This window comes from Vigna angularis, chromosome 11 (assembly GCF_016808095.1).
Source record: "Vigna angularis cultivar LongXiaoDou No.4 chromosome 11, ASM1680809v1, whole genome shotgun sequence".
Classification (NCBI taxonomy): domain Eukaryota; kingdom Viridiplantae; phylum Streptophyta; class Magnoliopsida; order Fabales; family Fabaceae; genus Vigna; species Vigna angularis.
In genome coordinates, this window is record NC_068980.1 from 7,292,154 (window position 1) to 7,436,332 (window position 144,179).

A 144,179-nucleotide genomic window follows, 5' to 3' on the forward strand; every position below is an offset into this window, starting at 1 on the left:
TTCTCTACGTATATCACACTCTCAGCTATTTGGGGTGAGAGGGTTTTAATGATCCAAGATAACACCATCATGTTGTTTCTTTCCCAAGAATCAAACAGACTATCACTTCTTTCGGGTCTTGTGATGCCTCCATCTATGAATTTCAGTTTGTTCTTGGATAAGAGAGCCCTTCTCATGTTTCTACTCCAAGAAGTATAGTTGGCTTCATTCAGGACCTGAGATATGAGGGAGGTGCCTGGGTTCTCCCCTGGGTGTAAGTAGTAGGGATTGACTGGGTTATTGGTCTGGTCCAGTTTCTCCATTGTTAGCAAGAAAATTTCAAAGAACCAAAGAAAGATCAAGAAGAAGAAGGATGTGCAGCGGAATCAGTGGCAGAACAGGTCCAAGACCTGCTCTGGTACCATAAAGAAAAAACTGGTGGCCCAACAGGAAAAGAAACGGCCCACAACTTGAGGCCCAGTAACGTGAGACAAAAATCTCACTGGAAGCTTTTGATGGTCAGAGGTTTGGTGAGAAGGTGTTAGTGAGCCAGCTGCGAAAAGAAGAGAGAAGTGGGATTTCCATGTTCGTCTGGCAAGAGCACCGCGACGGTGGTGGATCGGAAGGAGGACGACGGGAGAAACAACCCGCGACAGAGGTAAGCCTCTTAAACTGAACAGAGATAAGAGAAAAGAGAAAAATCGTATATTATATGAATATGTGTGTTAATATATTACAGATGCTGGAAACCTTTATATATGGTTCCGGTAAGGCAGCAAAAGCTGTCAAACTAACTGAAAAATAACAAAACCCCCAAATTAGAAAACCTAGAAAACGAAAATACTGTTTACAGGAACAGTAAACCAAAACAAAAACATCGAATACATTCAATAGATCAGTAAATTGGTCGTGCTAGGCAATTCAAAAATGGCTTCATGGAACTAAATCTCTAAAAATGAAAATTTTGGAAGTGAGATCATATAGTTTATATGCTTTGTAGCCAACAAGATAATGAATATACATAATTAGAAGAACTTTTAGATTGAACTTATCTATCTTGAATGACAATGGAGATATATTTTATGCAACCAACAATCTTTAGAGTTGAACAATAAAGAACCTTATTGAATAGAAAATTATAAGGACTTTTACCATTGAATAGTTTATGATCCTATTTATCAAAAACACAACAATATTCAAACATTCTACGTCAAAGATAATAAGAGTTTTGAGTTAGAAGTATAATATTCTTGCTAATTAACATTCTTTATCCTTTTGTTCAAAATTTGAATTTTGTTATAACCTTTCAATATAGAAATGATTGTTTACATCTACTTCCAATCATTTCATAGTGTACCATAAAAAAATTTTAAAATTTCAAAATTGCCTTTTATAATTCAAAAACTCTTACACTCTATTTTTGTTGTATTTATTAGATTTTAAAATTTAATAAATAATTTTTTTATTGAATTTCAAAATTTGATAAAAAGAATTTCATTTTTTTTATAAGATTTCGAAATTTGTGTGAAGTCTTTAAAAAATATTTTATTGGATTTTGAAATCTGATAATTGAATTTCGAAATTGAATGAAAAAAATATAATTTTAAAGTTATTTTTGAAAATTAGAAATGCAAGATGAAAGGTTTGGAAGTGTCGGAGAGACCGTCTATAGAAATTCCTAAGCATTTTCATGAGAACCTTGGATGGTTGTCCCAAGAAATGGATTGATTGTCTTAATCTCTAATGGAAGAATTCATGGCCTATGGCTTGTTTTTTCATGGTTAGGCTTTTTATGAAACAATTGTTCTTCACACCCTCAAATTACTTCGTGCACCATCTGTTATAATAAAATAATGTTATAGTATAATAATGACAGTGACCTTTCCAAATAATTTCATTTTTCTTTCAGAAAATATATACCATCTAAAATATAACAAAAGGTTTTCATTAACACTCCAACAAATTGATTAATAAATCAAGAATCTAAAATAATTTTAAAAAGCATAATTTAAAATAATTATATCATATTTTTCACAATCTCACATGTTTTCCTTCTTTTTATAATTCACCAATCCATTATCTTCTATTTATTTTTGAGTCATTTTGTTTTTATGTGCAATTAACTTTTACATTTGTGAAAACAATCTTTTGAAATTTTAAACCTGGTGAGAAATATCATTCTATTATATTGGTTCCATCCATTCATTCTACTCTAACATAACTTACTTTTGTCTGAAGGATCCCTAAAACTGAATTATTAATATAAAAATTTAACACTCCCTTCAACATAAAATCTTAAATTTCAGTATTTACAGGTTTTTTCTTTTCATGTGTATCAACTGATTTTTTTTTCATCTAACCACATTGATTTAGCATATGCTTTCAAAAACTGTAACTGTCAGTTCAGTTAATCTTTTGAGAACATATGAGAATGAATAAATTATTTTTTTATACCCATTGAAGAATTAGAACAAAATCATTAAAAAGTGTAAAAATATGTATGATTGAAAGAGGGATTCATGATGAAGTTCTGAGAGTGAAACAATTGAAACAATATTGAAAGTAGTCCAGTAAAAAAAAGAAAATAAACTGCAAAGTGAATACTTATATATATATCAGACAACCATATTATTGGCTAACAAACTAAACAATGTAATAGAATTAATTTGACAAACAATAAACTAAGAACAATAAAAAATTATTAAAGAGTTTTCGTATAACATATAGATAAGCACAATACGAAAATAAGTTTAAAATGTGTGTTACATACCAGTGCAAGTGATTGATGACAGCAGGAATCCAATAGCAACAACTTTTAACCTGTAGCTACTTGTAAGAATTTGTAAGATTACAAAGCTATATATATATATATATATATATATATATATATATATATATATATATATATATATATATATATATATATATATATATATATATATATATATATATATATATATATATATATATATATATATATATATATATATATATATATATATATATATATATATATATAATAGATTACATTGACACTACTTAAATTTTTCTTCTTCAAATTATATTTAAAACATTACCTATATCTTTAAGAGATGGTAAAAGAAATAGGATATGAACAAGTATAATTAGAAAAAAAATTATAAAGTGTCATTATAATTTACTCTTATATGAATTAATTATTTAATCCCTTTATGTATTATTTTACATAATACAAATACTAATTAATGAAAACACAAAATATAATTAATGCAATTATTAAATATAATTTAATTAATTTAGTACTATTAAAAAGTATATTTTTTAATAAATATAGTATATTTATTGAATTAATAAATAGGATATAAATTTATTAAACATGTAATTTTTTATTTTAGAACACAAAATAATGTATTGATATTAAATAAAATAATTATTAAGTAGATATACATATGAACACATTTTCATGGATATTCATGGTTTTGTTATAAAGTTTTATAATGAGTATGTGTATGAATATCATTTGGTTTTTTAAATTATGTATGAAAATGTACTGTTCATTCTAGTCTTTATTTTAAATTAATAAAACACTTTCAATCTAATCTATTAGTGATTAAAAAGCATGTATTATTTTTTTTTGTTAAATTCATATCTTATTTCTAGACATTTAGTTTATCATTTCTATTTTTTTATATAATTACTTTATAATTATCCAATTTTATTTAGCACTCTTGTTTGATAGTTATGTAGTTATATTTTTTTTTCTTAATATTTGATATTAATATATATATATATATATATATATATTTGACAATTAAATACTTAATAATATTATGTTTTTTAGTTATTTTTTTTATGAAAATTACTTAATTCATATATAGAATTGTAAAATAAAAAATATAGCAAGTATAGGTATATCTATTATCTAATAAGAATGAAATGAAAATTGTATATCCACTAAATATGGATATGTGGATGTAGATACATTTTTACTTCAAAAATAAAGAATAGGATAATTAAATCCACATACCCACCTAATTCTCATCCCTGGCTACAAGTTCAATATATGCATCTATCTTAGTCTAAATTTGTCTTTATTAATCTACTAATATATGTATATACTCTTAATTTCAACTTTAAAGAACTATGTACTAATTCATTCACACATTCAATGAAATTAGGTTTAATAACACATCTCTCGCACTATTTTATATATATATGAAATGAAAAATGAAATGATTTGGAAAGGTCATTGTTATTATTTTACTATAACATTATTTTATAAAATATATTCAATTAACATTATATTGGTTAAATTTAATATGTTTATTAAACTTATTAATAAATATTCCTATTTATTTATCACACACCTGCCTTGCACACAATAACTTACTTATTGTTGTAAATAAATTATCTTTGATTTTAACCATGTATTTTTTAAAAATAAATCTTTTCTTAATTATTAATATTCATAAAACATGTTTAAGTAAGATTTTAAAGGCCTCAAATTCTATAATATTTTAAAGGTTCGAAGTTGAAATTGTTGAAAATCTAAGTATAAATCTAACCCTTAGTAAAAATGAGAAAGTACAAGATAAAAATTCATTAATTTGTTTTAAGATTTTAGATTAAAAATGGTGTTAATTATTTATATTTATATTGTTGGAGTCGAATGTTTGATCAATGAACCTTTCTCGTAAACCGAAAAAAAACAAATGCTAACCATATTTATCAGAAATATTGTAAAAATGATGTAAAATTTACAAAGAATAGTACAGAAAATTAAAAGAAAAAAAAATGCAATTTATGGTGGAATAAAAAGAGACATAGGATATATAAAGGTATGAGAATGATGATGCGAATGACCTTACACCTTACTTACTTCCACTCTGTCCTTAAATCTCCATTCGCATGTCTCTAACGAGATGCCACCCTTTTCTTCTTTTTCATATAACTTATTTAATTTATTTATATATTTTTGTCCTATATAATAATTTCCTAACATGCTCCACTTCAAACCAAACAATTTGAGGACAACACATATACTACAAAAAAAAGTCATGTTTATAATAATAATAATAATATTATTATTATTATTATTATTATTATTTTTTGTTTATTGTCCAACATATATTTCAGAAATGGAATTATGAGGCATGTAATGTTATTTGAGGAAATTTCTGGAGCTAACCATTTTTGGTTTCATCCATTCCTAATAATAAATCTTATTTCACACTTCACAACGTACTATTGAACCTTCTTTTAGAAAATATCTAAATCTCATATCACATTGCTTAGCTTTAATTCCAGATAAAAATGCTAATCATTTTTAGTTACTTATCATATTTTACTTTCGATTAAAGTTTATTCCTTTTCTTTTCTGTCGGACTAATCTTCAAATGAAATTTTTAACATTGAACGTTTGGCGTGCAAGTTTCCTCACAAAGCTGACATATTTCAATCAGTTTTATACAAATTCATTTTTGGACTAATCAGAACATTATAGATATTATTTTTAATGTAGAAAAAAAAGATTCTTAAAAAGCAGTGATGGTTTGTAAGAATGTAGTTAAATTTAATTAGAATTTATGGAGTGGTGTCCAAGTTTCCTAGGATGGAACTTTGTCTGAGGATGATTTTTCCCAGAAGAAATGGATGTAAAAAATTACATTATTCGAAAATTTATCTGTCTTTGTTGGAGGAGATTCCATTAATTATGTTCCAATTGTTGCATCGAACCATTGGTGGCAAAGGTAACCCTTGAACACTTTACAGCCAGAATCTGTTTATGGAAGTAAGCACAAAATATTAGACTTATGTAACAAAGATGGAGCAAAAGATATATATATATATATATATATATATATATATATATATATATATATATATATATATATATATATATATATATATATATATATATATATATATATATATATATTGATTTATAATTGATGAATTTAAAATATGAAATGGAATAAAGAGATAAAAAGTGAACAAAACATCATTTATTCTATACTTTAAGCTAACTTTTCCTTAATTTATGAGGGAGAGTGATTGAAAGATAAATTTTTTGTTTTTTATTTTAGTGAATTTGAATTTAGAATAAAATTTGTGAGAATTAGTATAAAATTTGATTAATCTGACATATTAAAAATTTCAAATTCTTTCAAATACGTTCAATTACTCTCCCCAAATCCATTCAATTAAAATGAACAAAGTGTAATAATGTAATGAAATCCAAAATAAATTTTATCTCATCTATTTGTAAAATATTCTAAGCAAGTTTATACATAATTTTATTATTATTATTGTTACTACTACTACTTTTATGGTATTTTTGGTTATTTTATATTTTAACAAATCATTTTAATATTCACTCATAACAATACCAAGGAAGACGTAAAATATTAATATGTTAAATAAGGAAATTTTATCTGTTTATTAATAGAATGTTTTAATATATTGAATCGTAACATTAACATAAGATTTTTCATTAGAATATGCTAGTATAGCATATAAAATTAAATTTTAAAATAAAAATCATTATTTTTATTTCAATTTTTTTTATAACAGTCAAACCAATTATTAGAAAGACTGTAGATCTTTTAAAAGCATTACATTGAATTAGAATTATAAAAAAAGTCTTAAGAATTATGTGAAACAGTAAAATTAACAAAAAAACTAAATTAAGACTTTATAAAATTATTCTAAATAATTATTTTATTCTAAATATATACATATTTTTGTTTAAATATTTATTAACTTTAAAATTGATTATTTTTAAGAAAGTCATAAAATGATTGAGATATGATTATTTAAGTACAACTGGTCTGGTAAAGTGCATTCCTTTGAAGACAGGCCTTGAAACTCGCATCATTTTTTAAAGCTTGAAATGGATAGAAATAGAATGCCTCTTCTCAATTTCGATGATTGGTTGAGTTGGATATTTGTGAATTTAGCAGAAAATATGCAATAAATTTAAAGCTGCTTTGATTAATTAATAATTAAAAAAATCCCACTCCTATTTGCTTTAATAAATTTATTGATTGGTAGTAACAACTGCTTTTGCTTTTGCCTATTGGGATGTAGCGGTGTTAAAGAATATGCCAATATCTTACACTTTCTAATTGGATTATTTGAGAGCCTCTCCTAATCACTTCACCTAATCTCCTTCAATTTACCTTTTATTTTTATTTGAAACTGAAAATAAAATTCATTTATACACCACTTACTCAATTCATAAATAAATTAATTCTTTAATTTATCCATTATATAATAATAATAATATTAATGAGTTAAAATTTTATTTATATATTTATTTACATATTAAATTTTTAGGAATTGTTTATATATATATATATATATATAATTTGATTTATATTTATATTTTAAAAATTGAAAATTATTAATTTTAATTTCAATTAGTTAACCACTTGTTTATGAATAAAAAGTTAGATAGATTCATACATATTAGTCGACATTTTTTATTTAAAAAAGAATTTAAATATGATTTTGTTCTTTTTTAACTTTTAATAAAAATTAAAATTAATTTATATTTAAAAACTTAAGTTAAGTTAATCTCTTAAATTTTTAAAAATATATGAATTTAATTTTATAACTAAATTTTATTAAATTTATTTGATCAAACATATTTTACATTTAACATCTTTTAAAAATTAACTTTTTTTTATTGTAGAAAGTGTAGCAAAATATGCTTCACAAGCTCCCAAAATGAAAGTTTTAAAAACTAATCTTATATCACTAAACATATTCAATAAAATTAGTAAAAGATTGAAAAATGTAAAATAATTTTTTTATTTAATTCGTTGTATAAATTCAATTTAAATTTTTTATTTTGGTATTTTATAAAGTTCAAATTATAATAAAATTTTATAAAGATCAATGTTTTGCTAAAAATTGAAATAAAAAAAGGATGTATTAAAATTGTTACAAAATATAAAATAAAAAAAAATAGAATTATTGATAGTCAAAATCTATAAATAATAATAAAATTATGTTTGTAAATTAAAATCATTATCATAATAGTCATAGACATTTTGTCAACCGATAAAAGAAACTCATTAGTAATTAGTGAAGGCCAAAATCCCTCCATATAAAAAAGATTATGAGTAACCATCTGTCATTTATTACTAAAGAATATTAATAAATATTTTTCTTTCTCTATTTCTCCTCTTTCCTATTTTTTTATTTTCTTTTCACTCATATATAATTAATTTATGAGAATTATGACACCGAAAAAAATTGACATTTAATGACAAATTTTTTTAAAAAATCAATAATTCATGAATTTTACTAATAACTTTTCCGAAAACCAATTAATAATAGGTTTATTGACAAATTTTAAAAAACTTCAGTTATCAACTAATTTATTTAAGGTTTTTAAAAAGCTTAATTAGTAACCTATTTTATACGCAAATTTTTAATTACCCAAAGATTTTCAAAAATGAACTTAAAAAAGTAATTTATGAACTTACCAAAGTAATTTAAATTTGCAAGTTAATAAATAAATTTAATCAACCGAATTCAATAAATTTCAAAATAAACAAAATTTATTATAATATATATATATATATATATATATATATATTATTTATATTTATTTTTATTGTAAAAGTGTCTCTTGTCTTTTTTTTCATGTTTATCAAGTTTATGTTGGTCGAGTTCAAATGGTTAAACTCATATAGGCGAATTTCTTGTAAGTCTTATGTACAAGCAAGTTCGTGTGTAATTGATTTTGTTTGTTGGTTGTTGTAATAAATTTGTTAGTCATGTTTTTTCTCCCAAAACCTAGAAAACTGTATAATTTTTTAGCTTGTGTTGTAAGATGTGAGATATCTCTTACATCAGGATCTTTAATTAGATTATGAACTTCTATAAATAAGAGTCTTGTGCTTCCTCCTATATGATGAAACACAATGTTTTTTCGAGCTATTTTTTTCATTTTTGTATTTTGGGTTTATATTAACCTTTTAAAAGAGATCTTGCTCTATTTTTGAATATTTTTAAAAAAATTGTACCTTAAAAGATTAATGTATACATTTTGGATAAATTTTTAATAATAATGACCATTCATGAAATCTCTTTAAAATCGTGCTTTTATCAAATTCATATATATATATATATATATATATATATATATATATATATATATATATATATATATATATATATATATATATATATATATAGGTTTAAATCTTTAAACTTTTTCCAGTTTGATCTCGATTTATTAGAATCTCCAATTGAATCCTTAAATATGTTAATTTGAATCAATTGAAATTGATCATTTACTTGACACGTCACCTTTCACCTGTGCAAAAATTTAGTTCCATTAAGGTAAATTTAACTATAAGAGCTCAATTGATTCAAATTAACATTTTTAAGAATTCAATTAAGGATTCTAATAAGTCGGGAATCGAAAAACATGCATAAATATGGACAAGGATTTAAACCTATATATATATATTATTGTAATTAAACAAGTCAAATCATCTTAAATAATACTCGATCTTAAATAATACTCGAGTGAAGGTGTAACTAAACAAATTAGAGGTTAGTTGTATGATATATTATACAAACACTTAGTTGACCCGTTTAAAGAAAATATAGATTAGAAAAGTGTTACGATTTTTTTTTTCCCACTGTGAGTATTTGATGATTCAGAAATTGACAGTTCTTTTATTTATGAATATATGTGTATATATAATTCCAAATATTTACAGGAATAGAAAGGATAACTTTTGAATATAATATATTGCAGCGCAGACAGACAATGCACAACTGGTGCCTTCACCTTGCTGCCGACACCTTTTTCATGCTCACTCCATTAAATTATTAACATAAAAAACAATGGGACAAACTTCAATTCTCCCAATGCAAACAAACAATTATTCCTCTTATTCATTAAAGATTAAATACTTTTAAAAATAAGAGAAAAAAATAGTAAAATTCATAATTATTGAATCATTTTATAATCTCTCTTTTTTTTTTATCAAAATACATTTAAAATTCATATCTTAAAATACTATTACAGGTATTTAAAATCTAGAATCGGCTTTAATATTATCGATAGAATTTATTTTTAAGATTCATAAGAGAAATTATATAAATATTATTCAAGTCCAATTCATATAAAAAAATGAACATCAATTTTAACATAAAACTTCAAAATATTAGATTTATAAATATTTTTCTTATATAAAATTTATTTTTTATTTTTATTTTTATTCAATGTTAAATCTAGGTTCATATGAATTATTTCTAACAAAAATATTGTAACATCCCAAAAATACAGCAATAAACTATATATTAGAATAATCACAATAATAATCCAGAATCAGTTTTACACTAGAATCGAGCGTACGCTCATGGCCGAACGGCCTTACAAAAAGAGTTACAATTTAAAACCGTACCTCACTACCCAAACTATGCGACCGGTTTACAAAAATAACAATACCGATCGTTCATACTTAAACAAAAGGAAAAGTGAGCGGACGTCCACCTTACTACAACTATACTATTGCCCGAACGTCCTACTCTCCGGTCTTGACTTCGACTTCTTCCAAATCTTCTAGCGCCCCTTTCAGCCGCTCGTCTCCTTCTGCTCACATCCACACGGATGATCATTGCAAGACAAGACGGACGTACAAGGATGAGACAACACAATAAAACACAGGGTAAGCTTATGTAATTTAATTCAAGTAATAACATACATTTTCATATGCAAGCACAGTCAAATACATTCCAATAACAATTCAATCAAAACCCTGTTTACTAGACCGACTTGTCCGGACTGTATGAATTTTGTGTAGCTACTACGTTCGTGCACCCGGGTGATGTAATAACTGGAATTCTCATCAGCTGCCACCCGAGGTTAGTCTGTTCCGTCCAAAGTACTCCTAAGGACTAGGACCTCCTGCCGTTCCCACACATGACGTACCCCCTCTACATGAGGACGAGTACTCACGGAACATCAAGATGAATCGTCGGCCAAGCTTTGTCCACATTCATACTTTACTATAACAATATCATCCATGAGTCGTTCCTCCCCGGAACGCTCGTTCATAATTCCAACACATTTCATTCATATCATATTCTTTTCATCTTCCATTATCAATCATCTTCGTTTTATCTTTCATTAGTCCTCATCTCAATTTCATCTTTGTTCAAAAGTTTGTAAAGACACCAGAAATACCGAACGTTTTATCCTCACTCAAAACGAGGACGAACGCTGTGGACGGGACCAAGAAGACGCCCGTTCTAGATCAGAGTACGAACGACGGAGTTACTATCAGATTTGAGTAATATCAGGTTCCAAGTGACGAACGTTATTTACCATGTGAATCAGTTTAATGAACTGACCCTCGTGAGTTCAAACCAATACTTCAAGGAATAATTTAAGTGTGGAGGCTCCAGGCCGAATACATAGAATGTAGACACCTCAAGACGTTAACGAACCATATTTAGAATAATTCTCATACTGAAATCCACTGCCAGTCAATGACCGAACGTGGTAAAGGAAAGTTCTTCTGAAGTTGGACGTACGCTATTTCATTAAGACTAATTTACAAGAATGAGTACGAGCGCTCAGTATAAGACCGAACACCACTTATAGCGAGCGCTAGGTGTAAGACCGAGCACTTCTCAGTACGAGCGCTTAGTATAAGGCCGAGCACCATTCAGCTTATAACAGTAGACTTGATAATTATACTAAGGGACTTTCGGAGTAGTGTTTACGCACGGAAAATATACTATTACGTATGTATATATAAAAGAATGGAGTTTATCAAAGAATACCAGATACAACAGTGCTTGGCCGAACGCTCAAGCATAGTATTATAACACGAGGACGCTCGACCTCAACTAGGGTTCTATCCAAATGAAAGAATCCCATTTTTTTTCTATATTACAAGGGAAAACCGAACGGTCAAAGACCGTTCAACAACGAACGTACATTATTATGGGGAAATTCTTATACAATCCATTTTCATTCCAGTTCATTTCTCATCATGCAATCTCATAGTTTCATGCGTTCATATCAACATCAACTTTCACATTTCATACACTCCATATCATGTAAATTCATGTATTTCATTCTCAACCATAAATCAACGAACGTTCATACAATTCAATCTCATCAAACATCATGCATTATACTCATGCAGTCAATTAACGAACGTTCATACAAAACACAACATACGAATTAAATCAAATAAGCTTCCCTTACCTCTAAGCGTGAACGGACGTCTTACAGATCGCAACTTGGTTTTGTCAAACTAAGATTCCTTCTACCCTCAACGTTCAACTAATCTTCAAACCAAAAAAATCAACAACAGACCAACAAGGAGTTCAGAAATAAACTAGGGACTCATGCAACCAGAACTTGGCTTGCACTTCCAAAAGAACGAACGACTAAGGGAAAGGAAACTTACCAGTTTCCAGAATTCGAAACTGTTCGGTTCAAGTTGAAGCTTGGGACGCCGGAAGTGATCCTACGGTGCCGGAACGTTGATCGGAGAAGAGAAAAGGTGAGTTATCGTAGAGAGAAGGGAGAGTTTTCTAGAGAGAAGAAGGAGAAAATGAAAGATCAGATTTTTGGAAAGAGGGTGCATGCAGAGGAGAGTGGAGTAGATTTTCTAAAATTCAAGTTTTACTTCACACATTAAAACGAACGTCCCTCTTCAGTCGACACCTATTTTCCACTAACTGATTTTCGGATCTCTTTGCTTGACACCTGGTTTCATTTCATTTGATTACCTCATTTTTTTCTTGATTCTTTGAGGAAAAATGTATAAGCGACATTTGATATCAATTTACAATGAATAAATTAACATAACAAACTATAACATCAATTTCAACTTAAAATTTTGAGATAATAAATTCATGATTTTTTTTATATTTTTTTCATTTTCATTTAATATGAAATTCAAACTTATATTTGTAGTCCTAATAATATTTAACTAACTTCATAAAATAAAAGATCTTAAATTAAAAACCTAGCATATTATACTAGTTTTAACAAATTAAAAGCTATTAAGGGACCTCAAACTAAAATCCTTGAATATTATACTAGTTTTAATCAGATCACAAGCTATTATCGACCAACAACTCGTTGAAAACCGTGGCTTAACGAAATAATCTTTGTTTTTCTTCAATGTTGATTATTTTTTATCCACAAAAAGACCTGTCATTAATTTATACAGGAAATACCGCAAACGTGGTTGATAAAAAAGCTTGCATGATTAGGGGTTTTCTAGGTTTTACTTTTCAACAAAGCATCCTGGGTTCGATGTGCACATGAGTTGGAATCTGCTTTTAAATTAACTAACAAACTTGCTTTATTGAAAGTGGGACACAGTATGACATGAAACGGACCCACTACACTAATATTAAGTGCAGTTATTTCCATCAAATTCACTGCAACTTAAATGCAATCATCTCTCCATTTGAAATTTGACCAAGTCAATATTAGCACATCAATCCATGCAACTTTTGTTAGCCATCATGATTGTGTTCCATTTCCTCCATTTAACTGTAGTTATAGTAATTTTGATTTGGGGTCACCACAATGATAATGCTGATATTTAACTTCACCTACACTTGCCGTGAGGTAACAGCAATCTCAAGTTCGTAATATTATTAACTGGGAAATGTGAATTAAACGAATGTTTCTACTTTACTGCACAAGAAGAAGAACTGAAAACCAGTTCATTTCACTCTGGTTTATTGTTACTCTACCCAAAAGTAGCATGTGCGAACCACTCTCACCTTTCTATAAACCAAAAATTTCTGTCTCTATCTTTGTATCATGACGAATTTAAAGTATGTTTATGATCATAATGAGATTTAGATCAAATCAACTTTTTTTCCTACTAATTACTATATAAACATGCACGTCATGGCTCATAGGTGGCAGCAGGTAGCCATCGTTAATTTAATTGAACGATGGCTGGCTCAGAACAACTAAAGTAATGAACCAATAGTACACAGTAGCAGGTAAGTTTATTGTTTATTCTAAATTTCCTCTCTAAGCCAAGACTAAAATTGGAGTTACGAGATATTCGGCAAATACTTGAAAATATATACTGTACAATGTATTACAGATAATTAAAAATAGTGAATCTAAGTCTTAAACTGAGTAGACATAAAGACATAAGAAAGTTGACTACTATATTAGAATATACTAGAATGAATACTCAAACTTATTGTTTTAATGTTCTGAGTTAGAGGTATTATCGATTTTTTATGTGGATTGAAAACAGGTCTTATTGGTGTTCTTTGTCTTCTTAGGAAATTCTTTTCTCGAAATACCCTTCAAGATTTGACAATTTTATTACGAACAATGTAATTTTCTGTTATGTAAAAACATTTTGTACAAATTAATCTCGCGTTTAATATGATATCAGTGTATATACAAGAAGATTAAAGCAATATATTTATAGTTCAAAGATGAAGAATTGGTATGGGATCTTTGAATAACGTATCAACATTCACAATCTTTTAAATTACTAACTAAGATCGTTTGACGTGTGCTAAAGTATTCAGAAATTCAACTATGAGAACTTGCTATGTTTGTCCTATAAGGGTGCATCCAACTAATCATTATTTTATTATACATGATTCAATTATTACGTTCAAATGGATGGTAAAGTGCATGTAGCATCACCTTGTGGCACGTGTTAGTTAGCTGCATGGACCATCTCTATGATTTGTCATATTTCTTACAGCCTAAACGTAAGGACTATAAATCACTGGCCACTGTTGTGGAAACAGCACCAGAGAGAAATGCAATTTCCTCTTTCAAGAAGTATCTGAGTGTTATATATATATATATATATTGTTCATATTATATTTAGTCACCAAGCTTCTTGGATTTCTGCTAGCTTCATGAAAATGGGAAGTCACTTCAGGTTTTTAAGCCTTTGCCTCTTGGCATTGGTTGCATCAACTCAAGCTCAACTTCAGTTTGGTTTTTATGCCAAGAGCTGCCCAAAAGCTGAGCAAATCATCTTGAAGTTTGTTCATGAGCATATCCACAATGCTCCTTCCCTAGCAGCTGCATTAATCAGAATGCACTTTCATGATTGTTTCGTCAGGGTATGTGGTTCGATTATGCTCTAAGCTCCTTTAATTTTCACTTTACAATGTACTGTGTTGGGTGAAGGAGGTACCTAACATGAAGCATTTCAGGGATGTGATGGATCAGTGCTACTGAACTCAACAACCAATCAGGCTGAAAAGAATGCTCCTCCAAATCTCACAGTCAGAGGCTTTGACTTCATTGACAGAATAAAGAGCCTTGTTGAGGCTGAATGCCCTGGCGTCGTCTCTTGTGCTGATATCCTAACTTTGGCAGCCAGAGACACCATTGTAGCCACAGTAAGAGCTTAATCTTTATCAAGAAAGCTGAAGTATAAGCACAAAAGACTTCTGCTTCGTCTTTATCTTGACACTTTCATTTTGATAACAAAAAATGACTCATTATGGCTTTCAGGGTGGACCCTTTTGGAAAGTTCCGACAGGTCGAAGAGATGGGGTAGTCTCTATCTTGGAGGAAGCCAGAGATAACATTCCTGCTCCATTTGACAACATCACCACCCTGCAAACACTGTTTTCCAACCAAGGACTTGATTTGAAGGACTTGGTCCTGCTCTCTGGTACTTTTTTATTAAACAATTTCCTAAGCATTATTTTACTGAAATATGGCAGAATATCTGAATGGATCGTTAAGTTTTTAGGAATTTGCTAACTATGTTTCTAATCTTCAGTAATTAATGGCCTAGAGTTCAACTTGTTTCAGGTGCTCACACAATTGGTGTGGCTCATTGCTCATCATTATCAAACCGCTTGTTCAACTTTACTGGGAAGGGTGATCAAGACCCTTCACTGGACAGTGAATATGCTGAAAATCTGAAAACCTTCAAGTGTAATGACCTGAATAGGTTGAACACCACAAAGATTGAGATGGACCCTGGAAGCCGCAAGACATTTGACCTTGACTATTACAGACAAGTGATTAAGAGAAGGGGCCTGTTCGAGTCAGATGCTGCATTGTTGAATAATGCAGTTACTAAGTCTCAAATCATTGAATTGCTTCAAGGATCACTTGAAAATTTCTTTGCTGAGTTTGCCAGCTCCATTGAGAAAATGGGAAGAATTAAGGTCAAGACAGGGACAGAAGGAGAGATCAGGAAGCATTGTGCATTTGTAAATAGCTAAGAATCTTGTCTTGTTCATGGATCAACAATCCTGGTAAATCTTGATAATTTGTTTTTGGGTTTGGTTATTTATGCTATGTCATGTGTTGTCTACCGATAAAGGACCCTTATGACATGGTTGTTGTACTTTTATGTGTGTTTTTGAATAAGTGGGTTCATAGTCATTCTTGTTTCAAACTTTGCTGCTAGATCTCTTCTAATAAGCAGCAGGATTTAGAGGGGATTTATTGTGCTGCACACAGCAGAGTTAATGTATTTTTGTGTAGTTCTTTTTTTATTGATGTAATTTTTCACTGTTATTGTTAATTAAATGCAGTTTTTGTTTAATTGAAGATGATTGTTTATTTATTTATTCATTTCAAATTATAAAAACTATGCAAATAAGGAATGTGAAAGAGTATCCAAGCAAAACCAACCCGATCCAATATACTTCTGAAGTTTTTTATGAAAATTATTTATTCAGGTTCTGAATTTTTCTTGGTTATGGATTAATAAATTATTGATTAATAACATTTATCATTTGGTGAATGAACTAACATGTTTTTTAAGCAAAAAGAAAAACAAACTTTGTCAAGCAAAAATCACAAAAGTTAAGATAAAAGGAAAATGGAGATGTGAACATTACTTTTATATTTAGATAATTTATTCTCATATTATAAATTGAAGTTTCTATTTTAAAATGTGAAGATATTTTAATATCTTTTTATATTTTCAAAAATTCCCACTTAATAACAAAGAACGTGGTATTCTGAATTATTTTAAGTCACGATTAATTAAAATAGTATTCAATATAATGAGCGTGTAAATAACATATGTTGAATATATGTTGAATACATCGCGAATGTAGTTTTTCATTTTTCACATTGAAGTAACTATCCCACTAATGGAAAGTTCTATTGGCTAAAGTATAGATATTTTTTATTTTGAGAACATAACAAATAGTAGCCACAAGTTTTAACATAAGTATATTCAAAATTATTCATACAATTTTTCTAAATTTTGACATTATAAACTACGGTTTTATTCCCTTCGACCCTGCCAGAAAGTAAATGCAGCAGTCAGTGATCAAATCATTGTTTAATCTTTTGACAGAGACACTATTTAATCTTTCTGCCAACAACACATTCCAATTGTTTGTATAGATGTAACATGAAAGAACTGGTGTAACAAATATGGCATGCAGACAACTGTGGACCTATTGTTTGAAAGGACTCAAATTTCAAGACAGCAACAAAAGCCCCTAACAATTGTTCCCTTTCAATTCCTCATTCCTCCTCTTTTCTAAGTATATCAACTTAATCTTCTGCATAAGTATAGTTACAAAATTATGGCTCTTCTTCAATGCACTTTGGACACCTGCATCTGAAACCATAATCTGCAAGGGATGCCTGCCTCTCTTCAAATGGAAGGTCCTCATCAACATATGATATGGTTATCTGCAAGTCCTTCCATGAGTTAATTAGTTGAACATGGCAACATATACAAGAAGTTATAAAATTTAATGTGGTAATTCCATATATGCTGTCTCTTTCTATATCTTGGTGTCATAAACATCCTTGTCATTTGGGTAGTATAAAAAACCAAATTCCCATTAAATCTTTTGTTAAAAGTTACTGGCCTGCTAGATATTGGTATTAAGTATACACCTACCTCTTCTCCTTTACGAATGAACCTATGTGCAATTATTGTTGCTTGGCCATCTTTATCCTGCATGCACAATGTGTAAGGTTTTAAATATAAGTCTTTATTATGTTTAATGTCACAAACAAAATTACAGCAGATTTCATTGTAAGAAAATCACTGACAGGCTACATAAATGAGATGTACAACAAAACATGTTGAATCCAATAGAGAAATAAACATAAATTTAATATTGGCACAAACAACAAATAAGTAGTTGATAGCATGCTCTGAAGTTTGAACCTCCGTTGTTTAAGCATTTGTTATATTAAGATTACTATCAGAAATGGACCATGACTAACTAACTATCTGGTAAAAGTCAACTCCAGGAAGGAGAATTGTCCTAGTTGATGAGTAATTTAGCCATATTCTTGGGTTATGTGAGCTATCAAAACAAAACAATATTGTGCAAGTAATTTACAATAGTATGAAAAAGCAACATGCTTAACTAACCAAGCAAGGATGAAAGGAGAGCTTCAACCCATTAAAGAGCCAGGGGATTCTGTAAACACACATGGCATGTACATGTATAAAGGGAATTCTCATTTTCTTTTTCATGTTAAAATTAAAACAGATTTATGATAATAGAAGTGTAACGCCAAAAAAATTACTCTAATCATAATCTCTGACATCAAATGAAGTAAAAAATGAAATGCAATCAACTCAAACCAAATCAAGTAGTAAATAAGCTAAAGCTCGTTTTGCCCCCACGTACCTCATCTCTTTTGAAAGCTTTGGCATTAGGACAACAGGAATGGTTCATGCAGCTTTGCAAAGGAAAAAATGCAGTCCCTAAAATAAAATTTAACAACCACATAGATTTATCACTCAACGTTTAAAATTAAAGACCAAAATGAATGAGGATATACACCACAAAGATAGAAGGAAAAAGATACACAGAATTGAAATTGCACTATATTATATTAAATAGGTACATTCTCAGGGTATTTGAGAGACCCTGAAAAGACAAGCTACCCTCCTCTCTTGGATTCCCTTCCTTTTTATTACATCCCCTTCTTTGGTTAGTTACCTAACTAACAGTTAATGTTCTGTTGTATTGAATAATCCCTATTGGTTCCTTGCTTCAAACCTATTCCTTCTCTCATAGATCCTGTTTATTGGAGGTGTTGTAATAAAATTAGTACCTTCGCAACAAATAGAATAGTCTTCACCAAGTGCATCCAGAATAGGTTGCGTAATTTTCTCAGCCTCTTCCTGCCATTAATGTTAGCAAAAATAGTAAAAAGAACTAATTCTTTTTTAGATGATGTATTAAAGCAATGAGAAATAAAGCCAAACCTTGTTAGGATGTGTCAGATCATCAATGTATAAAAAGTAATCCTCCACCGGAGAAGCCACAACCAAATCACTGGCAATATAAACTTATGATTATATTAGTATGATCCAAAATTTATGTTATAATTTCAGATGCTCAGTTTACTTCAATGGCTACACCTATAATGCAATATTCAAGCATTGTTTTAATGGAAGCAAACAAGACATAAAATATGGCTAGGAAGAATAGAACTAAAACAAAGCTCCATAGAGTATGCTCTTACAGATTATTCAGCTCAAACATGCCAATGATATGTCCATAGATTTCAAGGGAGAATACTGGAAAGCGTCAAGGATTAAGCCATTTAAAGCTAAAGTTTCAGGAAGAAAAAAGTGAAACTGTGTCACCAGGCATACACATAAAGAATAGATCACATAATCAGTATGTGTAAGGATACATGGCTCACATTCCTTGTCAAATATGGCTGCCTTAAGAAGTTGTAGAGACTGAAACATCAAATTAAGATGCATAAAATTAGTTATACAATAAGCATAAAATCAGTGAATATATCATGTCCTACCATGCACTTTGAAGAATCTCACCTCAAATGCCAACTCTTTGATTTGCAGCCTGAATGATGCTTCGTCAGAAGAATCCACATCATCTGGCAAAGCAATACAGTCCCACCACCTACAAATATTTCGAAGTGACTTGTCATCCATAGTTCAAATAAATCATACTACAATGTTCACCATCAAATGGAACAAGAAGATCGTGGCATTCTCTTCCCGGAAGTATCATATGTGAATGATAGTTAAACTAAATTAAATTCTTCTTTTGAACAATGAGGTTGATATATTATTAGATCAGTTTTACAAGGTAGTTTGTTGGAATGAGAACTATACTTGCATGAAACAGTGATAGCAAATCAAAGTTTTATAAAAGACCTAATTCACTCTCAACAGATTGATAAAATGGGTAATTAAACTATAGATCAGAAAAGAAAATATCTTGGATTTTCTCCAGCTCAATTTAGACAACCCTACAACACATGAATATGTGATGTAAAATATATATTAATAATATTTTATAAACCTTTATTACTTGAAAACATGGTGCAATGTATGCCCTGATCATGCATATATGTCAAATACTTTTCGTCAAAGATTTTAATGATGCATTAGGAAAGTATTAGCTTCTGTATTAAGGTCTCATGTAGACATGTAAAATTAGTAAGTAACAACCTTCTCTTGTGTCCCATTGATATAGGCCTCCAAGCTTCCAAAAGAAAAGATAAACTACGGTGATTTGAAACACAGGATGTATCATGTTTCACTTGTTTTTCAAGACTGGCTGCTTTTAACTTGCGATATCTTAATATGGTTGAAGAAATAGCCTAGTCAAAAAATCCAACAAGACATCAGATAAATAGAGAAAATGTATGCAAGACTGGTGAAAATAGCTTATTTCATAAGTTGTGCATCTAAAACTACACACAAGTACGTCTAATTTCAAATTAAAGACCGGCTTAGACAGAACAGAAAGATATATGTGATCGATAAAAGGAGCACAAGATTTTGAGGAAGAACACTTGAAAGTAAAATTTTCGCAAGAATGTTTTCTATTTGATTTGATAGATATGTTGTGCATAAACAGCATACATGTGCGTGTGCATTTTTTCAAGCAGCATTCAATACATAAGAAATTCAGAGAAAAATTAAACCTCACCTTTGCAGCAAGTATGAATATATCATTTGTTTCTGGGAGAAAAAGGAAAGATATAAATAAGCACCGAATAAAAAAAAAAGGCAGATAAATTTAGAATGTTTAAAATTATTCACCCCTATAGGAATCTTACCATTAGCATGTTTGATGAATTTAAGGAGTGCCTCTCTACGAGCTGGATCAGAACTCTCACCAGTACAGAGTAACAAATGGGAGGATTCCCAATCAGCCTCTGCACATGACATGCTACAGGTATTGACTACGCCATCAGAAGAGATTATATCATACTTCAAAACGAAAAAAAATGTGCACAACAGATAGTAACCACAGGAAGCTAAAGTTAAGAAAAGCCATTACATGGGAAATCTTTTAAAGACCACATGAATACAGCCACATTGAGCTATTTGTAAAATTGGGCACATAAAACATTGCGCAAATCTTTAAGGAGTCCAAGTCTATTCTTTTTTTTCAATCTAATGGACCTTGAAAAGTTTGTGAGAATGGATAAAAAGTTGTCTGAGACTCAGTAGGCCAGAATTGTTAGTGCTTGTGCAGTATTCGTCTTTATGTAGTTATGTAGGCAATTATTTAGGTACATAAGCATAAGTAATTTGTTTTTGTGTACTATTTCTGAATTTATGCAGTTATTTAGACAGTATAGAATGTTATAACAGATAGTGTGATTTTTTAAGTGTATGAAGCTTGGGGAAGGTTATTTATTGGGTAGTTTAACTAATTGCTGAACGCAGAAGGAGGAGACTCCTTGTTAGGGAGAAACCTGTGCTTTCAATGTCTTGAATTGTAAATGTGTCCCAATGACCAAATTGTTTCCATATTAAATACATAATTCAGTATGCTTACTCTTGAGTTTAATACAATCCCACACAAAAGATGTATCAAAATTAACGCTCTCAGTAGCTTTCTTATTATATTCTTGCTTTAGAGTATATAGAGGGGGTTTACTGGTAAGATGTAACTGTACAGTAGCGAAGTGTCAAACTATCAAATCTATAATCAATTTCACTCTTAAATAATTAAGTGAAAAGAAATTTTAGCAAGTCTTGAAAGTAATAATTTATTCCTGCTGGTTGGCTTGGCAGTAAACTTTGACAAAATAATATCATTGTGTATACTCTATTTTTCTCCTTCAAGCAACCATATTCTTACCTGCAATAGTAAACTTCTCCACATCCACCAGGGCATGGAACAGCCGGCAACAAGGTGAACTTCTCGGAGCAAGGCAACATCAGTTGGCCCTTCATTAATGATTCCACAACACCCTCAGGAAGAGGAATCTTAGTTTTGGAAATCCCAGAAGTACATTGCTGAGTATTCTCTTCTTCATCAGATGAATCCATTCCATGGAAGTGTTGTGAAGAGTTTCTGACATCACATCCATGACTCTCATTGGCCCTTAGTTGCTTCATGTAAAGCCTCCTTCCTATTTGAAGTTCAATGGAACCAATGAAACGAAAGCAGAAACTACAGACCAAACAATCAATCTGCAAAGCATGGTAGACAATAAGGGACAGAAACAAACACCTTTAATTTGACTACACAAGAACAGAATAGTGAAAATAAAACAAACCTTGTTAAGGGAATGTTGAACCCCTACAAACATGGGGTCCTTCAGAACAAGTTCTCCCTCTTTGAAGTCCATGTCTGCATATACACCTGCAGTTTTTCCAGTTGCAGAAGAAGCACACAATGTAAAACATCTTAAAACAAGAGTAATAATTTACATGGTCATTGAATCACAAATCGTTTTTGTTGATTTTTTTTTTTCCAAGTCACATGTACAATTATTTCTAATTGGTTTATACTTCATAGCGCAAAACTTGCATACAACTTCAACTCATAAAACAAATTGAAAGAAGTAAATATATACATTTAACAAGTTTTAATGCGAAAATAATAGAAATACACGCTCCTCGAACTACTGGAAAAAAAAAAAAAAAACCTTTTCCAAAGTTGCCATCCTGTTTGACTGAGATACCAGAGCACCCTCTTGAAGACAAAAGGTTGTGATAATATTCCTGAATCAAGAGCAGAACAAAATGAGGAGGGTTGAGAAATGTATCTCATAAATGAATAAATGAATGAAGAGATTACCTGTACTTGAAGAGGTGAGGGAGGAGAGAGAAGAGCAGAGATTTCAGAGGCACACGCCAACCCAATAGGGCAAACGGGCTCCATTGAAGGTTGGAAGAGAGTGAAAGTGAGAATGAGTTTGATGTCAGCAACACAACAAGGGTCACAAACACATGACGGCGCTCAAAAACCACATAGTACCAGCCATAACAGTAACATCAGAAGGTTTTAATTTATTGGCGTGTTTGTTCTCAATGTCAAAATGCCAATCTGTTTGTGATACAAATAAATATTATGTGTAGGAATAAGAAACATTGTAGTTTTTATATTCTTTAATATACTAGTCTTTTTTTTAATCTAATACGTTAATAACTTTTAATAACAACTTTTTAATAATAAATCACGTGTTATTATTTTTTGACTTGTTTAAATTTACTTTTAAAAAGATATTTGAAATAGATTCATTAAAAGTCGTAAAAAAATTGTTAAAAAAATCTATTTTTTAATACTTTCAGTTGTTTTTAATTTGATTCGTATATTTTAAGGTAAATTATTGACAATGCCATGCCACGATTTCGACATCCCTGAAAGAGCCGTGAAAGTGATCGATAAGTAAAGAATTAAATTGCAAACTTACTCTGTAAAAAGGGGCAATAAGAAAAACTGAGTATTATGTATGAAGGTAAAAAAAAAGGATTGAGAAAAATATTTTCAACTCAAACTCATTGAAACTTCTCATAAGCCAGTCCAATTTGTTGTATTATTTCTTCGAAACTATCTATTTCATGATAACAATTTTAACACAATTACTCACTGTTCTATGCTTCATTATTTAGATTATGAATCCTTTAAATGAGTATGCCTACTCATTTCGTAAAAGTTCTTATTTCCATATGTCTTATGACAAAAGTATTAAAGATATATATACAGTATGATTATTCATTTAGTCACTTATTAAATAAGTTTTTGGATGATCAATCATATATTAGATTATCAAGCGAGTTATTAACGAACTTGAAATCTGTTGATAAACTTAAAGGTAAAGTATGATTATCGTATTTAGATTATGATTAAGTCAACATTAATTAAAAATTTATCTCGAAACCTATAAAGAGAAGTTTGAAATAAGGAGGTAGGTGATTTGCATTTACTACGCTATTAATTCTTAACTGTCAATATTGAGTTGACTTTAGCATCAGAATGTCTTCTGTAGGTACACTTCGAGTGAATTAGACGATCAGTTCAACTTAGTACTTAGATTTTAGGACAACATTTAGACTTTGGATGACTCACCATAACTTAAATCGTTGACCTCGACCCTATACTTGGTTTTATTCAAGGAGGCCCGACTGTTGGCGCAAAAGAAAAGTCGTTTGGACGAGGAAAAAAAGAAGGTCGTTGAGGTCGATGTGAAGAAGTTGGAAGAGGCCAACTTTATTCGAGAGGTTACATACACCACGTGGCTGACAAATGTGGTTATGGTGAAAAAGCCAAGCAGACAATGAAGGATGTGCACTGACTTCATTGACCTCAATAAGGTCTGCCTGAAGGATGCTTACCCTCCCTCCAACATTGATGGGCTAATGGACAACGCGTTAGGCCATCATATCCTTAACTTCCTGGATGCATACTCTAGGTATAATCAGATACCTATGTATCATCCCGACAAGGATAAAACGACCTTCATCATCGAACAAACAAACTATTTGTATGAGGTTATGCCATTAAGTCCGAAGAATGTTGGAGCCATATATCAACAACTCATGGACAAGATCTTCCACCATTAGATAGGCCCATGAATGGACGTTTATGTGGATGACATTGTGGTAAGATCCCAATTGGCTGAGGAACATATAAAATATCTGGTGAGGCCTCTTATTAGATCAAGCACTACAACATGCGGCTGAACCCCTTCAAGTGTACTTTTGTTGTTGGAGTAGATAAGTTTTTGGGCTTCATGGTTACCGCATGGAGCATTGAGAAAACCAAACAAGTGCTTGACCATCCAAAATATATGAGCCCATAAAACCTGAAGGAAGTGTAAGGCTAGTGGGTCGCCTAACCTCTCTTAGTTCATTTCCAAGTTAGCCAACAAAATAAAACCTACCTTAAAGATGATGAAGAAGAGCTCTTTCATCAAGTAGGACAAACAATTTGAAGCTAAGTTTTGTGAAAGTAAAGACTATCTTGGCCAACCTGCCCGTCATGGAAAGGCTAGTCGCGGGAAATGAGTTGTAGCTCTATCTGGCCATCGTTGATGAAGCAATAAGTGCGAACTTTGATCTAAAAGGCCCCCGAGCATAAACTAATTTCTTTTATCATTAGGGTTTTACAGGATGCTGAGACGCACTATTAGCAAATTGAGGAGGTGGCGTTAGCGTTATTCATGACAACTCGTCGACTAAGGTCATATTTCTAGAGTCATCTAGTGGTCGTCCGCACTGATCATGTTATCACAAAGATTCTAAGGAAGCCTGATTTAGTCGGATGAATGGTGAGATATTCAGTTGAGTTATCGAAGTTCGGCCTGGTATGAACTGCGCAACTCAATAAGGGTAGAGGAGTTGGTATTGTACTCGAAGGACCAAATAATACAATAATAGAACACTCTTTAGTGTTCAAATTTAAAGTTTCTAATAATCAGGCCGAGTATGAGGCCTTAGTTGCAGGTCTCACCTTGGCTAAGGATGTGAGAGTAGATCAAGTGGATTGCTAAACATACTTCGAGTTGGTGGTCAAGTAGAAGAATGGAAATTCCAAATCAAGGATGATATACACCTCGAGTACTTCCACAAAGCTACACAATTGATCAAGGCCTTTGAAGTGGTGGATATAAAACACATCCCTCAAGTAGAAAATGCAAGAGCAGACTCGTTGTCCACAGTGATAAGACAAGTGTTGGCGAAGCCAACAATGAAGTGCATGTCCACATCTGTAGTTGAACATGAGGATTTAAGGGAGAACATCAAGACCTTGATGAGGAAACAAGAAGGAGGCGAAGTCATAAGCCCAACCATTGCCAAAAATATTGCCCAATTCATTTTCATCGGAGAAAATTTATACAAGAGAGAGTCCGAGGACAACAGATCAGACAATCAACCATATCTTCGATTATCAAGCAAGCCATTAGCGGACCCAACTGGTCACCAAGCAAATCGGTCAGTCATCAATCATACCACATTAACCTTAATGTTGATTAACTTAAAGATAAAGTATGATTACCCACAATTGGGTCATGATTAGATCAACGTTAATTAAAAGTCCACTTATCCATCAACGTTAAGCTGACTTTGACATCGAAGTGTCTTATGTAAATAGTTCCAAACAGTTTGGAGTAATAACTAGTACTTGGATTTTAGCACAACATTCAAACTTCGGACGACTCGCCATAACTTAAATCGTTGACCTCAATCACATGCTTGAAACAATATGTAAATTATAAATTTAAAATATAAATATTATGTTCATGGTTGACTTTGTTCTTTTATATAAAAAGGGTGATTACTTTTATAAAATCAAATATAAATTTAGTAAATGTTTTTCTTTAGAACATATTATTTATTTATATTGTATAAATAAACACAATCCTTATTTTACTAAATTAGTTTTATGAAATTAAATTAAATTTAAATTTTACTATTTTAATATAGTACTAGAGTTCATTTTTGTTTTCTCCATTCTTACTTAATAGTTTTTTTTTTTACTTAACACCTTTAATATATAAATAATAAAAGATATAATTTAATAATATGAAAATAACTTATTCATTATTATCGTATATAGTAATATTGTCGAAATGGTTGTTTCATACTCTTATATATCATGTCTCAACATGCTTAAGGGCTAATTGTAAATCACCTAATGTAATTTGAAAGAGGGTAAGATTTGTTAAGTTTTTATTTCTTTTATTAGTTTCTTTCAGGATCACTACCAATTTAAATCAGGGAGATTTATAAATTTAAATATCTTAGGTAGCAATCATCGGTCGAGGTAGAAGAAAAAGAAGAAGAAGAAACTATCAAAATAGGTTAAAATTTAAGAGTTAATTCTATTCATCATGGATTCGAGTCAAATTGAGTTTTAAAAAAATTGCAAATTTCGATACAAATTAAAAATGAGTTCGACTCATTAAGAACTCGGCTCACAAACCACCAATAAATTATGAATATTAAATTATATTAAAAACCAAAAACCATAAAATACTCTTGTTGATTTGATTTGAAGAAGACACTACTCGTCGACTATGCTCCTTCGTAGATTTGAAGAAGACTATACTCCTTTGCATGCTTCTCCAATCATGCTTCTTTGCATATTTGAAGCATGCTTCTTTGACCGGGCTCCTTGGCAAGCTCCTCTTTTTTATTGTTGCTTCTATGACAACGATGTTACTTCAATCATGTTCCTTCACATATTCATTTAATCATGGTAAATCAATCTAGATTTGAATTTGTAATTAAGTGAGTTAACCTATTTAACCTTCTAACTCATAATGAGTCAAACTAAATTCAAATTTTTTAGATTCACTAATAAGTAAACTGTATTAAATTAACTCACTAAGTGGCTAATCCATAATGATATGAATGACTCATTTCGACAACTCTTGAAGAAGGGACGACAATGGAAGTAGAGGATTCACACGTTTTTGTAAATTGGAGCTAATGAAGACCGCTTTATGCTCAAAGTTAAGATTTCTTTTGACAATAAACAATTTAAAAATATGCTTCATAAACTATGTACATTCATTGACCAGTGTAGTTTATTTTAATGATATCAAATAAACTATGGTGTTATTTGAGCCACGCCATTGATTTGTATTGGTCATGAGGTTTGTTCTGGTTACCAACTATGCATAAGTTTCATAAGTGTACAACCAAGAATCAACAAACTTCTTTCATAGCCACTCTGACATTGGGAGGATAATTACCTATATGATTCATGATGGTATCTCGTAATGAAACATGATAAAATACAAACCTCCAGGAAAACTTGCCGCCTTGCCAGTTTAAAATATCTGGATGGTATACAATGTAAGGCACAAATTTCAAACCAAAGAAAAAATATTAAACTTCTTGAAAGCATCTTCATAAGGTCTTTTACCTAACTAGAGCGAGAACCTTAAATCTTCAATAAATAAAAAAACTAACTTTGTTCTCATACATCTAGAAAAAACTGAAAAAAAGAACTTGAGGTAAATGTGAAAACCAAGATGCACGGAGGGACAAACTAGGAAACATTTATGAATAACATTTGATCTTTAGTGGTTTTAGAGTCATATGGATCCAAAGAACTGTTCCAGAGATGGAGCACTGAACACATTTGCAGCAGTTCTTTCGGCTTTATAAGGAGATACATGAAGTTGATACTTGATAAACCTCTGCAACATAATTCGTTGTTGATAGTTAGAGGATAAAATTAAGCATGGTGATACTGTTGCTTCAACAACAATAATAACAGTATCACTGATCAGAGTCTAAATTAAATTGACTTGATGGATAAAGTTGAGATGTATATATATAGCAACATACAGCTAATTGAGAGACAATTTCAGGATTTGAATCAATATGCCAGTCAGGTTCCAATTGCCTAACAAATGATGACCGTCCATTCTCTGTGCTGCAGAATAAAACCTGCATGGAGTTGCCAGAGATCAAAATAGAGTACATAAAAGTTATTAAGAAACGCAAATCTAAGGTAGATACTAAGCATTAAATTCAATTAATGGATACTGAAATTATTCATAAGATATATACAGAAGACAATTGTGTGCTACAAATCTGGACTTCTCGATGTCCATTTGTGTTATTAATTTTGCAACATTTGTGTCCTCATTTTCCTTGATTTTTGAACTAACTCAGAACTTCTGACGGGAGGAAGAAGAACAGTCCCAACAAATGGTTTCAGAAATTATATGGACCTCTTGAAGAAAACTGATAACAAGCAACGTATGACCCCGAAACATATTTTACCATTTATAGCCTTCTCAACATTAATCAAACTTCTTCAGGGAAAAGATCAGAAAACTAAAGGTTCTCTCTCCAAGCGTACTCTTTAGATTAGCATAGATGTTCCTTAGAACATTTCTAATCAAGATGTTTGCCAATACAAATTTTAATCAGAGAGGAGATTTCTGTAAGATAATTTTAATACATTTTGAATAAAGGTGAATAAGATACTCCTATGTTGTCCATCAACATGTTTATTGCATACAAAAGGATGTTCACATAATGGAAAATATTTGTTTATATAAAAAAATGGTTGAGACAGCCCAGAAATACCACAGAAGAAAGTAATTAAGTTTCACAAAGAAAAAAAAATAGTGTAACTGCTTCATGCTCGTTCTCATACCTTGTCCTTGACCAAACCACCTGAAGTGAATATCCCTGCTTCTTCCAATGCTACAAGAACTCTTTTCTGCAAAAAACAATCCAGATATAAAGTGTAAACATTTTAACAATAAGGCATACTACAAGGTGGCAAGGGAGATATTAGAACTAATGGTTTGCTTGGATTTGAAGATGGATTTGGGGAAGTGAATTTGAGAAGAAAAGGAGGTGAAGGTGGGATTGTTTGAATTAAACGAAAGTTGAAAGTTTGTGTATGATACAATGAATATGATATATTAAAAAAATGTTTTAATAGATAAAATTAGATGATTCCCATTTTATCCTTGAGGATAAATATGATATAAATTTACATATAAATAGTGAAAATTATATTAAAATGAAATTAAAGTTGTTATTTAAAATTAAAAAATTATTATTATTTTTATTATTATTTTATTCAGTTTTATATTCAACTTTAATTTCAGTTTTATATTCAGGTTTTTCGTTTTAGTTTTTTCTTTTTCAACTTCATTGGTTTCTTCAGTGCAGGGGCAGCGCCAGGTGAGTTTGTCCCCCAACCTCTGGCATCAAGCACAGTTGCCTCTGTAAGGATATTTTCGTTATTATATGATGCTGGGGTGACTTTCCTTGCAAAACTTTGCATTTAGCAAGGATATGAAAAACACACATCACTCCTTTTCCGCACCTTAAATCTTCGCAAATACACAGAAACAAACAAGGGTCTCACCCACAAATCAATCCACATGAATAGTACTTCCGCAGATCCAAACACATGCTAAGAAAAAAATTAGTCAAGCGAATAAAAAAAAAATCCTTCACATAAAGTAGCAAAAAATTGCGTTATTTTAGAAATAAAAAATAATATTAATAATCACTGTGGGGATGTTTCAAATAATCTTTTACACGAAAAATTTAAGAACTCGTAGCAGAAAATTACATTTCAATTTATAGGCAAAATATTCTAAACAAAAAATTTAAGAAATGGCAGCAGAAAATTACATTTTAATTTATAGGTAAAATAATCTTCATTTGAAATTAAGGACTAAAACGAATCATGTTGGCCCAAGCAAACTATACAACATGTTTGCTAGCTTTTATAAAATCATTTGGTTGTAAAGAACATTTCGAGAGAGTAAGAAGGTTTTCAGCATATAATGTGAAGTGTTAATGCCATTATATTCAACGGATAAGAGACATTGCGGTACTGGTATAAGCTGACAAATGACACACCTCACTTTCGTCATCCAGAACTCGTTCCATGAGATATAAATCGCAAAATTTTGTTATTTCCAATAATACTTCTAGCACAGAGGATTTCACAGTGACTTGTTTCTGCCAAGAACAGAATGAATCACATTAGTATCTTTCTGTGCATTGATGTCATAAAACAAAAGTATAAATAAAAGGGGCAATTTCATCACCTGCAGTTCCTCTGGACTACTTTCCTCGAGGATCACTCCAAGAAGACGACAAGTTACCTACATAGTACATACACGCATTGACCGTAACAGTCGGGAAGCATTAGTCACATGCCAACATTTAATAACTAACAACACTAATGCGTAACAAATGTCCTCATTTCATCAAGAGTCAACCAAATTATAACAAAAAATGTTGCATAAAGAACAAATTTTTCACCTGAAAGTAAACATAAGAAATAGCTTCTATTTCTAAATAGTTTTATTTGCAACCTAAAATTTTAGATTAAATTAAAGAGTATATGTTCTGTGTTGACCATTCAGTAAGGAGATTATCACAATCATTGAACTTCAAAATTAAAATTGAAAGACTGTTGATAAGTAACAATGCTCATTCCATTAACAAGAGGTGTTTTTTAGGAGTAATTTGATGTCATAACTAGCCCACCTCCACCTTAACATAGACTGCATATTGAGAACCCCTTATGCAAATCACAACAATAATTGCAGCCATTTGATTATCAATCCAAGGGAGAATAGAAAGGTGACAGGGGGCACACATTTAATAACAATGGCTAAAGCACTTGACGTCCTCCTCTCATTCAGTTGGTGTTTATGTAAGAATGGATAGCAATAACAACAAAAACAATTTACAGCAATCTTCCAAAACCTTTTTAATTCACACTCAGAACTTCAAAAAGTGATTGCCCAACCCGTGTAAATGTCATTCAAATCTAATCTGTAAGGCTATGACAGATTTGTTAAGCTTTCTTATATTAAGATCTAAGTGGTTGTCCAAGATAGATATTTCTTATCATCACAAGAAACATTGATTTCTATAAGCCCATAACAACAACAAACTGTGCATGGCCTCATTAGTCCAAAGGAATAACAGAAAAAGCATATTTCATTACCTTTCTTCCTTCACTCAACTTCTGTCTAACAATCTGCCCCAAGGTTGGCTGAAAAAGTTGAAGAAGAAGCAAGCTCAGAATTGCCATCCACCCTAAAGCTACCAAACTTGTCTTTGCATTAATTCAAAAGCATTTATACATTGTCACAACTGCAAAATTGAAAGCCATAAAATCATTTACCTTGTCTGGCTGGAAGAACTCGTCAACAACATTTTGTGCCCTTGAATCATCTGAGGGTGAACAAGCATTTGAAGGAATCGCCGACAAATTAGAATGTGTAGCGACTCCAGGATTGCTAGATGAAGCACCTTGCCGTTTTTGTTGCCTCCGTTGAGTCCCAGAAGGAGATCTCAACAGCCTCCATGTGAAAACAATTGCAACAGCAAGACCAGCAACTGCCCCAAAAGAGCGTATATCCTAATACCAAGCATAGTATTGCCCAAATTATTGGAAAAGACATGCTCAAAACAAATGCCAAAACAATAATTTGATCATTTATACCATACACCTTCACTGAAATAGATAAGTAGCACCAGATACTAATCATTGTCATCTTCCCTACTCTATTTTTCAGCACCCAAAGTACCGATTTTAACAAACCTATTATGATGCATCAGAAGAAACTTATTTTTTTCTTTCAATTTTGACAAAAACATAAAAACCACCCCTTTCTACCCACACCCAACAATAAATAAACTATGTAAAGAAAACCCAGTTGAGTTTTATCACAGATAAATAAACTTTGAGAGCTAGAATTGATAATTACACAATCCCGGATCACACCCATTCATTCAACGATAAAGGGTCAAAGAAAGCACCCAAATCGAAACTTCAAACAAAGAGTGAATACAAGAAAAGCAGGAACGAATAATTACGAATTAGGCAAGCGACAATTAGCAAAATGATAAGATTTTAAAATCAAATCAGATCCAATCGAAAGACGGGCCGATCAATGAATTTTAAAAAGAGTAAAATTGAGCTTAAAGAAAGGAAGCGAGTACAGAGAGAGACAGAGGGAGAGAGAAAGAGGGAGAATAGAAATACAAGGTTCTGGAGAGAGACAGGGAAAAAATTGGAGATCTTGAAAGTGACATAAGCTCCGAAGCGTTTGATAAGGTGGATGAGCTCCTGTTTGGAGGTGTCACCGTTCCCGCCGGTAGCCATGGCTCGCCGTCGCCGGAATGCTGAAATCGGAGGGAAAGTCCAATTGCTGAGCGGCGATCAGTGTGAGGATTTTGCCGAGAAAAGAAGGAATGAATATTGGAAAGCCAAACCCAAACAGATTATTTCTCTGCGTCAACGACCGCTATAAGCTGCCGTCAGAGCTTACCGATTTGCTCCAAATTTCTCAATTTAACGTTACGGTTGTTTGGGGACAATTACCAAATTACATGCTCACATTTCTCATTTATCTATTGGAAATGAAATGTATTAAATTAACATTTTTTATTTCTTACAGGAGACTTTTTTATTTATTGGGTTACAGTTTTAATTTATTTAGTGAACTTTTAAGTTTACAGAAAAATTTAGTATTTTTAAAGGAAATTTTTTCAAATTTGTTGGGATATTAAATACTTAACTTTTTTATATTTTTCACTTAAGTTTTTATTATTTAATTTTTCTATTAATTAACTTATATAATTAAAATATTTTTTCGTCAATATTTACAAACCATTAGTTATATAATGTAACAACCAGAAAAATTAGTTTACATAGGGATATGTGTTTCATGTAAAGACCTAGAATTCATGTAAAGATCTAGAGAAGTAAATCTTGAGAGTAAACAAGTGGCACGAGATAGAACATTTAATAATAAAACAATGTTGATATATATAAATGTTGAATTTAAAGTTGGTTTCATTAACTGAAAAACCATTATCACTCTTCAAAGCTATGTTCTTTTTTCTCCTTCTTCTCTCTACAAATTCTCTCCAAAAATCTTTTATCTCTCCTCATCTGATCTACAATCAAATTGTGTGTAAGCTATCTTAATGTCAAGGACTTCCATTCTCATCGATCAAACTTGTGTTTTGAACGGGTAAGTTTCATTTCTTGAGTTTTGTTAAAATCTGGAAAATTCTGTCACATGCAAGGTAGTCCGGCTGCTTGCATGTGTTTTTCAATCTTCTATTCTCCTTTCTAACTCCATTTTGGTCCATTGGGTGGTCTTTTCTCACCAATCGGTGAACTATAAGTGTTCCTAGGATTTTCTAGGGTGAAAGAAATTTCTAGAAAGATAAACGTTTTTTTGTTCGTTCAAAGAGGTAAGAGAAACTAGTTAATTTAATTATGATTTATTATGTATGAATATGTTGTTTGATGATTATGCATGTGTGTAAAAGTGAATGAATTGGTATTCGGCATTGTTGGACGTGTGCATGTGTGGATAATTTTGATGTTGGCTTGTTTTTTTGTGTAATTGTTGAGACCCATGAACTGGTTGAGAAGTTCTGCAGAGTTATGTAGAAAGTCGAGCGCTCGTTGTTGAACGCTCGGTCATGTCAGTCAATTGGGCTTAGCGGTATTCAGTTTCGTAGTGATATTCAGTCTTAGTGTTGTTCGGTTTAATATTGACTTTCAGTTTTAAATGTACTCGTTTTCGACCTCGACAATCTTTGGGTTGGTATTATCATTCGTTCTTAGTCGTACTACATTTAGCGTTTGTTATTAGTAGTACTATGTATTAGGTTCGGTTTTGGTAGTATTCGATGGATTATAGCGTTCGATCATACACTAGTATTCGGTAGTCATAGCGATCGGGCCACTCGGTCATATACTAATTGACCGCTCGACCATGTTCTGGTACTCGGTCATTAACTAGGTTTGGTCTCTTTAGTCTTACCCGTTCACGACCGTTCGGCCTTAGGTGTGTGGATGATTTCTTATTAAGCGCTCAGTCTTGTACTAGTAGTTATGCTAGTGTTAGCACTTGGTCTCGTACTAGCGCTCATTCTTGGTAGTGTTCGGTTCCGTACTAGCGCTCGTTCTTGGTAGTGCTCGGTTCTGTACTAGCGCTCATTCTTGGTAGTGCTCGGTCTCGTACTAGTGATCGTTCTTGGTAGTGCTCGGTCTCGTACTAGCGCTCGTTCTTGGTAGTGCTCAGTCTCGTACTAACGCTCGTTCTTGTTAGTGCTCGGTCTCGTTCTAGAGATGGTTTTTGGTAGTGCTCGGTATTATACTAGCAGTTATGATAGAGTTAGCATTCGGCCTAAGCTATATGTGTTCGGTATAAGTTCAAGTGTTTGACTCCTGCTTGAGTCTTACTCTCTAAATGACCATTCGGTCATGTTCGCATGTAGGGAGAGTTTCTTCCGTTCGGCCTTGTCAATAGGTTGTGTTGATCTTTTCTGTTCGGTCGTGCTCAAAGGTGGGGGTTGTTTTACTGTTTTTTGTAATTTTTATTTAAGGATGTTATGGATGAGGAAGTATGATAATTCTAATGTAATGTGAAGGTATGATGAGATATTTATAATATGGATATGAAAGATGTCGGAACAATCGGTACCGTTATAGAGTCGCGCAGCGGAATAAAATATAGATAGCGGAAAGCGTGTAACGATCACAACACAAGTTAAAATATATGCTAAGAGTTTAGGGATCAAGAAAATCAACACAGAATTTTTATCCTGGTTCGAATCAAAAGATTCTACGTCCAGTCGTTAATCACTATAAATAGTGATTAACCTTTTTTCACTAAAATATGGTTTACAGATTACAATCAGATAATCAAAATAAGCAAAGAATAGAAATCACCTTCCTTCGACAAACGAACGGAAGAACCTGCTCAGCCAACTTGAAGAGAATCGCTCCGACCTTTGACACACAAAACGCGAGCTTCTCCTATTCACAAGACCAGGCAAGAGCACTCTATCACTTTGAGAACTTCCTCAGACAAACTGTATTCTCAAAATGGCATAGATCCTTTTCACTCACAGAGAGCTTCCCTTAGGTACAAAGCTCTAATACTCTCAATTGAAAAGTTCTTTCTAAGAGCTGTGAAGACCTCTATTTATAAGCCTAGTTTCGTGCAGGGTCAAAAACTGAAAAGACATCTCCCAACTGCCACTGATAATCGATTATCAAAAGTGATAATCGATTATTAAAGTCCGTTACAGGGTTTTCAAAATGTAATAATCGATTATATGATGTGATAATCGATTATTCCTGTATGACTCTGTGATAATCGATTATTGTCATTCCATAATAGATTATTGCAGTTAAAAATGCAAGTTTACAAAGTTTACAAGAATTTCCTACTACATTTAATTTCTACAAATTGCTTTTAACTAATTCTAATATCTTCTTCAACTAAAACTTCTTGCAGCATCATCAAAACAAATTTCTTCAAGATTTACCAATACTCCTTATTGGTAACAATCTCCCCCTTTTTGATGATGATCAAAAATTCAATTTGTTAAAAGCATTTCTAATTTCCTGCACAGATTCCATACTTACAAACATGTTAGTAATAATTGCACTACTAAAATTAGAAGTTTTCTCCCCCTTTTTGATCGTAAGCAAAAAGTACAAAAGTGGAAAAACTCCCCCTCAAATTTTTCTCCCCCTCAACAAAAGAATTGATGCATTTCAAAACAGAAATAAAATTGAAATTTCATAACATGAAAGAACAGAATTCCTCATGGAATATAAGAAAAACAGAAATTCAACTCTAATTAAGAAGTACAAACAATATTAATTAATCCATAATAGAGATAAAAACAAGATATCTAACAAACTCATATATCTTCCCTTGAATGTAATAATCTCCTTTTAAAAACAGACTCAAAAAAGTTTTTTTAAAAAAAAGTTTTTTTTTTTTTTTTTTTTTTTTTTACGCTGACTTAAGATAATCAATTATTACTTTAAATAATCGATTATTTGCGAGCCAAATTGCCAAAATCCAAATTTTGAGGACGAGATAATCGATTATTACCCTTGGTAATCGATTATTTACGTTAATTTTCGAAAAACACAAATTTGGGCCAAATTTTCAACCTAAGACACATCTAACATTCATAAATTATTTCAAAGCTCTTAAAAAATACCAGGATACCATAGAGTCTTCTTTTCCTTTTGAAAAATTAACCTGCAAAATAAAACAATAGAGTTTTGGTCCCCATAATCTCATTTGGGTCCTTTGAGGTTAGAGACAATTTACTTTATAACAGGAATCCAAGCATATTTTCCATTTGGAACATCAAAATGTTTAATTCTACATTTGTTAGAAGTGTGCCCCTTTTTCATACAATAAAAGCATGTGACAACATTTGGGTTTCTATAAGACACAGTTCCTTTTTCAACCCATACCCTACGGGTTCTTTTAATTTGGTTCTTACTTTTAAAATTACTTTTGTTTTTATAAACATTCTTAACCGTTATAGGCATTTCAACATTATTATTTCCAGTTGCAACTTCAAGAAGATTTTCAAGAATATCAATATCAAGCATATGACTCTTACATGAAAGACATTCAACAGGATGTTCAACATTTGAAGACTCTTTCATTTCCAAGTTGCAAATTTTATTTCTCAAACTTACTTCCTCATCTAATGCCTTCTCATATTTAATTCGCAATTCTTTAAATTCCTTTCTCAAATTTTTATGAGCAGCATTCAATTTTTCAGATTCATCAAGCAATTCAAGAAAAGCCTTTTGTACATCAAATTCACTAGTGTCAAGGCTAGAGCAACTTACTTGGCTTGCAGTGTCATCAATATTAACCGTCAAACACAAGTTGGCTTCTTCAACAGAATCACTTGAACTAGAGGTGGTTGATGCATTATCCTCCCAAGCAATGTGATCCTTCTTCTTCTTGTGAATTTTCTTTTCTTTTCTTTCTTTACTTCTTTTGTTGCTTGAACAATAAGCTTTCACATGGCCTCTTTCACCACATCCATAACATTTGAAGCTTGAAGAGGAACCTTGATAGTCCTTCTTTTCCTTCAAGATTTTGCTTTCAGATGATTTATCGTTGGCCATCAAGCATAGATTTTCTTGCTCATTAGAATCGCTTGAGCTTGAGGAGTTTGATGTAGAGCATGCGTTCGAACAAGTCAACTTAGCCACATTCGATACTTCATCATGAGTGACTCTTAAAAATTTCCACATTTCCTGAGCACTTTTATAAACAGATACTTTGAAAAAATCATCAATGGTTAGTGCAGATAAAATTATATTCCGAGCCTTAATATCAAATTGGGCTCTTCTATTTTCCTCAACAGTCCAGTCAAAATATGATTTTTCTACTTCCACACCATCAACTGTATTTTTAGGAATATATGGACCATTTTATACGGCTTCCCAGATGCCTCTGTCAATTGACTCTAAAAATATTTGCATTCTTATTTTCCAAAACGCATAATTTTCCCCCGTAAACAAAGGAGGTCTATCAATAGAAGCACCCTTAGCATAAACTTGGTTAAGACCGCCCATTTTCGAAACATTTGAAAAACTATCAAAGCAAGCTCTGATACCAATTGTCGGAACAATCGGTACCGTTATAGAGTCGCGCAGCGGAATAAAATACAGACAGCGGAAAGCGTGTAACGATCACAACACAAGTTAAAATATATGCTAAGAGTTTAGGGATCAAGAAAATCAACACAGAATTTTTATCCTGGTTCGAATCAAAAGATTCTACGTCCAGTCGTTAATCACTATAAATAGTGATTAACCTTTTTTTCACTAAAATATGGTTTACAGATTACAATCAGATAATCAAAATAAGCAAAGAATAGAAATCACATTCCTTCGACAAACGACCGGAAGAACCTGCTCAGCCAACTTGAAGAGAACCGCTCCGACCTTTGACACACAAAACGCGAGCTTCTCCTATTCACAAGACCAGGCAAGAGCACTCTATCACTTTGAAAATTTCCTCAGACAAACTGTATTCTCAAAATGGCATAGATCCTTTTCACTCACAGAGAGCTTCCCTTAGGCACAAAGCTCTAATACTCTCAATTGAAAAGTTCTTTCTAAGAGCTGTGAAGACCTCTATTTATAAGCCTAGTTTCGTGCAGGGTCAAAAACTGAAAAGACATCTCCCAACTGCCACTGATAATCGATTATCAAAAGTGATAATCGATTATTAAAGTCCGTTACAGGGTTTTCAAAATGTAATAATCGATTATATGATGTGATAATCGATTATTCCTGTATGACTCTGTGATAATCGATTATTGCCATTCCAAAATCGATTATTACAGTTAAAAATGCTAGTTTACAAAGTTTACAAGAATTTCCTACTACATTTAATTTCTACAAATTGCTTTTAACTAATTCTAATATCTTCTTCAACTAAAACTTCTTGCAGCATCATCAAAACAAATTTCTTCAAGATTTACCAATACTCCTTATTGGTAACAATGAAAGAGAATTCCAAGGAGGAATGTCTCTGTGGTTGGTATTATATATTAAAGTAGTTAATTAAATTACACTAGCTTACCCTTATTTTCCTTGTCATGTTATTCGTTCGGTCGTATGCGTCCTTGCAATGATCACCCTATGGGTGTGAGCAGAGTGCGAAGAGGATTCTCTGGAGCAAGTGCTAAGCGAGGAGTCTTCAACCCCTTAGGATAGGACCGTTCGGTTGATACACCTATTGTATGACCGATCGGTCTGCTCTTGTGGTTTGTATCCGTGTAAGATTTTTGTAAGTTTTAACTTATAGTTATTTTAGGATAACTATAAGTTAACTTTATTTCCTGTAAGTGTTTTATTTTATTGTAAATGTAAGTACTTTCAAATATAGTTTACCGCTATATTTTTGGGATGTTATATATAATATTATATTATCATATTTTTAATATTTGAAAATAAATAAATAAAAGAGTTGAAATATTTTTAATTTCTAAATTTGTAAGTGAAATTAGAATTTGTTTATATTAAAGTTTGACTGCATTTTATTGTGCAACTTAAAAAATGAATAGACATTATTATTTTGATTTAATAAATTAAAATATATTTAATTTCAAATAAAATAACAATCAGATTATTTTATTAATACAAAAATTAAATGATATATATTGTTAAAACATATACAAATTTTCGAATATTTAATTAATAAAATATAAAAAATTTAAATAATTAATTAAAAAACATATTTAATATTTAATTAAAAATATATAAAAATTTGAAAACATGAAATTAATTAAGTGATTTTGATTCCATCAACTAACTACATTTTTACGAGAACTTACGTTCTGTTAACTTTGATGGAAGATACTATTTTAGTTGATTATAGAATATGGATTTCAGACGAATTGTATGTTTACTTTAAATGATGGGCGAGAAAGCGCAGATTTGCGGGAAAAATGTTTTTTCTCATATTTTCTCATTTGTGCAGATTTGCAGATGTATCATTCATTCTCATTTTTACCCTCGTACAGTTGCACATGTAATGAATTTATAGAGAATAAATTAAAAAAAATTAATAATAATAATAATATTAATATAAATAATAATAATAATAATAAAAATAATATTAATAATAATAATTACTATTATTATTATTTCAATTTACTAAATTATGATTTTTTACATTTTAAAATTAACTCTTATTTTTTTTCACACTTATAAACAATTTTACAATTATATATAACATTAACAATTATCATTTTATATTATTTTTATAACTAAGGTATTTTGATAATCTTCAATTTCTATCAATTAATAATATCTTTTATCTGTCACATCAGTCAAATTTTACACTAATTTTCACAAACAATCCACTCTCAATTACCTCCAAATCCATTCAAATAAACAACAAAATATTTAACCTGAATTCCTCTCAAATCCATCCACTAACTCTCCCCAAATCATCTACTCGAAGTGAACGCACTCTTATGAATTTTTGTAATGTTGATTTCAAAATTAATTTCTAAAATTATTTGAGAAGTGTGTGCATACTTTTTTTTTAATTATTTGATAACACGTGAAACTCATTGATTTTCATTGTACTTATAGCTATCTTTTAAACATGAATTGTTTTATATAGTTTTATGTAAGTATAACAACTATTTCTACTTCTTAAATAAAAGTAACCCAATAAAAAATAGTATCTTCAAATGAAAAAAAAAAATAATAACAGTTTTAAGAGAATGAATTTTGACTATACCAGTGAGGATGGATTTTAAAAAAATTGCCCTCCCCAAAATTTTGATTGAGTTATTATTTATTGAAACTTTAATCTAACTGGTACAAAACTAAAAGTATATAAAAGATAAGATTATTTGAAGATACAAATATATTAGTTTTATCCCTATATTATATTCGTGTAGTGGTAAAAAACACTCTCTTTTATAAATTGTATGAATTACTTGCCGCTATAAAAAAAAATATAATATATTTTATGATTAAAAAAAAAGACACAAGAGTATGTGAGTGAAACGCAACGGAAACTGTTTAAATTTGTCTTTAAATTTCGTCACATTTATTTTGAAGGTCAAGCATACAAAACAAAATAACTTTTTGACAATAATGAGTTAATAAGACCAAATAAGACAAAAATAAAAGCTTTCTACTTCACATAACACTTTTTCTTTTAATAGGTTCGAGACACATGAAAACTTATAATATAACAAAAAAATTAACTTGTTTTTAAAATAAGATAATTTTTGTTTCATTTCATTTATTAAGCTCAAATCCACTATGGGATGGAAATTTTCACTTATTGTCTTATTTAGTGAATGTATAAATAAAATAGTTATTTACATTATCGTACTATGTAAATAGTATTTTAGTTTGTACATTACATAAAATAAATTTTAAATTTTATAATAAGTAAATACTTTTAAATATATATAACTATACTGTAATTAAAGATGCATTAAATAAAAGTTTTTAAATAAACAAATATTTTAAATTTATAATGAATAATATAGAATGAAATATGAAATTAGTTTTCACTTTTTCAATTCGAAGCGGGTCGGGTCATTTTGAATTTTCTTATTAAGTTGAACTCCACCTAAATTACATTATATTTAAAATAATCAAATTACCTTTATATGTCTAATTGATAGAGTAATAGTTGCACTCTTCAAATTATCTATTATAATTTATAGTATATGACCAAATAATTTTAGTTTAATTCTCGTTCAAGTGATAAATTAATTTGATATTTGAAATTCTGATTCAACTCAAATTCAACTTCAAGATCTCTTTTTCAACCATTCAACATCTTAGTTAACTGATTAAAAGAAATCCGATAGTAAAAACATCAGAACAACATGTCAGAACTTCCTAATTTGATCACATACAATATTAGGTTTCAACTCTGTCAAAATGTACTGAACATTCAAATTTTTCGATCAGGAGATTGTTAACATCATACCCTTTACAAAGCAACTTCTTTATTATTAAAAACTGTGAAATTGAAATTATAGAAAGTAAGTATCACTATACAAGGATTGTTTCCATTAAGGAATTCATAAATTTTAATTAAGAATCTTATGCTAACATTTCTCTATGAAGAAGAACAAGCTTTCTTTAGAAATGAAAAAGAGAGAAAAAGTAAGATAACTGTATTTTGTGGTGAAAGCCAAATTGATACAGTTGGTATGACTGATATGGTACTGTTATTTTTTCTTTTGCAGGAGGCAAAAGGTACGAGAAGCTTTGACATGGACATGAGATAGAAAAAAACGAAATTGGGCCATGAATGATCCAATTAGTGGGAGGGTGTGAAGATGAAGGGAAGGACAAAGAAGGGTATGGGACCCAAAATTGACCAGAAACAACGAGCGATGATGTCAGTGTACAATTTGAGGTGGGGAAGGGCTTTGTTTATCTTCAACGGATATTTCAGCCTCAAGGTCTTCCATAGCCTTTGGTGTCAATGCCCTTTCAATCTTCATACCTGTGCCATTCACAGCCATCTCTTTTTCTAAGTGAAAGCAGTAGCTCTCAAATACACCAGAGCTTACAACAACTCTAAAATCCAACAGAAACAGTAGCTCTAACTCAAGCTTGTTCAATTCAGCATTGCTCACTCCTCCCACTCGAGCATAAACGGCGTTGTTGTAATGTCTACAACTCACAAAAGCAAAGAATAAGGTAAAATAATAGACAACCGGAATAAAGACAATAAAGCTATTGTCTATTGTCTAATTCAAGGGTTCATGAAAGTGTAAGCTATTAAACTATATAACCAGACAAGTCAGATTCGTTAAACTAAAACTCATCTTCACTTTTTTTCAGCTGTTTGCAAAACACCACATCCTAAGTAAAATCCATAACATCAATGTTTTAATTTAAAAGACTGTCTGGAATCGCAATTTCGGCAGCGCTTATCTGTAATTTCTCACAATATGAAGAAACGCAAACGTTGCATGAAATCATATCGTAAGTAAATGTGAATAGGGAGAAATGGAGCAGGGACTCACTCATCATCCAGCATCTTGGAAGCGACCATGACACTGGTAACTAGCAGCCTGTGTACATTCAAGGATGTGACAAGGGAATCGGGGTGTCTATGTGTGAGCCTGTCTATGTACACATAGCCAACCACAAAACAGGAGGGGCTACAGTTAGTGTACTTGTATATCCTCTCCAAGTACTTAGGTATGCTTATGCTTGGTGCTCTTACGCCATGAAAAGTATTCAAGCTGTTACCAAGTCTTACTGAGCCACAGGTCAGACCATCTAGCTGCTGGTTCAGGACATCCACAAGCTTTTCATTCCGAGCTACCAGCTTCTCTAACATGGAAGACAGGACAAAGAGAACTCTGGGCAAGTTCAGCTCGGACAAGCTTGTTTCCGGCAGCAGCTGCCGACCGTGGTTGCTGCTGTATTCACCTGCTGTTAACATTTAGGCCATCTCTTGGTGGTTTCACCAGAGGTTCTTATATTACAGATGCCCATGGCTACTATTTGAGTGGTTAAAGACTTAAGGGGGCGTTAGTTGCAAACCTGTTCGTTATCCAATTAGGGGAAACCAGTCAGACTGTATACCTGACGTGTGTGGCTCTACCACAAACCAAATATTAGGATTGCGATTGAAAGTTTAGCATCCTTTACCTTGTAAATCTCGAGCCACTAATATTCTTTATCGAGGGACCCCACCCCACCCTTGGGCTGTCAGAGGATAAAAACAAGCCATGCACGAGAATACAGCCTGGCAACATAAACTTTACTCGCTTGGTTCGTGTGAAAACAAAACTGGAGGTCTATCTTCGTACACTGCAAAATACTAGGCCCCTTTGCAGGAACTTTTAGAAGCATAAATGTCGAAGCAGTGACTAAATAATGTTAATTCAGCTACTTCATAATAGTTAAATGATAGCTACTGGCCAAAAGGCATGGGCAAAATCATGTTTTTCTAGTGTTGGCTTGTAGAGTAGATTAAGGATCCGTGATGCAGCCATCTTTTAACCCAGAGAGAACAGTAATAATACTATTATATATTTAAGGATTGTTTTACGAGATCACATTTTCTTTTCACTCTTATGAACACCCAACATATTGGGGGTGCTACGGGCCCATAAAAACAACGATGCTATCAACCAGAAGTATTGCAATACATGATAAAAGCGTTGTAGTATGGAATAAGATATTGCTGGAGCACAGTAAGAATGAACTGTTTTTCATTTTTGGTTAACAAAGAATGACATTTTAATACCAGGGGTAGCCAAGCCAGTGGTCGTAAGGAATGGAGATCCCCTATCGTCAAAATATTTGAAATATATCTTGTATGATACTGCCAAAGTATTAGGCATCATACTCTATCTAGCCTATACACTGTAGTCAATGGAATGAAGTAAGTTCTCTTCATCGTTTGGGATTTCTTTGGCTGAGAGATGCGAGTGTGATTTGGAATTCATCTTGTTCCACTCATTTTCAACACGGAAGAAGATCCACTGGAAGCGGCGGAAAATCTCCAAAGCAGCAATTATGAACACCGTGAGGTAATTATGACGAAGATGGGCAGACAGCTTATATGTCCACGTGCAACGCAAAATCAAATTGCTTCCAATCACCCAAAAGTATACCTGTATATGTAAACCACTTCAGCACATTGAGAAAACAATCTGTCCTTTGTTTCAGTTGTCCCCTGTTACTTTCTTTTTTTTACTATATGGGTTTACATAATTTCAGTAAACTGGCTAGAATCACATTAATAAGATTATTCGCATACGAAGAGTTATCATTAGTGGTTGAATTGATTTTTCGTACAAGAACGGGTGGCTTATTGTGAATTGAGGATTCCGTGGCCTATTTAAAATTTTATAATTGCAAAATCATTTTTATCTTCGTATTTCGTGCTTTGTAATACATACTTGGCCTTCATATACAATATTTTTTTCTTGAAAGCCCCGAGTCCCATAAATGTTAATATTTTGATCTCTTTAAAATCATTTTGGTGTAACTCCGCTACCCCACTGTTTACCTTGAAAAAGCAATATAACGATAAATTCCAAGGGAAAAAGTACTGCTGAACTGAAGCTATTCTCATACAACAAGACTTACCCATCTCCTTCCATGTAACATATGAGAGAACAGATGTGGCTTGTTAAACTTGAATATTCGAGTGAAGCCACTGTGAAAAGAGAAAGTAAAAATTAGATCATAGCAAGTTAAACAACACTCGTCAAATCCAAAAAACTACTAGCCTCACTTCTAAAAAATAATAATTTCTTCTATTTCTTAAGGTGTTTGGCTAAGATATAAAAACATTACTGGCAGTATAATCTACATCTCTACAGTGAGGAGCATAACTCAAAAGACACTATTAAAAGTGCATAATACGACAAACACTGGCATACCCTAGGTCCCAATCTCGATTTACATCCCAGTAGAAGGAGTATGACGAGTTCACAACCCCTGACAGAAGCCAGAGAGGCCTATAAAAGTTTGTCCACTTATCAGGGAAGACATGATATTTAAGGGCAGAGAGAAAAATCACAGGCACTGCAGTCGAATATTTCAAGGCTGAAACCATAACCAAAAGAAATTAAGATCAGTGCAAGAAAATAAAACCATCTGTTTGAAAAACATGATAAGTTGTTCATTAATAATTAAAGAATTCAATCTTCAGTGCAAAAATATATAAAGCCAGCAGCAGATAATATACAAACAGCATAATGATTATAAACAAATCAGAAAAAAATTGAACACGTCTTCTCAAATTTTTCATGCAGTCGCATAATATCATATAAAGTCACGAAAATTGAATCATAAAATATGATCATGTAAGGACGAGAAGTGTTAAAATTTCATCTTACCAGCAGCATAAAGAGAAGCAAAATACAGAGAGTTTAGTCCTTGACATGAATATTTTATGTTTCCTTCTGTTCCTTTTTTTGACAAGAATAGAACAATTTCCAAAAATCATAAGAAAATCTATATCCAATTTCATCATGAAAACTCAGCAAAAATGTCCCATTTTATATTATGTTACACGTAACAACCTATAATCAATTATGAGAATCCATGCATCATATTGGATTCAAAAGAAGCAAGCTTGAAGACTTTAAAGTACGGTGGAAAAACTATTTCACGTGCTAAACATAATTTCAAAAAATATGCTTATGAAAGTTGACATACTGACATTGCATTTAAGTCACTAAATAATATTGGTAATATGAAATGGGTCTTAAACACATGGAAGCAAAGCATAAAAAAATCAATGTACATTCCCTGTATATTAAATTATGTCTGATACAATTTTGACCATTGACACAAATGTAAGTTTGTGATAAAATACCAAACAGGAAAAAGAAGTTCTATATTACTGAAACTTGCTAAGTTCAGATAATGATTAAAATAATTTCTAAAAACAAAGAATTCTTACCATTCAGAAGACTAGTTTTCTCTCCAGTATCTTTGTACTGACGGAGGCATTGGTTTAGGCGGAAAAGATAAGGCAAAACAAGAACCAAAGGGATTGCGACAGAGTGGCTGCCACAAACAGAATCAGCTTCCAACCAGGCAATTGTGGCAACCTACAAAAATATTAAAAAGTGCAATCATTTGTTGAGAAATGAAGCATCCACAGCAAGCAAAAACTAAATATATAGGTCCAAAAAGTCTATTCATTAAAAATAAGCTCCACTGGAACAGAGAACAGTGAGTACCATAAAAGTTGAAATCAAGTTCCAAATCTCAATATTACAAAATCAAATGAAACTGATTTAGTTCTAGAAAATATTTTGAATGAAATCAAGTAAACTCGTTCCATCTCAATAAAAGGAATTCATCATACCCGTGAACTTTATCAAGTTCTGTAATAGTCAGAATGGGATATTTAAGTTGCTAAAATAAAATGAAAAATATAAATTCTCAAACCAATAATAGAAGATATTAGAAGCAATTTATCAGAATCAAACCTGTCGATGGGTCATTCTACATACTGAACGCTCCAAATCAGAAAACACCTGCAAAAAGTTACAATTTACAACCATAATCAAAATAATATAATTATACATTACTAGATACTAAAATTTAGATCAACAGATTATGTCAATTCTAAACTCTCAGGTTAAGTCAGTGTTAGACCACTGTATCTATAAAAATAAAAATAAGTAAATACACGCAAAAACATATAGCTCCAAATCTCTAAATGAAATAGACTAGACGCAAAACCTAACGATAAAGATTTACAAGGAAGAGAAGGACAAAGGCTTTTCTAATAGAAATATAAAATTGAAAAGGAAGCACACCTTTACCATGGAAGTTAAGATATCAGCCAAGAAAAAATCTGCAAACGATATTGACTGTTTTAATAAAACAGAAAACAGTTAGATCATATTCAAGCATAGTTCCAAGTTCCAACACTATGCTAAAAGCATCAATTCATAAGGTACAAAGTAGAGCCATGAGCAAGGTTTTGGCTCAAACATCAAACTTACGAAATCTCAGTAAATAGAGAACAAGAATAATTTTCTTCTATTCATCAAAGTTAAACATCGCAACAGTTATCACATATCTTGAAGGAAAGTTCATCATGAAGCCTCTTTGGGGGTTTTACTTGTGTGCATGCACATAGTAGTATATCTAGATGGATGCACCACCTATCGAGACAAAGGCTGTGATAAGAAGGTTATAAATTGTGTTTTGAATGACTTATTACCAATGATTGCTAGCTTTTCTAGTCACTTCATTACACTTGGAAGAGCATCTGAGTATGTAATCTAAGGCTTTAACATTAATAGCATGTTTTTTATGGCCACCAAATGACAGGGGGAGTTGTATGAGTACTTGTGTAACTTTCATGAAAACTGAATGCAGAGAAGCAAGTGAATATAATGAGTCTAACAATCTATGTTGAAGGTTTATATATCCTGCCCACTCATGCATATCATAAATATAAGCCAAATGCTAGAATTTTCTACTATTTGAAGAGTAATACTGTAAGAATTTACACAATACAAATGAGAGTGAACTTGCCTGTAATGGGAAAATTATTCTCCCAAGTGTCTTTAAGAAGAAATATCTAGATGAAAAGTAAAAAATATCAAAGGGGAATATCAAAACCAATATTGCGGCAGCATATAAGAGCACCTGCAGAATACATGAGAAAATTTAAAAAATAAAATCCAACAAGATAAAAAAAAAGGAAGCACAAAATAGAATTAAATGTCCATTTATATTGCAACAAATGAAAAAAATCATTTATAAGTTATTTTCTATATGATGATTGACTGGAGTTTACTGAGTTACTGAATACAGAGTATGCTTTTTATTAACATATGATTGAAACTGAGTGTACTTTTTCAGACCGAGCAGTTTGGATGATTCAAACAAGCATAAATTACCAACCAACCAACACTGAATTTAAACAAAGAAATATGCTAAGTAACCATTTTGAAGGTATTTAAATAAAAACATCCGATATGATGCTAAAATAATTACACAGTATTTTTCCCTTCCTTACCACCACCACAAGAAAAAGAAATAGATATAATAGAGCTATTAACACCATGATTAACAATAAACACTATCCCAGTTGAAGTAGATCTTTTTATGTCCAAATCTAATGAATACAATAACAGTAAAGCTTCATTCCATTATACAAGGTTGGGTACATGGATCACACAACACCTGTGCTACATAATAACCTTTTGTTTCTCACTCTCTTCACTAAACTAGGTTTCTCATCCAGTCTGATAATATTACCTTATTAATAAATGATTGAAACTACCTCCCAATAACATGATCAGTACTCATTTGCTACAGATATTTTGCAGGCAATGTGCAGCTTTCATTAGATTGGTTCATCATAAACTTTTTGTTTGATCAAAGGCATAAAAAAACTGCAAGCAAATAAAACACTTTCAAGAAACAAATTACCAATATAAAGTGTGTTTGGTTCAGCTTATCTTAAAGAAACAATTGCCTATGCTTGCTTATTTTGCAAGATTTATGAGGAAGCTTTTGAAAAATTATTTCCCCAAACTTAAGTGTTACCTAACTGAACTAAATTCCAAAAACATGATATCCAAGCAAACAAAAATAATAACTAATGAGTGGATGCATCTATTACACTGGTTGTGATGCAGCATAGGAGACTTCTCCATGAGAATAAAGATAAATGTATGCTGTCATACTAGTTGGAACAATAATTGTCATCCATGTAGCACACTGCAAAATCAAATAGGAAAAGAAAAAGACTTCAGTCAATCATTCAAGAGTAATTATTGACAAAGGAAACGAAGAGTTGGTGTAAAAACAGAAATATGAAATATTAGAGAAATGGATGACAACAAAGCCAGGGAGATGTCCCAATTTAGATATAATTACAATAATTGAAGGGAAAACCAACCAGACTAACATAAAGACCATAGAGTAGTAAAAAAAAGTTATTTAAAGCATAATTAGTACACAGAAATGGCCGCTCCTTAGTTGGCAAAAATATGAAACAATGATTAACATATGCACCTTTATTCCACAGGAAACCCCATTCCCACCCTTCAAAATAGTCATTCTTTGCAAACTGGAAGTGTTAATTTTTTTCTTTCCTTTCCTTATTTAATTTTACTAGTTATAAACATATAAAGTATACTTGCGATTCAAAACTAACAACTTCCCCAGTAACAAAACTAACAATTAATATTTGTTGATAAAAAAAAATAAAAAATACTTGCGATTCCACTCAATGCTTATTTCAAGTACTAAACATGAAAACTGAATGAAAAAAACTGGCATACAAGTACATTCTCGAGCAAACCAAATATTGGAATAGAGATAGTTGCTCTACCATTGTTCCCAACAAGTCATGACACTGCCAATTTTATTCTCCTTGAATCTGAAACAAGACATAGGTCAAAGTGGTGAGTTGATACCTTCCATATTTCTCTATGGGTCAGATGATTTTGATCAAGATCAAATATTTTTGCATAATTGACTCCGCCTTGAGCAAAAAACCATAAGTTGATTCCCCACAGCCAAATCATCAAAGCCTGAAATATAACAAAGAAATAAAACACATCATACAACAAATGTGAATGCAAAGGGGTGAATCCATGCATCCACAGAGTGTCAGACCGAGACAGTGTGTAGGGGGAGGAGGGGGACTAACCGCCAGAAGAAGAGGGTTAAAATACAAAAATGCTTCATAAAGGAACAAATCCCGCTTGTCTGCACTCATTATCATTACAGAATCCCATCCAATCTACAATTTCCAACACGGCAAATAAGATTGTGGAAACTACAACAGAAGTTCAGTAGAAACATAGCAGAGACCAATACCACTGACCTTACAACAGATGAAGGCCCAAATGAGGAACAATAGCACCTACAGTCATCTCAATTGCATTATTGAAGAAAGAAAGTAAAAGGAAAAATAAAAGAAAAATAAATGTAAAGAAGTAAAACAGTAGGAAGACACACGGCTAGGACAAGAAAGAAAGTAAAAGGAAAATTAGAAACCAAATAAATGTAAAGAAGTCACATTGCAGCTCATTATGTCATTCTGTACTCAAATAAATGATGTCATTTACTACATTTTTCTCCCAGAAAGAATCAAACATAATGAAAGAAACATTACATTCCATCATTAAGTCAAACAATTTTTGCATTCATTAAAATGACAGCATTAAATACATCATAAATTATTAATTAAAAACCAAAACAAAGTTCCGAACACTTTCTAAAAGGCAAAGCAATGTAAGAACCTTGAATCTCCACAACAAGGCGGGTGATGGCATCATTGTAGCAGCACCCACAGTTGTCACGCTACCCTTCGAATCGTCTGCCTCCACGGGATGCAATAAACCTTCCTCGACGCCATTCTCCACTTCGTGTTCATCTAAGAACAGAACAAACTAGAAGTTATGTGGACTTAATCACCAAACCAATACAAGGAAAAAACTTAAAAATTAAGGGACTTATAATTAAAGTTACCGAGATCATAAACAACTGGTCTACTCCCAGACTTGCGTAAGTGTGTACTATTAGAAGGATTGGCAACACCTCCAAACATAGATGAAATGAAAACACAAACAACTACGCTCTTGTACCTGCACCCCCTCCTCCAATTCCCCTAATAATCTGTCAACATGCAGAAATTTGAAAATTAATTAATTAATTAACTAAGTAACTACTTTATTTATGTACTTTACCAAATCCTAACTGAACTAATTAAAGAGATCAACATAGCAAGCGACACACAGCACAGTCTAAATTAACACAAGCTCTACCACGATTCATGCACTAGCTACATTGTAAAACTTCAGAAATTGGAAATGCAAACAATTTTTCAGCTAATCGAAGAATGAATTGAACATGAAAATGTCGATCCAAAGAAGTAGGGAGCCGTACCGAATCAAATCGAATCGAAAGGAGGCGTTAATTGGAGGATGAATTGATGTGCTTGTGTGATTACTTCCGTGGCTGTGTCGCTCGCTATCTCACATGGCGGAAAAAGGGTTTAGATTGCGAAGGACGAACTGAACGCGTGTATTTGAACCGGGGAGAAGAACAGTGTTGCACTATTTTGAAGTTTGGTAATAACCTGTAGAATTTTACTTTGGTCCTAATCATTCCTTAAAGTACAATAACTTTTATGTGAAATTTTGTCTTATTATACTTTTAAATGTTCATTTTTTATTATAATATAATTTAAAAAGTATCCCATATGTCTTGGAATTTAATTCAAACATATTAGGCGTGTAAATTATTTTGTATATCTCTAACAACAGTTACTTTAACATATATCTATAATTATTTTAATTAGATGATAGTATAAGCTTTTATACTAAAAACGGATAAAAAATAAATTATTAAATTTATTAATTAGTTTTTAAATAAATTTTAATACCGATATATTATATGTAATTGAATATTTACTATTATATTATCTATATTTTATTGAGTATATAGAAAATAAAATAGTGTAATAAAAAGATTTTGTCGAAGATACATGAATGGATACTCGTTTTTTAAATGTGAATATTATATGGTCCAATTAAAAACACACATTTTAATGCTTTTTGTGTAAAATATTATGTATATATAAAATTATGTAATAAAAAACGGAAGAAGTGAAAAAAAATATATAAATAAGATTTATTCAATGTTATTTTTTTTTCTTTATTTATTTATTTATTTTAAATTAAGTCTATATATAGCTCTGAACCAAACTCAATAATTAACCAAACTCAGGTGACGTGGACTAGTCCACCTAAACCCTTCTCACTCTCCTCATGTTTTTTCTGCTTTTACCGTGTTTTTCGTTGGGTTTATTAACTAGGATTAAGCAATTATTAAATAAAAAAAGAAGAAGTTAGTTTCCATATTAATCAATATTTGAAAAACTAAAATTGCTATTAAATTGATGATGTTACAGTTTTATTCTACTTATATCATAATTTTTAAAAGCAGGATAATATTAATATTAATTATGACCTTGGGAAAAGAAGACGGCCGTTTAAAAATCAGAATCTATTTGGCTAGTTTTGTGCATGAAATAACACAAAACCAAAACCAAAATCAAAATCCTTTTCTTCATTATTTCTACAAATATTTCTCAATACATTGTGAGTCCAAATAATACTTACGATATTTTATTTGCATTTATTTACGGATGATGAACTGTCCGATTAAATCTGCTGAATTTATTACAGTCAGATCAATGGCTGAAAGTTTCTTCCACAAACCAGTCCACATCAGCAAATACTCTATTTTCACGCTTTTGCTATTGTGACAACTCCTAACAAAGCAAACCTAATAAATAAAGTGATCATTGAGTTAGTGTTACTAGAACCTTGGTCTGCTAGCTTTGTTTCTCTCATTCACATTCATGGGTTCTGGGCTTCCAGATCTTGGATAATATTCTGTACCAGCTGCGTCTGGAGGGGAGCTACAGCAATTTTGGTCTGGTAAGGGTAAAACTCATTTTCTATTTTATTTTGCGCATTACATAATTAACAATTATGATGGATGATGGATAACTTTTCTTTGTTTTTGAGCTGTCAAGGAATTAATTTCAAATTTCATATTGCAGCTGAACTAGTTTTACATGAACTAGTCATATATCTGAAATAATCAATCTTTTCTATCTAAGAATGTCACGCTATTGGTGTCAATTTTTATAGGATAGAGAAGCAAAGTTCTTGAGTTTGAGCTCTTGTTGTGAATTGAAAATTAAATAATTAAAGAAATTATTATACAAAATAGGAAGAATTCAAGGAATGATTCCGGTAAGGGAAAAAGAAAGATTATACAAATTCATCTAATAAACTATGTAGTTCGAGAACCTAATTTGTTCTACACTTGCTTTCATTTTTGTTTGCGTTTAATTTCAAAAAGATTCATTTTGTCACTTTTTGTTTGGTTGGAGATGGCTAAAGGTTAGGAAATGCATCTTAGAATAAATTGAGTTTAGCATAGTTGTAACAGTGTCCATATTTAGTATTAGATCATCGTGTTGAGAGAATTGGAGTCAAAACAAATGAAGTTGAGTTGTCTATGTCATGATAGAGTTTAGTTGAGTGAGTTATGATGAATAATGAGTGACATTGTAGGGGCATGGAACCTCTGTGTGAGTTTTGTTGGGCTGTGATAGCTGTGGTTTATTGCAAGTCAGATTGTGCTCGTCTCTGCTTGCATTGCGATGGCTGTGTGCACTCTGCAAATTCTCTGTCTCGCAGGCATTCGCGTTCTCTCCTTTGTGATAAGTGCTATTCCCAGCCAGCAGTGATACGTTGCATGGATCATAAGTTGTCCTCGTGTCAAAGTTGTGACTGGAACCCGACTGCTTGTTTTGCAGCGGGACATAGGCGCCTCACGTTGAATTGTTACAATGGTTGTCCTTCTTTGTCGGAGTTTTCTAGGATGTGGTCCTTTGTGTTTGATGATAGTTCCTCACAAGCTGGTTGGGAATCTGTTAGCACTTTGCTAAAAAGTGATAGCTGCACTAGCCTGGAGCAACCTGATCACAATGGTGGTTCCTTTAGTTTGGTGATTGAGAAGTTGGATGAAATTGAATCTTGTGTCAGATATGAACCTTGGATGGGGCAACCTCACATCATTCCTTCAAATCCAAATTACACACCGTACTGCAAGGAAGAAAGATTTTTCCTAGCTCAGGACTCAAACCAGCCAAAGGTATGCAAGCTATGCCTTCTACTGATTTTTGTGTTTTTGGTTCATTATAAGCAGTATGTATGCATTGTTTTTAACTTGTAAAGATAACACACCATTGTTTAGTACATTATCAGTGCGTTTCTTTGCTCCCTCTATTTAAAAGTATATGTCAAATAAATCCAGCCATTGCACAAGGATTAAGAAAACTCTTAAATTGCCGCAATTATAAGAAGTATAATTGTACACGACTAAATTATCCACTGTTAAAGTATTCGAAATATTACCACTCAGGTAATTTCTTGCATTCCATTTAGTGAACAACGAAAGATACTTAGAAATAAAGACAAAGTTATAAAAGGGAAAAAAAATATGTCTTAGTTTCTTAAAGAAACACTTAACTAAAACAACAAATATTCTGAAATGTAACATTTCACAGGGAAAGAAGAACTATAATATTGACAAAAGTGGTTAGAACATGCAATATGAGAATTAGTAAGCTCTTTTCATGTTCCTAGCAATTCCCTATTTTTCTCCTTAACCAAAGCTGATAGAAGTTTTTTTTTAATGTTACTTCTTAACTCAAATTAGACGCAGGAGTGTACTGATCGAGGAACTGGTGATGGGAATGGACTCTCTGAAGGTCTCAATGTGGACAGAGCTCCAATAAATTTTGAAAGTGCTGAAGAAATATTTGGCTGTTCACAAGCTGCCACTAGATACCCTCTTGAAGATGGAGGAGTGGACTGTCTATTGATGGATAAAAAATTATCAGTCACCGAATCTAGTTCACTTATTGAGAGTGCCTTAGAGGTTATTCCTCAAAACTCATTTTCTGATTCTCCTCTCTAAATTTCCTTATGGTATAAGGTTTACCAGTAGTGTATAAAACTAATTGTCAACCACGTGATTGTTTAAGGCATCATCATCAATTCAACAAGATTGTGTGGCTTTTCAGTCATCTAGGACACCTGGATCAGTTAGTATGTTGCAGGTTATGAACAGTAACACAAACTGTGCACTTATGAATCCTAGCAGCACTGGAAACATCAGTCTGGGATTTTCTCAGGGTCAAGTTCATTCAAGCATACCTCTTCAATTAGGCAACATTGTGGGTGAAAATAGTTCTACTGAATATCAAGACTACGGGATATCGCCAATGTTTCTGCCGGGTGAAATCCCCTGGGAATCAAATATGGAGGGTACATGCCCACAAGCAAGGGATAAGGCTAAAATGAGATACAATGAGAAAAAGAAAACTCGAACGTACGCACCTTTAATTCTCTACATATTTTATGGTAAAATGAAATGAAGACTTTCTCTTTTCATTTGTTTTACTTTCATGACTAATATGCTCATTCAAATTTATATGCTTGCACTGACAGAGGTTTAACTGTTCGTTGTTTAAGTCACTCAAGTGCTATTCTATATATAACCATTTGAATTTGTGAGCTAACACACATTATAATTTGGCATCTAAAAAACCATTTTTTGGGAGAACATATCCTATCCTATATTATGTAGTGTAATTGAAACTCTTCTGGAATATGTCCCCATACTTCATTATGGTCTACTATTTATGATGTTATCAGATGTTCAGACCTCATGCATTTCACCCTTGTGTTTCCATTTTAGATAGTGTTTGTTTTCTGGTGAGGCTGGGTGGAGACTCTCAACAGACTTTGCTGATTTCTTATCTGCAGGTTTGGTAAGCAAATAAGATATGCATCTCGGAAAGCAAGGGCCGATACTAGAAAACGTGTGAAAGGTAGATTTGTTAAAGCAGGCGAAGCATATGATTATGACCCTCTTGTGACAAGGGAGGTCTAAGAATATTATCTGCATGAAAGATATGCTTTTTCTGACTGGTTAGTCTGTCATTGGACGTTGTAAGTACATTGCATTCTTTTCAAGGGATGTTTTGTTTATAACCTGAAAGCAGATAGATAATTATTCAAAACTTGACTGCTTGGGTGATTGATACAGATTTATTAGAGATTTTAACAGGTTAGTATTTAGAAGATAAAAAAGATATGTAATTGGGAATTGCACAGGAAGGGATTGACATTGCATTTAATTATACATAGGAACAAAGAAGAGCCCAACGTTTGAACAGATTTCAAAAACAGCATCACGGTCACTATGAATTCAGATAAACACACGGGGTAAGATAAACACCACTTTATACATCTAACAATCTTTTCTTCTTTAAGTTGTAAAAGGATAGAGCTGAATACTCTTTTCTCTACTTAAAATTAATATTGAAAGTGCTTATAGAAAGTTATTATGGGTTTCAAAGTCCTGCTATATGCCTATATAGTTCCTATTATATTTACCATTGCTTCGGCTTACTGACAGATAAGATTAGACCTTTTATTGCATTACTTAGAATTAAATCATCTTTTGCCTTCTTTGTTGATGTTTGAATTTGATCATTCAACTATTTGCAGGCCTACATTTGCTTCCTTGCTTTAAGAGGAGATGTACATAGTTATCCACACCTGAATTTGAAAGGTGAGACACTGTTATGTGTAAACACCGTCTAGAATAAAAGGAAAACTGGTGTTTGGCAAGCAACTATAGTCAACCTCACATTGTCTGCTGTCAGTTTGGTCCTTCCTCAAAGAGATCCTTCACACGACAATATTCTGTCATCCTAAGCCATTGTTCAAGAACAACACCTATCAAAAAAATTCTTCAAGAACAACACCATAAAAAAATCATTCAAGAACAACTACACCATAATTTGGAACATCTTCGTTTCTCCCATTTTCATCAGATTAGTGAGCACGATCACCTATGGATTGAGATGCCATTGTTGTTCTTGACTTGCTGGAAGCCAGTTTCACTTTGCCTCAACTATTTCATTGCTTCTATGACTCTATTTTCTGAGGATGATACTTGCTTCTTTAATAACTGTACAAAGTACAAACTTTTCTCAAGGGAAGTTTGTTTAGGTTACTTCTCCATTATTTTCCGGGTTTCTATCTGCCTTTTCATGGTATGGTGCAGAAGTACTGAAATACAATAAATTTTCTCATCATAATAAAGTAGTTATGGGATTTTCCATTTCTGTATGCAGTTTTGTTTATTTTGGTGCAGTAAGTTTTTCCATTTTATTACATTCCTGGATTACAATTTTAATAAATGCATATAAGTGATTATCAATTAGGTAAGATAAATAAGGGAATAATTAACAAAAAGTCTAATTGCTATTGATTGAATTTTAGAAAAAAAAAAAAAAAATCCAGGGCTTAAAATAGTAGATGTAGCATGGAAAATAAGGGATATTAATGACTGTTTCCTTGCTTTGCAAATTGATTTCTGAAACAAATGATAGTCCATAAGTCTACTATTGTTATTCATTAGACTACTATATATAGACTTGTGCTTTACAGTATCTAAATTTTTTAAATAATAATAATTATTATAATTATACTTAGATAATATTAAAGAAAATTCATATTCTTCTAATATTAAAATTTTCTTATTAATTTTTCAATCAAATGACAATTTACATTTTGTAACTTTTTTAAGACTATTTTCTAATAAAACAACATAACTTCACTTATTTTTTCCTGTGTTTATAATGAAGTGATATTTACTTTTCTTCTTTTAGTAAATGGAACATATTAACTCAAACTTAAACAAGAATATAGAAATATGTTTATGGGAATCTACATTTTTAATATTTTAACATTTTTTATTTTCATGAATTTTAGTGAAATTTAAATAACTGTAATATTTTAAATAAAATAAGAAAGGGTAAGTAATGCTTTATTAAAAAAAGTAAATTCCATTTTATTAAAAATATAAAAACATTATTTTATTTTAAAAAATTAAAGGAGTATAATTATTGTTTTATTAAAAATTAAGTCTATTAAAACTAGAGGGATAAAGTCTAGATCCTATTTTTTTATTTGTTTATAATTTTAATGTACAGTAGTTTAACGGTATTTAAAATATGAAATAGCTAGATGTTTAATATTAGGATTATTCGGTTTGAAGATGTACTTTTCTTCTTGAGAATAGGTTGAACATATTTTATTAATATTTTCAATCAAAGTGAAGAATGTGATATCTAAACTCCTTAATTGACCAAAATTAATATAATGTATAAATGCACGTTTTACTTGTAACTCCGGGTCAAAGTTACAACAAGTACATTCTTTATTTCTTATATGTTAACACCTAATTTTATCTTTTAATAAAAAATAAATATATCAGTTTAACTTCTAAAATATAAAATAAAATAAAAATAAAAATAAACAGAGAATTAATCCTAAAATTGTGAAAGATTGTTAAAAATTTTGAATTTTTGTATTCAGACATGATATCTATAAATTAAGAGATTTACAATAGAAAAAACAAAATGAACACAATAATTTCAGAATAATGAAAACATTCGGTATTTTGTGTTTTTTTTATTCCATATATGTTTTTTGAGCGTAGAAGCTCTCAGTTAATTTTTTTTTCTTTCCTAAGGCACATGAATGGCAGAGCACTCACTTCATTCATTTTAGTTTGTTTTCTGGTATCATTTTAGAATTAAGTTTTAATTATCAAAGATATTATTGCATGATAAACCGTATTAATATTTTATTTTATGATGTTAGAAGTCTCAACTCAATTAGTTTGTTACTGAAAAATAATTATTTTGGTGCTGGATGTTTACCAAACTTAAAAATCATTTCAAACTATTTTTATATAATTTATTTTTCAAAAACATTATTAGCAACTGGTTTAAATGTTATAAGAGCCATGAAAAATTTAACATTACCATTTTAAATAATATAATTTAACTAATTTTTCTTTTATTAAAGAAATATTCAACTGCTTTCAAAGGAAATTTGGACAAACCAATTTTCTAGGTTAAATTGAATCTTCATGACAATTGTTCACTAAAATAAAATAATTAAAAATAAAACTGTTAGATATCATGCATTATTAATATCTTTACGCCTTTTTTATCAGTCATATATCACATGTTAGTGATACATGTTTTATGTATTTATTTGTCATGTATTCTTTATTTAAATTAATTTTTTAATTATCACTCATTTTAACCACCACATTTACCATATTTCGACTTTTAAAGTAGGTAAAATTATTGAGTATAGTACATTTATAGTATCTCGACTTATAAATTATGTAAAACTATGATAAAAATTTTAAAAAATGATGAATCATCTTCAATTAAAAACTTTCACTTTAGAATTTTGTTTATCACAATTTTTTTTGAGAGTGTAAGGAGAGGATGTCTACCACCTAATTTGTTCTATACAAAACTTAAGTTGTTGTCGTTGTAGCATATTTATTGTTATAATTGACGGAATGACAAAGATTCATCATGTTCGTTTTCGTAGATTTGCATATATTTGCGTGTTGAATTGAGAGATGAACGAGTGAGAATATCTTTAGTGTGAAAGGAGATTTTAAAGGAATTACAATAGTGAGCATTTTTACTAAACTAATTTCATATGCAGATATTTTTGTGTGGTGATGGTCAGTGGATATGTGTTGGTGAGGAAAGCATGAATTAGCATGGAGAAGATAGTTTGAAGAGTATTCTTCAAAAAAAACAACATAATAATAATAAATAACACATAATAATAATAATAAATAACACATAATAATAATAATAATAATAATAAATACATAATAATAATATTAAAATATAATATTTCAAATATTTTTAACCAAAAAATATTTTATTCATAAATATAATTTTATTACTATAGTAATTTTGGTATTTTTTATTTCTTATTTATTAAAGTTTTTTTAATTCAGATAATTCAAATCCTACACAAACTTTCGTATACTTTACTTTCAAATTTATTAATTTAATTTTACATCAGTTACCTATTAAAAGTATAAGAATTATCTAATTTGGAATTTTTCTCCATTCACACCAAATCTTCTTTAGCGAGCTAAAAATTTATATCACTCTATACTAATTTATAGATAGGATTCTTTTATTTTATTTTATGCACATAATTCATATTTTTATTTTATCCTTATCTTTTAAATAATATTATTTTGAAATTTACTGAATAAAATTATTGTTGAATATAGTGTTTTGAAATTTATAATATAAATTATGTTTTCTTTTTTTTTATCATATTTATAAAGATATATTGAATAAAAAATTATTTTACATATTAATTTAATCAATTTATAAATATTAATAACTTATATATGATACAAATACTTAATATATATATATATATATATATATATATATATATATATATATATATATATATATATATTAAAACAACATTAACTAGTAGATTTACATGATATTAAAGAAATAAAACCATAAAATTAAGCGTTTTTCTATTGAATATAGCTGTATTAGCAATAACACTACAAACATTAAGCATAAGCCTTAGAGAAGATTACTGATCTTTCTATTACAGGATATCATTCAAGAAAAAAGAAGAAGAAGAAGAAGAAGGAAAGATTGAAGTTTTAGAAGAATAGGGAAGGGTTGCTATGCAGTCTTGAACACTTTCGGTTATCAGGAAGATTTCCTGTGACCCAGTTTATATTGGGTGGAAGAACAACTTCTACTGATTCTCCAATGAGATATCTTCGCGAAAGGTTACCACATGTGTTGCACAGAAAACACCTTATATGCCTAAGGGCCAAAAAATTTGCTCCATGAACCTTTCTATCACATCTTCTACACAAGTATGCATCATCAGCTTCACAATACAACGAAGCCTCTAATCCACACAGCTCACAGCTTTTATCTCTTCCTGTTATTACTCTCTCTTTACGTAGGAACCTACTGCAGAAGCCATGTTTCTTTTCTCCTTCTGCGTTACCTTTGCACATTTTTTTAAGCGAGAACAATCAAAGTTGCTTTTTAGGGAAGAAATGGTGTAGCTTGATGCAGATGAATAAAAGGCTTTTATAATAAGTGATCATTCTATGGACTAGTTCAACCAGACAATTACAAGAGTGTCATTCCTACACGTCATCACACGTGTTTATATTTTAACCCATGTGTCTTCTTCTAATTGTGGCTAACGGTCAATTTGGTGATTAAGAAGGGAGAAAGAATTTGTGATTCCACTGGCTTTGACAGAAAGAGGGAGAAAAAACATAAGAAAAAAATAGGCTTAAAGCTTGATTAGATGCTTGAAGGGTTGTTATAAGCCATAATTTGCGTGTGGTGTAGAGTTAACACCTTTAAATTTGTGACCCACCATAATCCATTTGATTGCTTCTATGGCCACTTGAATGGAAACGGATTGACTCACTGTTATTGGTTGAGAAGTTGTGTGGTTTTGTGACATCTTTTGTCTCTCATGGTTGGACCGAAAAACGACATCACAAGTGTGCTTTTTTTGCAAGCACAATAACAGAACACGTCTTTCTCCACGTATTGTTCTTGAACTTGACGTATTAGTCCACATGTATGGTTGAAACCAAACGAGCATCATCTTTTAAAGTTTAAATATAATTAATATTAAAAAATAATTTTAAATCTAACTCAATTCGATTTGTGCAGGAAAGGGTTCAATATATATATTTCTTCACTCATATATTATTACTTCGGTGTCAAATTTTTGTTTTTAATACACTTTATAGATTTATTTTTGATATGATTCCAAAAAGCATTTTATCAAGATATTTTATATATATATATATAAACTTATATTTATATTATATAAAACTTTATTTATATTATAATATTATATTAAGAGGTGAATTTTAAATCTAATTCAATTTTAAAAAAATTAGTCTATAAAATAAAATTTACGTTTATTTATATATTTTAAATTAACTAAAGTAGATGCATTACTCGTAAAAGTTAATGACATATTAAAATAAAATTTACATGTTTGTTGTGAAACCACAAGTTACTAAATAAAATACAATAACATATAATACTATATTTTGGTAGAATAATTAGCTAGATATTTTAGGTACTATATTGTGACTCTCAGAATTAGAATTAGAATTGTACTGTAATGATAATTACTTTGATGAGGACTTTTTTCTGTAAGTGTGACTCAATTCATAAAGTTAGGTTTTATATGCCTAATTTTTCTGCCGCTGGAAAATTCTTCCAAAAGGACAAATTTAGCGGCATGAATTTCGTGCCCCCGTATGTACGTGTGTCGCAAATTTTATGGCTTGAATAATAGTTTAAAATATTGTAATGTTTTTAGTTCTATCGGTTCTATTGCCTATTTCAAGGGTAAACTTATTCAATAAATTTTACGTTGAAAAAGAACAAATAATTTAAACATTCTAATGGTTTGTTCTTTGTGTTTCCTTTCCTTAATTTCAATTATGTTATTAAGAAACAAATTTATTATTTATGTTATTAATACCTATATATAATTGATTTATTTATGCATAAAAATGAAAATAAATATATTTACAAAGATGGAGTAGTGATTTGTTTGAATGTAGCAATTAAAACATTAAACTTTTATTTTATAATAAAAGTTTTGTACGTTACAAAAAGTTAAGAAATATAATTTAATTGATTAGAATTTTGTAGAGAATGGAGCTTTTATATATAAGATGCTTAATAATAGTTAGATCTTAAAAATAATTTTTGAAAAAAAAAATTGTGCATATGATATGAGATGCTTATATCTTCATTCATTTTTATAAACTAACATTTCGTTAAATATTTTAACAATTACAAATTCAAATATATATTAAATAATTTTATATTTTAATATAATAAAAGAGATATGTGATTCTGACTATCAAATTATCAATCAAAAGAGTAATAATATGAGATAAAAGAGAAAAAAGAAAAAAGTATAATAAACAAAATCTTCAAATATATATTTCAGAAAATCAATTTTTGGAGACTTTTATTAGTGAGGTGAATGCTTGAACATTGTTTAATTTCTTTAACCTTTTATTATTGTTTACTAAAGTAATTATAAGGGTAACAGGAGTTAATCTTAAAAAAATTGAGATTAGTGTTTTATAAAATTTGTTTCGATTATGAATTTTGACTGAGTTATAAAATTCAACTAAGTTATACAATTCAACATTATTCTAAATTTTGACTTGGTTATAAAATTTGACTCGGATATAAATTTTAACTCAATTACTTAATTGCATTAGGGATTGATCTTAGAAAAATTAAGGTTGTGTTTATTTGAGTTGAATAATTTGAAAGAGAGTAAATGAATGAATTTGAGAGTAAATTATGTGTTTTTTTTAAGGGATTTGAATATGATGGAAGATAGATTTGAAAATAAAGTTTGTAAAATATTGATTGATGTAATAGATTAAAAAATGTTTTAATAAATAAAAAAATAAAGATGTTCATTATTATTATTATTACTATTAATATTATTACTATTATTATTTATTATTATTATTAATTATTATAACTCTTTCAACCACTAACATGTTACCAGTGATGTGTGAATGAAATGTAATTGCATTCATATCTTAGTTTAGACCATTTGCATACATAATTGCATTAATTGAGTGATTTCATCATGTATTATCTTTGCTTTGGATCATATATTTGGGTTTTGTGTTTTTCTTATAGACAGATGTTTCTAAGTGTTAAAATCACAACTTTGGAATAATTGATGTCCAAGATGTAGAGTTGAAACCAAAGAGTTCCACAACTTAGTTGTCAATTTTTTGACAACCTGTGGATTTTGCTCCAAAATGTAAAGTCGAAACTAGAGAGCTCCACAACTCAGATGTGAAATTTTCCACAACACGTGGATTTGTCTCAAGAGAAATAAAATGCAAACCAACAAGTTCAAAAATTGAGTTGTGACTTTTTCGACAACTTGTGGATTTACTATAGAAGTGCGAAATTGAAACCAGATAAAAGCATAAACAGACTGTGGATTTTTTCATGAGCAAGGAGAGCAGTTACTAACCTCTCATATTACGTGGATTTAAAGAGATTAAAGAAAAAGCAAAAATTGATGACAGTTACTTAAAACGAGTAACCACTCCTAGGGAGTTAGAGAAAAACAATGGGAACTTAACAATTTCGAATAAAACACATATTAGAGAGCACCACATGGATTCTACATTTCTTCTTTTTTTAGTTTCTTGTAAATTTTACATCATGCAAAACTAATTTTCCTTATGTTTAGTTAATTTTAATTATCTTAGTGTTCTATTTATGTTCTAATGTTTATTCTATAAACAGTTTCACAACTGGGAAATTAGAGATTTTTTGTGATTAATTAGTTTGCAATTGAGATAATAATTATTCTTCATAATTTTATTAAATTTTGTATCTGACATAAGGGATTGGGTGTTAGAATTCCATGGATAAATTTTTCTATCTAAGAAATTAGGGATAAACAAGCTCTTGATAAATTAAAGTGAATAATTATAATTCACATGTCAATGTCAATGGAAAGTGATAGGAATTTATATGAAAATGTATAAAATCAAGCACAAAACCAAGCACATTACAAGTTGTACCATCACGTCAATTCTACCAAGCACAGAACCTACAAGCTTCAAAAACTGTGGAATCCATAACATAACTAACTTCATGCATAACAAAATCATACACAAATATCAATAAAACGTAATCATAAGTAGGGATATTTTGATAAAAAAAAAACCCTTTGTCAATCCAAAATCTACTTAGAAGAAACAAGATGGAAGGAGCAGATAATCTCGTAAATCCGTCCTATACATCGCTTACAAATCGCTCAATGCAAACATCTACATCCGTACAAATCCAACTCTCCCAGTATTTTCTAAGAGTAAATTGATGCAAAGAACACATCCTAATATCACTTTTTTACAAAATTTGATTCAATTTAGCATCTTGTTTGGCCAATGGTTGAGTTTAGAAAGAATAAAATCAATGAAAAGACAAAGTAAAAAGATCGACATACAAACATAACCCTTTTACTTGCTTAATTAGTTTCAAAACCAGCCCAAAAGAGGATGCAATCTCATCTTTCAAAGCCTTCTTTACATTGTGTGTTATTCTTTTTCCTTTAGTTCCACTAGTGTTATGATTCGAGACCTTCTATAAAACTGATCAGTTGTTTGACGGATAATCCAACCATTCATAACTAAGAATGATGATTGTGGTGGTACCATCATGATAGATACAAGCTTCTTTATCAATTCAGTCTTAACAATACTTTTAATTGAAATCCAAGTATACATTACGCTGTTAGCAACCACATTGTTTTTTTTTCCATGAAAATACTCTTTCATTTGCAATCAAATTATTTACAAAATCAATCAAATTACTTTTTTTTTCTTAATTTGTGTTTTTAGTAGTATATTAAATAATATTAGGCTTGTAGTGAATTAGCGTAAAAATGAAACTAGTCTCTTTATGAATTAAAATTAAATTGTATTTAAATTAAAGTTATATGACTGTTTTTACAAATTAATTTATATATAACATAATTTTAGTTCATATAAAATACAATAATTATTATAGTTACGTCTCAGATGAAAACTCATTTAAGCGTATTAATAAAGTGTTTTATCATTTTGTTTGTTGTTTAAGTTTTTGATGTATAATACAATAGACATTTTAAATAAATATTACGCACTTTACTAATACAGACTCTTTCAAGATTTATTTAAATTTACAAGTGTATAAAATAAGATTAATTAATAATATTGAACTAAATAAATCTGATACATTTTTTTAGCTTGCATTTCTTGGATTTGACTTGAGTGCAAATAAATTGATTATTTTGGTGTGCCTAAAATTTAATAGTCCAATATGTACTTTTGTCAACTTTAATTCCGTTACATTTTTTGTTTGACATTTAAAGTTTCATCACAGCAATTAAATAAATTACATAATTATTATATTTGAATATTTATATAAATTATTATTGATATTTTAATATATATATATATATATATATATATATATATATATATATATATATATATATATGTATGTATATGTATGTATGTATGTATAAGAGATAATTAATTCTTGTAGAAGGTACACCGGTGAGATAATAAAATAAAGACTTGATTATGCTACGTTCTTGATAAATTAGAGCATTTTTAATTAAGTTCTGTTCAATTTTTTTAGAGTGAGTATTAAATTTTTTTAATATATTAAAATTTTGTTATTTTATTTTTTCATTGATTGATTTACGTGAATATTGTTTACTTTATTTCTACAAGTTAGGAAATATAATGTTATATGATTAATATAAAAATAATATAAGTAATTTTGTTATTCTCATTAAAAACATGTTGAAAAGTCATGTTCTCCAATAAATTTATATATTAGCGACTTTTTGTATGAGTTAAAACAACTTAAATATTTTAATATATATGTGTTCTAATATTAATATACAATATAAATTATTCATTAGAAAAGACTTAAAGACTATTTCTCTTTATTACCATTACTGACCTTTCTTCTTATTTAACATGAATAAAAATATTAAGATTTACTCATTAATTAACCATAATATATTTTTATATTAAGTAAAAAAGTCCATATTTCTTAAGTTTGGGTAAATAATGACATGACGAAGAAAGAAAGAGTTTATTATCTTTTTCACGGTCAGTAAGAAAAAAATCAAAATCAATTAAATCATGGCCTAATAAAGCCTAACTAATTGAAAAAATAAATGTTTCTAACAATATAATAATCTCCATTCGCACATCTACATCTCATTAATCATGGAGTCCTTTCAGAAGCAAATCAAAACCCAAACTCTGATTAAATTAATTTTAGTCTGTTCTTCATTTTTTACCATTTCAATCTGCGTATCAGTGCTAATCCTAGCCAAAACAAAGGTAATAGAACTGAGTTATTCACCACAAGTGTCACAGTCTGATCCTACTACCGTTGATCATCTTGTATTTGGAATTGCCTCAACCGGAAATTCATGGTTTCGGAGGAAGCAATACATAAAGCTATGGTGGAACAGCATACCCAATAAAACCATGAGGGGATGTGTTTTCGTAGATACCCTTCCACATGGAGAAAATGCCAACAACGATGCTTCTCTTCCTCCTCTCTGTGTCTCTCAAGACACTTCCAAGTTTCTCTACACTTACAGGGGTGGTCTACGCTCAGCAATCCGTTTGACACGTATTGTGAAAGAGATCGTGGCACTGAACCATTCTGGTGTTAGATGGTATGTGTTTGGGGATGATGACACCATTTTCTTCCCTCACAATCTGCTCAAAACACTTTCCAAATACGACCACAGGCTTTGGTACTATGTTGGGTCAACCTCAGAGATTTATGATGCCACCCAGGTTTTTGGTTTTGGAATGGCATTCGGTGGAGGTGGTTTTGCCATCAGCTCCTCCCTAGCACAAGTCCTAGCCAAGGTTCTTGATTCATGCATACAAAGGTATCCACATCTGTATGGAAGCGATGCTAGGGTCTACTCTTGCATAACTGAACTAGGTGTCGGATTAACACATGAACCAGGTTTTCATCAGGTAACAACTAGGTTGAAATGCTAAATGTTGTTGGTGATTTTCTTTTCTTCTTTGTGCTTCTGATTAGTCCTCTATTTATGTGATTATGGAATTGGATTAGGTCGATTTGCGGGGAAATATCTTTGGCCTTTTGGCTTCTCATCCGTTAACTCCCTTATTGTCCTTACATCACCCAGATCACACTGATCCTATCTTCCCCAACATGCCAACCAAAAAATCACTGCAACGTTTATTCGAAGCTGTTCATGTCGATTCCGAGAGGATCCTGCAACAAACGGTTTGTTACGAAAAGAGGTTGTCATGGACAATTTCAGTTTCATGGGGCTATGCTGTTCAAGTGTTCCAGAACAACATGGTTTTGCCAGAGGTTTTGAGAGTGGAGAAAACATTCAGACAATGGTTGCCAGGAAATGTTTTTAAAGGAATATATAATTTCAACACAAGAGAATTTCACCATGACCCATGTAAAAGACCCACCATTTTCTACCAAGATGAAGTGTCTTCTGCCAAATATGGTAGCATAAGCAGTTACAAGAGACATTTTCAAAATTGTTCATACAATTCATCAATGAGTAAACTGGAAGTGATCAAAGTGGTGACAAATGAGTTACACCATGACAGCAAACAGGTAAATAAAATCAGGAACATGATTTTATATTGATTCGTAATATATAATTAATATTACTAATTATAAAGTGTTATTTTTTAATTAAACTGCAGACCCGAAGACGGCGGTGTTGTGATGTGTTGCCCTCTAATGCTGGTAACTTGATGGAAATTGCAATCAGAGAGTGCAATTATGAAGAACTGATTTTTATGAACTGACAGAACAAGTATATATGAAATCTATTTTTCTACCTAACAAATGTTTGAGTTTGAAGAATGCAATGGACGGTGTAAGGGAATTTTATCTAGAGTTTTTGAATTCGTATATTGCTAACAGTTGTATGAATGAATAATTTCGATTCAACCTAAACTTGGAAAAACAAATAAAATGGGACGTGCATCTTAACTAAAAAATAACCTTTTTATGTGTACGTTCAACAGCAGCATTTGATGCCATTTATGACAATTCTGAGATATTTTCTACTTTCATCTGTAGGATACGTGAAATAGCTAGCTGGTTACTCCAAGATGCAATGTTTTAATACCGGTCAACTGCACAATTTCTTATAAGAATTAGGTCATTTCAGTCAATTTTTTAGTCACAACAAATTTTTGAATAGAAAAAGAAGTTAAATTTTATCGACATCTCAAATTTTGAATCACACAACAATTTTTAACTAATCCAAATACTTGTTTTATCCTGTCCGTTAAATATTTTTTAAAATTCAAGAATTACTATTAGTGTAATTTTGTCAAAAATAAAATTAATAAAGCCTAGTAAAAGATGACGGCTATCTTATCTATTTTATTTAAATCATATTTTTAAAACTCAATAATTGGATAATATATAATTTTATTAAAGATAAAAAAAATCATCTAAATATAAATAATATCATTATTTTTTTTCTTATCTACTTTAATAAAATGTTAAATTCAAACAATACTATATATTAAATACTGTAGTTTTATTATAGGTGTACGACATAATGCGTGAAAAATATGACATTCACTTTGATTATTTTTTTTTTCACATCTACTGCAGTAGATAACAATCATAGAACTTGATCTAGAGTGAAATCGAACAATATGAAATGGGAGATCTTAACCCAAACCTTGATTTTCAAAGAAATCAAATCCAAAGTCTATCTAAAGTTTAAGCGCTATAGATAAGCACTCTAAAGTCTAACATATGATATGGCTCGATCCAAGACCAAAATTAGTTTCAAATTCTAAGAATAAAGTATAAGTGTAAATTTGGTGTACCAATTCTTTAATTTACTTAGAAATAAACAAGATGTTAAGATATCATCTTTATTCAAATATTCTATTCTAACATTAACTTTTAAATATATTAAAGTAAATTATAACAAGTTAATTTACTTTAATTTAAAGTTAATGTTATATTCTTTATGTAAATTAACTTGTTATCTTAAAATTAATTTGAAATATATGGAAACAATTACAAAGCTAGGACTCTAAGAATCTAAACACTTACAACTTTTAACTTTAAACCAAAAACAAATAAAAAAATTACAGAAATTATTAAAAAAGATGAAAGATCCATTATTAATTTAAGAAAGATTATGAATGAAAGCATTAATATAACATACACATTTTGATTACAGTTAAAATAAACCATTTATGTCCCGAAGTAGTCATAATGCAATTTTTAAATTGAAGTAGTCGTAAAGTTTTTGTTGTTTTTATCATTTTTTTACTTTAGCCAAATTTCTTCATTTTTTTTTCATGATATATTAAGATTGATTTTACTGGAGTTGATTATTTGTTATTCTTATCAAACTTTAACTAATTTATTTACACATATCAATGAGGTCTTAATTTATATGTAACTACACTAAGATACCTAAAGATATTCCAAGAAAATTTATGTAACTACAAATAACTTTTTAAGACTTTTAATTGTCAAAATCGATAAATTTAAATGTTACAAATCCTTATTCAAATTAATTATTTAAACACAATAATTGTATAAAAATTTGAAATTAAATTTAAAATATGGATATAAATATACACGTATCAATGTTCTACGACAAATTTTGAAGGTACGAACATTCCTGATATTCAACATCGAAACATTAGCTTTTTTATTAAAAAAGAGTCTCACTGCCATTGAAATTTTCAGTTAGGCATCTGCTACCTTCGCTATTAAATTTTAATTAATATATTATATATCAAACAGTTAATATTAAGGAAAGGAAGGTCAAAGATTGAAGTTAAAGTGAAGAAAGTTGACTGAAATTCCTTATCTTTCTTATCACATCTAAAGAACTAGTTTACTTTGATAAAGTTTCTATAAAAGGAGGTAAGCAATTCTGTAACCAGGGCCTCCCAAATTAATTTAGGAGGTCCACGTTTTCTGCTTCCATCCTCACATTTCAAAAATGTCCTTCTTCAATAAATTTCAAAATCTAATAAAAGTTTTGAATTTTTCTTAAACAAATTTCAAAATTTATTTTCAAAAGATTTCTTAACAATTTCAAAATTGGTTGAAAAATATTTTTTTAAGGAATTTCAAAATATGTTGAAGGACCTTTTGAAAACTTCAAGGAATTTCAAAATTTATTGAAAGCTTAACAATTTTTTCAATAAATTTTAAGTTTTTAACGATTTCAAAATTCGTTGAAGAAAAGAAGTGGATATAGAATTTTTTGAAATATAAAAAATTGTTTTAAAATTTTTAAAATATATAATGGTATAGGAAGAATTAAATGTGGAGTGATGTAGGAAGTAACTTCTTAATTTAATCATATTTAATTAAAATTTGATGCCGCTAGAATTGTCTTGACAGCAAAGATGAAAAGATTGAGTAAGGATCATATAGATGAAAAGAAAAGTAATGATATTAATTTTTGGTGCATCTTTATTGATATATTTTTAAATTATACTGTATTGTAGTTTACTATCTTTATTATCTTTTTATTCAGACTTTGTCTTTTCTTATCACAAAATTGTATCAGTTTTGTTCTGGCTTTTACGGATTTAAAATAAGCCAATTTATGTATGTGCAGTCCAATAAAAAAATTACTCGAATAGCCAGTAATCAAAGACTTGATTAGGATTGCAAGATCAGCATCCATATTTCTATGCTTCTAATAATTCTAAGCAACTAGAATTACTCCAAAATGGAGCTTTCATTGAGAAAATTTCAAAAAACAACTTCCCTTTGGGGAGGAAAGGGAAAATCTGGGCTTGCAATCTAAGAAAAGGTGGTGAATGTGACGTAACAATCACGGTGTTATGTGCATTCAAATGCATTAATTGAAGGAGGAGTACGGCGCAAGGATTGAAAAAGTAGCCATCCCCAATGGTTGACTTCAATCTATTCACCTTCTTACAAACCAATCCCATGGAATACACATGGAGAGAAGTAGTATTAAAACTTTATTTCCATTTTTCAAGTTTTCTTATAATATTCAGCGATTATGGTGTAACGCTTTGTTTAGTTAAATATTAAATAATTCAAACTTTTATCTATGAAATAATGCTACTTTTCTCTGCATCAGCACAACTTCATCTAGCTCCCTCCTTAATCATGAAAAGGTCACTTCTCAGTCCTATCAAAACCAAACCTACTCTGATGAAATTCATTTTAGTCTTCTCTTCAGTTTTTGTCATTTCTCTCTGTGTATCCATGTTACTATTAGCCACACCAAAGATAATAGACGTGCATTCTTCACTACAATATGTGTATGAACCTACCACTGTTGATCAACTTGTGTTTGGAATTGCTTCAAGTGGGAATTCCTGGCCTAAGAGAAAGGAATACAGCAGGATGTGGTGGAATTTGAATCCCAATAAAACAATGAGAGGATGTGTTTTCGTAGATACCCTCCCACATGAAGAAAATCTCAACAATGATGCTTCTCTTCCTCCCCTTTGTGTCTCTGAAGACACTTCCCAGTTTCTCTACACTTACAAGCCTGGAGGTCTAAGATCAGCAATCCGTGTGGCACGTGTTGTGAAAGAGACTGTGGCATTGAACCATTCTGGTGTCAGATGGTATGTGTTTGGGGATGATGACACCATTTTCTTCCCTCACAATCTGCTCAAAACTCTTTCCAAATATGATCACAGGCTTTGGTACTATGTTGGGTCCTACTCAGAGATTTATGAGGGCACTCAGGTTTTTGGTTTTGGAATGGCCTTTGGTGGAGGTGGTTTTGCCATCAGTTCCTCCCTGGCACAAGTCCTAGCCAAGGTTCTTGATTCATGCATACAAAGGTATCCACATCTGTATGGAAGCGATGCTAGGGTCTACTCTTGCATAACTGAACTAGGTGTGGGACTAACACATGAACCAGGTTTTCATCAGGTAACAACTAGGTTCAAATGCTATATTGAACTCTACATTGAACTGCTAAATATTGTTGGTGATTTTGTTTTCTTCATCGTGCTTCTAATTAGTCCTCCATATGTGATTATGGAATTGGATTAGGTCGATTTGCGGGGAAATATCTTTGGCCTTTTGGCTTCTCATCCGTTAACTCCCTTATTGTCCTTACATCACCCAGATCACACTGATCCTATCTTTCCCAACATGTCAACCAAAAAATCACTGCAACATTTATTTGAAGCTGTTCGTGTCGATTCCGAGAGGATCCTGCAACAAACAGTTTGTTACGAGAAGAGGTTGTCATGGACAATTTCAGTTTCATGGGGCTATGCTGTTCAAGTGTTCCAGAACAACATGGTTTTGCCAGAGGTTGTGAGAGTGGAGAAAACATTCAAACAGTGGAAGGAAGGAAATGTTTTGTTAGGAACATATACTTTCAACACAAGAGAACTTCACCCTGACCCTTGTAAAAGACCCACCATTTTCTATCTAGATAAAGTGTCTTCTGGCAAAGATGGCATCACAAGCACTTACAGGAAACATTATCAAAATTGCACATACAAGGGACCAATGCAGAAATTGAATGTGATCAAAGTTGCTACAAATAAGTTATACATTGACAACAAACAGGTAAGCTATATATTGAACACTTGCATTTCCTTTTCTTCAGATTTGGTCTATCAATTACATCGGTGATACTGATAGTATATTTCATTAACTATTTTTTTGCATAAGTTGCAGACTCCGAGAAGGCACTGTTGTAATGTGTTGCCTTCTAATGCTGGTGACTTAATGGAAGTTGCAATCAGAGAATGCAGATATGAAGAGCTGATTTACATGCACTGACTGACATTAAATTATTGAAGAATGTTACTTACAGAGAAAGCAAAGCAAGAGATTGCGTAAGGAAATTTGCAATCTAGAATTGAAACTTTCATGCTTGCTTACAAAGCTTTTACTGAAGTTGTAACGATTCAAACTAATTCAATGTAGTGCCTCTCAGCATAATTTTGTTTTAAAGAGTTCGTCTATCAGATAGGTTCAACATCAACCATGCAGGTCAACCATAAAAACACCAACAATGTAGTTTTAGGAGTTTTCCCTTCCAAGAGTGTTTTTTGAGGATATTTTTTCCATTTCTTTTAATCAATAACATTTTCATCTTTATTTCTAAAGTTAAGTTTCAATTCTTTTTTAAATAATCAGTAATTAAGAATAATTCGTATCACTATATAATATAATATTTGATTTGATTTATGTGTAATTGTTTTTTTTTCTTAAAATCATTTTTTGATTGATAGAGATAAGAAAGTAAAGTATGATTAAATTGTCCTTGACGTTCCAATTGTAAGAAGATGAAGATGGAGTTGCAGAGATGTGACTAGCGTAGGAATAAAATGGGAAATAAATTTTTTACAGAAGTGCAGTAAGAAAAAGAGGAGCTGCAGGAAGAAGCAACCCAAGAAGATTCAACCGATTAAACATATTCGATTAGCTTATAAGTAAGATGCGGTTGGGCTTTAAAAAACATGACCCAATTGATTTAAGCCATTTAAGTCCAGGTGTTTCACCATCCACCTCCAAAGCATTTTACTGTGCATCTTCAATTTTCTAAAATACTCCTAATTTATTAGGTGGTTATTTATTAATTTTATTTTTATTGACTATTTCTCTCTCCAGCATTAATTACACTTTCATTTTCTCTCTATCACCAAACATACATCCATCCACACTCTTTCGTTTATATTTGTTATATATTTAATTATTGTTATATTAGTTTATAACTATTTTTAAATTTATGTATGGGTTTATAATGTAATTATATAATTTTTAATTGATATAAATTTAATTGTATGAATTTATTAAAATTAATAAAACTAATTTAGAATATAAAAAACTAAAGATGTACTTATTATCGGTATGAGAATCCGATTATACGAGTATCTGCAGTGAAAATTCAATACTTTTATTCTCGGATGTCCATATCCGATTTAGGTTTAATATTTTACACAAATTTTTTATTATATTATGTAACATCCCAAAAATACAGCAATAAACTATATCATAGAATAATTACATTAATTAAAATATCGGTTCAGTCTTACACTAAAGAAAACGTTCCGTTCTGGCCGAACGACAATTACAGTAAGAGTTCAAAATTTAACTATACAACAATACCAAACTGACCGAACGGTTTACAAAAGAGATTATCGAACGGTCATTACTATCAAAAGGAAAGGTGATCAAACGATACCTTACACTAACTAGACTATACTACTAACCGAACGTACTACTGTTCGGCCTTAACTTCAACGTCAACGATGTTTTTTTCCTCCAAATTTCCTTCTTCCAACGCATCTTCCAATAGCGCGTCCGCTTCTGCTCACATCCACATGGATGACCATTGCAACAACAAGACGAACGTACAAAGACAAGACAACACAATAAAATACAGGGTAAGCTTATGTAATTTAACTTCATACATCAACATACATTTCAAACAATCCAACAAAACAAGGTATATTTCATCAAACATATCATTCAAAGCCTATTACAAGACTGACTGTCCGGACGGTATGAAATCTGTGTAGCTACAGGCGTTCGTGCACCCGGGTGATGTAGTAACTGGAATACACTCATCAGCTGCCACCCGAGGTTAGTCCTATTCATCCAAAGTACTCCTAAGGACGGGACCTCCTGTCGTTCCCACGCATGACCTACCCTCCTCTACGTGAAGACGAGTACTCACGGAACATCAGGATGAACAGCCAGCTTAGCATGCCCGCAGTCATACTTTACCAATTCAAATAACCATACATGAGTCGTTCCTCCCCGGAACGCTCGTCCATAAACCACAACCTTTCCATATCCCACTTTCTTCATCTTTCACTAATACATATCTCATTTAATCACTTCGTACAAAGATTCATGAGGTTTTCAAATAACGAACGTTCAACCGAACTTAAAACCGGGCCGAACACATAGAGCGAGACCGAGAGACCTTCAACTTTGAGAATGGATTTAGACCAAGGGTTGACATCAGATTTTAAGAAAGATAGCGAGCGCAATAATATATTCCAAGAAACAAATGGAACGAACGTCGATTTCAACGTTGAGCCAGTTAGAGGAACCGACTCTTGAGAACTCTTTCTGAACATCAAAAGACCAGACTAAGAACGAATACTCCAGAGTGAAACCAATGAATAATAATATTTCAAGGCACGAAGAATAATACTTAGAATTATCTCATCGGAAGAAACCGAACGCTTGTGACTACTCAGTTTAGTGGAGTTTAGTATCAAGAATCCAAGTTACAGTCAAAGACTAGATACTATAGTGAGCGTACCCTAGAGGGCTTGAACGAACGCTCATATAAAGAATTTATCTTAAGGAGATAGAATGAGTGCCAGGTGTGAGACCAAACACTTACTTAGGACGAACACTTGGTATAAGACCAGGTGCTACTAACGGATATAAAAGAAGATGGATAATTATGCCAAGACACTATTGAAGTATTATTTAAGAATACTAAAATATTTTCATAGCAGGATATAAAGACTGAACTGTGCTTGGCCGAACGCTCAAGCACCGAAGTTCGAAGTGTAGGCGCTTGTCCTCCACTAGGATTCTTCCCAAATGAAAGAATCCACTACTAACCAAATTTACTATGAAATCGAACGGTTAATGACCGTTCAATAACGAACGTTACTTTCTTAGGGGAAAATTTCTTATCAGAATTAATACTATTCAAATTCAATTCTTAACATATAGTTTCACACCTTTATACTTTCATACCATAATCAATGTTTCATATCTCATGTCACCAAATCATAGAATTTTCATACATTTCATGCATTATAACATAGCACAATCATTTTTCATATCAAATCAAGTCAACGAACGTTCATGCAATACATAGTCATATGAATTAAATTAATAAGCTTCCTTTACCTCTAACGCGAACGAGCGTACTAAATATAGGATGCGGTTTGTCTGACTATAATTCCTTCTACCCTCAACGCTTAATCAACTCTTCAAACTAAAATAAATAACAGACAAACCAGAATTTGCTCAGGCAAGAAGACAGCATGCAACCAAAACTTGAGTGGCATGTATCAGAGAACGAACGGCTAGAATAAGAGTGAACTTACCAGTTCAGAACTTGAAATGGTTCGGTTTAAAATGAAGCTCAGGACGCCGGTGATGCTTCTATTGTGCCTGAATGATGATCGGAGGAGTAAAAAGGTGAGTTTTGGTAGAGAGAAGTTAGAATTTCTACTGAGAAGGAGGAGAAAATGAAAAGTTTCAGAGTTTGGGAAGGAGGGTGCATGCAGAGGAGAGTGTGACGGAAGTTTCAGAAACAATCATTTTCTTCCCACGTCCAAGCGAGCGTCCGCTCTACTGCCGACACCTGTCTTCCACTATCTGATTTCAGAATCCTAGTTACTTGACACCTGGCGTCCGCGCAGAGGGTTTTGGGTGCGTTTTAAATGACTCTGACAGGGGTTTTCGGTGCGTTTTAATGAGGCATGACATATTACTTATATAATTATTTTATTAGTTTATAATTATATTTAAAATTATAAATCAAATTTTTATGAATTTATAATTTAATTAAATAATATATAATTGTTAAAAAATAATTTTTATGAATTTTTTATATTTAATATAAATATTTAAAAAAAATTTAAGTTGTGAAGATTTGTATTGGATATAAAAATCCGATAAAGGTGTGGTCGGATGTTAATATTCGATGGAAGAGGAATCAGACATGGAGATCCAATTTATGTTTTGCGCTTAATTTTTTTTTCATTTATAAAACGGATAACAATAAATATGAAAAACTTTGGAAAGGAATACAATCACATATAAAACTAATATATTTACACTTATACTAGAGCTCAACGATGCAACTTTAAATAATCAGTTTGCACACATCATATCGGGACATAAGCAATAACCATGAAAAAGTAGACAAAAGCAACTGACGGTGGGGAAAGGAGAAAAATTAAATACATAGGATAAAACAGTTTCTAAAAAATGAGCAACACAAGTGCCACTTGCTCAAAAGGTCAATGAATCTCAAAATGTGAAAAGGTCAATGAATCTTAATGAATGCATCACATTCCTGAAGTTGTGGTTGCAGTGCGAAGAAGCTTTGCTCTATGTACGAGAATAGAGAGACGAAGACGAAAGCAAAAGAAGAGGGAAGTGCACGACTGTGTGCTTGTGTATGTTGCTTGTATGTGCTGCTGGACAAAGGAAGAGGAAAGGTAAAGGGAGAGGGAACCGCGAGTGGGGTGGTCTGTGTATGGAAGAATGGAGAGACGAAGAAAGCCAAAAAAAATGAGATGCGATGGATATTTGAAATGCGAAAGAGAGAAGTATGAGGGAAAGTATACTTGTGCACACAGACAACCATCAAAAAATCTTTGACCACTTCTGTTTTTTTTTTTTTAAATATTAAAACCTTCTTAATTACATGGTAATAAAAGCATTTTATAAAACTTTGGAAGTGTAGGATGAATGAGTTGGAGGTGCAGGATGAAACACCCTTTAAGTTTACTCATTTAATCCTTAGACCCAAACTAGTTCAGATTGCACTGATGGTGAACTTCAGGTCAATCCTTTGTCAAAAAAATAATTAACTAAAATTTTAAATTATTAAAAATAATATTATTTTATAAAAATCATTTACCTCTCTTCAAATTTATATATCAAATTACTGAATTTAAGTATTAAAATAACTTTATATATGATATTATGTATATCTATTGATTGAAACTAATTTTATTAAGTGTAAAAAAAATCATTCTAGTTTTTCCTTGTTTGGATTTAGAATATTTATATTTTTTAAATAAAGCTAATATTACCCGTTAACCCAGCGTATTGAACCTCAAAACTCATAATCATAAGAATGTGAACTAATTGCATTCGAATTACTATGAACCAGGCTAAACTAAAAAAGTGATTTTTAGAACCCTAATGCTCTCCATATTCCATCATAATTACATATTACACATTCATAAATTTTACATATTCGAATCTGTTCATAAATTTATTATCTGGAATTAAATTTAATATAAATATTTTATAAAGTTTCACCCATAACTCACAATTATTAATTAAATATCCTTACTTTCTTCTATTCATGGTATTTTTAAGATCTTTAGTTTTAGAAATACACTAAAAAAAAGCTAGCTTTTTGGTTTTTTTTTTTAGTTTTTGGAAATCTCAAAGGTTTGGGATATCAGTTTTGGATGTTCTTTAGATTGTTTTGGAGGTTTTAGACCCTTTCGGAGTTGTTGGTGAGGGTCTCTAAGCTGCTTTCCTTACCTAATGTGTGTATCAAGATGTTGTGAAGAAAATTGTGTTATTATGTGATTTCTAATAACTTGTGTGTTTCTAGTTCTTTAATGTATGATCAACAGTCTCATGTATTGGTATACAATGTGAATGTGAAGTGATCTCAATGGTTTCAAAGGTATGAAAATAAGTTTTAAGGAGGAACTTCTTGGTGTTGGTTTCATGTATCATTAGTATGAATGCAGGGAGATCAGTTTTGAGGGTTATTCTAACACTTTAATGGTCTTTCAATCTTAAACAGAGAAGATTGACACATGTGGTGAGAGTAGCACAATATCTTAGCCTTGGGTAGTTCCAGTATGATTCAAGGCACGAAACAGACTAACTTTGTGAGTGTGGTAAGGTGAAACTCATTGGCAATAACTTTGCAAAGCAGTAGAGACCACCACAAGTGTACAACTCGTTATAACTCGACATTCATTCTAAGTCTAGATAGTCTAGTCTAAGTCATTGCATGTTAAGATATTTTGTTTGATTTAAATTTCGTTTGATTCATGTTTTAAACGTTTTAAAGTTTATGATTAATTGCTTTGTATCTAGATTATCCTTTTACTTGTGATTGTATTATATGTTTCTTTGTTTTTTTGCTGGCTATGATCATTTGGTGGGTGGGAGCAGAAGGTGATGAGATCTTTTTGGAACAAGCATGGAGGTGTTATGGATGTTTAGTTCCTATAGTTACCTATCATGTATCTAGTTTTAGTTACCTAATTTATATATAAAGTTTATTTATGGTTGTTAAGATAACTATAATAATTTTATTTTTCTAATTTATTGACTGTTTTTGTTTATTAAATATGTGATGGATCTGGTACATAGTTAAATGTTATTAGGATGTTACATAGTCTCTCTCGTCAATTGATGAACGACATTTGTTGCTATAACCATACACTATTTTTATGTTGTCTAATACTAAGAACAAAATACGAGAAATAATATTAATTTAACAAAAAATATTCCAGTTAAGTTTTTTTGAAAAGTATAAAAGCTACATTAAATAAAAGTAAACAAAATAAAAATATTGAATCATCGCTAGCTGTATATAAAAAAAATGCTATTATACCAACAAAGTAAATAACCAAACATCCAAAGTTAAAATTTGGTCATAAGTCAAACATTAATTGTTTTCATTGTACACGCACATTAGAAATTTGTCTTCAACCTTTACTTACAGTATACATGACCAAAATAATCCTTTGAATTTGTAGAACCACACCCACAATTCCGCGATATTAAAATGTAGCCTCTTCACAAAACTACCATCTTGGGTTCCTAGTTATATCTTTGAGGACACTCATAAAAAGTAATGTCGGGATAATTTCACTTAGACTGTCAATATAAAAATCATTTTTAAAAATAAATCACTTAATTAACTTTCAAATTTATGATAAATTTGGATGTTTTAATTAAATTTTAAATATTTTTTTGTCTCCTAAGCACTAACAAGCTACTTATAGGATCTTTCTTATTATCCAATATATTTCTTGTTTTACCTAGCAATATTACTTTATTTTATATTAAACACATAGTTTGGTACCGTTTAGCATGTAAAAACAAACAAGCAAGATAATACTCAAATTACCAAATCAATGAAAAATTAAAAGAAATAAAAATATAAAATTTTAAGCATTTAGTAAATTAGAAAAATGTAATAATAACTCAATTAAAGATACTCATATTTATAGAGACTTAAAACTTAATTAAATTGAATTATAATAAAAATATTTTGCTTAAATTATAAATGGAAAATTAAATCGGTTTGTGAATAACGTTTTTGTTCATCGTAACGAAGATGTTGGGTACATTTATCATACACATTCCTAATACAATATACTTTTTTTTTTAAATAGCTCAATACAATTTTTGCATTGTAAGTTCTAATAGCTAGATGCGAACTCAACATATTTGTTTTCAATAAAAACAAACATAAACACTGTTTGCTCACGAGATTGTCTAGAAGTGTAAAGGTATTGATTATGGGGTTGTTGACTTACACTCATGACATCATTTTTAGGAACAAGCCTCTAGAAGGAACAATATTTGACAGAAATATATTTAAAAAGTATATTAATATGTGTTTCTTTTGTATTTAAATAAATACAAATTTTTTCAAAATAATATGAAAAGGTATAAATAATCATAAAAATAACGATAATCAAAATAAATTAAATATAAAATTAAAAAAATAGTACGAGAGGGAAAGTGAGAGAAGTATTTATCAATTCCAAATAGAAAAGACAAACAATTGAAGACGTGGCAAGGAAATTAGAATATATCATATTGAGAATATGATTATACAAAGATTCATTCGAAAGAGATTCACTATATCAGAAACAAATGTTATCTAATTAGGAGAGAATCAGAAAGACAGAAAAGAAGGCTATTCCCCCATGTAATTAATTTCGTACAGATGATATAATAAGTTGAAAAAAATGATAAGCATATATGAATGAATTTAATTACTTATATATTCAGAACATTAAGATTGAATAATAATAATTTGGATAATGTTTAAAAAATAGTAAAGAAAAATTAAAAAATTAAAAGTAAAGTTAAATTGTATATAAACTAAACTATTATTTTTTAAATAGTTAGTAAATATTTTTATAAATGTATATTCGTGTATAAACCAATTTTAGAAATATGTTAATAATTATATTTCAAGACCTTTTGAATTTTGAATTAAGGTAGGGATGCTGCACTTCTACAAACTTTTTTTTTTACTTTTATTATTTTCAATTATTTAGAGGAGAAAAGTAAGAATAAGAAATATGTAGTGTGAAACATTGGATAAAAGAGACGCAATGGTTGAAGAATGGCTAATATGCGGGAAGAGTCAATGAGCTTGGAAAATTAGGTTATTCTCATTTCTCTTATCATAAAAAATAGACATAACATTTAAAATGCTCATATTTTTCAGTTTTGTTTGTTTGTTTATGGGTTAATACGAGTTATAATCTTATTGAAAATAAAATCCTAGTGCAATAAATGTAATTTGTGGGAAAAGAAAATAGTATATAATGAAGCTCCCTAATAAAAGTTCAGTATCTAATAATAAGATGTAATCGATTTTATTGAAAGGGGAGTTACAAAAAAATCCTTTGTATATAAATAAATAATAATAATAATACTGTCATATCTAACAAATATAATTGGTGAGAGAAAAAATGGGAAACAATTAGGAAATGTGATTCTTAAATAATACCATTGTTTTGGGTAGATTTATTAGAATGGGTAAGTTTGTCTTTTTCTAATCCTAAAAGCCTAGATTGTTTGATCACATATTCGTAGGTTAAATGAGCTTATTTACTTAATTTATTTATTTTTAACTAATAATACTTTAAACTGTTTTTAAAATTTTTTAAACGATTACAAAAATATAAGTTTTAAATAATTTTTTATCAGCATTACAAAAACACTAAACTATAAAAGAAAAATGAACCTCATCATACTAGAGTTTTTTTCTATCACAATGATATCAAATCAATAATAAACAAGATAGCAAATAACAAAAAATTGTTAAATGATACAAAAATTGTTAAATGATACAAAAAAAAATCAATAATAAACAAGTTAAAAAAATTTATGGGAGTCTTTGATACTATGTAACTAACTTTTGGTTTAAATGAATTGTTCAATATTTTTAGAAAAAAAAATCTTTATTTTAGTATGCATTTATTTTTATTTAATGTTAGGTTATTGTTTTTATTAAACTCATGACAACGTCAATCGCGTTATCTCTTTCAACAGTTGACTCCAGAATTTGTAGAAAATTTCAAAATGATGAAATATACACACGGCCGAAAAATTATATTATTTTAATATTGGACGGACGAACCCATATTTATATTATATTTTAATATGCCAAACGTTTAAACAATGTAGGAAGCAATTGACAGGATCATAAGGAAGAAATGGTGTTGTGAATATATCTCTTGCTGATTTGCAAACCAAAACGCGACAGTGTCCAAATTCCGAAACGTTCAAGGCGCTGCCTAACTTTGACATTGTGCAGTACAACCTAACTTTTAGTATTCTTTTATAGCATTAATTATAAAATGGTCAAAACGAAAACGTTAATCTTTTGGATCAAGCAGAAGATTCTCCATAAATAGCCTCATTCTCCATAATCCCATTTGCAAAACAATCTCATTCACAATGTCTTCCACGAAGCTCTTTTCCACTTTTCTTTTCTCACTAACCTTATCTCTCATTCTCCAAACATCTTTTGGAGCTGACCCTCTCTTCCATTTCTGTTCAAATTCTCAGAATTTCACAGCCAATAGTCCCTATGAATCAAACTTGAAAACTCTCATCAACTCGCTCATCTACAAGACCCCTTCATCAGGCTTTGGTGTTGCATCTGTGGGCATAGATCAAAACCAGAAAGCATACGGTCTTGCTCTTTGCCGTGGTGATGTATCAGCCTCGGAATGTAAAACCTGTGTTTCTGAGGCACCCAAAGAAATCCTTAATCGCTGTCAGTACAACAAAGGTGGCATCATTTGGTACGACTACTGCATGTTCAAATACTTGGACACTGATTTCTTTGCCAAGATTGACTACACAAACAGGTTCTACATGTGGAACCTCAACAATGTGAGTGACCCTTCGTCGTTTAACTACAAGACTAGAGAGTTATTGAGCCAGCTTGCGGAGAAAGCTTATGTTACAAGCAACTTTTATGCAACTGGAGAGGTATACCTTGAGAATTCAGTGACCCTTTATGGGTTGACTCAGTGCACCAGAGACCTTTCAAGCAATGATTGCAAGAAGTGTCTTGATGACGCGATTGATGAGCTCCCAAATTGTTGTGATGGCAAAGAAGGAGGTAGGGTTGTGAGTGGAAGTTGCAACTTTCGTTATGAGATATACCCTTTTGTCAAAGAGTAGATACATACTCGTTTTTTATTCAGCCTCATCGGTTATAAACCTTGTTATGTTAATTAAGTAATGATGAATAAATTTATGAATTATTGTATTTTTATAGTTATTATTATCGAATCTTTCATTTTACTTATTTAAACATATTTTTTATTTCTTATAAATTTAAGTTTATGCAATTTTGGTCATATATTTTTAATTAAACCATTCAAGTTCTTGAATATGGTGTTAAAAAAAAGATTGATAAAAAAAAGAAAAGATCACACCAATTTATACTAGTTTGGTTCAATTTGAATTTATATTCATTTTTCTTCCAAACAACATAAAGATTTATACTATAATCAAAGAGTTTATAAAATTATATGTATACCTTGACACTAAAATATCGAGAACTTAATACACTTATCAAGAACCAAACTCTAGATATAATATTTTACACAATTATATTAAGATGATCACTTGCATAATGAATACAATTCAAAGAATGAAAAATGTAGAAAGTAAATGAAATGAGTACACCTATAGTATAGATGTTGCAAATCAGTCCTATATCCAAGCAATAATTCTTAGAATCAAATTCATCTTGATAACTTCTTGATAAATTTCAGAAAACCCAACAATTGCTCTCTTTAAGAACTCAATAATACTTCTTTCTTATAATAACAACTTTTAGGTATGAAAGTTCATACTTTAGAAATGAGACTCAAGACACGAGTTGAGGCACTTCTAAGGCTCAATGACCCTATCTTTGTCCATCCTTTTAATCGTTCCAATTCTCTTTTGTGTTCTAGATGTATAAGAGTAGTTAAACTCCATTTCATTGGAGTTGGATGTAATGTACATAAACTCATTTTAGTTCTTTCTATGCAATGGAATATATTTCGTTATTCTTGTGTTCTATCCTTTTTATTCATATGCATGATGAAATATCTATACTATTTGGGTAGTGTTTAACCATTGGTAAATGTTATGGAAACTAGACATGGATAGAACAACCAAGAGGTTTGGTTCTAGACATAGACCAAAGCTCTTGGTCATTCTAGACATCTTCTCTTAATGCAAATATTGTGTTTGAATATCTAAGGAACTAGTATTTTCACATAAAGATTTAGAACTTGTCTTTAAGGAATTATGACTAATATACTTTTGATGTGAATTCTTAAGTATGTTAAAGATATATTGTATGGATGATTGCATATAGTTTGGGTCATGAAGTCCAACCCTTGTGAGTCTTTATGTGGATCATTTTATAACTTGTATACTTAGTAACTTTATATGTTTTTAACTTGTTTGAATAAATCAATGTTCATATTTATTGCCTAAATTAGTAAATAGTCATAGTTAACTAAACAAATGCAAATCCCTTAGGAAACTATACTGGAACTTACAATCTTTACTATTTATATGATTTGGTATGTTTGTCAAAGAGTTAACATTATCACATAGATCCAAAAGGTTAAGCCTCTATTAAGGTAGTACCCAATGCAATCCCCTCACTATTGGGCGCCCAACACTTTCTTAATGCACCCAACGCTATCCTAATAGTGCCTAACGCGAGTGGCTCTAGGAGTTGCCTTTGCTTTTTGTATAATTAGCACTCAATGACCTCTTGATGGCGCGTAGCGCAAGTTTAAAAAATGCTTTCATCCTTGGCTTTTCCTCCTTACTTTCTTGAATTGCAAGCTTGTTTGACTTGATGTAAAAGCTTCCTATTTATAGTCAAGACAAAAATATATATATTAGTAGTATAATTAGATTAGTGTATCTCAAAATATAACTAATAACAAAAACTACATCAAGATGAAGACTAAGTAAATTAAAAGTTAGAGAAAAGTTTATTTTATTGATACAAAATAACTAAAATAATGATAAAAATTAACACTATCACTACCTTAATCTTAATGTAAATTTACATTTATAATATCTTAGCAATTATTAGATAGATAAATTACATTGGTAATATATTAATTTCACATTAACAATATCTTTACTATTTAAATAGTAAATATTCATAAGCACCAATATAAATCTTCAAATATATTTTCTACCATATTAGGATTTGTTATCCTACTATATTATAAAAGACTTGTGTTAAAGTAATTCTCATAAGTATCATCTCATTCATAAGATATCATAAGCTTTCATTCTTTCAACAACATCTCTGAATTTCTCATTCACACTTATTTTAATTTATATGATTTAGAATAGGAGAAAAGTTATGATATTTCATTTCCATTCGTGAGTTTTTATATTTAATTATTATGATCACAAAGAGCTCATAATATTAACATAAATATAAAAACATTATATAATGTCATGTATATCATATCTCATCTTATTACTACATGTCAATTCATATATATATATATATGAATACCTTCAAGTATATATATATATATAAAACATATATCACTAACATAACAATTAAAAATATATATTAGTTGAACGTGCTGGAAATCCAAATGTGAGTCCAAGTCCCACATTGAATAAATGAGAAAGTAGAGCACTATATAAAGATGAAAGACCATTAACTCATTGCCTTAAGGTTTTGGGTAGAAAGTGGTGTCAATTCCTTATATGGTTGAACTCAAATCATTGGTGTCATTGGTGTTTGTATCTCTCCGGTGAACCTATAAGAGGAAAAAAAAATTGATTTGATTTCTCTCTTATCTAAACATTCATTTATTATTCAAACAATCTAAATTTAAAATAAGAGAATATTAATGTAACATCATCTAATTTATATGGTTAAACTTGTACTTAGAATCCTTATATGAAAAGAGTAAAGAGATAATCAATTGCTATCAAAATAAATATTAAAAATAATTTTTTTTTATAATTTTATGATTTTTTATAAATTATCGAAACATTCATAATGATTAATAATTTTGAGTTCAATTTTTATAACAGAAATTAAAAAAAAATATTTTTAAGAGTATACAATGAATTTGATAATTAAAAAGAAACAAAATATATTAAAATTTGCAACTATATAAGATTAATTTAAAAAATAAAACGATAAATGCTCTAAATTATATGTTTATTATAATAATATAAATTATAACTTAAGTAAAAATATCATGTAGATATGTTCATTATTATTATTTTATATTTTATCAACTCTCATTAAAAAATAATTTATCAAATATGTATAATTAATTCAATCCTTAATATTTTATTTATAGGTTCCTAATAATCATTTCTAAGAAAATATACAAAAAATTGAATTAAGTTCATAAACTAAAATTAATCCATTTACTAATTAACTTATGCATAATTTAGTTTATAAAAAAATATTTTACGTTTTTATTTTATATTTCTCTCTTTTATAAGTGTTTATAATAAAAAATTTCAAAACTATAAACTCAATTTTCAACTTTTAATTAACTCTTCAACTCTAAACTGGTTTAAAAAGAAAATCAAGGGTTGTGCTTTAGTATATTAAGCTCCATTTAAACTCTTCTTCCAATAAAGAGTCCTGTAGAGCTAAAATTCCAATTTTGAAGATAGCTAATGCTTAAAGTTGGAGGGTATTTCTGTTAACAGTCTCCGTAATTAATTATGAGGGAATACCAAATTTCGTACATTTTGTAAGTGCTATATTACTTTTATAGTGGTACCATAGTATTTTGTGAATACACTTCCACTATAAATTTGAAAACTTATCTTTATGTAGGTAGTGCTATTGCACCAGTTTAAGGACTATGTTTTTCTACAAAAGAAATGCTCGAAGATTAGGTTTTCAGTTTCTCTTTCTTCTTTCAACTTTTTCACCTTTTCAAATAGATTTTTTTTTCTAAGATTATATTTAAGAATATTATATAAAAATTTGTTGGATATCAAAATAATAATAACCTTCTAAATAAAGTAAAAGGAAAATTAAGTGTGTTTGGTGTTAAAAGTAAGTAAAGAACCTATTAACCTACTTTGCATCATAATCATGTGTTGTATGTTATCTTGAATTCATATTACAATTATTGGGTTTTATTTATCTCTACTAAGCATTTGAGTATGGAAGTTTTCCTTGGTTTTTCTTATTTCTCAAAAGTAATCGACCTTTCCTTTCCAACATTTATTTCATATAGTTTTTTTTTTCTTTTTCTGATCTATATTGTTTAAAAGTAAAACATATATACTTGTCTTTCCCTATTTTAGTAAAATTAAATTTCCATAATTTTTTTTGAAAATCAATATTCAATACTTTTCATTTGCCTTCCGTGTCTTTTACTTTTTTTTGTCTTCTTTTTTGTTAAAAGTGAAATTGAGTAATTTAGAAGTCATATCTTATTATTTTTATATTTTGTTTTTAAATAATTTAAAACAATTATATGATTTCATTTTTCCCAAATTTATTGTTTTAAAATATGAAAAAAAAATTAAACACTTACAAAATCAAAATTACCAATTTCGTTTGAGTGAGTGAATAATTAATAATTTTAATGATAAACTATAATTATAAAATTATTTTTATAAAGAATTGAATATACATGTAAGAGAATTTACAATAATTCAATAAATTTGACGTCAATTTTTATAGAAAATAATATAAAGTAATAATCCTTTTCTATCCATAACTCATTTCAGAAAGAGCCATTTTTTTCTTAAACATAATGAAATGTTTCCCAACTTTTGCCAATAATTAAAATTTGGAGAAAAGTGTTTTCCCTTACTAATTTTTTCTTTTACTTTTTAGTTTGGTTAGTGTATTTATATATTGATATCCATCTTTCCAAATACAAACACTTAATACCTGTAATTATTATGTTAATAAAAAAGTTATACTTTAAAAAGAATTAAAAGATATTTTTCTTTGGTTATGATATGAGATGGTGATAACTACGAAAAAATATTATATATAAAGAAAGAAAGTGATACAGCAAAGATATTTATGAGGTTACACTAAGAAGAAAAATAATAATGTATTAGCCAATTATGAATGACATATAAGTGATGCAGGAAAGAAATTTTGTGATTAAATATTAACTGATGCTGTTATTGGAACATTACTCCCATTATCTTTTATGAGAGAAAACACATGTCTGGTTACTTTTTATCTCATGATGATAATAATATATAAAAGTTATTTTTTATTATTAAATTCACAAAAAAGTAAAAATATAAAATAAATAAGTTTTATAATTTTATAGGTAGTTATTATATTTTAAAAAAGTAATTTTGAAATAAAAAATTAAAATTATTTAATTTAAAAGAATAAAATTGATAATAAAATATGTATACTATATAATAACTGTTAGAAATAGTTATAAAAATGAATCTCTTAAAGATTATTATTGTAGTAAAAGTTACAAGTATTATTTAATTTTTATATGACATAGATTATAAGTTTTTATAAAAAGATAATTCAAATAAAATAAAACTATTATAAATAATAAAACAATAAAACTTTCCTTTCAATACTTAACACAACTTATTTAAAGAATGTGAACTCCACACAATATATAGTGTCACTTTGGCATTAACTCGATTTACCTTATGGGAAAGATGAACATTCTCTCTGTCTTTCATACTTTTTTATCTTTTTCATTGTTGATTTCACTTTAACATGTGCAGCACTGAAGATAGTTAGGTCATGGCAGGATAGGTAGTGATGCAGGAAAGATATAGGGTGATTATTTATATCGACACTAACTAGTGCTAGATTACTGTGATGAATTTTGGAATTATTCTTAATAAAAAAATTTATGATTCTTTAAGTGATTAAAATAAGAATTATAACACATAACTTATATTCTACTTTAATATATTGTTTTCTATACAATTTTAATTTGTGATCTATAGCTACAATGCGACATAAACATGTGCTTTTATGTATTTGAAAAATGGTGTGAGGAGTTAAGAAAATTTAATATAGTAAACACATTATTTACTGTAATAAAAAAATAGTAAAATTATTATTATGGTTATTAATATAATTATAAAATTAAATATAATTAATTTTTATAATTTTATTGTAAATAATTTTTATTTATTTTGTACTTAATATTTTAATTAGAAAATAATTATTTCACAAAAAAAAGTTAAATTATGATTAAACTTTAAAGAAACTGTAATTTAAAGTAAAACTTATAAAATAATTATTTAAAGGATAAAATTAAAAAACAAATATAAATATAAAAGAGAATTCTTTATATATATGATAAAAAAAATTTAACTTTCATCTTCAACCTAATGCTCTTTATATTACATATTTCCATCACTATTCATGTTGATCAAACAAAAGATGATGTTCTTTTAGGATAAAGATGATGTTGAAATTAATTTGAACCAATATTTACACATAAAAATATGAATTTCACAACAACCCATTAATGTTTTGAAGATGAATTTTCATAAAATATTTTCTTTATTAAAGTGAATTTTCGTTCTAGATTAAGCAAACTATTTTCTCTAAATAATCATCTCTATAAATAGTTTTTCAGCCCCTCAATTTTATAGGCAAAACATTCATCATCATAAATGTTCTTGATAACTCATTAATAAATATCTTTCTTAAAGCTAATTCTTGTCTTAGTTTTCTTTAGCCTATTTCTCCACCAAACATCTTTTGGAGACTTTCTTTTCCATTTGTGTTCAAAGTTTGGGAACTTTACAGCTAATAGTCTCTATGAAACAAAGTTGAAAACACTCGTCATCAAGCTCATTTTTACAAGACCATCCAATGAGTTCGGTGGGTCACAGCGTAAACTCAAAACTATACGGACTTGCTCGTTGTTATGGCGATGTGTCAATTTTAGAATGCAAAACTTGTGTCTATGGTACAACAACTGCATTTTCAAGTACTCGGACACTGATTTTTTTGGTACCACTAATGACACAAACAACTTTTATATGTGGAATAGGAATCGCATAGGATCCAACAACATTTAACTTAAAGACATAATTTGTCAGCGGAATAATTTCAAAGAAAGTTTGGATAAACAATCCTAAGTTGTATGCAATTGGAGAGCAAAAGCTTGAGAACTCAGACACGCTTTATGGGATGACTTAGTGCACCAGAAACCTATCTAGTGATGATTGCAAGAAGTGTCTTACTGATGCAATTAACGACTTTCGGAAATGTTGTGTTAGACAAAAGGGGGCAGAGTTATGGATGAGAGTTGTAACTTTAGATATGAGTTATACCCTTTTCTCAAACAATAACAAAATTTTTAAATTATCAAATAATTCATAATCATTAATAATTTTGAGTTGAGTTTTTATTGACATAAATTCATAACATTGATAAAAATATCTTTAAAACTACAAAACGAATTTGATAATTAAAAATAAACAAGTTATTAAAAGCAATAAAAAATTTACAAAAAAAATTTATTGTGTCCTTAACGTTTTGGTAGTTTTTCACATGAATCTAATGGAAACCTATTATGTAGTATTACTTTTGACATTAAAATTGAAGATGAAGATATTAGGTGTCACCACTCATGTTAGTGCAAAAAAGGCTTTTGAAATGAAATCGTCTAATGTGTTTTAGTTTTAAGAAAAATGAAATCTTTCAAAACACAGTGACATTTTTAAAATTATTTTACACAATTATAAGTTTTGATTCTAAAATAACTAAAATCTATATTGATATATGTTTCGATTCTTTAAATAACGAAAATATATCCTAATATTAGTTTCGATTTTTTAAATAACTAAAATATATAATTTTGTAAATATTTTTAAAAATGTCACATAACTAAAAGTTTTGATTTTTTATAGAATCGAAATGTATAGTTTTTATAAATAATTTCAAACGTGAGACGAGAATTGAAATAATATTTTTTTTTAAAAGTTAAAATAGACTTCAATTTAAAAAATAACTTAAACATAAAGTAAATAATAAATTTCGATTATCAACTGAAACCTAAAATTATATATATTTTATCTTGTTTAAATACGTTTCGGTTAAAGAACTATATCATAATTTCTAAAATCACCTGTACAAAAGTCCTTGTGCATTTAAACCAATGTCAATCACCTAGTTCTTGTTGGCCAGGTAGTCTTTGTCAACGACGACTTCACTATTCTTCAAGGTGGAGCGATAGTTGTATATAACCTAATTTGTTCTCTTTCCTTTGGGTGCACGACTGGTAGAACACCAAAGTTTTCTTTATTCCAATCAAAAGTATCTCAAACTTTATTTTATGATCAATACACATGATTTGCTGCCTTGTTCCATCGTTGAAGTGGAGATTATCGAAGACGCGACGCGACGCAGAGAGTATAGGCAAGACGCATGGAGAGGCAAGGTGTGGTGGAGGGGAGGCGCGGAGGAGGAAGCCGCCACCGACAAGAACTGAGTGGGTGGCATTTTGTTGAATGACGGGCCACACAATATAGATGCAGAGTAGTTGTCAAGTGATGACACCTAATCTCTTTATCTTCTATGACTAAATATGATTTTACTGTCAACTAAAACAATGTCACATGACTTTTCTTATTGAATTAACATACACAAAAATCTATTCTTTTAAAAGGATAGCAAAACAATGTGCAATTATAAATTTTAAGGCATTTATAATCATTAATAATTAAATTAAGTTTTTATTAACATAAATTCATAATAATGATAAAAAATATTTTTAAAAATATAAATTAAATTTGATAATTAAAAATAAACAAAATATGATTAAATGCACAACCTAATATATTAGATTAATATAAACACTAAAATGATAAATACTCTAACTTGTGTTTATTTTTTATAATAAAATAAATTAAAATTCCGTAAAGATATCATGTAGATATGTTTACTATAATTATTTTATATTTATCAAATAATTAAAAAATTAATTTATCAATTTTTTTAATCAATTCAATAAAGTAATATCATTTTATATTTTATTTAATACATAATAAACATTTATAAAACAGAAGAAGTAAGAAATAAATTATTAAAGTTCATAAATTAAAATTAGTTTTGTTATTATGGGCTTATAGCCGACCGGTAAAGGTGCAGAAGAGCCTCTACGCTACTTTGGGCTTATATGCTACCGATCAATTAGGACAAGAGCAAGCAGAAGAAGCCCAAATGGTGACCACAAGAATTATGGATAAACAACAGAATACCCGAGATTTGATAGCACAGATACAAACATAGGCAAAAACCATACAGGCGTAGGCGTTAGCACAGCAAGAGATGCAACGAAAAAACGAAGAGGAGATTGCGGCACTGAGGGCAGAACGAGGTCACACCGAACGGTCAGCTCAGCACTCCCAATGCCTAACGGGGTAACAACCATCAAAATGAAAACGATAGAAGTCGTAATCGGCAGCCATCTCCGCACATCAACTCGAACGGTCGAGGAAGGAGAGAGTTGTCCTCCTCGCAAACCGCTCGACCCTCTAGTTTACTCCCTTTTATGGAGGCATCATGCAAACTCCGATGCTAGAGAAGAATCCTCCTGTATTAGACAAGTATGATGGCTTGACAGACCCCGACAATCATCTCAGGATCTTTACCAATGCAATGGTGTTCTACTCGAACAATGATACGGTTATATGCAGAGCCTTTTCCTTATCACTCAAGAACGAACATTAGAGTGGTATAACACTCTTCCCCCAAACACAGGATTGCTTCGCCACAATGGAAACCCTCTTTAGAAGGCAATATGCCTCTAATCGAAAATAGGAGATAATAGGCAGAATTGGTTAATACTAAGCAGGAGAAAGGGGAAACTTTAAAGGCCTTTATGAAAAGGTATACTGAAACCGCACAGCGGGTTAAAGAGGTCAATCACTCTTTTATCATCAACAATTTGCCTTTATGTCTGAGACCAGAATATTTTGCGGAAAAATTGTATGTACGACCACCAAAAACTATGGAAGAACTTCAAGAAAGAGTAGCTGAATTCATCCGTATGGAGGAAATGCGAATCTCATAGAGAAAGCAACAACAAGAAGCTGATGTAGGCGGAGGCAGAAGGGACGACAAACGACCGTTCGATAATAATGATAAAAGTGGGGAGCTTCCCCGGACATTTAAGTTTAACCATTATACAACCCTCAACACACCAAGGGCAAAAGTTCTCGAAGAAGTCCTAAACGCAGAACTTCTCGCACCCCGAAGGAAACCATCTCCTAAAAACGCAGACGAAAGGAAGAACTGTCGTTTCCATCAAAACCATGGACATACTACAGAAGAATGCATTATGCTGAAAAATGAAATAGAAAGTCTCATTCGGGCAGGACATTTCCGTAGGTATATAAAGGAAGCAAGAAGCCTCCCCTAAGAAAGGTATTTACGAAGAAGTCCCGAACGAGTGTATAGGAAGGACGAACGAGGGCGAGGCTATAGTTGCAGTCCCAGTCGTTATCGTGAACGATTGGTTCGTGGAGTTATCAATTGAGGAGAAACATCCAAAACTCTATTAATGTCATGTTTAAATTCAGTTTCCTTTGATTTAGACTCTTGTCATTATCTTATGTTTTCATTATGGAATGAATAAAGCCGAGCAATTCATGCTCAGTCACTTGCTGCCAACTTTGTTAAAGAAGTTCATATTCAACGAAGAAGTCTCTCAGGAAGAGTCTGAAGCCAAAGACCGAGGGGTAAATCTTCCTCGACTGAGAGATAAATTCCTCTCGCTGAAGTCAAAGACCGAGAGGTAAATCCCTCTCAGTCGTTTGGTTCCGACAAGTCTCTTAGTCGTTCGGTCCCGACAAGTCTCTCAGTTGTTCGGTCCCGACAAGTCTTTTAGTCGTTCGGTCCCAACAACTATTGAGTAGAGTTAATGCACAAATAAATGTAATAACGGCTACCGTTAGACGGTTAATGTTTGCATTAATGATTATTAAGATGTAAACTAATTGGTCAGATTCCTTTAAACTCTATAAATAAGGTTTAGGTTTGAGGTAAACTCACATTCAACTCACACTCCACTACGCCCTACTTATATGTCTGATGAGGACTTAATTATTTAACTGTAACAACCAGTTCATAAAACCGCTTCTAACTTGAGCGTCATAGTGTCTTTTCCAGATACCCCTTTTACCACGAGGGTGACCGACCGGTCAAAACTGAAGTTCACCGAGCGACCAATACTAAAAAGGACCGATCGGTCTAAACTGGTAGCATACAAGTGGAGCACACAAGTCAAAGGTTTATGTATCGGACTCACAAAATCCCTACCGAAACATTTTGGCAGTAGAAATAAAAATGTTATTAAATAATATTTACTAATTAACTTAGTTTTTGATTTTGTAATTTTCTCTCATAGAAGTTGTTTCGGTATGAGGTATGGGGACCAAGATATCAACCTAACAATTCTGGATTCTTTCTTTTGATGGGACCATCTCCGTGCTATCTTGCCTTTGACGTTGTTGATCCTCCGAGGAAAGGGGCTGGGCACCTGAAAAAGGCACTCCGACGCTCAAGTTAGATCAGAACTCTCTCTGTCTATGTATTTCTTAGTTAAAAAATGAATGGAATCCCAAAAACTCCTTACCTCCCTCCCTTTTTACCCATTACCTGGATCTATTGGAAGTGGACCGTAAGTGAGTGGTGGGTCCCTCCACTTCTAGTGCTTGCCGTTACTTCTTACCTGGATCTAATGGAAGTGGGCAGCAAACGTGAGTGGTAGGTCCCTCCACCTCTAGTGCTTTAGCCATTATTAGGACCTTTATCATTGCCTGGATCAGTTTATTTCCCTGATTCGCGGTCTTTGATTAAGACAGTGTCTTTTTGTTCGTATCTGCAAAACCGCTTGACCTTTGTGTGAGAATTTTGTGTCGCGACATCAGACCATAAATGGTCTATCGCCAAGTGATCGACATCTAATCGTGAACAGTTGATCCTCAGTGGTCGACATCAAACGGTCGATCGTTTAGTAATTGTCGATCATCAGATGATCGACATATACATACGAATGTCAGTGGAAGTCGATAGTTGCCAAGTGCTCGACGTTGAATCGTAAACGATCGACCATCAATGGTCGACATACCAGTGCTCGACATCAGTTCAGATGTCAATCGGTCGACATACCAGTGCTCGACATCAGTTCAGATGTCCATCGGTCGACATACCAGTGCTCGACATACAAATGGTCGATCGTCTAATGATCGACATCCGTTCAGATGTGTGTTGTGTGAATGTCAGGTATCCTATGGTACATGCCCCCGAGTCCTAGTAAATGAGCGCTAGTGTCGCTTGCGCGTTTTACTAAAGGACGTCGAGTAATGAGTTTATTCGGAGGTACGATACGCACCGTTTTGATGTTTAGATTTTTAGGGTTTTCCCGCTTTCTTCGGGTAATGAAAAGACGCGGCAGGGCAACCGTTGGATTAAAAAGAATCCTACGGCGCTGACGCTTGACCTTCCAGCTTCTTCAACACGCTACTGAAGGGAAAGTAATCACTTTTGCGGGAAAATAGAAATTTGCTTTGTTTGCTGTGAGCGAGAAGATCCTTCGAAAAACCTCCATTTGCGCCGACTCAGGAATCTACCAGGTAACCATTTACTTCGTCTTAGTGTGTTTAGTTCTGATAATGGAAGGGAGTGGGTTTATCACTGGTGTTCGTATGCCGGAGCAGTCCTCTGCGGCGGAATGCCCTGAAATTACCACCGTTCCCTACGGTGAGGCTGCCTTTGTTTATGGGAATGTTGTGAGTGAGGGTCCAGGGGGTCGTGTGGTGTCTCCAATTAGCGGGGACGGGTATCATTGGGCCGCAAGTGAAGTGAAGGGGCTCATGAGTCAATTTAGGAGTAGGGCAGTTTTAGAAAACTGGATAGAGAATAGCTGTATTCTGAGAACCTTAGGATACCAGACGTGCGTAAAGTTGATGGCCTACCGGGAAGATGAGAGGGTCTGTCACGGTAGGGAGAACTCTCCAGACGAGTTTTTTTATTGTTATGCCTCGCCGTTTTATGACCTGTACATGAGATTGCCGTTCACAGTCTTCCAAATGGAGGTCTTGCGGGTCTTGAACGTGGCACCTAGTCAACTGCATCCCAACAGTTGGGGGTATATGCAGGCGTTTGCCGTGTTATGTCGAGCGGTAGGAATTAGGCCAACTGTAGGATTATTTCTGCATTTTTTTAGGTGTCGACCCGTAGAGAAGAGGGGGTGGGTGTCGTTGATATCTGAACCCGGTAATGCGCTTTTAGAGCTGTATCTGCAATCGTATAGGGGTTTCAAAGATAAGTTTTTTAAGGTGTCGATCACCCCTGCCGGGCAGAGGCATTTTTTCGGTGGTGATGGGAATCCCAAATTCCCATTGTATTGGACGCAAGACCCACAGAGGTTCACCTCTTGGCCTGAAGATAAGATGACAATTGAAGAATTAGAGGCTCTGAGTGTCTTGACCTCGTTGCCCCGTCCTTTTTCCTCCCGTGAGCTAATAAACTGCCTTGAGTTCGATGACGCTGATGCGAGGGTGTTTGGTATGTGTCTTTGCTAGATATATTTGCAAGTTGTTTTGTTGTTGCTGATTATTGCATGCTCTGGTTTGAACTTTGTTTTGCAGAAATAATGGGAAGGAAGGGTCGTGGCATAAACTGGTTTCAATCCATCGGCGGCGAGAGGAAAGCTTAAGCTACTCGCCCAGAATCGTCTTCTGCACGTACCGCCGGCCCCCAATGTACACAACCGCAACAAGATGCTCCAGTGGTGGTGTCTTTGTCGACTGATGAGGCAACAGTCGTCGAACAACCTCTGGTTCGAAAGAGGAAAGTGAAGGCAGTCGACACTAGCGGTGCAGTGTCCAAGAAGCAGAAAGAGGTAGCGGATGAGCCAAAGCGTCCGATTCCTCTTGGTGTGTGGGACTCTTCCTTCACGTTGGGCCATAAGGTTGAGCTCAACCTGGACAGCTCAGAAAAGGCGATCGTAGAAAACATGAGCGAGCAGCAAATTGCTGATGCCGCGCTTGAGATGTCGACTCGGGTCCAGATGTTGACTTGGCATATGGCATATGCTTCTGATAGAGGTCTTCTTCGGGCTGAGCTGGAGAAGTTAAAAGCTCAACATAAAGAAATTGTCGAGACTTACGCTGTTTGTGAGTCGAGGCAGAAGCGATCAGAGCAACTTTTGAAAGAGGCTGAAGTGCTGTTAAATGATGCCCGTAATGCTGGCCAAGCCTTCAAAAAAGAACGCGATCAAATGTCATCTGAGTTGGTAGAAGCCAAGAAGGCTAAGGCTGAGCTGGAACAGGCCAAGAAGGAGATGGCAACCCTTATCAAGGAGAGGGATGGCTGGCGTGCGGAAGCCCTGGAAAGCAAAGATCTTGTGGAAGATCTGAAGGATGCTGTAATGCTTGAACACACTAGGGGCTTCCGGAAGGCTTTGAGGCAGGCCGGTCATCTGCTTAATGTGTCGACTGAAGGAGTGGGGTTCGACATCCAGAAGGACGTGTATGAAGGCGAGTTAAGAGCTCTTAGCGAAATTCCTGGGGATGCCTTCATGGAAGAAGAAGAGGCTGAAGAGGTGGCCGCTGCAGAAGGACCAATCGTGGAGACTGCCGTCGATGCTGCCCCCGGCACTACGGCAAAAATTGTAATAGACTAGGAATTTTTTGGGGATGTAAATTTAAACATATGTCTGTTTAGATATTTGATCTTTCGACTGCATTGAAATACCGTTTTTGTAGATGTTCGATTTAAATTGCATGTGTTGACGGATGTTGGAAATTTTCTCTGTTGAAGCTAATGTATTGGATAAATGTGTAGAATGAACACATGTCGAAAATGATAATCGAATGTCGACATGTTATTTGAACGTTAATGTCGAGCACGTTAATAGTGTCGTTCGCGATCGTCGAGGATGAGGATCGAATAGGAGAATGCTGGGTGTTCGAGGGTGAACATCTACCAGAGGGAGTGTATCCCAAGAAAGCTGGGTGTTCGAGGGTGAACATCTACCAGAGGGAGTGTATCCCAAGAAAGCTGGGTGTTCGAGGGTGAACATCTACCAGCGGGAGTGTATCCCGAGGGAACTGGGTGTTCGAGGGTGAACATCCACCAGTCTGAGTGTATCCCGAGAGAACTGGGTGTTCGAGGGTGAACATCTACCAGTCTGAGGAGTTCCAAGTTTTTTGAGAAGTGGTCGTGCTGGGTGGGAGATCACTATCCTGGAACTCGACACAGATAAAAATATAGAAGAGATAAAACAATAATGATAGCGAAATGTATATCTTCCATATAAACTGAAATGAATGATATGTCAGTGAAGAGATGAATGCTAACTAAAATAATATTTGAGGTGAGTAGCATTCCATGTGTTGGGAATGAGCTGCCCATCGAGAAGTTGGAGGCGGTATGCACCATTAGCCATATCTTCGACTACACGGAATGGGCCTTCCCAATTGGCGGCTAGCTTACCGTGTGTGCGATTTTTCCTAGCCTCTCCTCGTTTTCTCCATACCAGATCGCCGCTTTTGAAGGATCTGGGTTTGACCTTGCTGTTGTATCGGCGACTGAGCACTCTCTTTTGTGCCTCTGCCCGAATGATGGTGACCTCTCGACGTTCAGGAAGGATGTCAAGGTTCATCCGTAGCTGTTCTTCATTGAGCGACATATCGGTGATATTTCGTCTTAATGAAGGTTCTCCGACCTCGACTGGGAGCATTGCATCGGTGCCATAAGTTAGATTGAATGGCGTGTCTCCTGTGGATCCGTGAGGAGTGCATCTATACGCCCACAAGACTTCTGGCAACTCCTCTACCCACAAACCTTTAGCTTCGCCGAGTCGTTTCTTTAATTCAGTGAGTATGGCCTTGTTTGCGGCCTCGGCTTGGCCGTTCGTTTGTGGATGTTCGACTGATGAGGTGATATGTTTGATGCCCAAACTGTTAAGGAATTCTTCCAGCTTACGTTCGATGAATTGTCGACCATTATCAGTAATGATTTTTTGCGGCAGACCGAATCGACAGATGAGGTGCCAAATGAATTTATGCACCCGTTGGGCACTAATGACGGACAATGGTTCGGCTTCTATCCACTTTGTGAAGTAGTCGACCGCAACAAGGAGGAACTTGTTTTGTGCTTTGGCAGGTGGTAGTGGTCCGACTATGTCGAGACCCCACTGAGCGAACGGCCATGGGGCGACAATACTGTGCAATTCCTCTGGTGGTGCGTGAATTTCGTGGCCATGTGCTTGGCAGGGGATACACTTCTTTACGAATTCGTCACAATCGTAGTCGATCGTGGGCCAGTAATATCCTGCGCGAAGAATCCGGGCCCTGAGTGTTCGTTTGCCTGAATGGAATCCACATATCCCTGTATGTAATTCACGTAAAACGTAGTCGGCCTCTTCCTCGGATATGCATTTCAATAAAGGAGTGTTGTGCCCGCGGCGATAAAGGTCGTCGCCTATGCACACAAAACGTGCAATGCGTTTGGAGTCGGTCACGGTAATGTCCTCTCCTTGTTCTTGTTTCATCATAAGATCTTTGACCTTTAGGCGCCAGTCTACTCTAGGGGTCGACATGTCGATGGCGAGTGCTTCCACGACCGGATGGTCTAGCGTTATCTTAATTATTGAAGATAACTGTGCTCGCTCCTTAGAGTGAGTCAATTTAGACAAGATGTCCGCTCTTGCGTTTTGCTCCCTGGGTATATGGACAATGCTAAATTCTGTGAAGTTTTGAAGCAAGGTCTGAGTTTTGTGGAAATAGCGCAACAACTGATTATCCTTGACTTGATAAGTTCCGTTCACCTGTCCGACAACCAACTGCGAATCCATCCGACACTCTTGGCAAGTAATCTGGAGCTCGAAGGCCAGGGATAGACCAGCAATTAAGGCTTCATATTCTGCTTGATTGTTGCTGGCATGAAATTTGAACATGATGGCTTGCTCTATAATTAAGCCATCGGGTCCTTCCAGGAGAACACCGGCTCCTCCTCCCTTTTTGTCTGAGGATCCGTCGACGCTGAGGAGCCACTTTAATGTTGAATTTCCAGGTGGGGGTACTAATTCTGTGGAGAAGTCTGCCAAATGTTGGCCCTTAACGGATCCCTGTGGCTCGTAGCGGAGACCGAATTCTGACAGTTCTATCGACCATGAAACTATGCGTCCCGCTAAATCGGGTTTACGGAGTATCTTAGCAATAGGATGATCGGTGCGAACTATTACTTGATGGCTCTGGAAGTACGGTCGGAGTCGACGCGAAGCCGTAAGGAGGACCAATGCGATCTTCTCGATTTGAGAATATCTCTCTTCCGCTCCCTGAAGTGTACGGCTGATGAAATATATAAACTTGAATGATGGAACCTCCTGTATCAAGGCAGCGCTTACGGCCTGATGGGACGACGCAATGTGTAGCAGTAAGTTGGATCTAGCGTCTGGTCGAGCCATAATGGGAGGGCTGGTGAGTATATGTTTAACCTTGTCGAATGCTGCTTCGCAATCGTCATTCCAATGTTGTGTGGTGTCCTTTTTTAGACTCCTCAGAATGAGTTTGATATGTTCGGCTAGCTTCGGTATGAAGCGAGACAAGGCTGTGAGTCTACCCACCAGACGTTGTACCTCCCTCAGAGTCTTTGGAGAAATCATGTCGAGCACGGCTTTGCACTTATCTGGATTAGCTTCGATGCCTCGACTGGTAAGCATGAAACCCAAGAATTTTCCTGCTGGAACTCCGAAAGTACATTTGGAAGGGTTGAGACGCATGCCGTACCTGCTGATTTGGCCGAATACTTCTTTTATGTCATGCAGGTGTTGTTCCATAGAGTTGCTCCTGATTACCATGTCATCGACATAGACGTCCATGCATCGCCCTATCTGCTGATGGAAGACTTTGTCCATTAGACGTTGATAGGTAGCCCCTGCGTTCTTCAAACCGAATGGCATTACTTCATAACAGTAATTAGCCTGTTCAGTGATGAAGGCTGTTTTTCTCTGGTCGGGTGCGTACATGGGGATTTGGTTGTATCCCGAGTATGCGTCGAGGAAGCTGAGTATGACATGACCGGACGCTCCGTCTACCAAGCGGTCTATGCTAGGCAAAGGATATGAATCTTTGGGGCATGCTTTGTTGAGGTCGGTGAAATCGACACACATTCTCCACTGGCCGCTTGACTTTTTGACCATAACTACGTTCGACAACCATGTAGTGTAAGTTAACTCCTTGATGAACTGGGCGTTCATCAACTTTTCCACCTCGACCTGGATGGCTTTACGCTTCTCTTCCCCGAACCGTCGTTTCTTTTGTGCGACGGGTCGTGCCTCTCGGAAAATGGACAACTTGTGTGCCATGACTCCAGGATGGATTCCTGGCATATCAGCAGCTGTCCAAGCGAACAAGTCTGCGTTCTCTCGTAATATACGTCCCAGATCTTGTTCATCGTTAAAGTCCAGATTCCCACCAATGGTCGTAATTTTATTTGGGTCCTTCGTTAACGGAAGGAGTTTGACATCGCCCTGAGGATGGAGACGGTCCTCTATATTGGTTCGCGGGTCTAATTCGATGGCCGCTATATCAGCCCTTCTCGACTTTCTCATGGGTACAAGAGGGGAGAGTTTCAATCCCGCAACATAACATTGTCGAGCTGTTCGTTGATCTGCCTTTACAGTGCAAATGGTGCCGCGCTCCGTAGGAAACTTCATGGCTAGGTGAGGGGTCGACACGATTGCCCCAAAGGCATTTAGACAGGGTCGTCCTATCAAAGCGTTGTATGAAGTATTGACATCGACCAGTAAGAATCGGATTCTGAGTTCTGGTGCCTCTCGAGTTATTCCGAGTCGTGTTCGTAGGTCGAGATATCCTCGGGTGTCCACTCTTTCTCCTGAGAAACCTACAATTTGTTCATTAAAAGGGGCGATGAGGTCTTCGGATAGGTCCATCTTTTTAAAGGTTGACCAAAACAGGATATTGACTGAACTTCCTTGATCAATTAGAACCTTGCTGACATCGTATCGAGCTATGTTGACGGTGATAACCATGGGGTCATCATGATCAGGGTCGGGTGCATGGAAGTCTGCGTTGGTGAACGTAATATCAGGGATCGACCGGGGTTGTCGGTCGACCATGTGTACTGATTTTAGATTCCTCAAACTGCGTTTCCTGGCTGAAGAGGATGCTCCCCCCGGCGAAACCACCAGATATGGTGTCGATCCGACCTCGGACTGAACGTTCCCGTTCTACCCGTCGAGGCGAACTACGTGATCTCCTGTGGCGTCGCTCGACTCTGGGAGGCGATCGCTCGGGGCCTTGTCGAAAAGGACCTTTTCGAGGGGAAGCGGTGGCTCTGGTGAAGATTCTGTCTTTAACGTAATTTTGGAGGTATCCTGCTCGGAAAGCCGTTCCAGTTCGTCCTTCACCATATTGCATTCCTCAGTGTCGTGCCCATGATTCACGTGGAATAGGCAGGCTTTACTATTATCTGCGTTTTTTGGGGTAGCCTTTCGTCGTACGGTTAAGAGTTCGGCATATAATGCCTCTTCGAGCACCTTCGCCCTTGGTGCGTTAAGGGTGGTGTAATGATCATATTTTGATATCCATCCCAGTTCTTTTCGAGGTGCTCGATCCGGTTTATAATCGTTGATGGGACGTTTGAATGACTTCTTGACGTCATGGTTGGAGGTATCTTGTTGCTGCTTCTTCTGCGAATTCCGGAGATCTTCAATGCGAATGAACTTCGCAATGGTGGATTGCAGTTCTTCCAAAGATGCGGGAGGGTCAGCATATAGTTGTTCTGCAAAATGTCCCGGCTTTAAACACGAAGGTAGATTGCTGATAATGAAGGTGTGATTGATATTTTTCACTCGTCGGGCAGTTTCATTGTATCGTTGCATGAACGCCCTCAACGTCTCGTCCTTCTCCTGCTTGGTATTCACAAGCTCAGCAGCAGTCATCTCCGGTTTTTTATTGGTTGCATACTGTTTTCGGAACAGAGTATCAATTGTTGCAAAACAATCTATTGAATTTCGTGGAAGAGTGTGGAACCACTCTAAGGCATCATCCTTAAGAGATAAGGAGAAAGCTCTGCAAATGACGGGATCTTTATCGGTGTAAAACGCCATGGAGTCTATAAAGTTACGCATATGATTATCGGGATCGGCGGAACCATCATAACGATCTAGCACCGGTGGAGGTTTATCTGGCATGTGTGCTTGCATGATGGTATCTGTGAATGGGAGCAGATTGGTGATACGTGCAGAGGAGGGCCCCCTTTTTCCCCCAGCTAAGGGATCAGATGGCCCTCCATGATGGCTCCCTTCATTATTGTCATGCCGGTTAGAGGCTGACAATTCTGGCGGTGGTTGTTGGGCCCTCAGTGCTGCCAACTCTTCTGTCTGCTTGCGTTGGATTTCATGTTGCTCCCTTATAGTTTGTGCTTGTGCCTCGATCTGTGTCTGCAGTTGTTGGATCAACTCGCGAGTGCTGAGATCGTCCATAGTTCCGGTGGTCGTAGTTGGGCTTTCCAATCTCATTCCCCACAGACGGCGCCAAAATGTTTCGGTATGAGGTATGGGGACCAAGATATCAACCTAACAATTCTGGATTCTTTCTTTTGATGGGACCATCTCCGTGCTATCTTGCCTTTGACGTTGTTGATCCTCCGAGGAAAGGGGCTGGGCACCTGAAAAAGGCACTCCGACGCTCAAGTTAGATCAGAACTCTCTCTGTCTATGTATTTCTTAGTTAAAAAATGAATGGAATCCCAAAAACTCCTTACCTCCCTCCCTTTTTACCCATTACCTGGATCTATTGGAAGTGGACCGTAAGTGAGTGGTGGGTCCCTCCACTTCTAGTGCTTGCCGTTACTTCTTACCTGGATCTAATGGAAGTGGGCAGCAAACGTGAGTGGTAGGTCCCTCCACCTCTAGTGCTTTAGCCATTATTAGGACCTTTATCATTGCCTGGATCAGTTTATTTCCCTGATTCGCGGTCTTTGATTAAGACAGTGTCTTTTTGTTCGTATCTGCAAAACCGCTTGACCTTTGTGTGAGAATTTTGTGTCGCGACATCAGACCATAAATGGTCTATCGCCAAGTGATCGACATCTAATCGTGAACAGTTGATCCTCAGTGGTCGACATCAAACGGTCGATCGTTTAGTAATTGTCTATCATCAGATGATCGACATATACATACGAATGTCAGTGGAAGTCGATAGTTGCCAAGTGCTCGACGTTGAATCGTAAACGATCGACCATCAATGGTCGACATACCAGTGCTCGACATCAGTTCAGATGTCAATCGGTCGACATACCAGTGCTCGACATCAGTTCAGATGTCCATCGATCGACATACCAGTGCTCGACATACAAATGGTCGATCGTCTAATGATCGACATCCGTTCAGATGTGTGTTGTGTGGATGTCAAGTATCCTATGGTACAGAAGTGTTTATAATAAAATTTTCCCAGTAACGAATGCTATAGAGCCAATCCATGTTACCTCAGAACAATATTTTTGTTTTCCCATTTCGAAGATAGCCGATACTTAAAATGGAGGGTGCTTCTGTTCATTCACGTTAAAAATAAAAAATGGCAAAGTTTAGAAATTTCACATTAGATATGCTCATAGTATTCGTAATTTTGTGAGAAAACTTTGCTCATTTTGTAAGTGCTATTATATTACTTTTATATTGGTACCATAGTATTTGGCAATACACTTCCACTACAAATTGGAAAACTTATCTTATGTAGATAGTGGTACCACTGCACGAGCTTACAAAACTATACATTTTTCTACACAAGAAATGTTCTGTTCTTCTTCAACTTTTTAACCTTTATTAAAAGTAAACTTCCTTTCCGGATGAAGCAAACTATTTTCTCTAAACAATCTATAAATAGTCTCACTCTCCTAAATTTTATAGGCAAAACATTTATCATCATAAATTTTCTTGATAGCTCATTGATAAAATGTCTTCCTCAAAGCTCTATACTACTCTTGTCTTAGTTTCTTTAAGCCTATTTTTCCACCAAACATCATTTGGAGACCCTCTTTTCTATTTCTGTTCAAAGTCTGGGAACTTCACGGCTAATAGTCCCTATGAAACACAGTTGAAAACACTCGTCATCAAGCTGATTTACAAGACCTATTCAACAGGGTTTGCAATGAGCTCAGTGGGCTATAACGTAAACTCAAAGCCATACGGACTTGCTCTTTGTCGTGGCGATGTGTCATCCTCAGAATGCAAAACTTGTGTCGACGATGCAACCGAAGCGATCCTTAGTCGTTGTCCATACAACAAAGGTGGCATCATATGGTACGACAACTGCATGTTCAAGTACTCAGACACCGAATTTTTTGGTACCATTGATAACACAAACATATTTTATATGTGGAACATGAACCCCGTGACGGATCCAACAACATTTAACTTAAAGACAATAGAATTTCTTAGCGAAATTTCTAAGAAAGCTTGGGTGAACAATCCTAAGTTGTATGCAAGTGGAGAGCAAAAGCTTGAGAACTCAGACACACTCTATGGGATGGCTCAGTGCACCAGAGACCTATCTAGCTATGACTGCAAGAACTGTCTTGCTGATGCAATTAACGACTTTCCGTATTGTTGTGCTGGACAAAAGGGAGCCAGACTTGTAGGTGGGAGCTGTAACTTCAGATATGAGTTATACCCCTTTCTCAAACAATAACAAAATTTATAAATTACCAAATAATTCACAATCATTAATAATTTTGAGTTGAGTTTTTATTGACATAAATTCATAATATTGATAAAAAATATTTTTAGAACTACAAAACGAATTTGATAATTAAAAATAAACAAAATATGATTAAATAGGATTTGACTGTGAACTACAACAATATCACGTGACTTGTTTCATTAAATTCACACATACAAAAATCTCTTTTTTTAAAAAGATAGCAAAACAATGTCCAATTATAAATTTTAAAATATTCATAATCATTAATAATTGAATTGAGTTTTTATTAACATAAATTCGCAATAATGATAAAAAATATTTTTAAAAATATAAATTGAATTTGATAATTAAAAATAAACAAAATATGATTAAAAACATGACCTAATATATACAAGATTAATATAAAAACTAAAATGATAAAGACTCTGACTTTTGTTTATTTTTTATAATAAAATAAATTAAAATTACGTAAAATATCATGTAGATATGTTTACTGTAACTATTTTATATTTATCAACTCATTCAAAAAATAATTTATCAATTTTTTTAATTAATTCAATAAAGTAATAACATTTTACATTTTATTTAATACATTCTTAATAAACATTTATTAAAAAAAGTAAGAAAAAATTCATTAAAATTCATAAAATAAAATTAGTTTCTATACAATTAAAAATAAAAATGTTATTAGATAATATTCACTAATTAACTTTTGTTTATGAAAAACAATGAGTTTTTATTTTGTAGTTCTCTCTCATAGAAGTGTTTATAATAAAATATTCCAAAATAAGGAATGTTATACAGAACCAATCCTTGTTACCTCAGAATAATATTTGTTTTCCCATTTTGAAGATAGCCAATGCTTAAATTTGGAGGGTGTTTCTGTTGCATTCACTTAAAAATTAAAAATGGCAAAGTTTAGAAATTTCACATTAGATATGCTCATAATCTTCGTAATTATGTGAGGAAACCATTTCGCTCATTTTGTAAGTGCTATTATATATATTACTTTTATAGTGGTACCATAGTATTTGTCAATACATTTCCACTACAAATTGGAAAACTTATCTTATGTAGATAGTGGTACCATTGTATGTTTTTCTACACAGTAAATGTTCTAAGATTAGGTTTTCAGATCTCCTTCTTCTTCAACTTTTTAACCTTTAAATAATATAAAATGAACAATTAGTGTCTGCGCAGTGACGGAAACCATTGTATGTATTAAAATAATTTTTATATATTTTTTAAAATAAAAAGTAGGGTTAAATATGTTTTTAGTCCCAAACTATTGACCGTTTCTGGTTTTCGTCCCTCTTTCAAAGTAAGGTACAATTTGGTCCTCATTCTTTTCGAAACGTTCGTTTTAGTCATCGAAAACTAAACACTGTTTAAAAATTTGGTCCTCATTTAGCAACAAATGAGGACTAAAACGAACGTTTCGAAAAGAATGAGGACCAAATTGTATCTTACTTTGAAAGAGGGACGAAAACCAAAAACGACCAATAGTTTAGGGACTAAAAACATATTTAACCCTAAAAAGTAATAAAAATAATAATAAATAGATATAAAAAATTGTATGTATTAAAATAATTTTTTTATTTTCTTTTTTGGAAGTTTAGCTATCTGAAAGGAAAAATAGGGGACTAGCACTGCCACCCCCATAGTTATAGGTTTTGTTACGTCAATTGGGTTGTATAATATGCCGAATCTGGAATGGGCTTTAGCTATAGAATTTAAATGGAAGTTGCACATTCATACATATATTAATTGAAATGTTTGGTATTAGCAATTTTTAATCACATGGGGCCACCTTAACATTTAATTCATTTGAAATGCTTTATGTACACTGTTACTTCACATACATGAATATAACTTGGAGGGTGCATATTAAATGTATTCAACTTGTGATCCCATTTGTATTGAAATACACATTCATAAGCATTGATGACAGTAATAGTTTGTAGTGAATTAATATTAGTTATCTAGTTAATTGCTTTTATGCTCGTTAATTAGATTATTCTAGACAGAAATTAAGTATATTATATTTTGTATAAAATAAATATTAAATATGAACTGCCATTCACATTTGGTTTTCGATATATATATATATATATATATATATATATATATATATATATATATATATATATATAATAATTTTTTAGAATTACGTGGTTTTTAATGCTATGTGGTGTCTTTATTTTGAGAAAGGGATTGATGTATCTGTATAAACAAAGGCATTGATGTTCTGTATGTGCAAAGAGATTGATGTCCTTTATATGACAGATGCAAAGTCCCGTAGTTTTTCAGTACACTAACGTCGTCTTCTTTTGAGTGAATTTGAGAAGATTTGAAGATAAATCTTTTTGTCGTTTATTTGAGTGAATTTGAAGGTAAATGAGAATGAATTTGGAAATAAAATTTGTGAGAATTAGTATAGAATTGTATTGACGTGACAAATTAAAAAAATTTATTTTCAAATTCACTTTTATTTACCTCAAAATTTACTCAAATAAACGACAAAAAAATTTTATTTTCAAATCCTCTCAAATTTCCTCAAATCCACTTTTTCAAATCCACTTAAAAGAATAAGGCTTAAATTTTTTTTAAAATAGAGTAACATATTTATATTCGGGTTATCAGTAAATATTAAATTACATTATATATTTAGTTACTTTTTATTAAGTGAAATTTCTTAGTATTACCAAGATAGATTCTTCTTTGAAGAACTTTTGTATAATATGTGGAATTATGTGTTTGTAATAATAATATTTTATATTAGTTAAAAAATGTTGAAGTGGTGTTTAGAACAATAACTACTACTAAGAGCAACTTCTCTACTTCCTTCCTGCACCTTCAAAAAGAGTACTTTATCGTGCACCTTCGAAAGTTCATTCTACACTTTTAAAATATCAAAAATATTTTTCTCGAGATTTGAAATTGAAAGTCGATTAAGAAATTTTCTTTACTGTGTTCGAATTATGATTAAGAAATTTTCTTAAAAAGTTAAGGTTTTTTCTGCTTTTGTTTTAATTTATTAATAATAATAATAAAATATTAAAAATACAAAAAGTTTAATATTTTAAATTAAAAAATTATTAATTTAAATTTCATAATTAAAAATTAGATTTTAATATAATAAATATTTAACTAATTTAAAGAAAAAACATAAAATATATATATGTTAACCGTATTTGGAAATACGGTAACATATTCAATTTCAAAATGTTAACCGTATTTGTAATTACGGTTTTTTTATTTATTTATTTTTTATTTTGAAATATTATTTATAATTTTTGATAAATGAATAATATTTTAATTTAAAATATTAAATTTTATTTTATAATTTTTTAATATGTATTATTATTTATTATGATTATGAAAAAAACAAACTAAAAAATTAAAAAAAAAATGCTCAAAATTGGTTAAAGTTTTCATGATTTTTATATATATTTTATTTATTATATTATTATTATTTTATTATTAATATTAAAAAACAATTTCTAATTATGAATTTTAAATAAATAATTTTTTAATTTAGTTTTCAAAATTAAAAATATTAAAATTTAATATTTTTTTAATATTATTAATAAATTAAAACAAAAGTAAAAAAAAAAACCTTAACCGGCGTTAAAAACCGGTTAAGAAAATTTTTTAATTGTAATTTGATCGCGGTTAAAAACTTTTCTGGCTTTAAAACTTCGACAAGGGTATTTTTGATATTTTGGAGGTGAATGATGAATTTTGGAGGTACAGAAGGAACTACTCCTTCAAAAATCTTCTTTTATCATTTTTTTTATTAAAAATTAATTGATTTTTGAAAGTCGAGTTTTACACATAAAGCCAATAAGATCTTAATTGAAAGGCAGTTAAGAAAAATTCCTTAGTCAGCTAATTTTTTTAATCTTTTTTAAGCTTACTTTTTGGTTTTTTATTTATTAATAATAATAAAAAAAATATTAAAAAAATTAAAAACAAAATTTAATATTTTTAATTAAAAAAGAAATTAAAAAATTAATTATTTGAATTTAGTAATAAAAAATATTATTATTATTATTTTAAAAAATCAATAAATAAACTAAAATGATTTTTTTAAAAAAAAGAAACCTTAATAATTTATAAAATATTATTTATTAAACAAAAATAAATAAAATATATTAAAAAATTAAGATACGATTAACATTTTTTTCTAAATTTTTTTATTTTAGCTTTTTGATTATTAAATTAAAATAAACAATTTTTTAATTTAAAATAGTAAATTTTGTTTTTAATTTTTTTAGTATGTTTTATTATTATTATTAATAAATAAAAGACTTAAAAGTAAACTAAAAAAATTAAAAAAGGAAAACTTTAATCGCTTAAAAAACAGCTAGTTAAGGAATTTTTCTTAATCGATTTTGGAAAGATAGTTAGGAAATTTTTCTTATGATTTTTGAAAGTTGATTAAGGAATTTTTTTAATCGATTTTCGAAAATTACTTAAGACTTTGTCGATTTTTATTGATTAAGATTTTAACGATTTTTAAAATGTGTAAAAATTTTAATCGAAAGTCTATTAGTTCTTAATAAAAAAAGGTAAAATTAAAATTTAAAGGTATAGAAAGAAAATAAAGAGACGCTGGAAGATCACTCATTATATAAAGTTAGTAATAAAGTATTAATTAATAAGGATGTTACATATCTTACTATTTTATACTTTGTTTTTAAATACTTTAAAACAATTACATATCTTACTACTTTTATACTTGTTTTTAAATATAGAATTGAATGCACGTAAGAGAACTTTTTAGGAGAAAATACTAGGTATCTGGAAAAACAACTTCTCTACGTGAAGTAAACAAACTGGAGTACTGAAAAAACGATTTTCCTTTTTGTCTAGGTTGAAACTGTAAGACTCATGAAAAATATTTATAATAGTAAATTTTAGCATTTTATTTGTAATAATAATTTTAATGGATAGAAAAATGTAAATTTTGGATATAAAATTTTAGTAATTCTAGAATGAGAGATTCAAATTTTTGATAACTTATTTAGGATTTTTTTTAGAAAATTGAATAGTAAAAGTGAATAGTGAATAGTAAATAGGGAATAGTAAAAAAAATAGTAAAAATGAATAGTGCCAAAGTGATAAGTAAGCCACGTTGGTGCAAGATGGATCAGATAGAATTTGAATTAAAATAATATTTTTGTAATAGTAAATGAATAGTAAAAATAAATAGTAAAAAAATGAATAGTAAAATTTTTTTTGGCTATAAATAGCAAGGGATGGAAGGCTGAAACTTACACCAAAATTATAGAAAAATTTGTGAAAGAAGAGAGTTGGAGAAATTTTTAGTTGCAAGGGGGAATTCTGGAAGTTTTCGGAGAACTGTTTTAGAGAAGGAAATTAAGTCTGGAATAGAGGTAAGGGGAGTTACATTTTTGTTTGGTATTATTTTGAGTCTTGTATATGTTGCTTTTGGTTGATCTTAAATCTTGAATGTGAAGTATTTTGTTTCTGTATGATTTTTAAATTTTGGATGAGAAATGCTTCTGTGTTTAGATTCAAGTGTGATAGTTTTAAATGTGATGTTGATTATGTTATGCCATATGTATGCTATTAATTGTTTATTTCTGTATTTTTGGATGGATTAGAAGTTGTCTAACCGGCTCTGCCAGATTCAACTTCTTGTTTCCCCATACTTTATATTGTTTTCCTTATTCGTTTTTATTTTTGGATGGATTAGAAGTTGTCTAACCGGCTCTGCCAGATTCAACTTCTTGTTTCCCCATACTTTATATTGTTTTCCACATTCATTTTTATTTTTTGAAGGATTAGAAGTTGTCTAACCGGCTCTGCCAGATTCAACTTCTTATTTCCCCAAACTTGTTATTATTCTTATTATTTAATTACATTGTATTCCTGGAAGGATGAGAAGTTGTCTAACCAGCTCTGCCAGATTCAACTTCTTGTTTCCCCAGAACTTTTATTGTTTTATTTAATTTTTATTGCATCTTCTTGGAAGGATTAGAAGTTGTCTAACCGGCTCTGCCAGATTCAACTTCTTGTTTCCCCAAGAATTTTTATGTATTAAGATTATTTTAATGATTGTCAAACATTTGATTCTTCTACGATGACCATTTATAGTAATATTTTATTATTGTTATTTTATTTGTAATATATTTATCTTGTATGATTTCTGTGATGAATGTATTTTATGATGTTGATTTGAATTTATGCGTTTGAACATGATGTGATTATTGGGGGAAGTAGGTGAATGTATGAGGTATGTTGGATTCACTATGATAATATGATGATATCTGATTATTCATGTCTTGGGTTAAGTTTCAAAGTGACAGTATGGTTCATGGACGTAATTCCATGATCCTCAAGGAGAGGATACACGGTGGTGCCCTAGTAGTTATTTTATGATGTTGATTTGAATTTATGCGTCTGAACATGATGTGATTATTGTGGGAAGTAGGTGAATGTATGAGGTATGTTGGATTCACTATGATAATATGATGGTATCTGGTTATTCATGTCTTGGGTTAAGTTTCAAAGTGATAGTATGGTTCATGGACGTAATTCCATGATCCTCAAGGAGAGGATACATGGTGGTGCCCTAGTAGTGTTTAGAATGAAAATAGGAGCTCAGTCTTGGGGGCCATCCTAAAACTCCAATGGTCTTTCTTCTCATGTAAAGAGGATTGAACCATGTGGTGAGGAGTAGTAGGAGGTCCTAGTCTTGGGTGCTTCCAGTATGATCCAAGGTGAGTGATAACGGATTAACCTCGTGAGTGTGGTAGGGTGGGGAGCCCAAGTTTCATAAGCCACCACGAGTGCAAGACCCGCCATAGCTCGACTATCATTATAGTCTGGACGAGTCGGGGTATAAAGTAACAGGTCTTGTGATGTCAGTTTATCATGTTTGGATGACTTTTGCATGTCGTGTGAGTGGGTGAATTATGGTTTAATAAGTATGCTCTAATTGTTCTTTTATACGAATTTAAGTATGATAACATGAATTAACTGTGCTATATGTATAACATGCGTTTTATATCTAACTCATCCTTGCATTGTTTGTGTTGTGTGCTGTTTGGGTATGTTTCTTTGGCGATGATCATCCACTTGGATGGGAGCAGATGTTGTTGCAGAGATACTCTTGGAGCAAGAGCTGGAGGTTACTGATGTTGCGGAGTAGTTTTCTTAGGAATTTCCTGATTGAACACTTGTAGTGTTTAATCCTTTCAACTGTTCAAGTTTAAATTTTCTGTTTTTTTTTCTGGATAACTGTAATTTCACATTTAATTACACGTCATACTCCGACTATTCTCTATATTTGGATGTTAACATCTTTATTATATAATATTGGTTATTATGTTATTATATAATCAGGATGTTACAGAAAACTTTAACTTATGCTAACGTAACACCTTTCTGAAATTTCCCTTGAATCTGAATTTAGATTCCAAGTTTTAAAACTGAGTTTAGATCAGCCTATAAGCGATTAATAATTTAGTTGTGGAGCAACTTATTGTTCTAATGAAGATTCCAAGTTTTAAGAGTGAGTTGTGATAATTGAATTTTGATTAAACCAAATAATGAGGAATTGAATAATGATTCCTTTAATTAAATATTAATGCAAATATAAAGTAATAACCTTTTTTTTCATCTATACCTCTGATTTAGAAAGGACCAATCTTCTTTAGTATAATGAAAATTTTTTATTAACTTTTTACATCAATAATTAATTTTTTTTAGAAAAATGTCTTGCATGATGATAACAACTAAAAAAAATAGAAAAAAGGTTTTTTATACGATTTGACAATTTTTATAAAGATAAAATAGTTTTAATACAAGCTAATTTTTGTGTTTTTAAAGAAAAAGAGAAAGTAAAAGGTAATGAAAAGTATTGTTAGGGTAGAAAAAAAATTAATGTCAAAGTGCAATTTTCAAGAAAATGTTATTTATAAAATAAGAAAGTTACACAACCAAGATGTTTATAAGGTTACACTTACAAGAAAAAATAATAATGTATTAGCCAATGATATATAAGTGATGCAAGACAGAAATTTTGTGATTAAATATATACGAACTGATGCTGGCTTCAGCTCATTAGCAGCATTACTCGCTTTATTTTATTATTACTATTATTATTATTGTTGTAATAGATATTACAAATATTATTTTGTTTTTATTTAATATAGATTATAGATTTTTATAAAAACATAATTCGAATAAAATAAAACTACTATAAATAATAAAACTTTCTTTTTCAACATTTAACACAACCTATCTAATGAATACTTCTTTGGTGAAACTGATGAGAAGAACAAGTTTTATATGGTTAACATATATGGTTGACATGCCGAATGATGCAGAGTGGATTTCTACCTACAGAAATATATCAGATTGATACCTTTTCGAAACAGTTAGCTAGGAATTTCACCGTAAATAGAGGAAATGTAAAGCTATAAATATTAGTAAAAACCAGTTTCCTCTGCATTTTTATTATGTTCCTTATTAGAACCCTACTTGCCAACATATCATAAAATAGTTTAATATTCTGCCACAATGGGTTGGTTGGATGCCTGGATTAGGTGCACCACTATGGAATAACAGGCCAAGCCTCAAAATGATTCCCTGTACATCTCTGACATTTATTCTACAAATTAAGGGAAAAAAATTACTTGAGAAACTTTTTGGTAGAATGATGTGCGTGCAAGTGAACTAAGTCACATATTTTTATGATGGAACTGATAAATTAGTTTTCAAATCATAAATGTGAAAAAGGCTGAAGTTGAGTTGTTGTGAATCCAACAACTATCACCTGGAAATTCTACACCTGTGAATCCTCCAAGCATCAGAAAACTTAACAAATAAAAAGTTAGGAATCATATGGAAGAGTCAAGACTGTACCAACTAAGATAATCCCTCTCATCTGCATGACTGAACCAACTCCAGCATTGCATGAACCACAACTACACATCATCACTATCATCGTTCTAAAGATTCTTCTCCAAATTCCATCATGTCTCTATATATAGACTTCTAAACTCAAGTCAAAATGTCAGACACAACTAAACAATTAACTTTTATCACATCTCATCTCTGGTGAATCATCTCCATCACTCACATATACATTAGCAGTTAGAAAATATGGGTGTTCCGGCAATCATCTTCAGGGTATCTTTTTTGGCCATACTCATCAAATTGGCCTTGGCTACAGATTACATTGTTGGAGGCCCAAATGGTGGGTGGGACACAAACTCAAACCTTCAATCATGGGCTTCATCTCAAATATTTTCAGTGGGAGACAGTCTAGGTAAGTCAGTCCTAGCATGCATCCGTGAAGCACATTATCTTCATGTATTGTTTCTAAGTTGATGACATTGACATTGATGAATGCAGTTTTCAAGTACCCGCCAAACCATGATGTGGTTGAAGTTACAAAGGCAGACTATGATTCTTGCCAGCCAACTAACCCTATTCAGTCTTACAACGATGGCGCCACTACCATCCCTCTCACTTCACCGGGGAAAAGATACTTCATCTGTGGGACAATGGGACATTGCAGCCAAGGAATGAAGGTTGAAGTAAACACTCTTGCCACTCCAACAGCTTCTGCCACACCAGCAGCATCTCCTGAAGATTCTACTACTCCGTCTGCAGAATCTCCTGAAGAAATTCCCACAGCACCGAGTCCATCGTTCCAAACTCACATAGAAAGTCCTATATTTTCTCCAGTCATTCCTTCCACTGAATTTCCTGCTTCTGTTTCACCTCTAGCACCGAGTCCATTGTTCCAAACTCATCTTGAAAGTCCTATACTCTCTCCGGTCATTCCTTCTACTGAATTTCCTGCTTCTGCTTCACCTCTAGCACAACATTCACAAGACGTGTCAGCTTCATCTACCAGGGAAAGAATTCTACAAGCCTCCTTTGCGGTAGTTTCAAGCTTTCTAATGATGTTTATGGCCTTCTAAGGACGGAGAAAATTTTAGTTGATCGTTACTTCTGAGTTCATTGTGTTAAAATTATTCTGGTGTTCTCTTTGTCCGTTTGGTGTGGTTATTGCTTACAAATTCAGATATAATTTCTATGAGCGTGTATTATTAGTCAATGAAATTTGATTTTAGACCCCATTACTGAAACTGATTTTCTGATCATCCTATCGATTACCATCTTCAAGTCATCAAAACATTGCTTAAAAACTGAGGAAAATAAATTACTTTCCCACTAGAGCAGGTGATGTGAAAAAAACAGAACAGACAAATAGAAGAGAACTTCCCTATAATAATCAGCCGCAGAAAATAAATTTCCTATATAACGATGAGGTGACATAACTTCCCAAATGGACATGATATTCATTCAGCATCTTGGAACAGTAGGCACTTTCTTCTTGAAAATGAAAGAAATACAGGAGATCATTTTGGTTCTAGAACCTGGACCAAGAAAAAAGGAAACATTCCAGCAAACAATCACTAAAACACACTTTTATTTTTAATCATGCAACACACATTATAGCCATGACATGGTCCACTTTCTTAAAATAGTTCAAGCAACAATAGCACAAATTTATCTTATTTATCAGTTTCCGAGCACACTTGTCCTATGACTTTTAGAAAACACACAATAGGTAGGATGGATGACTTGTACAAAAATACCGCAAGCAAAGAGCACACACAACCAAGTGGATGCTATTGCTAACCACTTTATGCAACTGGAGGTCGAAGCAGATGATCCTTCGATGTATCAACTGCAGCAGGGGGCATAAACTGCCACATAGCAATTCCAGGATAGCCAATGAATGGTATCAGCTTATGGGTACCAACTTGTCCTTTAGCAGCTGGGCCTTGAGGGAGGAAGCTGTTCTGTATATTTGTCAGTTTTACCTGCTGCTCCAACTTTTCTTTCTCTTCCTTCAGCATATTCTTCTCGTCACGAAGCTCATTCTTCTCAGCCTGCAAGGAACAAAAGTTCAGAACCACACACAATCAGCATATACTCTCATTCATGGTCACCCCTTATTTTGATACAGAAAGCTTAGCAATCGAATTCCTGTCAGAACTAAACTCTACCAAGTCAATTCATCAAAGTAAAATAATCTCTAGAAACAGAAAAGCACCTTCAATTCTTTAACTTTTCCCTGTAGTTCATCATTCATTTCCTTAAGCCTCTCGGTTTCATTTCTCAATTGGACTACCACTCGAGCAGCATCACTTAATATTGCAACTTTGTCTGTTTTGGGCGGCCTACCAGGCTCCAAGATGGAACTCAATTCCAGAAACCTTAAAATCATGCCAAATTGAAGACATGAGATTTTGAACACTAAACTCAATCACATAAGACGCAAGGTAATAGCATGCCTATCATTCAGTTTATCCCTTCGCATTTTTTCGCGACACGCCTTGGCGCCAGATGCACATGACTCGGTCTTTAACCTGCAGTAGGAGTTCCAAAGGATTTAGGGAAAAGAATGAATGAAAGAGAAAGATGACAGAGGTAAAAGAAAAAGAGACCGGAAAATTCATCACAAATTTCAAGTTAGTGTAGGCACAGAATCACGTCAAACTTACAGTCATTAATTGAACTCTTTGTAACCAAACATACTTAACCCTGTATTAGTTGACTAGAGTTTAACATAGTCACTGATAACTAACAAAGAAACATAGTAGTCATTCCTAATCTCCAAATACATGAACATCAATTAACACATGAGAAACATTCTTGAGGTCCATATTCTTCACTATGACTAATAATAATTGGTTAGACACAATTGAAAGAATCACTCAACTAAATTCAGAGCACTATAAGATTCTTTTCACTCAAACCCACTTTGACTGTAATACATAGAATTAATTTCCTCTTCTATATTTACAGCATGGAGAAAATCCTTATGTAAAGTTCTAGCAAATTGGGTGTCCTATTGCTGTAGAATCCCTTAAGGCATAGAACATGTCATGGGAGGCTTCAATGAAACTGTACAAAATTGGAAATTATCCTGGTGATGATAACTCGAACATCCCAGCTCCATGCCAAGATTCCAAATCATAGAAACAGTTGTGGAGGTACAACTTTTACTTCATATATTCTTTACAGAGCCAGAAGAGATATTACCGCTTTGAAGGACTATTTTCCAGAACAGTTGAATCCAGTGAGTATTCCATTTCCAAGCTGCAATTATAAAACAATCATCATAAGGCAGTTCTAGCTTTTAAATAAAGGTTAATTAAAACAATATTCACTACACTTCCCATGCTCAACAACACTTGGTGCAAAGTGTAAACCAAGCAGAAAGTAAAAGAACAGAAAGTTACAAAGCAAACCGACCTCGTATGTGAAGGACCTTTCAAGGTGTGATTTTGAGGCCCCCAACTAAAACCTCCAGAGTCTGCTGCAACCATGAAGTCAGCACCGGCAACAGGGATATCAAAGCCATAATCATAAAGCCAACCGGAGGCACCACTTGAGGAATTCATGTCCATGTTGGAAGCAAGCAAGAAGAGAGAAAAAGAGTGCACTGTGTCTGAACTGAGGCTAGGAGAGCAGTGAATAGCGTGAGAATATTATAATACTATGTAACACAACATTATTCATTTGTTCCTTTGGCTTTTGTTTATTTTACTTGTTTGTTCCTTATCTTCCGTTGTAAGTGTAAAGAGAAAGTCATTGTGGTGATGAGGGCTGTGACGGAAGCAGCAGATTGTGCGTCATTCTAGAACAGTGCACCATGGCCAATTGCATTACACTGCCTTACGTTGTTACAGTGCAGAGGAACTAAGTAAACGCCATCTCTTCCTTTGTATGATGCCTTTGTGTTGGGCCGTTTCACATGCAAATTAAGCCGAGTTGACCATTCAGCCGCGTTACTATTTTTCATAAAACAACATTCACTTTTGTAACTTTTTGTTGCTAACGTAAAGACATTCTGCACAGTATTTTTCTTTTGGTACGAGACACAGAAATTGTTAAGGCTACTGATTCTACTCGATCACTCAGATCAACGTATATAATCAGCATTCAAATGCGGTATAAAAGTTTGTTCAAGATAAGTAATTACGCATAAATACCATCTTAATTTACCATCTTTGATTATTTTAACATAGCCCGTTCTTATCGTAAGAGCCGTCATTTTTGGGGACGGTGGACTATTTAATGAGGTTAGGATACCAAAGGTGTGGTGATGTTTCTAGAAATCACCTTATTAAAATTTACGTATTAATCCTATTAATAGTAATGATAATGTCATAATAGTGATTAGCTCATTGGTGTTAATATAATGTGAAGTTTTTTCATTGTTGTCTTCATCTAGGCTCTTTGGATGCATAATAAAATACAACTAGCCCTTTCCCGGTGGCTTGAAACATGCTGTTCATTGCCGTGACGTGATGCGCATAAAAATATCATTTTAGAAATTAATAACTTAAATCAGAGATTAAACTCACAAAAAATTATTACACTCCTACTTTAATTAATAGTAGATTGCTTAAATTATTGCTAAATTAAATAATATTATGTAATAACCGAGAGGGTGGCATATCACATGTAAAAATGTAGAGAATTACTGGGATAAAAAAACCAGAGTCTGTTTTAGGGTAAAAAAATACTTTCATTTTTGTATTCACATTCTCTTTCTCCTTCCTCTCGACTTCGTTTTCTTTGTTCCTTCTCTTTTCTTTCAGTTTCCATTTCATTGCTGCCATTGAGCGATCTGTGTGAGTCGTCGTTATAATCATCGAGCGGCTCGTGTGCGTTTTTTCGTCTTCTACAACATGTAAGCCTTCGTTTCTGTTTTCGTTTTCGAATTGGTGTTTACATTTGTCAATGAAATTTGTATTACAAAAAAATTGGGGATGTCCTAGAATTTGTGTTAAGGTAAGATCAGTGTCTTCCGTTTGTAAAAAATATGTTGGAATGTAAGGCTGGGATATAGTTTAAACCGAAGAAAAGAAGGAACGAATGATCTGATACTACATCCATAGCTCAATACTATTACACCTCCAAATTTTTTTACCGACTTCAAATTTTTTGAGTTTTTTTTAGTTTCTGATTTCATTTTTAATTCTTCTGTGGAAACTAGTTCAAGTGGTTTAAATAGGGGTCAACATTGAAGTATATATATGTACCATCTCATTTCTCATTTTCTAAAATACTCTGTAACAATATTCTGTTTGATATAGGTACATTGTTTTAGAGTTTGATTTTGCTTTCCTTTTCTCCCCAGACATGTTTATAGAGTTTATTCGGCAAATGCAAGTGAAAGATGTACAGGTATTTTTGTTGGACTTATTTTTTTTTTTTTTGTTTTTAGCTTGGACTTGGTGTGGTTGGGAATTGGGTTTTGAATGTTATTTAGGTTAGTTTTTGTGAAGTCTTTGTTTTGCAGCATTTATGAATAATAATATAAATAACCTGTTGAATAGAATCGTGGGAGAATACAATACAACAAGGGAAACTAAAATTAGCAGCCTTGTGTATTTATTTGAGGTATGTAAAACTAATGAGACCAATATAAAAAAATTCATTTATTGACTCTTAAATTGTGTAAAAAAAATTGGTAAATAAATCAAAAGACAGTAAATAAGAACCTAGAGAGATCAACCGCTATTAATTGATCTCCATTATTGAATGATTTAGTATTAATGTCTCAATTGGAAAAAATTTAGAGGTACCTAATTTATAGTTTTGAGCATTGTGGTGAAAGAGGTTGAAATTGCATGGTATATTTATAAAAGTAAAATACATTAGAAAGTAAAAGTTCAAGAGGCTAATAACGCTTAAAAGAACAAATAAAACATAATGTAAGTTTATCCTAATGAATACTCAATTCACAATGTAAGATGATAAGTTAAAAACATTAACAATAGAATCATTATATTTTCAAATAACTAGGTGAGTATGAAATAATTGCTTAAGAATTTATTTAGTTTGACCGGTTGAAGTTGACATTAAGCACAACTCAATGATTATGTTAAAGTTTTGTGCGAATTAGGATATGTATGATGTTAATACTATTTGTTATTTATACATGGACTTTTTGTCAGATTTTATCTTAACTTGTTGTAATGCCATGACCTCTTGTCATATTAAACTTTAACACAACTCATAATTCGACAAAAATCATGTTTTCTTAGAATTTTAAAGGGATGAATTTTGACACAACTTGTCGAGAATTTTTACAGTTACTGGGATTTTAATTTGAATAAAACTAAAATGAAAACCTCTTATAACTTTAAACGATAAACTTTAACACAACTCTAAAATTACACAAAAAATACACTCGACAAAAATTATCCTAACTTGAGCAAAGTTGAATATTCTTCAACTAACCTAGTACTCTAAGTGTATGTTTGGATTATTATTTGATGTAATTTAAATAGAACTTTCACTTTTAAAGAACATAATGTACAAGTAACAACAATGACGAATTGAAAGAGGCAATCTACGTTTAATTTAAAAATAAACAAAACACGTTGTAACAAGTATCAATCAAAATTCAAAAGCGTTTCAAGGACAAATTGTACTTTTACTACCAAATACATGAGAGAACGGTTGGTATTCCAAATGTAAGTCTAAGTCTCACATTGGATAAAATTGAAAAAGTTGAGCAGTATATAAAGGTGAAAAACTCATTAACTCATTGTCTTAAGGTTTTCGGTAGAGGATGATGTCGATCTCTTATATGGTTGTACTCATTGATAAACTCAACGGCTACTCGTAGTTGTCAATCTAGGTTGTCCTCATATAGGACTCAATTTTTATACAAATTAATTTTATATATTGTTTTAGTTTTAGTTGACCTAAAATTGATCAATTGATCCTACATAAATAATAAATTTTAAATCTAACCAAACTTTGACCTATGCAAATCCAATCTAGTTTTTTCACTCTGGCCCAGTTGACCTGGCCGAGCAACCTGATCCACTAGCTCAAAAGTCCATTAAATAACTTAAAACGTTATTGTTTTATCTATGGGAAAAAAAGTGTCATCATGGATGAAATCATGCCTCCACTTATTAGATTGTTAGTGACAACTTGCTCAGAATAACAAGAAGAATAATAAGAATATGGTAAGTAATAATGGCAGCGGTGAATACAAAGATTGAACCACAGAAAGGGCAAAAATTAACTTCAGTGACTGTCATAATTGAAAATAAATGTAGATGTCAGGAACCAATTTGTAAATTCACTGGGCCACATTACAAAAATGTTCTCCCACTAAAAGGAAATAAATAAAAAAAAGGAGTGAAAAAAGGAAATAAAAAAAAAAACAAAGAAACCCATCAGTAAAAGAGTGAAAAAAGGAGTAAAAATAATATAAACCACTCAGATTCAATTCTAATTTTCCTTTTCCCTTTCCTTTTAGACCCAATTGCCATCACCAATCGCGCAATTGCAAAATGCAGATAGATAGCTACACATTAGCATGCACAGTATCCAGGTGTAGGTGTATTAACATGTGGCGCGGCCACACTTGGAGGATTTGCAGGGGCAGTTTCCTCCGGCGGAGGTGGTGGTGGCGAATATGGTTTGTTATCGAAAGGAGGAGAAGGGGTTGGATTTGAAACCGGATTGGTTGGTGGCGTATAGAGGTATTGAATGGGGGAAGGTGGGGTTGGTGAATTGAAATTGGGGTTTGGGAATGTGGTTCGCGAAGGAATGAATGCAAGACCAATCGGAACATTGTGGTGACGACGGCGTCGGAGTCCCATTCCGAAAACAACGAGCATGCGACTGTGAAGATGAACGAGGATTGCAGAGTAAAGAAAAGTAATTTTTTTCAATTTTTTATATTTTAAAAAATATACTATGTTTTAATGGTATTAATTAGTTTTACATTACCGGCTACTAACCATTGTTATTTTTTTAATCTCTTTGTTTATGCACACAAAATGGAATTTACGTATTAGATTAATATGTAACGAAAGATTATATAGATTGATATTTGTTTGTAATATCAGAAATTAGTAATTGATGGGTCTTCGTGTGAGGCCCAATTACAATTAGTAGTAGAAGATGATCTATTATAAAGCCCAATTAAGAAGAAGATGAACGACGATGAAAAAATTGACACTGACGGTCCAGAAACGATCTCTATCCTTCATCATCGGTCCAAGAACAAAGAAGCAACATCCACCACGTCCCTCATCATATAAGCTTCATCCCTTAATTAGCGCCTTTAAATAGACATATAAGAAGATTCAAATCAAGAACACCATTAAAGTTAGTTCGTCCTTCTTCTCTGCTTTTCCCTTAGATAGGTAGATTCTCTTATTGCATGGTTCATGCAGTCAGTGTGAAGAAGTGCTAATCTCGATTAAGCGGCGAGCGGTAAAATGGAAGACTTAGTGTGTGCAGCACAGCGCAACATGGGGACAAAAGTGACGTTTCAGTTTCAAGAAAGGTATAATTTCCAGCAAGAAAGAATGTCTGGTGAAGCTATACGTGTGGAGAGAGCAAGGAAGCAAAGTGTCAGCCATGGGTTCAAATTGGATGATGGTCACGTCAAGAAACAATCACGTCTTGGACTGCCATTCAAAGCTTTACCTGCTAAATTCAAGGTAACCGTTTCTTTCATTTCTCATCACTACCAAGTAACGTTGTAAGTTCCATTGCGAGTTTAAACCTTTTAACGGTTCATCAACCCTGCACGTGTTCTTTCTTTCTTTCCTTTTTTTTTGATTGATTTTCATTTTTGCGTCTATGCAGTGTTCAATTTTACGATAATTTCATTTATCCTTTTGCATTTTCTTATGACCAAACAAATTTTCATATAACACGGATTAATTGGATTGACAATAATGACCCTCTTGCTTTCTATTTTGTATCGTTATAGTAAGTGATAACCATTTCAGTGGTCCCGCTCTTAGATGCTTGCCACGAGACCCTTGCTATCAGCCTGAAAGCACAAGCCTCTCAATCAACGGCGAGAATATGTCGAGAATGTTATAATAATAATAATAATAATAATAAAATTAGAAGGAAGTTGACTCATTCACTTAGATCAATCAATAATTTACTGTTGTATTATATGTTTTACTGAACACAACCAAAAGTTTAAAATGATATTAAATAATCCCAGACTTTGTTATTTTTTTGTCCAGATATTCCCAGCCAAAAAATAGGATACTTTCTTGTGCATCATGATGAAAATTGTGTCTTATATTAATCAATATTGGTATGGTGACCCGTATTTGTGAGTTTATAATCTACATATTTTATGATGTAGATAAATACTTTTAATATATTTTTTCAATTTAAATTTTGAAAATATATGTTAGTGAATATTATATTAAAATTTGACAAAATTAGTCTATATTCGTAGAAAATATTGTTAAATTTAAATTTAGAATACAGTAAAATTTTAAAACTTTTTTTTAAAAAATGTTTGATTGAATTTATAGTGCAGCCACATATAGCTAACATATCAATTGATGAAAAACGTGTAAGATCTCCGATTCATCCAAATCTTATAGTAACCTGTAAACTCTGCTCATAAAAATGCAGGAACAAATTCATTCAATTTCCGAAGATCAAATGCATGCAAATTATGTACCAGTATATGTGATGCTCCCAGTAAGTTGTTATATTTCTTTTTTCATACCTGTGCCACTTAGCAGAATGTTGTTGTATTTTAAAAATGTGATGGTTGTTGCTTTCAGTTAGAAGTTGTTACAAATAAAAATGTCTTAGAAGACAGAGTAAAACTTGAGAAACAACTGAAGAAGCTACACGCAGCAGGTGTCGATGGAGTTATGGTTGACGTCTGGTGGGGCATAGTAGAATCCAAGGGGCCTGGACAATATGATTGGTCCGCTTATAGGACCTTGTTTCAATTGGTTCAAAAGTGCAAATTGAAGTTACAAGTTATAATGTCGTTCCACCAATGTGGGGGGAATGTGGGGGATTCGGTTTTCATCTCACTACCCAAATGGGTCCTTGAAGTTGGAGAAAAAAACCCTGATATCTTTTACACCAACTATAAAGGTATCAGGAATAAGGAATGTTTATCCCTCGGGGTGGACAAAGAATCTGTGTTTCATGGACGAAGTCCGATTGAGGTCAACTTTCTCCTATACTTTTATTTCATATATTCTTGCTGTCTGTTAACTCTTCACGTTCCTTAAACATCTATATTTACCAAGTCTTGCCACTATTCCAGTATAACTAATCGCGTGCACAACCATTTAGCCATTTTGGGTCTACCCAAGTCCAATTTTGGGTACCTTATTATGAATTGAAAAAAGCCTAGCGCAAAAGAAAGCCAAAAGGAATTGTGGTTCTTTTTGGTTTCCAATTCATGATATTTTTTCTTCTTTATGTTAAAATAATTGTTTATCATTTTCATACAGCTGTATAGAGACTACATGAGGAGCTTCAGAGAGAATATGGACGAGTTTCTTAAATCTCAGCTCATGATAGACATTGAGGTAGGACTTGGCCCTGCAGGAGAACTCAGATACCCCTCTTACTCACGCAAACTGGGGTGGGTATTTCCAGGTATTGGAGAATTTCAGGTGAGCTTGGAGTTTTCTGATGAAGCTATTTGTGTGTAGTTCTAAAATACATTAGGTACATAATAACATCAATAACTTGATAGTGTATATTCACGACTAACATCAGGAAGAACAAGTCATCAGGTTTAAACTATTTTGAATAAAATCTTGCAGTGCTATGACAGATATCTTAAAGCTGATTTCAAAGAGGCTGCAACAGAGGCAGGTCATCCTGAGTGGGAGCTGCCAGATAATGCTGGAAAATCGAACGATATACCGGAATCTACAGAATTTTTCAAATCAAATGGAACTTATCAAACAGAGAAAGGCCGTTTTTTTCTGACATGGTATTCCAACAAGTTGTTGACCCATGGTGATGATATCTTGGATGAAGCCAACAAAGTATTCCTTGGTTGCAGAGTGAAATTAGCAGCAAAAGTAAATTCTTTGAATGAATATAGTAAATGAGCATGTTTGTTTTTTGCATGAATTACCTGACATTTTCATATGAAACAGGTTTCCGGAATCCACTGGTGGTATAAAACAGAAAGCCATGCTGCAGAGCTTACTGCGGGATATTACAATTTATATCATAGGGATGGATACAGACCCATAGCAAGGATGCTTTCCCGACATAATGCTATTTTAAATTTTACTTGTCTTGAGATGAGAAATAATGAGCAACCAATTGAAGCCCAAAGTGGAGCTGAGGAACTTGTCAAGCAGGTAATTTGTTTCAACTTCAATCCCAATCGTATTAATTATTCAAAGTTGCTTACTATCCTTGATGAATATTTGCCTTTCGTTCTCTTTCTCCGCGATAATCGACCAAACCACTTTAAAGCTTTCTCAAACTTCACATTCAGGTTTTAAGAAACTGCAAAATTTCCATCTTTACTTTTTCTTTCTTGACAAACTTTTGTTTACTAAAATGGTGTAAGTCCTGACGTAACCCTTCTGACTTAATCCCTTTCAAGCTACTGCATGGCATGAGAATCTTTAATAGCCTCAGTAGGAGAAGCCCAGCATTTCAGGCCAACTAATATTTAGTAAATATTCGTGGCTCTATTCAATATCAAGATTTGTACACGCAAATTAAAAAATATGTAATAATATTAATATATTTAATTTAAATGCTAGCTAAAGATTACTCCATGACCCGCATAGAAATAGTTTCATAAAACTAGTTATCCACAATATATAATGTCTTCTGATTGTTCCAGATAGTATTGCTAGGATAAAACATAGGGCATGAATTCCTATTATGAAATAGCATAGAGAAATTACTAATGCATATGTGTTCTTTTAATTAACCATTTTATAATCTTTTCGTGCATAGTTTTATTCAGTGCGTTCATTCTCCTCCAGGTTCTTAGTGGCGGTTGGGCGGAGAAGATTGAAGTTGCAGGAGAAAATGCACTCGCAAGATATGACCGTGAAGCTTATGAACAAATCCTTTCAAATACTAGACCGAACGGTATTGTCAAATTTGGCCATCCAGCACGAAAAATGTATGGCGTGACGTACCTCCGTTTATCAGACAAGTTAATGAAGCAAAGAAACTTTGACATATTCAAAGCCTTCGTGAAAAAGATGCATGCAAACCTGGTAAGCAGCACCATTGCATTCGATGAACGATGGCAACAGTACTGATATAATCATAAGACTCTTTTATTATAAAAAATTTACAGGATTACTGTTCGGACCCGGAGAGGTACTATCATTTCACAGAACCTATGGAGCGATCAAAGCCAAGGATTCCATTAGAGATTCTTCTGGAAGCAACCGAACCATTGGAGCCTTATCCATGGTTAAAGGAAACGGATGTAACCCGACGTGTGCTTGCTGGTTTTCTTCATTACATACTTGGTATTGTTTTACGCATACTCAGAATAAAAGTAAACTAGAAAGGGAATGTAAAAGAATGATGTAACAGAAAAAAAATGGAAAGGATGAAAGGAACAGCTAGATATGAAAAATTGATTGTTTTCTTCTAACCTTGTTCATTTTGTCTTTGGAAACGGTGACCTTGTGGAAGAAGTAAAGCTTTCATAATAATAAATAGGTTAAACCACTTCCAGTCCCTATTTTTGTTGGATTTTGTCAAGTAAGTATTTTGTTTTTTGAGTTCTTAAAAAGCGAAAAATAGAAACAATTAGTTACTTGCTGCTAAATTGGGTTAACAAGATTAACTTTCTCATGAGCTATCAATATAACATGGAATATTTTAAATACGTGGCATGTTAGATTACGTGGCATATACAAAGTAGATTATATGGAATATATGATAAAAAAAATATATCCTATTGTCGCAAGATTATCGTTTCTCGCGTAACACAGTAGTGTCTCCAACAACCGCAACTATTGCCGATGAGAAAATTAAAGGAGGATCTTCTCGAGAAAGTTGAGATTTTCCGAGAGGAGAAAACCCGCGGTTGAGCCCAGCCTATATTGGATAGTGTAAGCAAGGCATGTGAGTGAATAGTTGGCGGTTGAAGTGTTTTGTCTGCGCAATTCAACGTTGGCACCAAAGAGCCATGCGCATTTGGGGTTGGTGCAACCCACTAACTTGGAGGAAGAAAAGTTCTTGGAGATGAAAGATTTGGGTGCATTGTGGAAGGAGTTGCAATTTGAGCAGAGGTGGTGGGAGGAGCATGGGAGCAGACGAGGGTGCTTCCGGTGTCGAGAATAAAGGAGAATTTTGTGGTGGGGTTCCTAAATTGAGGTCGATGAGTATCCTTCGTATCTTTTGGGGGTGGATATGGGGTTTTGAGTGGGTTGGTGATTTTTTAGGTGGTGGGCTCTTGTGATGGAAGTTGAAACAGCGAGTTTGAGTTTAAGGGTGTGGAATGGTTGCGAAGAAGGGTGGTTCTAAATCACAAACTCTAGTCGCGCAAGAGTCAGGATTGCAAACTCCTTGCATCATGTTGTGAGAGATTTAGTGCCTTTGTTTCTCCTTCTTCACAAATTCACCAACCTACAAACCCAGAAACATCCCAAAACACAGAAACAGAAATCTATTGTGAGTTCATTTCTCTCGCGCAAATAGAAACATGAGAAAACTCTCAATCTCGAAGGAAAGGCCCCGAGTGACATTGGACTCCACCCCATGAACCCTAATTTCGTGATGAACTTCGCTAGGGTTGAAGATGAATTTCGTGATGAGCCCTGAGCATTAATCGTTAGGGTTGAAGATGATGAAAGGTAAAGTTGAAGATAATGAAAGGTAAAGTTGAACATGATGAACCCTAATTTGGGTTTCAATTCTCAAAAACCTTTTTTTTTAATTATATATTCTACATAATCTCTTTTGAATGTGTCATGTCTAGGGATGGCAACGGGTCGGGTTGGGCACGGGTAGTGCCTACCCGTAACTCGACTCGCCAGATAAAATTGTACCCACAACCCGACCCGCTATCCGTCGGGTATCCGTTTAAAAAATACCTGCGGGTATTTTAAAACCCGCGGGTACCCGTGGATACCAGCACAAAATAAAAAAGAAATATTTAATACATATTTAAAATAAAATTTAAATAAAATTACAAAATATATATATATATATATATATATAATATAATATAAATTAAAATTTAATTTTAATTAAATTTAACCTAATAAAATATAATTTTATTTTATTTTTAATTAATTTAATTAAAAAATATATAAATTATTTTTTTTAAATTTTTCTCGGGTAGCGGGTACCCGCACGGCGGGTAGTATACTACGCGTACCCGACCCGTTTAGAAGCGGGTATTAAAATATCCGAGGATAGTTACTACCCGTCGTAGATTTTACCCACGGATACCCGTGCCCGCAGGTAAAATTGCCATCTCTAGTCATGTCATAAAATTATTCCACATATTACATTGAAAACTCATGAGAAAGTTAATCCCGTTAACCCAAGTTAATGGTAGGGAGCCAATTGCTTGAATTTTTCACTTCAAGGGTCTCAATTGGAAAAAAAAAAAAAAGAAATAGACCTATTTGAGAAAACCCAACATAAATAAGGACTGCATAAATGGTTTAACCTAATAATACTAATCCAAAACAATAACTTATAATTTTTTAAAATTATTATACATGATAATTACCTAGATGTCAATTAAGACTATTGCATAACATTATCATCTTTTAGTAAAGATGCATTAACACTACCTTTTATTTGTTCACATGATTATCACAAAAGAAAAAAAAAACATAAAAGAAATAACAGGATAAACTAGTGTGCAAAAAAAATTATCTCATAAAGTAAATAATTATAATAATAATAAATATATATATATATATATATATAAGGAAATTAAAGATAACTTAGAATTTTTGAAAATTTCTATACAGAATAACTACTAGATGTCAAAGAAGACTATTTCACAACATTATCGTCTTTTATCAAAGATGTGTTAACACCTACCTTTCATTTGTTCACACCAATAAAGTGATTATCGTAAAAGATACAAATAAAGCACAAAAAAACATAGAAGAAATGATATTGGTTTGTTGGTAATTTCATTGGTAAATCAAACTTATCTAGGGTTCCTGGCCTGTCGGTAATAAGCAATATTTTTGTAGTCAGTCCAGTGGCTAGAAACTTTTGTCATTCTCTCCCCTCAACCATTCTTCTCTATATGAGTTGAATGGTTGGTAGAATATTATGATACATCTTTACTGATCTCATATATGTCAATGCATACATTAAGATCATCACTGCAAAGAATTTCTCCTTGAAATTCTTTCAACATCATTGATAATGCTAATTCTTACTATTATCTAAACATCATTTTAATAGCAAAATCAACTCCTTTCTAGTCTATAACTTGCTTAATCCTTTTCTTTTGTCTTGTTTTATAAATAAATGTATTTTAGGCTACATTGATGTAAATTCATCACTAATCCCATTATTTTGTAGCTAAAACTATTCTTGGAAGAATCTCCAACAATATAGAAAACTGAATCAATCACAAAAGCAAGCAAATCTGCAAAAAACCAGAAAAAGAAGCAGTGCAGTAGAGTCAAGCTCAAACCCCCTTTTTCCATGGGCGCTTGAGCGCTAGTGCACCAGCTGCTGAGTTTGACTGACGTTTGAGCGGCCATTTTTGCTGACATGGCATATTTGCTCTATTTAACTCAGAAACGCGAAGAGCGTCAAGTCTTTGGTTCTTTGGAGGCACAATTTCACTGCTGAAGCTCATGGAGGCCGTGAGGAGCTTGTGGGAACATCTCCTTTTCTTCCTTTGGGTCTTCTTTTTCTATCATCCACCATGTTTGTAAGATCTAGGGTTCTCCATGGAAGTGGAGAGCCAGATTCATCTTGTTAGGGATTGTTGTAGCCTATGAATTCTTGTGTAATGGATGATTGATTTGATTATATATGCCTTTTCTATCAATTGCTAGTATTCTTGTTTCCAATCTTAAAGCTTGCATGTAATAGGAATGTTCATGACTTGAATTTGGGGTTTCATGGATTATGGAGACGTAAGATGGAACCTAGAACTGAAACAAGAGTCCTTGTGGTCATTGATACTAGGGATGGAAGATGATTCACATGTTATCTTAAGATCCTAGCTCATTAATGCGGGTTTGCTAGTTAGATTTTCCAAGGGATTGGAGTTTAATAGGGAAAACCTAGGCTCTTTCACCTAAGGGATTAAGGATAGAGTGTTTTTGTGAATTGACTTTAGTAAATTGATGGAGATGATTTCATACCATTTCTAGTCTTGTCCATATCTAAGTGCCATTAATGACCAAAGTTCAATCATTGTATATTTGTGAATTTATCTCTTTGTACATGCTTGTAAATGAATATTGTTCTATTGAGTCTATATGAGTTGTTAATCGCACAATTCTCTAGTATTACGAGTCTCTTGGGAAAACGATACCTGATCTTACCATTGTTTATTACTTGAAACGATTCGGTGCACTTGCCAAAATCACCTAACAATCATCATTATACATGTCTACAACCATATCATCACCTTAGTCACAACACAATAATAATCTTAAAAGTACATAAAGTCTATTATAGGTCTATCTCAAACAACCAAAGAAAATAAACATCCAATATACAAACTGACGTTCAACGCCAAAGCTTTCACAAAGAGTGGTACTCAACGCCATTATTATCACAAAAAGTTTCGTTCAATGGCATTATCTATCGCTTAGTGTCCTAAACTTAAAATACTTCAAACCTGCAGTACAAAGATGACGCCCTAGAGGCATAATTAACCCTAGACTTAAAGTCCAACCATTGTATATTTGTGAATTTATCTCTTTGTACATGCTTGTAAATGAATGTTGTTCTATTGAGTCTATATGAGTTGTTAATCGCACAATTCTCTAGTATTACGAGTCTCTTGGGAAAACGATACCTAGTCTTACCATTGTTTATTACTTGAAACGATTCGGTGCACTTGCCAAAATCACCCAACAATCATCATTATACATGTCCACAACCATATCATCACCTCAGTCACAACACAATAATAATCTTAAAAGTACATAAAGTCTATTATAGATCTATCTCAAACAACCAAAGAAAATAAACATCCAATCTACAAACTGATGTTCAACGCCAAAGCTTTCACAAAGAGTGGTACTCAACGCCATTATTATCACAAAAAGTTTCGTTCAATGGCATTATCTATCGCTTAATGTCCTAAACTTAAAATACCTCAAACCTGCAGTACAAAGATGACGCCCTTAAGGCATAATTGACGTACAAAATGTTTCGTTCAATGGCGTTATCTATTGTTCAACGGTGTCTTGCTATCACTCAACACCAAAGCATTTGCAAAAAGTTGTGCTCAGTAGTGTAGTTTGTTGCTCAACACCCTAGAGGCATAATTAACCCTTTTAATACATATAACTATATATTAAAAGGTTTAAAGAATAATTTTGATGTATTATTTTCAGTGTACCATATATATATATATATATTCTATAATTCCTTATCTATTAAAGGAATGACATCTGTACAAATTATAATAATACCTAAATTATAACTAACACAATATTTGATTGTCAAATATTTGCTAATAGAATATTTTGCATATCTTAACACCTTCACTCAATTTTGTACATGGATATCACACATTTCCAACTTGAATAGAAACTCATTAAACACTCTGCTTAACACTCCTTTGGTGAGAACATAAGTCAACTGCAATTTTGATCTTACAAAGGGAAATAAAATTATTTCAGCTTCAAGCTTCTCTTTGATGAAATGTCCATCAATCTCCACATGTTGTGTTATATCATGTTGCACAGAATTGTGATCAATTTCTATAGTCAACGTATTGTCACAGTACAAACTCATAAATTCATTTGGTTTAAAACCCAAATTTGATAGCACATTTTTAATCCACAAAAGTTCACGTACACCTAGTATCATGCCTCTGAATTATGCTTCAACACTAGATCTTGTTACTACAGGCTATTTTTTACTCCTTCAAGTTACAAGATTTCCCTCCTACAAAAGTAAAGTATCCAGAGATAGATCTTTTATCATCTTTTGAACCTGCCCAATTTGCATCAGTGTACCCTTCTACCTATATGTTCCCATAATTTGAGAAAAAAAAATTACTTTTCCAGGAGTGAACTTCAAATATCTCAAAATCCTTTTAGGAACAAATAAAACATCAAGAATTGATAAGGAGGGTGAGAGAGATATAGTACCTACACCTTCAATAAGAGATGAGACCACATTGACATTAATAATAACAGTTTTAGAACAATTAGGGGAAATATTAGTAAATATATGAGGATCACAAGTCATATGATCAATGGCACCTGAATCAATTATCCAATCACTACCCTTTAGTAAAAAGAGAAAGATTAAAAGCAAAGTTAGATATACCTGACTTGGTGACAAATCCAACCGTAGTAGAAATATAATTCTTGGAAGACGCGGAAGTCCCATAATCATGTTTCTTCGATTGATTTTTATCAGAAGGAACCATTAGAAATATTCAATGAAAAAAAGAAACATTGCTTCCTATATTGTAGAAGATATCATTGTTAGGCTCTAATACCATATTAAAAGGTTTAAAAAATAAGTCTGATGTATTATTTCAAAGAGCAGTGTAAAATATATATATATATATATATATATATAAGGATCCTATAATTCCTTATAACACAATATTTGATTGTCTAATATTTGTTAATATTAAGAAAAACAAAAAACACACATATACACATATCTCCATAATAGTGATAAGATATTATCCGCTTTGGGCCAAGCCCTCACGGATTTACTTTTGGTACCACTCCAAAAGGCATCTTATCAATTGAGGTATCTATGTGTATATAAACTCATGTCTAACTCTTCTTTTATCTGATGTGAGACTTTGTTTGTACCCAACAACATCCTCCTAGACGTGAAAAGATATGAAGGAATTTACTATTCATCATTCTTGTCTTACCAAAATACCCTTACTTTTTTTAAATATTAAAGTTTCATGAGACTTATGATAATCCATTTGTTATGCGTTGGTGTTGAGAAATCATTCTCCAATCATAGAATCGATTTCGCTTGATGAGTGAGGGGAAAAGAATTAATTCTCTCTCACGGTTTAATAATAAAAAAAATAAATACTTAATATTATTATTAATTATTATATTAATTATTTATTATTTAAAATACATTATTTAAAATATTATCTTATATTATTTTTATATTTTGATAATTTTAATTTTTACTAATTAAACTATTATTTTTATTTATTCTATTAATCAAATCTTATATTAATTTTTACAAACTTTACATTATTCATTCACTTTCAAATTCCTTAAAAAAAAAAAAGAAAACAACAATTACCATATTTTTAAATCCTTTCAAATTTATCCTTGAATATAAACGCCTTAGGAGTAGGAGTGTGTATGCATCATAGTTAAATATGAGGAGAAGAATGACACTTCAGTTTCATATATGTACAACTTCCAACACGAAATTGTTAGCCACAATACATTGCTATTTGGAACTTCCTATTCTTTTCATATTTGGAAAATTATATCTCTTGCTATTGGAACTTCATATTCTCATACTAGTTTTTTTATGTTTCTTTTTTAGTATATATTAAAACATTAAAATTATTGTCAATCAGTGAAAAACGGATAAGATCTTCCATTTCATCAAAATCTGTAAACTCTGCTAATAAAATGCAGGAATAAATTCATTCAATTTTCGAAGATAAAATGCTTGCAAATTATGTACCTATATATGTGATGCTCTCAATAAGTCAGTAAACGTTATATGGAATGCAACTTAAACTGCTTATAAGCATTCATTGGCATATTTGCCTTGCACATCCACCATTTGTTAAAATTAGTTTAACAACCTTTTTGTAAATCCAACGTCCACCCAATACAATATAATAAATAAATCTGAAATGAAAATCAAAATAATAAAATAATACTAATTAATAACATTATCTACAGAAAGAAATTAAATATTTGAAAATAACTTCTTGTTTCAGAAATTATTTAAAGAAGGAAATTAAATACTTGAAAAAAAATTCTCATTTCAGATAAAATAAAATTATTTAGACTAATTTTAAATTTAAATCCAAATATTTAGACCAAGTTTTTAATTCAAATCCAAATCCTAATTAATTTGGATTTTTATAAATATAAATATTTAGACTAAGTTTTAAATTTAAATCCAAATATTTAGATCATGTTTTAAATTAAAGATTAAATATGTTTTTCATCTAATAATAAATTATATATATATATATATTCCGTTTTTAAATATGACTATCCAATTTCAACAAAGCTCCCAAGTTTATAGAATTTACGAGGATTCAGTAGCACTCTTTTTCAGTATCACTTTCAAGCAATTCCCGTTTCCATTCATTCCGGACAAAAAAAAATCCTAAAGTAAAACAGATCCCGCTCGAATTAAGATTGGAAATATACATTTTTTAATGTTTAAAATCCATATAAATAAAATACAAATATGATCTAGAAAATGGATTAAAATATGGATTAAAATAAAAAATAGGTTTAAGAAAATGAATGTTTAATGGATAAGAGCAGAGCAACATTATGGCAGTTTGGTAAAAACAAATATTTTCTCATCCTTATAAACAATGTTTAAACTATTGTAATCATTTTAATATACTATTAATTTTGGAGTTAGTCTCATTTTCCTTTAGATCTTCTAACGTAAAATTCATAACAATTTTATAGGATTTAGGAGGTTGGTTAATCCATTTTCTAACTAATTTATAATTTTATTTTATTTTCATTTGTTTTTGTTTTAGTCAAACGGGGCAACAGAGGCATGATTAACGCTTTTAAATACATATAACAAGATTTAAACTAAAAATATGTTTACTTTTTCTTTTCTCATAAATAGATAAATTTTATTGCATAATTCATACATTGATGTAAAGCTAATCAGAAAGGAGCGAGGTGACAAATAAAAAGATTCAGTGTGTACATCATCACTCAATTTAAAATGTACAATTTCCAGGACGAAAGAATGTCAGGTGAAGCTATACATGTGGACAGAGCAAGGAAACAAAGACCTTATGGCTTCAAATTCGATAGTTGCCACGTCAAGAATCAACTACGTCTTCGACTGCCGTTGAAAGCTTCAACTGCTCAATTCAAGGTAACCATTTCTTCCAATTCTCATCCTTACCAACTAAACATTGTAAGTTCCATTGACATTCTAAACTTTTTAAAACCCTTCATCCACCTTGCACTTGTTCTTTTTTTTTTTCTTTCTTTTTCATCATTCTTTTTCATTTCTGTTTCTTTATATGGTTCAATATTACAATTTTCATATGACACGAATTAATTGGATTGACAATAATGCCGCTCTTGCTTTGTATTTTGTGCCGTAACTGAGTGATAACTATTCCAGTCGTCTCCGCTATCAGATGTTTGTCACTATTTTGAACTTCAGATTCTTATACTAGGGTTTTTTGTGTTGTTTCTTTTTTAATATGCACTAAAACATTGAAATTATTCTCAATGAATATAAAACGTATAACAAATATATAACCTGTAAACTCTGGTCATAAAATGCAGGAACAAATTCATTCAACTTTTGAAGATCAAATGCTTTCAAATTATGTACCAGTTTATGTAATGCTCCCAGTAAGTCACTAAAAGTTATATTTGTTTCTGCATACCTCTCCCAGTTAGCAGAATGTTTGCTCCATTTAAAATATGTGATGGTTTTTCTTCTAAGTTAGGAATTGTTACAGATAAAAAAGTCTTAGAACACTACAGGAAATGCGCGCATTACCGGCGGTCTTTTTCCGACGGCCTTATAGCCTTGGTAATGGTGTGGTGATTTTAATCACCGACGGGTATTGGGCCTTCGGTAATTTGCTGGATGATTAACACCCAAAAATTGGGATTCCCTCTCTCAGATTGATTTGGTAGACTAAAAAACCTAGCTCCGTCATCTCTGTTGTGATTCTTCCCACCCTTGGTCTCGTGGGTATTTGAAGCCATTGGTGCATCATTGGTTCTTTGTGGTGAATGTTCAAGTTCTTCTTTCGGTGGTGGTCGCCAGGTGGTTCAGCACGCCCGATTTGGTCGACCAGAGAATAGGTTTTCTCGCCGCCCTCTCTGTTGTGAATCCTCCCTCCTTCGTCTCGTGTGTATTTGAAGTGTTGCTGCAATATTGGTTCTTCCCGGCGAAAGAAAAGGTTCTTGTTTCGGTGGTGGTGGTCGTTAGGTGGTTGAGCTTGCCCGATTGACTACGTAAGGACGCGAGTTTGTGAGCTGAAGCAGTGCATTGAGGGATTTCCACAACGATTAGAGTTGAGGAGGTTCATTTGTATATCCCTACGTTTCGTTTGCTGTTGTGTTTTATCTAGGTTTTGTAAATTGATTGAATTTATTTCTGATCTAGCTGCCTGTAGGCCCAAGTAATGTGGTTGCATATGGTATTGTTTTCTTCTGTGTCCACTGAGTGGGGTAGTACAACTTTACATTATGTAGGAAATTAGTATTTTCTTTACTGTGTGGTTGCATATGGTTTTGTATTGCACATCCACTTTTGTATCTTCAGTCAAACATGATTCAAAAGTGGTAGTAATGTAGTCAACCTTCACACAACTTCACCAACCTTTCTCTTACTTGCCATATACCCCTTTTGAGCTTTTTATGTTTCCTGAATTGATTAGGCTTAAAGGGTGATTCTTTGAGAGCAATAAGTACTATGCTTGCTTGGTTTGATACTTTGGTTAAGCTTGTAGTAAAGGGTGAGTGTTAGAAGGAACTGAAGTTTGGTTGCTAAGTTTTTTGCCTTAGCTGGTTTTTGCTTTTATATGTGCAAAGTGTGTGGCTCTTTGAACTGGTTTAGTTTTAGATCTGACCAGGTCACAATTATTAGTTCCACATATTTGATTCTTATCATTTCTGGTTCTATATCCAAACATTTGGCAGTTTCTTAGGCTTTGTAATTGGTGAAGATTTATGACTTAGACAAAGGGCATATAAATTATTTGTATTGTATGATAGAACTTCAGTTCAACATATTCTATTTCACAGTGCAAGCCTTAGTTGGTCATTTACCACTTCATATAAGCTTCCCCTGTGATCCAAAGCTACAAACTAAAATAGAGTCATCTGTGATCTTTTTTAATTACCATTTTCTTGTCCTTCTTCATTTTCACTTGGTCCAAGGCAAGAAGTTAAATTGAGACAGAGGGTTTCACACTCAGCTGCCAAAAACAAAAATAGCATGTAAAACAACCTGAGTAGCCAAAACTCATGTGCTTGTACAGCAGAAACTAGACTATTTTACAAGCTACAGTTGATATTTGGATTTTACCTCACATATTATATATTTGGAAGTGTCGCTCATGCTTATGAGAAAGGAACTTGTTTGAATAGAAACGTTTCAGATCCTTTCTCTTGTTCCCCAAGGTTTTAACTCTCTTCCCTGATGATGAAGCCATCCCTGCATCACAAACAATTCACAAAACCACAAGAAACGTCATCAAGCATTAGCATAAAAGACAATCCAAATCCACTCTTCTTATCACCGTTGAGGGAAAAACAAGGGCCCTCAGCATCACCTGCAACAAATACATACAACCAGACAACACAAATGACCAGTAACCAGAAAAACCAACTCTGCAGAAATCGCGCTGAGCGCCCCTAAGAGGGCCCTCAACGTCAATCGGTTCAGTTTTCGAAAATAGCCCTAGCTAGCCTTAAATAATACTCACATGCATTTTTTACAGTTCCAATCATCAATCAAACATTTTAATCGATCCAAACAGTGATTATTTCAACAAATCATGCATAAATATCAAAATTCCTCAAGAATCATGCTTGGACCACAACATTCATTCAAAATCATACTTTCAAATGCCCTAGAATGTAAAATGTCTGTACTTACTTGATTGGAGATGCTCAATGTGTGAGGAATGCCAAATGAAATTAAGGAAACCAAACCCTAACAGCAGTGCTATCAACAAACCCCAAACTTGAATGGAAAATGATGCAAAATGGGTGGAGAAAGGGTTTTGTGGAGGAGGATGAAGGAGAAAGTGGAGAGGAAACCTTTGGAGAGTGTTTTGAAGTGGCTAGAAAGAGTGAAAGGGGCGGCTAGGGCGAGACCTAGGGTAAAGAAAGCATCTAATGGGCCAACTTACGTTGAGCCCAATTTTTAACCTAAAACCCAAATTTGCAAAATCGCGCTCAGCGCCCCAAACTGGCGTTGAGCGGTGAGCGCAACACATTCCCTCCTCTTTTCTTGCTTGCCCTAAGTGTGCTTAACCAATATTCACTCAACTTCAATTCTTAATTTTTCTAAATTCATTCATCTTTCACTCACTTCACAAACTCTCACTCAATCAATACATTTAATCTCTCACACACACTCAAACATTCAACAATTAAGAACCTACAATGCACTAGAACAAAAATAAATCAACAAACAAAGATAACTTCAAACAACTGAGTTGCCTCCCAGGTAGCGCTTGTTTAACGTCACGAGCCTGACCCATGAATCCTCCAACATCCTTCAGTAGATGCATATCTTTTTCACCAACACCTATCAGTAGGTGTGTATAAGCATAATATCCTTCAGTAGATACTCTATCACCTAGCATCCATCAGTAGATGTTATACCATAACAGTCTCATAACAAAATAAAACAATGTTTCGTAGTTTTTATGTTACATCACCAAAATAACCAATAACTCAAAGAAATTAATGTTTTCAAATCACTAGGGTGCCTCCCAGTAAGCGCTCTTTTAACGTCATTAGCTTGACCCAATAAAGCTCAAGTTCCATCTTTAACGTTGGTGTTCTTCTTGCTTTCATCACACCAACTCATCAATTGCTTTCGATCCACCTTTTTGACTCGTCTTGAATATGGAGCTTCAATCTCTATTACTCCATTCTCTTTAAAATCTTTCACAACCCACAACTTGTTCTTGAATTTTACAGGTGTGCCAAGTTTGAATTGTGCATCCAACAAGTCATCATGAACCATCCTTCCTTTGTCATCTTTTTCTTCTTCCCTAACCTGTGACAAGAAACAATTTTTACCTTTGATGACCGGCTTGACAACTTTACGGCTATTCACTGTTGCATCCTTACATGCAGCTTTATGATTAGTCTTCCTTTCTTGAATCTGCTGCTCAGCTTTGAAGACATTAAAGATCACCTTTTCCTCTCAATCTTGAAGCATTATCATCCCATCATCCCCATTGATGATCACTTTTGTCGTTTTCATAAACGGCCTTCCAAGAATAATTGGGATCTTCTCATCTTCCTCCATCTCCATCACCACAAAATCCACCAGGAATTTAAGCTTCTCTATACAAACCACAACATCTTCCACTACACCATAGGGTTTCTTGGAAGATCCATCCGCCATAAGCAAAGTCACCTTTGTTGGCTTGACTTCAAGATCACCAATCCTTTCAAGCATAGATAAGGGCATCAAATTAATGCTTGACCCTAAATCAATTAAGGCTTTCCTTATATTCACCTTCCCAATAATGCAAGGAATAGTAAAACTTCTTGGATCTTTCACTTTTGGAGGAAGTGGTTTCTCCAAAATAACATTGCAATCTCTCTGTTCATTCATAGTCTCTTAATCTACATATCTCAACCTCACAAATTCTCTCTTCTTTTTCTTCTCTCTTTTCTAACTCAAATCTTTCTTTTCTCTCTTCCACTCTCTCACGATCTATGCTCACAATAGCTTTACACTCTTCCTTAACGTTAACCTCAGTGTTAGCCTCAAATTGCTTTTCCGCTTTGTCTTCCATCTTTTTGGCCAGTTGGCCAACTTGCATCTCCAAATTTCTTATGCATTACATTCGCACAGAAGCTTAAAGGCAACCAACCCTCCTATCCCTATGTCTAGGTAATATTGCTTTTGGAAGAATTTCTCCAGTTCTAGATTTTCCCATATGTGTCCATATTGACAAAATCAATAATCATGCAATTGAATGAGTTAAACAAAGCATGCACAGAGCGTAGAGAAAAAACCCTAACAATTAATGAAGTAAAGCATTTGTAATATAAATCAATTCAATACATGAGAGTTTCAAAGGATTACATGATTTCTCCAACAACAATGGAGGTTTAGTTCACCATAGATATGGTGAAACTAGATGAAAATATGGAAAAGAATGAAAGATAAAACCCAAAAAGAATGAATATTTTCTGCATCCAAAATCCGCCTCCAAGGGGTGAAAAGAGTGTTTCTTCGCCTCCTTCTGTCCAAAGATACAAACCCTAGGACGTCCAAGTCCTTAAATAGAATAGAAAAAAGGTCCAAGCCCACGAGACTGGCGCTCAACAGTAGTTGCGCCACTCAACTGACGCTCAACGGTCGCGCTCAGGCGTGAAACAGTGGTTGCAGCACCAGACTGGCACTCAACGGTGGCGCCCAGGCGTGAAACAGTTATTACACCTCTAAATTGGCGCTCAGCGCCCCAAAATGACGCTCAACGCTATCTGCGATTCTTCTATGTACTACTTTTCCCATCTTTGCTGACTCCAACTCCTTGCTACTTCAACTTCTTCATCCAATTCCTCTTAATTCCTGTCAAAATAAGGAAAACCAAGCATAAAACCAATAATACCACCTTCAACTCTCTTATTCTCACAACTTAAGCAAAAACATGATTTCAAGCTAGTTTCTAAGTCATAAAGGGTGTTCTAAATATCAAAATTAAGTATAAAAATAACGGTATTTCAACCGTTATCACAACCCCAAACTTAGAACTTTATTTGTCCTCAAGCAAACAAGATATAACTCAGTTTTAAAAAATCACTTTTTGACTCCATTTAGACGTCTGATTCCGCCACCTGACTTCTAAAGTCATTTAGACATCTGTTATTGGGGAACCGACGTCTAAATACGCAACCCAAGAATTTAAAAAATCACTTTTTGACTCCATTTAGACGTCTGTTATGGGGGTAACCGACTTCTAAAGCCCTTTAGACATTTGTTATGGGGGAACCGACTTCTAAATGTCGGCATTAAAACACCGCAAAACGCGAGACAGCCTTTACGCGCACTCATTGTTCATCATCTTCGTCGCGTTTTCTCTCTACAGGTTACGCTTTTCAGGTTCGTTTTCTCACTTTTGCACCATTTTAAATTTATTTTACTCCGATTACATCACTTTTTGATGCATTATCTTTCATTTGAACCGATTAAAATGCGTTTTCATTGGGGTTTGGTGCAGTGATTCTCGTGTCCTTGGGCGGCGTTTTTCGGCGGCGACGTCTTGCGTTTTGCACTCCTTCAATTCCCTCCACTACGTTTTTAATATCATCCAATAAAAAAAATGTACAATACATTCTCTTCAACTAAAATATAAAGTTGTAAACTCGAATCACTATGAGTCAGGAGCAACCTCAGAGACGTCTCACCTGTATGGATCGGACGTCTATATAGACGTCTGACCTATAGTGTCCAACATCTCATTAACGTCACCCATATAGATGTCGGACAGAGATCAGACGTTAAAAGCCCAAAATAACAAAATGTCTAAAGTTCTTTATGCACTAGTGATTTTAGGAAAGGAAGATCTAACATGTTTTCCTAATTGACATGACTCACATTCTAAGGTTTGGAGATCCCTGAGTTCAAGACACAACTTTTTTTAATTTGGACAAATGAGGATGGCCAAGTCGATCATGTAGCAGTTTAGGATTAAGAGCAGCAACACAGGACACCCTTGGACGAGATCCAAAATGGTATAATCCACCAGCTTCATATCCTTCTTTAATATGTCTCCCCGAACCACGCTCTTGTATAACAAAAGATTTGTGATCAAAGGTTATTAAACAATTTAACATTTTAGTTAACTGATTTAGGAAAATTAAATTAAAAGGACAATTAGGGACAAAAAGAATATAGTTGAGATTGAGGGAGGTAGACAAGAAAACATGACCGACTCCTTTGGAGAAAGTTTTAGATCCATTTGCAAAGGTTATGAAATGAGGTTTTTTAAATGAGAACAAAGAGGTATTACCAGAAATGTTATCAGAAGCACCTGAGTCAATTACTATGAATTTTAAAAGGTACACAACTTCTTCATTTAAAGTTATATAAAAATTATACTTTTTATATTTTTTTAAAAGTTTGCTTGTTTATATAATTTATAAACCAAATTTGCATATATATATATAAACTAATTCAAGGATCATGTTAATACCCTCGAGAGTAATGCAATTAATGTTATTTATATTATTCTTCATCTCCTTTGTCCTCTCCCTCTCTTATATCCCAGGGGAAATACATTTTAAAAAATAAAACATTTAAATAGTTAGTTAACAGTACATACTCAATCTAGAACTAAATTTATATCTTAGACAGTTTAAACCTTTTAACGGTTCATCGACCTTGCACGTGTTTTTTTTCTTTCTTTTTCTTCATTGATTTTCATTTTTAATTCTGTACATGTTCAATATTACAATAATTTCATTTATTTTTTTCAGTTTTCTTGTGACCAAAGAAGTTTTCATATGACACGAATTAATTGGATTGACGATAATGCCGCTCTTGCTTTGTATTTTGTATCGTTAATAAGTGATAACTATTTCAGTCGTCCCCGCTATCAGAGTTTGGCACGATCCCTTGCTAGTTGGAATTCAACTTAAACTGCTTACAAGCATTCATTGGCATATTTGCCTTGCACATCCACCATTTGTTAAAATTAGTCTAACAACCTTTTGTAAATCCAACATCCACCCAATACAATATAATAAATAAATTTGAAATGAAAATCAAAATAATAAAATAATACTAATTAATAACATTATCTACAGAAAGAAATTAAATATTTGAAAATTACTTCTTGTTTCAGAAATTATTTATTAATTAATAACATTATTTAAAG

At 32.2% G+C, this 144,179-nt stretch overlaps 13 protein-coding genes and 1 pseudogene across 22 annotated transcripts; 9 read left to right on the forward strand and 5 right to left on the reverse strand.

The window, feature by feature from the left end:
- Positions 1–14,736: 14,736 nt before the first annotated feature.
- Positions 14,737–16,528, forward strand: LOC108333252 (peroxidase 39). The gene is made up of 4 exons (XM_017568643.2): positions 14,737–15,075; positions 15,169–15,357; positions 15,473–15,635; positions 15,779–16,528. The coding sequence occupies exons 1-4, from the start codon at positions 14,866–14,868 to the stop codon at positions 16,195–16,197; spliced, it is 981 nt and encodes a 326-aa protein (XP_017424132.2). The 5' UTR covers positions 14,737–14,865; the 3' UTR covers positions 16,198–16,528.
- A 610-nt stretch (positions 16,529–17,138) lies between these two features.
- LOC108332443 (histone-lysine N-methyltransferase ATXR2) lies at positions 17,139–23,237 on the reverse strand. The gene is made up of 15 exons (XM_017567709.2): positions 22,990–23,237; positions 22,838–22,913; positions 22,466–22,551; positions 22,045–22,379; positions 21,011–21,123; positions 20,881–20,912; positions 20,397–20,548; positions 19,755–19,842; positions 19,610–19,658; positions 19,436–19,490; positions 19,176–19,245; positions 19,022–19,091; positions 18,592–18,668; positions 17,847–17,903; positions 17,139–17,632 (listed from the first exon to the last, which is right to left on the reverse strand). Exons 1-15 carry the CDS (start codon positions 23,071–23,073, stop codon positions 17,522–17,524), a joined length of 1,455 nt encoding a protein of 484 aa, XP_017423198.1. The 5' UTR covers positions 23,074–23,237; the 3' UTR covers positions 17,139–17,521.
- Positions 23,238–27,930: 4,693 nt separating this feature from the next.
- LOC108334421 (peroxisome biogenesis protein 22) lies at positions 27,931–33,026 on the reverse strand. Its single transcript, XM_017570257.2, has 8 exons — positions 32,689–33,026; positions 31,825–32,061; positions 31,645–31,692; positions 30,734–30,790; positions 30,543–30,644; positions 29,314–29,379; positions 28,494–28,595; positions 27,931–28,342 (listed from the first exon to the last, which is right to left on the reverse strand). Exons 1-8 carry the CDS (start codon positions 32,806–32,808, stop codon positions 28,238–28,240), a joined length of 837 nt encoding a protein of 278 aa, XP_017425746.1. The 5' UTR covers positions 32,809–33,026; the 3' UTR covers positions 27,931–28,237.
- Positions 33,027–42,045: 9,019 nt separating this feature from the next.
- LOC108334107 (cyclin-U1-1) lies at positions 42,046–43,592 on the reverse strand. Its single transcript, XM_017569752.2, has 2 exons — positions 43,029–43,592; positions 42,046–42,672 (listed from the first exon to the last, which is right to left on the reverse strand). Exons 1-2 carry the CDS (start codon positions 43,451–43,453, stop codon positions 42,396–42,398), a joined length of 702 nt encoding a protein of 233 aa, XP_017425241.1. The 5' UTR covers positions 43,454–43,592; the 3' UTR covers positions 42,046–42,395.
- Positions 43,593–44,201: 609 nt separating this feature from the next.
- LOC108334106 (uncharacterized) lies at positions 44,202–51,606 on the reverse strand. 4 transcript variants are annotated; one of them, XM_017569751.2, is made up of 14 exons: positions 51,403–51,606; positions 50,986–51,132; positions 50,757–50,890; positions 50,339–50,377; positions 50,162–50,254; positions 49,926–50,042; positions 49,129–49,224; positions 48,031–48,144; positions 47,310–47,357; positions 46,971–47,018; positions 46,436–46,586; positions 45,408–45,573; positions 45,112–45,181; positions 44,202–44,633 (listed from the first exon to the last, which is right to left on the reverse strand). In XM_017569751.2, exons 2-14 carry the CDS (start codon positions 51,062–51,064, stop codon positions 44,376–44,378), a joined length of 1,413 nt encoding a protein of 470 aa, XP_017425240.1. In that variant the 5' UTR covers positions 51,065–51,132; positions 51,403–51,606; the 3' UTR covers positions 44,202–44,375. The 4 variants fall into 4 exon arrangements, with proteins under 4 accessions (XP_017425240.1, XP_052726639.1, XP_017425239.1 ...); XM_052870679.1 differs by having other exon boundaries at positions 47,304–47,357; positions 50,757–50,906; XM_017569750.2 differs by having other exon boundaries at positions 47,304–47,357; positions 51,403–51,605.
- A 1,198-nt stretch (positions 51,607–52,804) lies between these two features.
- LOC108332300 (zinc finger protein CONSTANS-LIKE 12) lies at positions 52,805–57,240 on the forward strand. 7 transcript variants are annotated; one of them, XM_052870818.1, is made up of 7 exons: positions 52,805–52,961; positions 53,607–54,189; positions 54,757–54,978; positions 55,085–55,463; positions 55,869–55,933; positions 56,253–56,330; positions 56,616–57,240. In XM_052870818.1, exons 2-5 carry the CDS (start codon positions 53,611–53,613, stop codon positions 55,883–55,885), a joined length of 1,197 nt encoding a protein of 398 aa, XP_052726778.1. In that variant the 5' UTR covers positions 52,805–52,961; positions 53,607–53,610; the 3' UTR covers positions 55,886–55,933; positions 56,253–56,330; positions 56,616–57,240. The 7 variants fall into 7 exon arrangements, with proteins under 7 accessions (XP_052726778.1, XP_017422970.1, XP_017422974.1 ...); XM_017567481.2 differs by having other exon boundaries at positions 55,085–55,431; XM_017567485.2 differs by lacking the exon at positions 56,253–56,330.
- A 9,579-nt stretch (positions 57,241–66,819) lies between these two features.
- LOC108332885 (uncharacterized) lies at positions 66,820–68,637 on the forward strand. The gene is made up of 3 exons (XM_017568183.2): positions 66,820–67,593; positions 67,694–68,221; positions 68,314–68,637. The coding sequence occupies exons 1-3, from the start codon at positions 66,820–66,822 to the stop codon at positions 68,416–68,418; spliced, it is 1,407 nt and encodes a 468-aa protein (XP_017423672.1). The 3' UTR covers positions 68,419–68,637.
- A 3,078-nt stretch (positions 68,638–71,715) lies between these two features.
- Positions 71,716–73,686, forward strand: LOC108333695 (uncharacterized). Its single transcript, XM_017569174.2, has 3 exons — positions 71,716–72,532; positions 72,656–73,183; positions 73,295–73,686. Exons 1-3 carry the CDS (start codon positions 71,753–71,755, stop codon positions 73,397–73,399), a joined length of 1,413 nt encoding a protein of 470 aa, XP_017424663.1. The 5' UTR covers positions 71,716–71,752; the 3' UTR covers positions 73,400–73,686.
- A 9,385-nt stretch (positions 73,687–83,071) lies between these two features.
- Positions 83,072–83,908, forward strand: LOC108333692 (cysteine-rich repeat secretory protein 38). Its single transcript, XM_017569170.2, has one exon. It carries the CDS (start codon positions 83,078–83,080, stop codon positions 83,810–83,812), a length of 735 nt encoding a protein of 244 aa, XP_017424659.1. The 5' UTR covers positions 83,072–83,077; the 3' UTR covers positions 83,813–83,908.
- Positions 83,909–84,785: 877 nt separating this feature from the next.
- On the forward strand, positions 84,786–90,964 carry LOC128194625 (cysteine-rich repeat secretory protein 38-like; annotated as a pseudogene).
- A 14,616-nt stretch (positions 90,965–105,580) lies between these two features.
- On the forward strand, positions 105,581–106,355 carry LOC108332884 (cysteine-rich repeat secretory protein 38). Its single transcript, XM_017568181.2, has one exon. The coding sequence runs from the start codon at positions 105,608–105,610 to the stop codon at positions 106,340–106,342; it is 735 nt and encodes a 244-aa protein (XP_017423670.1). The 5' UTR covers positions 105,581–105,607; the 3' UTR covers positions 106,343–106,355.
- Positions 106,356–115,141: 8,786 nt separating this feature from the next.
- LOC108333728 (uclacyanin 1) lies at positions 115,142–116,508 on the forward strand. The gene is made up of 2 exons (XM_017569204.2): positions 115,142–115,661; positions 115,748–116,508. The coding sequence occupies exons 1-2, from the start codon at positions 115,496–115,498 to the stop codon at positions 116,320–116,322; spliced, it is 741 nt and encodes a 246-aa protein (XP_017424693.1). The 5' UTR covers positions 115,142–115,495; the 3' UTR covers positions 116,323–116,508.
- Positions 116,509–116,817: 309 nt separating this feature from the next.
- LOC108333516 (transcription factor ILR3) lies at positions 116,818–118,941 on the reverse strand. Its single transcript, XM_017568981.2, has 5 exons — positions 118,670–118,941; positions 118,457–118,513; positions 117,706–117,780; positions 117,465–117,627; positions 116,818–117,300 (listed from the first exon to the last, which is right to left on the reverse strand). The coding sequence occupies exons 1-5, from the start codon at positions 118,822–118,824 to the stop codon at positions 117,052–117,054; spliced, it is 699 nt and encodes a 232-aa protein (XP_017424470.1). The 5' UTR covers positions 118,825–118,941; the 3' UTR covers positions 116,818–117,051.
- Positions 118,942–122,701: 3,760 nt separating this feature from the next.
- LOC108332490 (beta-amylase) lies at positions 122,702–127,832 on the forward strand. The gene is made up of 8 exons (XM_052870971.1): positions 122,702–123,900; positions 124,847–124,915; positions 125,002–125,400; positions 125,692–125,856; positions 126,010–126,273; positions 126,352–126,561; positions 127,204–127,443; positions 127,527–127,832. Exons 1-8 carry the CDS (start codon positions 123,676–123,678, stop codon positions 127,740–127,742), a joined length of 1,788 nt encoding a protein of 595 aa, XP_052726931.1. The 5' UTR covers positions 122,702–123,675; the 3' UTR covers positions 127,743–127,832.
- The last annotated feature ends 16,347 nt before the right edge of the window (positions 127,833–144,179 follow it).

What these genes read in the sequence shown, in the direction of transcription:
- LOC108333728 (XM_017569204.2), top strand. Translation starts at nt 115,496, where the DNA reads ATGGGTGTTCCGGCAATCATCTTCAGGGTATCTTTTTTGGCCATACTC. An exon ending in TTCAGTGGGAGACAGTCTAG is followed by an intron (nt 115,662 to 115,747) that starts GTAAGTCAGTCC and finishes TGATGAATGCAG; the next exon opens with TTTTCAAGTACCCGCCAAAC.
- LOC108334106 (XM_017569750.2), bottom strand. Translation starts at nt 51,064, where the DNA reads ATGTTTGGAGGTGTTGCCAATCCTTCTAATAGTACACACTTACGCAAG. An exon ending in GGGCCTTCATCTGTTGTAAG is followed by an intron (nt 50,255 to 50,338) that starts GTCAGTGGTATT and finishes TGGAAATTGTAG; the next exon opens with ATTGGATGGGATTCTGTAAT. An exon ending in GAAAACTAGTCTTCTGAATG is followed by an intron (nt 45,574 to 46,435) that starts GTAAGAATTCTT and finishes TTATGGTTTCAG; the next exon opens with CCTTGAAATATTCGACTGCA.
- LOC108334107 (XM_017569752.2), bottom strand. Translation starts at nt 43,453, where the DNA reads ATGTTAACAGCAGGTGAATACAGCAGCAACCACGGTCGGCAGCTGCTG. An exon ending in TCCAAGATGCTGGATGATGA is followed by an intron (nt 42,673 to 43,028) that starts GTGAGTCCCTGC and finishes TGTGAGTTGTAG; the next exon opens with ACATTACAACAACGCCGTTT.
- LOC108333516 (XM_017568981.2), bottom strand. Translation starts at nt 118,824, where the DNA reads ATGGACATGAATTCCTCAAGTGGTGCCTCCGGTTGGCTTTATGATTAT. An exon ending in AAAGGTCCTTCACATACGAG is followed by an intron (nt 118,514 to 118,669) that starts GTCGGTTTGCTT and finishes TTATAATTGCAG; the next exon opens with CTTGGAAATGGAATACTCAC. An exon ending in GAAAAGTTAAAGAATTGAAG is followed by an intron (nt 117,301 to 117,464) that starts GTGCTTTTCTGT and finishes TGTTCCTTGCAG; the next exon opens with GCTGAGAAGAATGAGCTTCG.
- LOC108334421 (XM_017570257.2), bottom strand. Translation starts at nt 32,808, where the DNA reads ATGGCTACCGGCGGGAACGGTGACACCTCCAAACAGGAGCTCATCCAC. An exon ending in AGTTCTTCCAGCCAGACAAG is followed by an intron (nt 31,693 to 31,824) that starts GTAAATGATTTT and finishes CAACTTTTTCAG; the next exon opens with CCAACCTTGGGGCAGATTGT. An exon ending in GTAGTCCAGAGGAACTGCAG is followed by an intron (nt 30,645 to 30,733) that starts GTGATGAAATTG and finishes TGTTCTTGGCAG; the next exon opens with AAACAAGTCACTGTGAAATC.
- LOC108332885 (XM_017568183.2), top strand. Translation starts at nt 66,820, where the DNA reads ATGGAGTCCTTTCAGAAGCAAATCAAAACCCAAACTCTGATTAAATTA. An exon ending in ATGAACCAGGTTTTCATCAG is followed by an intron (nt 67,594 to 67,693) that starts GTAACAACTAGG and finishes GAATTGGATTAG; the next exon opens with GTCGATTTGCGGGGAAATAT. An exon ending in TACACCATGACAGCAAACAG is followed by an intron (nt 68,222 to 68,313) that starts GTAAATAAAATC and finishes ATTAAACTGCAG; the next exon opens with ACCCGAAGACGGCGGTGTTG.
- LOC108333695 (XM_017569174.2), top strand. Translation starts at nt 71,753, where the DNA reads ATGAAAAGGTCACTTCTCAGTCCTATCAAAACCAAACCTACTCTGATG. An exon ending in ATGAACCAGGTTTTCATCAG is followed by an intron (nt 72,533 to 72,655) that starts GTAACAACTAGG and finishes GAATTGGATTAG; the next exon opens with GTCGATTTGCGGGGAAATAT. An exon ending in TATACATTGACAACAAACAG is followed by an intron (nt 73,184 to 73,294) that starts GTAAGCTATATA and finishes CATAAGTTGCAG; the next exon opens with ACTCCGAGAAGGCACTGTTG.
- LOC108332300 (XM_052870816.1), top strand. Translation starts at nt 53,611, where the DNA reads ATGGAACCTCTGTGTGAGTTTTGTTGGGCTGTGATAGCTGTGGTTTAT. An exon ending in AGGACTCAAACCAGCCAAAG is followed by an intron (nt 54,190 to 54,756) that starts GTATGCAAGCTA and finishes AACTCAAATTAG; the next exon opens with ACGCAGGAGTGTACTGATCG. An exon ending in GAGAAAAAGAAAACTCGAAC is followed by an intron (nt 55,432 to 55,868) that starts GTACGCACCTTT and finishes TCTTATCTGCAG; the next exon opens with GTTTGGTAAGCAAATAAGAT.
- LOC108333252 (XM_017568643.2), top strand. Translation starts at nt 14,866, where the DNA reads ATGAAAATGGGAAGTCACTTCAGGTTTTTAAGCCTTTGCCTCTTGGCA. An exon ending in TTCATGATTGTTTCGTCAGG is followed by an intron (nt 15,076 to 15,168) that starts GTATGTGGTTCG and finishes GAAGCATTTCAG; the next exon opens with GGATGTGATGGATCAGTGCT. An exon ending in GAGACACCATTGTAGCCACA is followed by an intron (nt 15,358 to 15,472) that starts GTAAGAGCTTAA and finishes TATGGCTTTCAG; the next exon opens with GGTGGACCCTTTTGGAAAGT.
- LOC108332490 (XM_052870971.1), top strand. Translation starts at nt 123,676, where the DNA reads ATGGAAGACTTAGTGTGTGCAGCACAGCGCAACATGGGGACAAAAGTG. An exon ending in CTTTACCTGCTAAATTCAAG is followed by an intron (nt 123,901 to 124,846) that starts GTAACCGTTTCT and finishes ATAAAAATGCAG; the next exon opens with GAACAAATTCATTCAATTTC. An exon ending in CTGAGGAACTTGTCAAGCAG is followed by an intron (nt 126,562 to 127,203) that starts GTAATTTGTTTC and finishes ATTCTCCTCCAG; the next exon opens with GTTCTTAGTGGCGGTTGGGC.
- LOC108332443 (XM_017567709.2), bottom strand. Translation starts at nt 23,073, where the DNA reads ATGGAGCCCGTTTGCCCTATTGGGTTGGCGTGTGCCTCTGAAATCTCT. An exon ending in ATGTTTGAGCTGAATAATCT is followed by an intron (nt 19,246 to 19,435) that starts GTAAGAGCATAC and finishes TTATATTGCCAG; the next exon opens with TGATTTGGTTGTGGCTTCTC. An exon ending in AAGCTTTCAAAAGAGATGAG is followed by an intron (nt 17,904 to 18,591) that starts GTACGTGGGGGC and finishes TTGTGCATGCAG; the next exon opens with GATAAAGATGGCCAAGCAAC.
- LOC108333692 (XM_017569170.2), top strand. Translation starts at nt 83,078, where the DNA reads ATGTCTTCCACGAAGCTCTTTTCCACTTTTCTTTTCTCACTAACCTTA.
- LOC108332884 (XM_017568181.2), top strand. Translation starts at nt 105,608, where the DNA reads ATGTCTTCCTCAAAGCTCTATACTACTCTTGTCTTAGTTTCTTTAAGC.